The sequence below is a fragment of the Callithrix jacchus genome, chromosome X, assembly GCF_049354715.1.
Source record: "Callithrix jacchus isolate 240 chromosome X, calJac240_pri, whole genome shotgun sequence".
In the NCBI taxonomy this organism is placed as follows: domain Eukaryota; kingdom Metazoa; phylum Chordata; class Mammalia; order Primates; family Cebidae; genus Callithrix; species Callithrix jacchus.
In genome coordinates this window covers 24,871,664-25,015,842 of record NC_133524.1, presented here as the reverse complement: position 1 = coordinate 25,015,842, position 144,179 = coordinate 24,871,664, and the positions used below count along the sequence as shown (strand labels likewise).

The window sequence follows — 144,179 nt, the reverse complement described above, 5'->3', positions numbered from 1 at the left end:
CCATCCTTATGCTCAGCTGTATGAAGCATTATCTTTCAACATGGCTGCTTGAAGCTATGAAAACATACCCATCAATATCTTCAAATTAAAAAATAAGTGGTTGAATTTGGGTTTAGAATTTTAAGATCTTATGTAATTATGCCATGCAAAATAGAACTATAGGCATTTTTAGGAAAAAAAAAACTAGAAAAAATCATTATGGTATGTTGGTTAATATTCTTTGCAGCCTAATGATTCAAGCCCTGTGATACAGTTTGGCTGTGTCCCCACCCAAATCTCATCTTGAATTGTAGCTCCCCATGTATTATGGAAGGGACCTGGTGGGAGGTAACTGAATCATGGGGGTAGGTTTTTCCCGTGCTGTTCTTGTGATAGTGAATAAGTCTCACGAGATCTGATGGTTTTATAAAGGGCAGTTCCCCTGCACACTCTCTCACCTGCTGCCATGTAAGACATGTCTTTGCTCCTCCTTCACCTTCCACCATGATTGTGAGGCCTCCTCAGCCATGTGGAACTGTGAGTCCACTAAACCTCTTTTTCTTTGTAAATTACCCAGTCTTAGGTATATCTTTATTAATGGCATGAGAACAGACAAATATACCCCGGTTTCTGTCTCTTATTTAGCTATGTGATCTTCAACAAAGTATTTAACTTCTTATCATAGAAAAAAAGATTTGGAAGTTAACGTTCCTAGTTAAATTAGGAAAGTGAATAGTGCTTGCGTGTGAGGAATTGGGTGGACAATAGAGTCTATCTGCTAGAAATTGTATTTGATCATGAGCAACAGAATCCCTGAATAAATAGTGGCTTCCTCAGACCAGAGAATGATTTTTTTCTCACTGATCAGGAAGCCCAGAGGTAGGCAGTCACTGGCCTTGGAGAAGGGGCTCAAAGATTTCAGAGCTGAGGTCTTTGCAGTTCCATGACCTTTCTCTCATGATCCCAACATAGCTGCTGCAGCCTCAGCCATGATGTCTATATTTCTGGCAGGGAAAAGGAAGGAGGAGTGATGACTAAATCAAGAAAGCAAAAGCTTGCCCAGATGCTTAAGGCAGGGTAGTCTAAGTGCTGTAACAAAAAAGCCCTACTCATCAGTGGATTAACACAATAGAAGTTTATTTCTCACTCTTGCCAAGGCCAATTGATAGCAGGGAGTGGGAGTCATGGGAAGAGGATGGGATATTACTCTGCTCAGTGTGGTCCTATAGGGACCAATTTAGAAGATGTGGTTTCCAGGGTCATAATAGGCATAAACGAGCCCCCAGCAGATGGGGGAAGAAAGGGAGCATGGGAAATTGGGTAGGAAGGTTTATGGATCAGGCCTAAAATCAAGGCATTTTTTTGCCCACATTTCATGAGCCAGAATTCAGTCACATGGGTCCACATAGATTCAAAGACAGCCAGAAACTATAGTCCTTGAACAGGTAATTCTTCCCAGCAACATCTCTATGCCATGGAAAGGGAACGTGAATCTTCACGGGGTACTGCTTAGTATCTCTGCCACACTGGAAATTCATTGCAACTTCCACAGAAATGATATTGCCTAAAACTATGACACTTGATCAGCCATGGTTGCAATAATGGCTGGGAAATGTAATTTTCAGCTGGTATCACTGAAACTTTAGGTAGCTTGAATTTCTCTTAGTAAGGAAGAAAAGGAAGATGTGTAGGCAACTAGCAGTGTTTGCCACGTGAAAAAGGTATTTAGCACGGTGCCCAGCACTTAGTAAATACTGAGTAAATGCTAGCTATTGTCATTGTTTTGATCTCTTTCTCAGGGAAAGATATATTCTCTTATCCATCTGTCTCTCCCGCTGTAAGTTACTTATGGCATTCTGGTTCGTTGAGCACTAAACCTAGAATCAGAAGACCTGGATTTGAATCCTGGCTTGGCCCTTTAATATCTTCTCTAGGCCTTAGCTTTTTTTTTTTTTTTTTTTTTTTTAAGTAGAGAGGAGGTTTCACCATAGTGGCCAGGCTGATCTCAAACTCCTGACCTCAAGTGATCCACCCACCTCAGCCTCCCAAAGTACTGGGATTACAGGCATAAGCCATGGTGCCCAGCCAAGGCTTTAGTTTAATTGAAAAACGAGAGAATTAAACCTGCTTCACAAGTTTGATATGTGAATTAACTGAGACGATGTGCTTGACTGAGCTAAAAGCATTATTTCACACATAATGCAGACACAATATTAAAACTGAGTCTCTAGTGGAAGCAATCCAAATGCCCATTGTATGAGTTTCCTAGGGCTATGTATTAATCCATTCTCACATTGCTATAAAGAACTACCTGAAACTGGGCAAGTTATAAAGAAAAGAGGTTTAATGGACTCACAATTCTACAAGCGGTAAAGGAAACATGGCTGGGGAGGCCTCAGTAAACTTTCGATAATGTTAGAAGGCAAAGGGGAAGCAGGCATATCTTACATGTCTAGGGGAAGAGGAAGAGAGAGCAGGGGGAGTTGCTACACACTTTTAAACAACCAGATCTCATAACTCACTCACTACCAAGAGAACAGCAAGGAAGAAATCTGCCGCCATGATCCAATCACTTCCCACCAGGCCCCTCTTCCAATACTCAGAATTACAATTCAACATGAGATTTGGGCAGGGACATAAATCCAAACCATATCAGGCAGCCATAACAAAATTCCACAAACTGGGTGACTTACACAGATTTATCCTTTCACAATTCTGAAGTTTTGAAGTTCAAAATCAAAGGGTGGCGTGGCCATGCTATCTCTGAAGGCTCGAGGGGAGAACCTTCCCTGCCTCTTTCCATTTCTGGTGGTGACTGGCAAGCCTTGGACTTCCGTGTCCTGCAGTTGCATAACCAGCCTCTGCCTCTGTCATCACGTGGCATTTTCCCTTGTATATTTCTGTTCCTCTTCACTTCTCATGAGGACACTATAGTCAATACTGGGTTCTCATTACATCTACAACAACCCTATTTCCAAATAAGGTCACATTCTGAGGCACTGGGGGTTAGGACTTCAAGATAGCTTTCTTTGGAAGCTGTCACAATTCAATCCATAACATTCATCAAGCGATGAACGGAAAAATAAAATTTGGAATATTGTTTGGCCATTAAAAAAGAATGAAGTGCTACAACATAGATGAACCTTGAAAACATAAAGATGTCAGACACAAAAGGATAAATATTATATGATGCCATAGTAAATGTCCATAATAGGCAAATTTTTTTTTGAGACAGAGTCAGGCTCTGTGGCCCAGGCTGGAGTGCAGTGGCACGATCTTGGTTCACTGCAACCTCCATCTCCCAGGTTCAAGCAATTCTACTTCAGCCTCCTGAGTAGCTAGGACTATAGGCATGCACCACCATGCCTGGCTAACTTTTGTGTTTTTTTAATAGAGACAGGGTTTCACCATGTTGGCCAGGCTGGTCTTGAACTCCTGACCTCAGGTGATCCACCCACCTCGGCCTCCCAAAGTGCTGGGTTTACAGGCGTGAGCCATCCCACCCGGCCCAGAATAGTCGAATCTATAGAGACAGAACGTTGTACATTAGTGGTTGCCAGGGGCTGGGGGAGGTGAGACTGGGGAGTGACTGCCAAAAGGCACAGGTTTCTTTTCATGGGGGACAAAAATGTTCTAAAATTGCCTGTGGTGATGGTTGCACAAGTCTGTGACTTGATTGTACATCTTAAATGGTTAAGTTATATGATGTGTGAATTATATCTCAATAAAGGTGTGATAAAATACCAAAGAAAACTGAATTTCTCATCAGCTAGCAGGAATCAGTTTTCTAGAGTTGCATCAGCAAATTCTGAAACTGTAAAACAGAAGGTCAGAATCTGGACACATAAGTGTCCTAATCTCCATGTGAGCATTCCACGAGGTCCTGCCCAGAAAAGCTACATGGTATCTACTTTTAATGCCTGTTAACTGTTGTCCATCCAGCAAACATTAGTATGTCAAGTACCAGATTAAAATAAATAGCACATGGTTTCTGACCCCAGAGAATCCACCATCAAGTGCCACAAGGTGTTACTTCTCTAAGGGTAGGGATAGAATATAGTAATAATCACATCCTTATACTACAAGACAAATGAAGAATTTAGAGGCAACTGGGGAATATTCTTCAGCCTTAAAAAGGAAGGAAATTCTGACATATACTACAACATGGATGAACCTTGAGGACATTCTACTAAGCCAGACACAAAAAGACAAATGCTGTATGATTCCACTTACATGAGGTAACTAGAGTAGTTAATTAACACAGAAAACAAAATGGTAGCCAGGTACACTGGCTCATGCCCGTAATCCTAGCACTTTGGGAGGCCAAGGTGGGTGGATCTCTTGAGCCCAGAAGTTTCACAACATAGCAAAACCCCATCTCTACAAAAATACAAAAAATTAGCTGGGTGTCGTGGTGCACACCTGTAGTCCCAGCTACTCGGGAGGCTGAGATGGGAGGATCACCTCATCCCAGGAGGTCAAGGCTGCAGTGAGCCAAGATCATGCCACTGCACTCCAGCCTGGGTGACACCCTGTCTCAAAAAGAAAGAAAACAGAATGGTGGTTGCCAGAGGCTGGGGGAATGGAGAGTTACCGTTTAATGTATACAGAGTTTCAGTTTTCTAAGATAAAATGAGTTACAGAGGTGGATGGTGGTGACGGTAGCACATTATTAATGTATTTAATGGCACTGAATTGTACACTTAAAAATGGTTAAGAGGGTAAATCTTCTTCTTTTTTTGTTTTTTGTTTTTTGTTTTTTCTTTTTTTTGAGACGGAGTTTCGCTGTTATTACTCCAGACTGGAGTGCAATGGCATGATCTCGGCTCACCGCAACCTCCGCCTTCTGGGTTCAAGCAATTCTCCTGCCTCAGCCTCCCAAGGCTGGGATTACAGGCACGCACCACCATGCCCAGCTAATTTTTGTCTTTTTAGTAGAGACGGGGTTTCACCTCATTGACCAGGATGGTCTCGATCCCTTGACCTCATGATCCACCCGCCTCGGCCTCCCAAAGTGCTGGGATTATAGGCGTGAGCCATCGCGCCCGGCCTGGTGTTTGTTTTTTGAGACAGAGTCTTGTTCTGTCACCCCGGCTGGAGTCCAGTGGCACAATCTTGGCTCATTGCAACTCTGCCTCCCGGGTTCAAGCGATTTTCGTGCCTCAGCCTCCCGAGTAGCGGAGACTACAAGCACATGCCACCACACCCACTTAATTTTCGTATTTTTTGTAGAAACGGGGTTTCACCATGTTGGCCAGGCTGGTCTCAAACTCCTGACCTCAAGTGATCCGCCCACCTTGGCCTCCCAAAGTGCTGGGATTACAGGCGTAAGCCACCATGCCTGGCTGTGAATTTTATGTTACGTGTGTTTTACCACAATTTTTAAATTGAGGGAAAAAAGCTACTGAGATTTTGGTCATTCTCCAAGATAGCAGGGACCAGGCTTTTTCATTCTTTCTAATGCACACTTTCTTCAATACATATAGTGGATTTAATTGAATCTGCAAAATTTCTGAACAAGGAAAACTGCTTTACTTCTAAAATATAAAAATGAAGCTTTCATCAAATTACTTATTTCCCAAGAAACTGCTTTGAAATAATACCTTGATGCAAAGCTAAAGTTTTGCCTCTCTCTAACTTTCCTGCCAACTCTAGGATTCCAAGGTACATGTTTGAAGTTATACCAACTTTCTTTTTTGTAGGGGAAGCATCTCTTTTTTGAGGGGGGCAATTTTTTCTGCTTGTTTTTTATTGCAGCGAAATATACATAAAGTAACATTTATCATTTTAATCACTCATAAGTATGTGATTCAGTGGCATTAAATACATTCACAATGTTGTGTTACCATCATCACTATTTATACTCAAAACTTTTCCATCATCCCCAATAAAAACTCTGTACCCATTAAACAATAACTCCTCCTTCCCCCTCCTTCAAGCCCCTAGTAACCTCTATTTTACTTTCTGTCTATGAATTTTCCTGTCCTGGGCACCTCATATAAGTGGAATCGTGCTATATTTGTCCACTGTGTCTGGCTTATTTCACTAAGCAGAACATTTTCCAAGTTCATCCATGTTGTAGCATGTATTAGACTTTCCTTCCTTTTTAAGACTGAATGATACTGTATTGTAGGATATGCTACATTTTATTTGCCCATTCATCAGTGGATAGACACAACAAAAGGCTGTGTCCATCTTTTGACTATTGTGAATAATGTTGCTATGAACATTGGGGTACAAATAGCTGTTTGAGTCCCTGCTTTCAATTATTTCGAACTAAAAACACCTAGGAGCAGAACTCCTGGGTCATATGATAGTTCTGTGTTTAATCTTTCAAAGAACTGCCAAACTATTTCCAACAGCAGCTGCACCATTTTACAGTCCCACCAACAATGCATGAGGGTTTCAATTTCTCCACATCCTTACCAACACTTGTTATTTTCATTTTTTTTCCCCCTTAAAAATCCTAGTAGGTGAAAAGTGGCATCTCATCATGGTTTAGGAGAAAGCAATTTCTAGACTGATCAATTAAGAAGATGCTGTGTATTTCGTGTGTCTTGGTTTCAACCAAGTGTTTGACATTCTTTTGGACAGGAGGGAAACATGTAGTTGTGTGATAGTAGATATAAGTGATTGCTTAGTTGATTAAAAAACTATTTCTGTACCAGGAGTGAGATCAAAAGTGGTATGCCCTCGGTTGACCCTAACCAATTCAACACTTTTATTAATTCTTTATCAACAGTGCAGATAAAGATATAGAAGGCATGCATATGAAACCTGTAAAGCTAAAATCCTAGAGGAACAACTGCGACAAGTAATAAAAACCTCCCTGAACTGGGCAACAGATCAAAAGGAGTTGATAAAATCTACCGGAGATAAATGGAAAGTCCCAACTGAGGTCTAAAAGACAGTGTCTCCCAAAATGTCATGTCCATCCATGTATTAGTCTGTTCTCATGCTGCTAATAAAGTCATACCCGAGACTGAGTAATTTATAAAGGAAAGAGGTTTAATGGACTCACAGTTCAGCATGGTTCAGGAAACCTCAAGAAACTTACAATCATGGCAGAAGGTGAAGCAAACACGTCCTTCTTCACATGGCAGCAAGAAGAAAAATGAGTGCCCAGTGAAGGGGGAAACCCCTTATAAAACCATCAGATCTCATGAGAACTCACTATCATGAGAACAGGATGGGGGAGCCCTCCCTGTCTCTGCATGATTCAATTATCTCCACTTGGTCCCTCCCACAACACATAGGGATTATGGAAAGTACAATTTAGGAGGAGATTTGGGTGGGGACACAGCCAAACCATATCAACCCAGAACCTCAGACCTTATTTGGAAATAGTTTTTGCAGATGAAATCAGTTAAAATGAGGTGATACTAGGTTGGGGAGGCATGGCACTAAATTCAATACGACTGGTACCTTACAAGAAGAGAAGACACAGACACAGAGGGATGCTGACTGTGTGAAGATGGAGGCAGACATTGGAGTGATGCAACTGAACACTGAGGAATCCCAAGAATTACTGGCAACCACCAGAAGCTAGAAAGAAGCAAAGAAGGAATCTTCTCTGGAGCCTTTGGCCCTGCCAACATCATGTCAAACCTCTATGTGCCTTGCTCAAAAGACTGTTTCTCTGGGTCTGTCTCCCTTCCCTCTACCTCCACCTTTCAAGAAAGAATACTTCTGGCTGGGTACAGTGCTCATGCCTGTAATTCCAGCACTTTGGGAAACCGATGGAGGAGGATCACTTGAGCCCAGTCTCTAACTGCCAGGAGTTAGAGATCAGCCTGGGCAACATGGCAAAACTCCGTCTCTACCAGAAAATACAAAAAAAAAAAAAAAAAAAAAGAAGGAATACTTTCTGAGGTGACCCTTTCCTGACCCCTGTCAGCCCCCAAATCAGCAGGCTATTTCTTCTGTTTCCAGCTGCCCTGGGCTTAAATACTAACGTGTGTTATATTAACGGAAGAAAATGGAACTGAAAGAAAGTTTGCCTAATTTGTAAAATAAAAATGAGTTTCGATCCCAGTGGTTTATGTATTATTCTTGTGAGAACTGGGTTTACATCGATCATCTTTTCCATGCAGTCAAGTGTGGAATATGGCGAAGTTAGAAATGTAATTGTGTAGACATAAAAAATTGCATCTCGATAACCATCATCGGGACACTTTTCTCAAGATGCTATCTCAGTGTCCTTCAGAGTAATAACGATATCAATTGAGAATATAACAGAAGCATCTTAAATGTTATGCCTCGTTTACTTCTGGTGAGCCTAGTGCGCTTCAGAGCTATTGCTCATGACATAAGGTTCTATCAGAGAGGCTGGAAACGCTTCAAGACCATTAAAAGAAAATGCCAGCCATTCCTGCTGTTCAAATATTCTTCAACTTCTAATTTAAGGCACCCACACCTAAGAATGTAATTGTGTTATTCTCTCTGATAGCTGGAATCTATCTAAGCCAAATGCCTGGGAATTATGGACTATTGGGGCTACAGGAGTCCCGAAGACAAATGAGGTGGATAAAACGTGTTATTTTGTACTGGCACGTTCAACATTGGTGCTCCCTTATCGTTTCTGTGTTAAAATGTATTCAAAGATGAAAGTGCCTGAAGTGTCTTTCCTCAGCTGAATTGAAGAAGGAGGTTGGGGAAATGCATAAACTGCCTCAGAATCTAAACTTAGAAATCTGAAAAATAAAGACTCACACACTTGTACTCAGAATTCTTTTGCACACTGTATTTTTCTTAGGACTTGTCCTTTTATCTTTTTTTGAGATGGTCTCACTCTTGTTGCCCAGGCTGCAGTGCAGTGGCGTGATCTTGGCTCACTGCAACCTCTGCCTCCCAGGTTCAAGCGATTCTCCTGCCTCAGTCTCCCAAGTAGCAGGGATTACAGGCATGCGTTACCATGCCTGGCTAATTTTGTATTTTTAGTAGAGATGAGGTTTCACCATGTTGGTCAGGCTGGTCTCGAACTCCTGACCTCGTATGATCCACCCACCTTGGCCTCCCAATGGTTCATTTTTTATTCAGAAAGTTGTCATCTCAATAAAGTAGGTCCCTCATACCGCTGCATTCTCTCCCTGAAGAGCAAGTGAGACCATGGTTTGAGAAACGCAAGTTGGATTAGAAAAGGGCAATTTTAAAAGCAAATGCTGTGAAAGGTGAAGCTTCCCCTTCACATGGGTAAATTATTTCTGTTTAATGCCTGCCTTGGGAGGGATACACTTTAGGTTCAGGGACCCCATTGGCACATCAGGGCTTTGACTGGGACACAGTGCCAATTCAAACTGTCATACAGTATGGGGAGGGAAAAAAAGCCCAAATCAGTTTCTATTCTTTAGTAGAAAGCAATACTGTAGTTTAAATTAGCAAGGCGCTGCTGAACCACTATTTAAAATGCGTTTGCACTGACATCCCAAGAAAGGATTTTTTTTCTTGTTTAATTGCACTGTCAGTGTGGAACGCTTTCACTTAAAACCATTCTGAGGTAGACCTTTTAATAGAAAGTGACAATTTAAATTGCCATGATAGCAGCGTAAATGGTGCTTAAAGTCATTACTAAACTGATGTCGCAGTTGGCTCCAGACCAGTTTGTTAAAGCTGAAGAAAAGGTGTTGGGGGAAGGGAAGAAAGTAACTAAACGGTGAATCATTAATTCCTTTTATATTCATTGTAATAACATTAGCTGTGATGAAGTCATCTGGCTCCCAATGGATGTAATATACATTTCTATTGAATTCTACAGTATTCCATTCTAATGTCACCCTGATTAGTGTAGATTACTGGGGAATTGCTCCAATCACAGGCATCTATTTCTCTGCAGTTACTTTTTCTTGTCTTCCCTCCCATGGTCCAAAGATAGGATCTCTGGCTTCTATTTTCTGGTTCGTGTTCAGAAGCGCGAGTCTTGGTTTCATCCATGGCCTTTCTTTACTCTTGCTATAGTAAGTCATATTCTCCTGGCGACCCTTGGAAATGTCTCCCACTAGCTTTCTAGCTTTCAAGAAGAACTGAATGGAACATAGGAGATGAGGTCAAGGCCACCTGAGTAGGGTCATTGGTCAAACCTGATAGGTTTAACCTAACCCATTGGTTTGCCAAACCCTTGTGTTGGCATCTGGGGGCCATAAAATGTCAGGCAGTTACTGGGACTGTGAATCTGGCAAGGAGCTCATAGGTGGGTTAAGGTTGAGTTGGGTGCGTTGGCAATAGTGGGAGGGATGGCGGTGGAGGTCAGAAGGGACATACGATAGAAAAGCCCATGAGTTAGGGCCCACTCAGTCACTTTCACGGTCTCCCACTGATGTGTCTTACTTCTGAAACATACCCCATAAAAGTAAATTAATCATGAGGTGTTTTAGGAACAATAGGTAAACTATGTTATTACCTGATTACCATTTTAAAACATACTACACACTCCTTTTTATTATATACAAATTACCTCAAAGAGCCAACAATTGTAGTTGGGCTCACAGTAGGGAAACACACTTCACATTTTACATTTAAAATGTTCTATTTAGGATGGGGTTTTTGAATAGTTTCCTGAGGTCATACAATTGAAGAGCCCTGAGAACAAGTCTACACCCTTCAAAATTTCCCTAGGTTAGACATTGCAATCTCAGAAATTTCTATCATTCAAAATCAGAGGCAATTATGGTGATTACTGAGCACAACATTAGGGTCTTACTGTGGGGGTCTTGGAACAGGTTACAGAGAGTCCTGTAACCTCTGAGTCTTGTTTACATGTGTGGAGATGCATGATAGAGGAAAGAGAGCTCATTTTTAAAACTCAGGTGTGCAAAGGAGTTTGCAAACCAAAAATAGTTAACAACTACTAATCCAATCCGACTTTACCCAAAACTAGAAAACAGAGACCCAAAGAGGTGGTGACTTGCCAAAGTCACACTGATGGTTACTGGCCACTCTACAGAATTCTGGGTCCAAAACTGCCTTTTAAATTTTTTTACAAGTCTTCCTTTTGGAAAACAATAAATTTGCAATTCTGCAGTTTTCTGAAGGCCACTCTCCTGGCCACCTCAACTCCATGGAACGTAACTCTCCCTGGCAGAGGCAAAGAGGACTCAGAGCCACTGAAATTACTCTCACAACACTCATGTGCTTTGGCCCCCAAGAGATCACTGAACATCCGATTCATTTGTCCGTTCATGTACTTAATAAATACTTATCAAGCTAAATACTTACCAATGTTTTATTTGTACATAACTCTGGCAAATTTTGTTATCCAGTTTCACTGAAAATAATAGGAAATTAGATGAAAGAAGAAAGGCAGAGATACTGATCCAGAATTGTGAGATACTCACTCACAGCCTGACAGCAGAGAGAGAGTAAGAACATTGCCATAAAATGATGTCTCCACACCAGGAAGCAGACCGTAAATGACTTCTCACAGTCTGTTTGTGAATGCAGCGTTGGGCAGAGTGCAATTTAGAAAGTTCATCATTTAAAGAATTAAAATATATGCCATGAGATTTTATATATATCTCACAATGTTCTCTCATTGGATAAACGTGTTTTGGACTCGTATCTATTGCCTTAGCCACCTTAAGGAAGATAATTCTCAAAACAGAAAGGGGGAAGAAGTGTGACATAAATAAGCTTGCAGTGTGCTTGAAAAGCTGACTCCATTGGAGGAAACCAAGTCCTGGGATCCAGAAAACAGAGTCTCTTGTGTTTAAAGAGTCAAAGGAAAGAAACCGTGTGGTGGATTGGAGCAGTAGTTAGTGGAGAAGCCAATCTAAATGTCTTAAGGAGGGTATGACCTCTGTATTGTCTTTAGGGGATATACGATGAGCCCTCTGGTGCTGTTGAACTCCCTAGGACTGGTAAGGGGGCAATAGTTGTGAGTTTCACAAAATAGGGACACCTGATCCAACCTGGGCCCAGCGCTTCTAGGACATCAGGGCACTGGAAAGGACAAACTTGTGTGACCGATGGGACCAGACACAAAGAACTGTGACCTATAGGCTGTGATATGGTTTGGCTCTGTGTCCACACCTAAATCTCGTGACAAATTATAATCCTAACATGTCAAGAAAGGGACCTGGTTAGAGGTGATTGGATCATGGAGGCAAATTTCCCCCATTCTGTTCTCATGATAGTGAGTGAGTTCTCATGAGATCTGATGGTTTACAAGTGTGGCACTTCCCTGCTTTCTTACTCTCTCTCCTGCGATGGTAAGACGTGCTTGCTTCCCCTTCACCTTCTGCATGATTGTACATTTCCCGAGGCCTCCCAGCAATGCTTCTTTACAGCCCACAGAACTGTGAGTCAATTAAACCTCTTTTCTTCATAAATTACCCCGTCTCAGGTAGTTCTTTATAGCAGTGTGAGAACAGACTAATACAGGCTGGCTGCAGTGGCTCACACGTGTAACCCCACCACTTTGGGAGGCTAAGGCAAGAGGACTGCTTGAGTCCAGGAGTTTGAGACCAGGCTGGGCAACTTAGTGAGACCCCCATCTCTAAAAAAAGAAAAGAAAGAACTGTGACCTATGGATGCCCATGTGCTATGAGTCAAGTACCCTTGGTTGAGCAAATCACAGAGAGGGTGATGACACACTGGCCTGGGATAGAAGCTGGGTCCAGGGAACTTCACAGCAGCAAGGGTAAAAACACTGGTCAGCAGCCACGGGAGACCAGTGTTCTTTGTGACACTGGGAGGCAGCAAGCATAGCAATGCCAGCATTGCTGCACACTCCCAGCGACAGTCAGCTGGGATCATCCATGTGGACTGTGTAAAGCCCACAATGTTCTCTAACTGCCTGGAAGAGTACAAGTACGGGTAAGCCTGAGAAGTTGGCACTGGATTTCCTGACCACCATGCATATGCCAGCCTGAATCTCCTTTTTTTTTTTTTTTTTTTTGAGATAGAGTCTTCTCCCAGGCTGGAGTGCAGTGGTGCGACCTTAGCTCACCGCAACCTCCACTTCCTGGGTTAAAGCAATTCTCCTGCCTCAGCCTCCTGAGTAGCTGAGATTATGGGCATACACCACCACGCCTGGCTAATTTTTATATTTTTAGTAGAGACAGGGTTTTGCCATGTTGGCCAGGCTGGTCTCAAACTCCTGGCCTCAGGTGATCTGCCCGCCTCGGCCTCCCAAAGTGCTGGGATTACAGATGTGAGCCACTGTACTCAGCCATGCCTGAATCTATCTTATCTATCTTTTTTTTTTTTTTTTTTTGAGACGGAGTTTCGCTCTTGTTACCCAGGCTGGAGTGCAATGACGCGATCTCGGCTCACCGCAACCTCTGCCTCCTGGGTTCAGGCAATTCTCCTGCCTCAGCCTCCCGAGTAGCTGGGATTACAGGCACGCGCCACCATGCCCAGCTAATTTTTTGTATTTTTAGTAGAGACGGGGTTTCACCATGTTGACCAGGATGGTCTCGATCTCTTGACCTCGTGATCCACCCACCTCGGCCTCCCAAAGTGCTGGGATTACAGGCTTGAGCCACCGTGCCCGGCACCTGAATCTATCTTAATTGAACTTGGAAACGTGAAATAGATATGAACTGCTTATACTCTGAAGTTTGTCAAAAACTTCACGCTGGTTCTAATGAGAATACTAAGCCTCAAAAGCTGTACAGAACTACAAATTACTGAAGTGTTTTCACAAGCATCTTCTTATGTGTTCATCACAGAAGTCCTGTGAGATAGGTATGGGGTTGACGTTATTTTCCTGCTTATTTGGATAAAGCAATTGAGGCTTTGTGAAGCCAAATGAATTTGGCTCCAAATCACGTAATTATTAAGTGGTGGGCCACTTAATAATTACAAGTGGGCACAGTGGCTCACACCTATAATCCCAGCACTTTGGGAGGCCAAGACAGGTGGATCACTTGAGGTCAGGAGTTGAAGACCAGCCTGGCCAACATGGTGAAACCACATCTCTACTAAAAATACAAAAATTAGCCAGGTGTGGTGGCAGGTGCCTATAATCCCTGCTACTCAGGAAGCTGAGGCAGGAGAATCACTTGAACCTGGGAGGCGGAGGTTGCAGTGAGCTAAGATCATGCCACTGCACTCCAGCCTGGACGGCACAGCAAGACTCCATCTCAAAATATATATATATATTAAGTGGTGAAGCTCTGGCTACCAGTCAGATATTTTGATCTTAGGCCAGTGGCCTTCTATTATGCCATGATGACTCTCAAAAGACGAGTGATAGACCCTTTTTGTGGTTCGTAAGCTTGATTATTGGGTTCTCATGACACTGCGTGAGACGTGCCTCCCTCAAACCTCATTTCAACACCAGCACATCACCCATCTGAGGTAGAAAAATGAGGAGCTATGGGTGGTAGCTCATGCCTGTAATCCCAACACGTTGGGAAGCTAAGGCGGTCGGATCACCTGAAGTCAGGAGTTTGAGATCAGCCTGGCCAACATGCAGAAACCCCATCTCTACTAAAAGTACAAAATTACCCGGGCATGGGGGCACACACCCGTAAATCCAGCTACTCAAGAGGCTGAGGCAGGGGAATCGCTTGAACCTGGGAGGTGGAGATTGCAGTGAGCCACCACTGCACTCCAGCCTGGGCAACAGAGCGAGACTCTGCCTCAAACAAAAGTTAGCTGGGCATGGTGGCAGGTGCCTATAATCTCAGCTACTTGGGAGGCTGAGGCGGGAGGATTGCATGAATGCAGGAGATTCGCTTGAACCCGGGAGGCGGATGTTGCAGTGAGCCAACATAGTGTCACTGCACTCCAGCCTGGGTGACAGACCTAGACTCCCTCTCAAAAAAAAAAAAAAAAAAAAAAGAGAGAAACAAAAGAAAATAGGGGAAAGGGGAGGTATATGGGCCCCCCCAAAAATTCCAAAATTTTCCCTGATGCTAGCCTGGAAGGAGTGAATTATAGTGCAGGGCTTTGTTCCTAAATAACTTCATTTTAGCCCCACTGGTTTTTCTTGCGTTAGTCCAGGACACGCACTAAAAGAACTTCGGCTGAGAATCTACAAAGAACTAAAACAGATTTACAAGAAAAAAAAAAAAACAAGACCATTCAAAAGTGGGCGAAGGATATGAACAGACACTTAACAAAAGAAGACATATACGAGACCAACAAACATATGAAAAAATGCTCATTGTCACTGGTCATTAGAGAAATGCAAATCAAAACCACACTGAGATACCATCTCACACCAGTTAGAATGGTGATCATTAAAAAATCTGGAGACAACAGATGCTGGAGAGGATGTGGAGAAATAGGAACACTTTTACACTGTTAGTGGGAGTGTAAATTAGTTCAACCATTGTGGAAGACAGTGTGGAGATTCCTCAAGGACCTAGAAATAGAAATTCCATTTGACCCAGCAATCCCATTACTGGGTATATATCCAAAGGATTATAAATCATTCTATTATAAGGACACATGCACATGAATGTTCATTGCAGCACTGTTTACAATAGCTAAGACTTGGAACCAACGCAAATGCCCATCGATGATAGACTGGACAGGGAAAATGTGGCACATCTACACCGTGGAATACTATGCAGCCATAAAAAACGATGAGTTCCTGTCCTTTTTAGGGACATGGATGAACCTGGAAACCATCATTCTCAGCAAAATGACACAAGAACAGAAAATCAAACACCACATGTTCTCACTCATAGGCGGGTGTTGAACAATGAGAACACATGGACACAGGGAGGGGAGCATCACACACTGGGGTCTGTGGTGGGGAACTAGGGGAGGGACAGTTGGGGGTGGGGAGTTGGGGAGGGATAACATGGGGAGAAATGTCAGATATAGGTGATGAGGAGGAAGGCAGCAAACCACATTGCCATGTATGTACCTATGCAACTATCCTGCATGTTTTTCACATGTACCCCAAAACCTAAAACACAATAAAATATATATATTTTTAAAAAGGGAATATTTGGCGAGGTGTGGTGGCTCATGCCTGTAAATCCCAGCACTTTGGGAGACCGAGGTGGGTGGATCATCTGAGGTTAAGAGTTCGAGGTCAGCCTGGCCAACACGGTGAAACCACATATCTACTAAAAATACAAAAATTAGCCTCACGCCTGTAATCCCAGCCACTCAGGAGGCTGAGGCAGGAGAATCGCTTGAACCAGGAGATGGAGATTGCAGTGAGCCGAGATCACACCATTGTACTCCAGCCTGGGCAACAGAGCAGAACTGTGTCTCCAAAAATAAAAATTTTTAAAAGGCATATTCCCAGCCTGAGCAACACAGCAAGACTTCATCTCTACTTAAAAAATTAAAAATAATCTGGGTGTGGTGGCTCATACCTGTAGTCTCAGCTACTCAGGAGGCTGAGACGAGGGATTGCTTGAGCCCCGGAGGTTGAGACTACAGGGAGCTCTGATTGTGCCACTGCACTCCAGCCTGAGCAACAGACTGACATCCTGTTTCAAAAAATAAGTAAGTAAATAATAAATGCATTAAAAAGACACATTCTGTGGCACGGTCACACTACTGGAATCATAGTAAGTCATCTCAGTCCGACAGTGGTATTGGGTATTTTCTCATGCCTGATTCAAACCTTTGTAGGCTTGAATGGGGGGCATTTTGGGGATCATGTCACCATTATTCATCCACTCAATTAACCAAGCATTCATACATTTACTTATTCATTTATGCATCAATTTAAAAAATATTTAGCACCTAGTACATGTTAGACATATGATAACATGTAACTGCTAGTTTCATTATATACCCTTGATCCTCTAGAATCTCTAAATAGATCCATTTCCTAAATAAATGACATTCTAGTAATACACAGACAAAAAAAATAGCAAGATACATAGTATTTTAGATAGTGCTATTGTCTAAGAAAGAAAATAAAGCAAGAAAAGTGATATGAAATGTCAGGAGATGGTGATTTGTCTTTTTTTTTTTTTTTGAGACAGAGTCTCGCTGTGTCACCTAGGCTGGAGTGCAGTGGCGTGATCTCCAATCACTGCAACCTCCACCTCCCAGGTTCAAGCAATTCTCCTGCCTCAGCCTCCTGAGTAGCTGGGACTGCAGGCAAGTACCACCAGGCCCTGCTAATTTTTATACTTTTAGTAGAGATGGGGTTTCACCATGTTGGCCAGGCTGGTCTCAAACTCCTGACCTGATCTGCCTACCTCAGCCTCCAACAGAGCTGGGATTGCAGGCATGAGCCTCAGCACTGGTCAGGGGTTGGATATTTATATTCTACGTAAGTTGGCCAGGGAACCAAAATCTGTATTAGTCATGGTTCTCCAGAAAAACAGAAAATAAAACCAATAGGATAAAAAAAATGAGGTAGGGGGGAGGAAGAGAAAGAGAGATTGAAGTCTGCAGGGAAGAGCCGATGTTTCAGCTGGAGTCTAAAGGCAGTCTGGAAGTAGAGTTCCTTCTTCCTGAGGGGACTGGGTCTTTTTTTTTTTTAAGGTATTCAACTGATTGAATGAGGCCCACCCATATGATGGTGTATAATCTGCTTTCCTCAAAGTCTACAGAAAAGGTGGCTTTTGAGGAAAAAAAATCTGCAGAAAGTGAGGAAGTGAGTCATGCAAATAAATATCTGGGAGAAAGAAATCCAGGTAGTATGAGATGCAAGTCCAAAGGTCTTGAGGTAGATGTGTGCTAGACACGTTGCTGGAATAGGGTGACTGTGATAGTCAATACCGTGTCAATTTGATTAGATTGAAGGATGCAAAGTGTGGTTCCTAGGTGTGTCAGCTGGTGGGAGAAGATGGAAGAGCAGACTGGCTGAGTCTTCTGGCCTTTTTCATCTTTCCCACGTGCTGGATGCCTCCTGCCCTCAAACATCAGACTCCAAGTTCTTCAGCTTTGGGACTCTTGGACTTACACCAGTGGTTTGCCAGAGGCTCTTGGGCCCTTGGTCACGGACTGAAAGCTGCACTTCCATACCTTGGAGGTTTTGGGACTTGGACTAGCTTCCTTGCTCCTCAGCTTGCAGGCTATTGTGGGACTTTACCTTATGATCATGTGAGTTAATACTCCCTAATAAACTCCCTTTCGTATATACATCTATCCTATTAGTTCTGTCACTCTAAAGAACCCTGACTAATACAGTGACCAAGGGTGGGAGCAATGGAGATTAGAAGTCCAGGGTGCAGAGCATGTGGGACCTTGCAGGTCTTAATAACAACTCCAGTGTTATTCTGAGAACATGGAGGGGAAGGACTGAACCAAGAAATAACACTATTTGACTTAGGTTTTAACAAGATTGTTGGCAGCTGCGGTGAGAACAGAGTGCAGGTGGGCAAGGACAGAAGCAAAGAAACCAGCTGGGAGGCTATTCCAATAGCCCAGGTGAGAAATGGTGGTGGCTTAGATCTTGGGAGCGGTCAGAGACCGAGCAAAAGGTCGAGGGAAATGGCTGAATTCTGTTGATCCTTTGAAGATATAGCCAAGAAGCTTTGCTGATAGGCTGGATATGGGTAATGGCAGAAATAAAGCAATCAAGGATGACACTGAGGTTGTTGTCCTAAGCCAGTGCAGCTGAGGTCTGCAGGAGTAGCTTGAAGTAGAGGGGAGAGTCCACATCCAAGATTCGGTTTGGGACAGGCAAGTGGGGTGCCTAACATATCCAGGTGGAGATATGTAGAAGACAGTTGGATGTACAGATTGGGAGGGAGACAGGTTCAGGCTAGAGATACAAACTGGGGAGTTACCGACATACAGATGGCTTCAAAGTCCTGGAGATCACCTAGAAAGTGACAGTAGATACGAAAGAGGTTTAAGGACTAAACTCTGGGGCACCTCAACACTTGGAAGTAGGGAAAATGAAAAGGATCCAGCAAATGGGACAAGAAGAGTGATCGAAAAGAGAAAACGGCCAGGTATGGTGGCTCACACCTGTAATTCCAGCACTGTAGGAGGCTAAGACGAGCGAATCACAAGGTCAGGACTTCCAGACCAGCCTGGCCAACATGGTGAAACCCCCTCTCTACTAAAAATACAAAAATTAGCTGGGTGTGGTGGCACATGCCTGTAATCTCAGCTACTCAGGAGGGTGAGGCAAGAGAATCGCTTGAACTCAGGTAGTGGAGGTTGCAGTGAGTCGAGATCGCGCCACTGCAGTCCAGCCTAGTGACAAAGCAAGACTCTGTCTCAAAAAAAAAAAAAAAGAAAAAAGAAAGAGACGCCAGGTCGGGCCCAGTGGCTCACACCTGTCACTCCAGTGATTTGTGAGGCTGAGGTGGGAGGATTGCTTGAGCCTAGGAGTTTGAGACAAGCCCAGGAAACATGGCAAGACCCTGTCTCTACGAAAAATTTTAAAAGTAGCCAGGCTAGGCCAGGTGCAGTGGCTCATGCCTGTAATCCCAGCGCTTTGGGAGGCCAAGGCAGGCGGATCACCTGAGGTCAGGAGTTCACAACCAGCCTGGCCAATAGGGTGAAACCCTATCTCCACTAAAAATAAAAAAATTAGCCGGGCATGGTGGCAGGTGCCTGTAATCCCAGCTACTCAGGAGGCTGAGGCGGGACAATCACTTGAAGCCAGGAGGCAGAGTTGCAGTGAGCCGAGATCATACCACTGCACTCTAGCCTGGACAACAGGGTGAGACTGTCTCAAAGAAAAAAAAAATCAGCCAGGCATGGTGGTGCACACCTGTAGTCCAAGCTCTAGAGACTGAGGTGGGAGGATCACTTGAGCCCAGGAGGTCAAGGCTGCAGTGAGCTATGATAATGCCACTGCACTCCAGCCTGGGCAACAAAGCAAGACCCTGTCTCAAAAAGAGAGAGGGAGAAAGGACACAGCTGGGCATGGTGATACGCATCTGTAGTCCCAGCTACCTGGAAGGCTGAGCCAGGGGTTTGAGGCTATCATGTGCTATGATGCTTAAGCTTGTGAATAGCCTTTGTACTCCAGCCTGGGCAACATAGTGAGACCCCATCTCTTTAAAAATAAAATAATAAAAAAATAAGAGAAGGCAAAAGAAGTGAGTGGGGTATTGTGGGAGCCAAGAAATAAAGTATTCCAAGGGGAAAGTGATCAACATGTCAAATGCTGACACTAAGGACTGAGAAGTGACCATTGGGCTTGGTAAATGTCCAGGGGCTTCTGTGACTAGGGCAGTTGCAATTTTGGTAGAGAGATGGGGCCTGATTGGGTAGGTTCATGGGAGAATAGAAGCAGAGAAATTAGAGACAATAAACAGAAGCAACTTTTTTTATAAGAGGTTGGAGTATTAAGCAAAGCACAGACAGGCTGGAATGTAGTGGTGTGATCATAGCTTACTGCAGCCTTGAACTTGTAGGCTCAGGCAATTCTCCCAGCTCAGCCTCCTGAGTAGCTAGGACCACAGGCTCACACACCAGTATACCCAGGAAAGTTTTTATGTTTTTCTAGAGATAGGGTGTTACAATGTTGCCCAGACCTGTGTTCTCCAGCTCCTGGCCTCAAGCAACCCTCTGATCTCAACCTCCTGAGTCACTGGGATTATAGGCATCAGCCACAGGGCCCAGCCCAGAAGCAACTCTTTTTTTTTTTTTTTTTTTTTCTGAGATGGAGTCTAGCTCTGTCACCCAGGCTGGAGTGCAGTGGCACAATCTCCACTCCCTACAACCTCCACCTCCCGGGTTCAAGGGATTCTCCTGCCTCAGCCTCCTGAGTAGCTGGGATTACAAGCACCTGCCACTACACCCAGCTAATTTTTTCTTTTTCGAGACAGAGTTTCGCTGTTGTTACCCAGACTGGAGTGCAATGGCACGATCTCAGCTCACTGCAACCTCCGCCTTCTGGGTTCAAGCAATTCTCCTGCCTCAGCCTCCCAAGTAGCTGGGACTACAGGGCGCACCACCATGCCCAGCTAATTTTTGTATTTTTAGTAGAGACGGGGTTTCACCTTGTTGACCAGGATGGTCTCGCTCTCTTGACCTTGTGATCCACCCACCTCGGCCTCCCAAAGTGCTGAGATTACAGGTATAAGCCACCGTACCCAGCCAGAAGCAGCTCTTATTAATATTGAAGAAATAATAGCACATGTGTGTGCTAATGGGGATGATGCAGTAAATGGGAGAAAGCTGGTGATGTGGTAGAGAGGGGAGAATTGCCACAGCTTGCTCTTCAGAGGGGATACAATCTAGCACTCAGTGGAGAGGCTGCTGTTGGCCAGGAACCTAAGCAAGTCATTCATCTTATTGAAGGGCACTCCCTCCATCGTGCCCATTTGCTCCCTTCAAATGGAAGATGGGATGTAGAAGGTCAAGTAGGCCAGGAAGAAACATTTGCTTGCAGGTCCTTCTGCATCCGAGTGGCTGGCCCAGCTTCCCCATTAACACAGGGTATGCTGTGATGATGGTGCCTGTGTATATCCATTGTACTCCAGCCTGGGCAACATAGCCAGACCCCATCTCTCTAAAAATAAAATAAAATTGGCTGGGCACAGTGGCTCACACCTGTAATCCCAGCACTTTGAGAGGCCAAGGCGGGCATATCACGAGGTCACAGGTTCAAGACCAGCCTGCCCAACATGGTAAAACCCCATCTCTACTAAAAATATAAAAATTAGTCAGGCATGGTGGTGCATGCCTGTAATCCCAGCTACTCAGGAGGCTGAGGCAGGAGAATCACTTGAACCCAGGAGACAGAGGTTGCAGTGAGCTGAGATGATGCCATTGCACTCCAGGCTGGGTGACAGAGCAAGACTCCATCTCAAAAAATTAATTAATTTAATAGTAAAAAAAAGAGAGGAGGCAAAAGAGGTGAGTGGGGTATTGTCGGAGCCAAGGAATAAATTATTTCGAGGGGAAAGTGAAAGTATTTGAAGGAGAAAGTGGCCCAGCACCTCCATTAACACATGACAATGGGGTGGGGGGGGGTGCAGATGCTATGAGGAAGGAGAGAAGAATGACCTTCTGCACTTCAAGAAGCTCCCTGTGTGAGAAGACTATGGTTCTCAAGTGTGATCCCCAGCCAGCAGCATCAGTTTCACCTGGGAAATTGTTAGAAATGCACATTCTCGTGCCCCACCCCAAACCTGCTGCTATGGTTTGAAGGCATCCCCTCCAAAATTCATGTTGAAAGGGAATCCCCATGGTGGTGCTATTAAGAGATGGGGCCTTTCAGAGGTGTTTATGCCTGAGGGCTCTGCTCTCATGAGTGGATCCTTGTGGTATAAAAGGGCTGCAGGGAACTGGCTTCGGCCTTTTTTGCCCCTCTGCCCTCCACTATGTGAGGGTGGCACTGGGAGAAGACACAATCCATGGAGCAAGACCTCACTTGACACTAAACCTGTCAGTGATCTTGGATTTCCCAGCCTCCAGAACTGTGAGGCATCATTTCTGTTCTTTATAAATAACTCAGTCTCAGGTATTTTGTTATAGCAGCACAATGGGACTAAAACATCTCCTAACTCAGAAACTCCAAGTGCAGTGAGGCCCAACAAGCTGTGTTTTAACAAGATCATTGGTATGTACACCAAAGTTGGAGAAACAGTGCTTAAAGACAGCCTGCAGAATTTTCTATCTGCTCTTATCCAGTACTGCCACCTACTGGGCAAGCTCTTCAGAAGCCGTGAGGTTAAGACAAACAGAAAAACCAAAGGGAATTTCTTCTTTCAATATTAACTTCACAAACGAAAAGCAAACCCTTTGCATTGTGCAAACGCTAATATGCCATGGTTGTAATGAGTATATTTAGATTCTTCCGTTTCTTTCACAAAACATTTTATAACCGCTTTCCATGTATTCACCTAGTAAAATAGAGTCGGTATTTTTGTTACAATATTCCATCAGGATAAAACTACGTATTCACAGTGATCACACATTTCAAAGTAAACTGTACGCATTGTCTGGCCAAGCATAAACAGATAAAGACAACGTGACCTAATATTTGGAATTCATACCATCCCTGGAAAATGCAGACGTTTGTTATATCACAAATTAGTCTGTTGTTCCGTGGTGCTTTAGCGATTTCCGGTTTTCAGAAGTTATGATTAATAAGGCAGTAAGTGCCATGTTACTAGAGCTGAGTAGTTATTTCTTTGGGATTATAATCTCTAAAGTAAAATCTCTCGCCCAAAAGGTATAATAACGGACAGTATTATTTTAAATAAGTTTGTTTTTTTTTTGTTTGTTTGTTTTTTTGAGACAGAGTCTCACTCTCTCGCCAGTCTGGAATGCAGCGGCATAATCTCAGCTCACTGCAACTTCTGCCTCCTGAGTTCAAGCAATTCTCCTGCCTCAGCCTCCCAAGTAGCTGAGACTACAGGTGCGTGCCACCACGCACGGCTAATTTTTGTATTTTTAGTAGAGACATGGTTTCACTACATTGGCCAGGATGGTCTCAATATCTTGACCTCGTGATCCGCCTGCCTTGACCTTCCAAAGTGCTGGGATTACAGGTATGAGCCACTGCGCTTGGCCTATTTTAAATAAGTTAAAAGAAATAGAAATAACCCGAAGACATTTGCAACAAGCTTATCACAACATAGTGCCAAGGGATCTTGTCAAGGCTCCTGGCTTCCCAGCATCTTTGGAAGCTTCGTTAGTTCTGCCTCCCTGGTAGAAGCCAGAAAACTTGGTTTCTCAACTTCTTTGCAGACAGTTCACACATGACCCAGGGCTCATCCATCAGCCATCTCAAAGTCAGAGTGATTCCAAAGTCAGCAATGTGAAGAAGCAAGAAACACATGGAATCTACTTTCTGGTGACAGTGGCTTCAGCATCTAGTATTCAGAGGTTCTGGAATCCAGTTCTCAGCATCACAGGTGCAAGCCGTGGGTCCACATCCAGTGGTCTTCACCGGACACCCGGTGATACAGTTTGAGGAGCACTCCTGGCTGAGTAACCTTTAAGTCCAACACTCCAGCCCTCTCAGAGATATGTGAACTAATTTTCTTTTCTTTTCTTTTTTGAGACAGAATCTCACTCCGTCAGCCAACCTGGAATGCAGTAATGAAGTGGCGCAAACTTGGCTCACTGCAACCTCTGCCTCGTGAGTTTAAGTGATTCTCCTGCCTCAGCCTCCCAAGTAGCTGGACTACAGGCACCTGCAATGATGTGTGGCTAATTTTTTGTATTTTTAGTAGAGACAGGGTTCCACCATGTTGGCTAGACTGGTCTCGAACTCCTGACCTCAAGTGATCTGCCCGCCTCAGCTTCCCAAAGTGTTGGGATTACAGGCGTGAGCCACCGTGCCCAGCCTGTGAACTAATCTTCTTTAATAAACTCCCTCTTGGGCTGGACGCGGTGGTTCACGCCTGTAATCCCAGCACTTTGGGAGGCCAAGGTGGGTGGATCACCTGAGGTCAGGAGTTCAAGATCAGCCTGGCCAACATGGTGAAACCCTATCTCTACTAAAAATACAAAAATTAGTCCTCGCTTCGGCAGCACATATACTAACATTGGAATGATACAGAGGTGATTAGCATGGCCCCCGCGCAAGGATGACACGCAAATTTGTGAAACGTTCTATATTTTTTTTATTAAAAAAAATAATAATAATAAAATTAGCAGGGAGTGGTGGCAGGTGCCTGTAATCCCAGCTACTCAGGAGGCTGAAGCGGGACAATTGCTTGAACCTGGGACGCGGAGGCTGCAGTGAGCAAAGATTGCGCCATTGCACTCCAGCCTTGGTGACAAGAGTGAAACTCTAGATAGACAGATAGATAGATAGATAGATAGATAGATAGATAGATAGATAGATAGATAGATAGATAGATCTCCCTCTCTGCCTGCACGATTGTTCTAGTACTTTTGTTATGTAACAAATTAACCTAAAACTTAGTGGATTATGTAGCTTAAAGTAGGGTTTCTCAATCTCAGCACAATTGGCACTTGGGACCAGATAATTCTTTGTCCTGGAGGCTGTCCTGTGTCCTGCAGGATGTTTAGCAGCACCCCTGGTCTCCACCCACTGGATGCAAGTACCACCATGTGCCTAGTCCCAAGTTATGACAACATCTCCAGGCAGCACCACGCATCCCAGGGGGCAAAATTTCCCCTAGTTGAGAATTACTGGCTTAAAGCAACATTCAAGTATTGAGGATTGTATTAGCGGGGAGGGTCTGGCTTAGTGTGATCCATGCAGTTGTAGTCAAATGGTAGCTAGAGCTGGACCAGTGGGGGTCTAGAGCAGCCAGAGGCTGGCTGGAAATCTTTTTCTTCTCATGTAGTCTCAGGGCCTCTCCACATGTTCTTTTTGTATGACCTTGTTTGGGCTTTGTCATAGCATAGTGACCTCAGGTTAGTTTAACTACTCATATGGAAGCTCTGGGCTCCAAAGGGATGTCTCAGAAAACTAGGCAATGCCGCTTGCAACCTAGCCTCAGGAGTCACATTACCACTTCCACCATAGTCACAAGATTCAAGGGGGGGAATACAGATACCACCTATCCATTGGAAGAATGCCAAAGTTACATTGTAAGGTCATGTGGGATGGGAGACATTGCTGAGACTTCTTTTAGGAAAATCTCATCTGTCACAGTGATCCACATCACTGCTCATCAGGAAAATGCAAATTAAAACCATGAGATACCTCTACAAATCCCCAGAATGGCTAAAAATAAAAAGGCTCATAATACTAGGTATTGGCAAGGATGTGGAGCAACTGGAAATCTCATACACTGCTGATGGGAATGTAAATTGGTACAACCACTTTGGAAACATTATTTGACTGTATCTACTAAAGCTAAATACATGCCTGGTCTATGGCCCAACAATCTCTTTTCTAGGTTTGTACCTAAGGGAAATAAATGCATATGTATCACAAAAGGCACAAATGAAAATGTTCCTATAAGTTTTATTCAACATAATTAAAAACTGAAAAAGAACTAAATGTCTAACAATAGGAGAATTAATATGTAAACTGCGATCTGTTCATCCAATAGAACATCACACTGGAATATAAAAGGACAATTTATGGCCAGGTGTGGTATAGCCCACGCCTATAATCCCAGCACTTTGGGAGGCCAAGGCAGGTGGATCATGACATCAAGAGATCAAGACCATCCTGGCCAACGTGGTGAAACTCTGTCTCTACTAAAAATACAAAAATTAGCTCAGTGTGGTTGTGCATGCCTGTCGTCCCAGCTACTCAGGAGGCTGAGGCAGGAGAATCACTTTAAACCAAGAGGTGGAAGTTGCAGTGAGCAGAGATTGCACTCTAGCCTGGCGACAGAGGGAGATTCCATCTCAAAAAAGGACAACTTATACACAACAAGGATGAATCTCATGGCTGCTGTATGTTCAGCAAAGGAAGTCAGACACATACATATGATGTAATTCCATGTATATAATGTTCAAAAACAGGAAAACTAATCGATGATGATAGAAATCGGAGGAAATCGTTACTTGTAGTGGGAAGAGGAGATGCATACTAACTGGGAAGAGGCACAAAGACCTTCTGGAAGGCTAGGGATCATCTATATTTTGATCTGGGTGGTGATTACACAAGTGTATACACATGTAAAAGTTAAAGTGCATAATGTATTAATGCTCTTTAAGGACTTTATTCCATTCTTCAACAAAAAGTAGAAATAAAATTCCGTTGCCGTTTAGAAGTAACTACTTTTAGGTTCTATCACTTAAACTAAGATCTTCACCTCAGGAAGATGGCGGCCCTCAGTATAACCTGATGAGCATTCAGAGAGGTCTCTCTCAATCTAAGATGGTGGCCCTCACAGGCTCACACTGTAGCCACAGTGATCCTATGTGGCCCACCCCTCTGCCAATTAGGCCCTCTAGATAATCATTTCCACTAGGGATGCACGCAGGAGAATTTTCCTAGAGGAGAGAAGTATACAATCAAGCATTGTAACCATAAAATGTATCAGTGAATAGCAGACTATACAAAGCTGAAAGATAAACTAGAAAGCTAAAGGTTATATTGAGAAATTTTCCCGGAACACAGCACAGAGATAAAGGGATTAAAAGAATAAAGAAAATTATAAAGACACATGGAGAAAAGATTCAGTAGTTACAAGATTTCTCTAAAAGAAATTCCAGAAGTAGATAATTGAAGCAATATTCAAAAAATAATAGTCAACAAATTGTTAGAACTGCACCAAAATCCAAGTCTTTAGATTGAGAGAGGCCTCTCTGAATGCTAATCAGGATTTTTTTAAAAAAGACAAACATAGACACTGTGGTACATTTTCAGAACAAGAAGGCTGACGAACTACCTAAAAGTTACCAAAACAAAAAGACCCCCAAAAAATGAGAACAAGATTAACATAAGATTTCCCATCAGCAAAATAGATGCAAATATATTGGTCATTGCTGAAGTCAAGTGAGGGTTATCTGGGGGCTCAACATATTATTCCTTCTACTTTTTCCGTAAGATTAAAATTTTTCAGAATAAAAAGATTTTTTTTTGTTTTTGTTTTTTTTATGGATGCAAGAAGATAATAGAATAATAGTTGTTAAGAGCTAAGGGAAAATATCTTTCGTTTTTTATTTTTCTTTTTTGAGGTGGAGTTTCACTCTTGTTGTCCAAGCTGGAGTGCAGTAGCGCCATCTCTGCTCACTGCAGCCTCCACCTCCTGGGTTCAAGTGATTCTCCTGCCTCAGCCTCCCAAGTAGCTGGGATTACAGGGATACACCACCACTCCTGGCTAATTTTTTATATTTTTAGTAGAGGCGAGGTTTCACCATGTTAGCCAAGCTGGTCTCAAACTCCTGACCTCAGGTGATCCACCTGCCTTAGCCTCCCAAAGTGCTGGGATTACAGGTGTGAGCCACCATGCCCAGCCAAGGAAAATATCTTTGAACTTCAAATTCTATATCCATTAATATTGTCCTTTGAGAATGAGGGCAAAATAAAAACATCCTGAGATTACAAGGACTCAGACATTTGATCATAGCAGATGCTCCACGAGCACTTCAATAAGAGAAAACTGAAACCAGGCTGGGCACAGTGGCTCACACCTGGAATCCCAACACTTTGGGAGGCCAAAGCAGGAGGACTGCTTGATCTCAGGAGTTCAAGACCAGCCTGGGAAATATAATGAGATCCCATCTCTACAAAAAAAAAAAAAAATACAAAAACAGCCAGTAGTGGTGGCACATGCCTGTGGTCCCAGCTACTCAGGAGGCTGAGATGCGAGGATCACTTGAGCCCGGGATGTTGAGGCTACAATGAGCCAAGATCATACCACTACACTCCAGCTGGCTGACACAGTGAGATTCTTTCTCAAAAAACTGTATTAAAAAATGAAGCCAAAAGAAATAGTAGGATGCAAGAAGCAATAGACAGCAAAGAAAATAACATATGTGATAGGTCTAAATTATTATTGCTTATAAAATTCGTAATCTTTAATACCAAATTGTAACTAAAATTCAAGATATATCAACATAAAAGAGATGAGAGAGGGAGGAAGGGAATTTAAAACTTTTTTTTTTTTTGAGATGGAATCTCACTCTGTCGCCCAGGCTGGAGTGCAGTGGTGTGCTCTCAGCTCACTGCAACTTCTGCCTCCCGGGTTCAAGCAATACTTTTGCCTCAGCCTCCTGAGTAACTGAGATTACATTCACCTGCCATCATGCCCAGCTAATTTTTGCATTTTTAGTAGAGACAGGGTTTCGCCATGTTGCCCTGGCTGGTATCAAACTCCTGGCCTCAAGTGATCCACCTGCCTTGGTCTCCCAAAGTGCTGGGATTATAGACATGAGCCACTATGCCCCGCTGGAAATAAAAACTTTCTAAAGGTCTAATTTTGTTCAGGTTAGTTGTACCGGAACTAACTGATGCTTAATCTAGTGCTCCTCGAACTTTAATATGTATGCAAATCATCTGCAGATTTTTGTTAAAAAGCAGCTTCTGATTCAGCAAGTCCCAGGTGGGCCTCAGATTTTGCATTTAAAATGAACCCACAGCATACACTTGGAGTAGCAACACTTTAGACAAAACAGGGGGTCCATATTGTATTGACTCAGGGGGGATATATGCTAAGCTTTCCTCACTGTGTTTCAGGCATGTAAGAAATGATGGCATGTTTCAGAAAACACTCAAGGACGTGATTTTTAAAATTCATGGACCAGAAACTTAGTGGAAACCTATAGCAATAAGTGGGAGCTTAACGCACAGGCACATACCACCCAGGACCTGGCACACACAGTCAAGTCTGGAATTTCAACTCCAACTCAAGAATAAGGAACCACTGCACCCCTATTCACAGGGAAAACTGATGCACTGAGCTCCTGCTTAACAAGCTATGGTTGAAAAAGTCTTACCCAGCTGCTTGAAAGCACACTAGAAACAAAGTTCTTGCCTGTGATACAGAGGAAAAGCAGGGAGATTTGTACAGCAGCCGCCAGAAATACATTTCCTGTGAGCTCCTGGTTTGGAATTGTGATACACTCACAGGGCAAAGACCCCTGAGCCACTGAACTTTATTTTCAGGGTGCTGGGCTAAATCAATCATAAAACCATTTTCCAGGGAGAGTGAGTGGGAGAGGGGAAAAAAGCCTCCACGTAAGATGAGCACAAAAAAAATTACAAAGGCTACAATGAAACCCAACATATAAGAAGGTTCACATAAAAGAAAATAGGAATAATAGAGCAATCTGGAAAGGATATTAAAATGAGTGCAGTTAAAGTCAACAAACAGGCCGGGTGCAGTGGCTCACGCCTGTAATCCCAGCACTTTGGGAGGCTGAGGTAGGCAGATCACCTGAGGTCGGGAGTTTGAGACCAGCCTGACCAACATGGAGAAACCCTGTGTCTACTAAAAAAATAAAAATACAAGTACAAAATTAGTTGGGCCTGGTGGTGCATGCCTGTAATCCCAGCTACTCGGGAGGCTGAGGCAAGAGAATCGCTTGAACCTGGGAGGCGGAGGTTGTGGTGAGATGAGATCACGCCACTGCACTCCCATCTGGGGAACAAGAGTGAAACTCTGTCTCAAAAAACAAGTCAACAAACAAAAGCAGGTGGTTATGAATCAAGAACAGATGAAACAGTCAGGCGCAGTGGCTCACACCTATAATCCCAGCACTTTGGGAGCCTGAGTCTCACTCAGGCCAGGAGTTCAAGACCAGCCTGGCCAACATAGTAAAGCCTGAGGCTCACTCACTTGAGGCCAGGAGTTCAAGATCAGTCTGGCCAACATGGTAAAACCCTGTCTCTACTAAAAATTAAAAAAAAAAAAATTGGCCAGGCATGGCGGTACACGCCTGTAGTCCCAGCTACTCATGAGGCTGAGACAGAAGAATCGCTTGAACCTGGGAGGCTGAGGTTGCAGTGAGCCAAGATCGCACCACTGCACTTGAGCCAGGGCAACAGAGCAAGACTCTGTCTCAAAAAAATAATAAAAATAAATGAAACTCTTGGAAACATTTTTAAAGCCACTGAAATAATTTTTAGATGGTATATCAGCCAGGGTCCAGTTAGGAAAAGAAACATCTCTCTAGATATTTTCAACGGAGGCAACTTTATAGAAGGAATGTATTACACAGATGATAGAGGAACTTAGAAGTCAAGAGGGGATGATGAGGCATCCCAGAGATTCAAAACAGGTTAAAAAAAAAAAAAGAAAAAGAAAAAAGCTGCTACCTCTCCTATGGCTGAACAGACAGCAGAAGGGGGGTGTGTTACCAGAACCCAGCATTTCAAGTTATCTGATCGGGGCTAGAACCACAGCAGGATCTGAGACCATAGAAGGTGCAGCTATCTGGCAGGAGTTGGAGACACAGTCTCTTCCAGAAACATTGCCTAAAGCACAGACAGAGGGAAAGAAATGCCTTAGTTTCTCTCTTAACTCTCCTTCAAGTCATCTGCCAAGACTTCCCACGGGCCAAATTTACACAGAAGAGACCATGGGGTACATAGTTCTTTTCAATACAGCACAGGGGAACAAATCTGGGAACAAAGTGACAAGTTCCCAACGTAATGAGATAAACAAGAGAATAGACACAAAGGGTTAGTTTGTGAGTTGGAAGGCTGAGCTGAGAAAGTCATTCATAGTCAGTAATAAAGAGATGAAAAATGGACCGGGCGCGGTGGCTCAAGCCTGTAATCCCAGCACGTTGGGAGGCCGAGGTGGGTGGATCACGAGGTCAAGAGATCGAGACCATCCAAGTCAACATAGTGAAACCCCGTCTCTACTAAAAATACAAAAAATTAGCTGGGCATAGTAGCGCGTGCCTGTAATCCCAGCTACTCAGGAGGCTGAGGCAGGAGAATTGCCTGAACCCAGGAGGCGGAGGTTGCGGTGAGCCGAGATCACGCCATTGCACTCCAGCCTGGGTAACAAGAGTGAAACTCCATCTCAAAAAAAAAAAAAGGAGATGAAAAATGTAACAAAGTAGTTAAGAGCTAGGGGGATAGACTGAAAAGCACCAAAACATATTTAATAAAAGTTCCAGAGAGAGAGAAACTAGAAAGAATCAGGAGGTAGCAATATTTAAGATGATGATGTCTGAGAATTTTCCAAAACCAAAGACAGACAGCATCCCTAGATTTTAAAAGCTATTTCTGGGAAAGATTGGCTATACTATTTATACCAACTATCTCACTGAAAACAACTAAATATGTGATATAAATTTTTTTATTTCTATTTTTTTCTTTTCACGCCATTTTAAGGACTTTATAAAATCTTCAATCTTTTTTTTTTTTTTTAAGAGATGGGGGTCTCGCTATGTTGCCCAAGCTGGTCTCGAACTCCTGGCCTCAAGCAATCCTCCTGCCTCAAGCTCCCAAGTAGATGGGAATACAGATGCACGCCACTGCACTTGGCTTAAAATTTTAAATCTTAAGCGCATTAAAAAAGCTAATGAAAAAGTAAGTAAATTCCAGGCTGAACTCCAAGAAAAAAGCAGGAGCCTATAGAAAGATAATTTGAAAGCACAAAACCAAGCTTACCCCAAGGTGGTATACTAACAAGAAACACTTATGCTTCAATTTTAACGGAATAATGTGAAAATGTGGACATTAAACAATGCCAGGGTCTGCCCAAGGTAGAGGAAATAATAGGAGGCCTTTCACAGGCTAAGCTGGGGTTGCACTGGCTTGGTAATATTTGGAGCAGGAAGAAAAGGAAAGAAAAAAAATCTTGTGACCATGAAGCTGACCTCTGCATGAATTTGCAGCACAGGTTCGCAGAGTCTGCGTAGTTCAGAGAAATTAGAATTGTATCCTCATCTAAAATGGTCCCAGGTGGGGAGTAACCCAAGAAGAAAAAATAAATGAAAAGTCTTTTTGAGATAAGCAGCTTCACATTGCGCTTCAGTGAATCTCCAAAATAATTTTTCAAGTATGGCAACCAGTATAAAGTAAAAATTACTGGCTCACACCTGTAAGTGCTTTGGGAAGCTGAGGTAGGAGGTTCCCTTGAGCCCAGGAGTTGGAGACCAGCCTGGGCAACATAACAAGACCTCATCTCTACCAAAAATAAAATAAAATTAGCCAGGCAGGTGGTGGTGCATAACTGTGGTCCCAGCTACTCAGGAGGCTGAGGCAGGAGGATTCCTTGAGCCCAGGAGTTGGAGGCTGCCATGAGCTATGATCATCCCACTGCACTCCAGCCTGGATGACAGAGCAAGACCATCTCTATTTTTTAAAAAATTAATAATAAATAAATGACGAAACATATGGGAGAACAAGGCACCATGAGTGGGAACCAGTTGAAACAACAGACTACAGAAACAGACATACCAAAACTTCAGACAGACACTAATATTTTTTAAGACAGAGTCTTACTCTGTTGCCCAGGTTGGAGTGCAGTGACATGATCTCAGCTCAATGCAACCTCTACCTCCTGGGTTCAAGTGATTATCCCACCTCAGCCTCCCAAGTAGCTGGGATTACAGTCGTGTGCCACCACACCCTGCTGATTTTTATATTTTTAGTAGAGATGGGGCTTCACTATGTTGGCCAGGCTGGTCTTGAACTACTGACCTCAGGTGATCTGCCTGCCTTGGCCTCCCAAAGTGCTGGGATTACAAGCACGAGCCACCGCACCTGGCTGAGGCCAATTTTTTAAATGCTTACTTTATTTAAAGAATAAAATACATGATTTAAAATATCTGCAAGAAGAAAATACTCTAAGCAGTGACTCTTCTTGGTTTCTAATACTATTCTCCAATAAAAGGAACCAGGGGCCAGGCGCCATGGCTCACACCTGTAATCCTAGCACTTTGGGAAGCTGAGGTGGGTGGATCACGAGGTCAAGAGATCGAGACCAACAAGTGGAGGTTACAGTGAGCTGAGATGGTGCCACTGCACTCTGGCCTGGGTGACAGAGACTCTGTCCAAAAAAAAAAAAAAATCCATGACCCCACAGTAATATAAACAATTGTAAAAAATTAATAAATGAAATCAGGCAAAATAGACAGTCTCCTATATAGAAGAATTCTACATAATTTACGTAGACACACACTCCCCAAGAAAGTGAAGCTTAACTCCCCACACCTTAAGTGTGGGCTGCTCTTAGAGTTTTGCTTCCAATGAGGACAGCATTAAGGGACTGGGGTGAAAAATAGCAGTGGAGAAACCTTGCAAGCACCATCTTGGCCAGGTAATCAGTGACAAGTTACAGTGATAGCATGTGTCCTTGATAACATGTTATGAGGGCACATTGCCTCTGTGGTCTTCTTCCTAAAAACCTGTAACCCTGGCCGGGCGCGGTGGCTCAAGCCTGTAATCCCAGCACTTTGGGAGGCCGAGGTGGGTGGATCACGAGGTCAAGAGATCGAGACCATCCTGGTCAAAATGGTGAAACCCCGTCTCTACTAAAGATACAAAAAAAATATTAGCTGGGCATGGTGGCGCGTGCCTGTAATCCCAGCTACTCAGGAGGCTGAGGCAGGAGAATTGCCTGAACCCAAGAGGCAGAGGTTGCGGTGAGCCGAGATCGCGCCATTGCACTCCAGCCTGGGTAACAAGAGCGAAACTCTGTCTCAAAAAAACAAAACAAAACCTGTAACCCTAGTCTAACCATGAGAAAAATATCAGATAAGCTTAATTTAAGGAATAGTCTGCAAAATACATGACCAGTACTCCTCAAAACAATCAACGTCAACAAAAATGGGTGAAGTGTGAGGAACTGTCGCAGTCTAGAGGAGGCTAAGACGACATGATGACTACACATAACGTGATATCCGGGAGGGATCCCAGAACAGAGAAAAGACATTGGGAGAAGCTAATTAAATATGAATAAAGTCAGGAATTTACTTAATATCAGTTTTGGCTTGTTAGTTGCAACAGATGTACCACAATAATGTAAGAAGTTAACAACAGGCATTTCTCCCCATGCTATCCCTCCCCAGCTCCCCACCCCACTGTCCCTCCCCTATTCCCCCCAATAGACCCAGTGTGTAGTGCTCCCCTCCCTGTGTCCATGGGGAGGAATGCCAGATGTGGGTGAAGGGGAGAAAGACAGCAAATCACACTGCCACGTGTGTACCTATGCAACTATCTTGCATGTTCTGCACATGTACCCCAAAACCTAAAATGCAATTAAAAAAAAGAAAAAGAGTTTTATAGAAAAACAAATATGTATCAATAAATGAATTAATAATCAAAAAAAAAGAAGTTAACAACAGGCAAGACTGAAGCCAGGGAATATGGGAACTCTGTACTATCTTTGCAGCTTGAACTCTCTGTACTATCTCTGCAACTTTTCTGTCTATTTAAAACTATTCTCTTTGGGAAGCCAAGGTGGGTGGATCACTTGAGGTCAAGAGTTTGAGACCAGCCTGGACAACATGGTGAAACCCCCATCTCTACTGAAAACACAGAAATTATCTGGGTGTGGAAGCACATGCCTGTAATCCCAGCTTCTTGGGAGGCTGAGGCAGAATTACCTGGAGGCAGAGGCTGCAGTGAGCTAAGATCATACCACTGTACTCCAGGCAAGGCAACAGAGTGAGATTCCATCTCTAAATAAATAAATAAATAAAATAAACTATTCTAAAATCTAAAGTTTACTTTGTTGACCCCAAATACTTGGAAAAACAAACAGATGTTTTGTATAAAAAGATGATCCCAAATACTTGGAAAAACAAAACAGAACTTCTAGAAATTAAAAAAAAAAAAAAGACAGTAAGCAAAACTGAAAATTCAACGGATAGGTTTAACAAGAAATAACACAGAAATGAAGAAAGAATAGCCAATTGGAAAATGGTTGAGAAAACATCCAGAATTTGGCATACAGACAAGAACAAAATACGAAAGAGAAGTTAACATGGGAAATAATGTGAGAAGTCTAACATATATGCAGTTGGACTTCCAGAAGGAAAAGACAGCAAGAATTAGGCAGAGGCATATTTGCAAGTGATAAAAGCGGAGACAAAAGACACTGATCTATAGATTCCAGACATCCAATGCATCCCAAGCAGGATTTTCTAAAAAGAAAGAAATACATACCTAACACATCACATCAAAACTGAAGGAAAATGTCTTCAAAACTAAAAATTTTAAAACAGTCATAAAAGAAAGTTATATTACCTATGAAGAAGAAACAGTGGACTTTTTGACAAAAATAATGAAAACATAATTTCAATGAGCTCAAAGAAAATAACAGTCAATGTAACAATCTACACTTAGTGAAAATGTCCTTCAAGAATAAATGACAAGGCTGGATGCAGGGGCTCACACCTGTAATCCTAGCACTTTGGGAGGCCAAAGTGGGCAGATCACCTGAGGTCAGGAATTCAAGACTGGCCTGGCCAACATGGTGAAACCTTATCTCTACTAAAAACACAAAATTAGCCGGGCATGGTGGTGCCTGCCTATAATCCCAGCTACTCGGGAGGCTGAGAATAAATGAGAAGTAAAAAGAGAAAACTAGACAATAGAAGAACCACAGAGATTCATAAATTGAGGTTATTAGATTTCTTTTTTTTATTGCATTTTAGGTTTGGGGGTACATGTGAAGAACATGCAAGATTGTTGCATAGGTACACACATGGCAGTGTGATGTGCTGCTTTCCTCCCCATCACCTATATCTGGCATTTCTCCCCATGCTATCTCTCTCCAAGGTTATTAGATTTCAATTTAAAAATTACTGTGATTAATATGTTCAAAGACTTAAAAGAAAAAAATTAGGCCAGACACAGTGGCTCACGCCTGTAATCCCAGCACTTTGAGAGGCCAAGGTGGGTGGATCACTTGAGGTCAGGAGTTCGAGACCAGCCTGGCCAACGTGGTGAAACCCCGCCTCTACTAAAAATACAAAAGTTAGCCTGGCGTGGTGGCATGCACCTGTAATCCAAGCTACTCAGGAGGCTGAGGCAGGAGAATCACTTGAGCCCAGAAGTCAGTGGTTGCAGTGAGCTGATATCACCCCACTGCACTCTGGCCTGGGTGACACAGTAAGACTCCATCTCAAAAAAAAAAAAAAAATTTTTAAGTTTTGGCAAAAAATTAGAAAATATGAAAAGAATCAAATGACAATTGAGAACAAAAAAATACAGTCACTGAAATTGATCAATGGGTTTAACAGTATATTATGCACAGCTAAAGAAATAACTGATGAACTAGAAAATAGATGAGGAGAAAAAAAATCCATGACAAAGCACAGAAGAAAAAAAAGAAGAAAACAGTGTAAGAAACATGGGTTGAAGGAAAGAAGAGACAAATTGGAACAAAAGCAGTATTTTGGAGATAACGGTTGACAATTTTCTGAAACAAATGAAACGTATGACCCATATATTTAAGAATCACTATTAATCTAAAGCAGGATAAATACAAATAAAACCACGACTAGGTACATCATAGTCAAAATGCTAACGAAGAAACAAATCTTAAAAGAAGACACACACACATACACAAAGGCAATGCCTTCAAAGGAGCACCAGGACGGCTAGTTCCCAAGAGAACAAGTTTGAAGAAAATAAAATGAGATCTTCAAAGTGTTGAGAGAAAATAACTGCCTATCCCAAATTATATATTCAATGGAAATAACCTTCAAAATTAAAGGTGAAATAAAAATATTTTCAGACAAAAGGCTGACAAAATTCCTTAAAGGAAATACTAAAAGGTATCTTTCAGGCAGAAAGAAGGTGATCCCAGATGAAAGTTTGTATTTGCAGAAAGGAATGAAGAGCAACTGAAATTGTAAATATATGGGCTTTCTAAATTAATACTGTACAATACAATGAAAACAATGTCTAAGAAGGTTGAATATACACAGCTAGAATGGCATATAGGTCAGAAGAGGGTATAAATGTCCTAGAGTCCTTGCATTATCTGTGAAGTAAGCAAAAATGCCAATTAACATCAGACTTTAATGAATCCAAAATGCATGTTGCAATCTCTCTTACAACTACAGCCCATCAGTTTTACTCCTGGGGACATGCCCAAGAAAAATGTGTGAACATGTGCACCAAAAGAGAAGTGTAAGAATGTTCCTAGCGGCGGTATTCGAGATAGCCCCAGATGTCGATGGAGAAAAGTAAATTGTAGTAGATTCATCCAATGGAACAAAACAGTATCAGAGAGTTCCAGAAAGTCTCCGTGGTTTGACAGTCTTTCCCAGCACTGCCTCTGGAATGAACAGACTTGCTTCACTCTGTTCAGGATTAAAGGATTAAAAGTTCCGGAGGAGTGAGTCACCCTCACATACTTTAGGCAACATACTGGCACCTTGGCTCTGTTGAAGAGATTAGAGGAAGAATCTGGCAGATGGTGCCTTCAGGGGCCTCTTCATTTCTGTAGTAGAAGTTCTGCCAGATCCTCGATTTATCATTCCACCAAGATGGTACACACCTAGGGAACTGCCCAGAGGTGATCATGCATGCTGTCAGGTAGGATGAATGGATGTGGGTGGAACCGCCTCCCCCAACAAAACCGTCCATCCCTTTGGACATACCTTCCCATAGATATACTTTCCAAAAGTCTGTTGCCTGAAATAATGTGATTTTTCCCCCTTACAACATAAAATATACCCACATGTCCCAAAGACAGACACACCCAAGTCTCCTCCATTTCTGCACCCAACTCCAAGATAAGGATCTTTGGATCAGACCTCTGCATCTTTTAATTCCATCACAATTCTGTAACCTATGGTCTAAATAGCAAGTTTATCTATATTGAGGGGAAAGGAGCCAAAGAGATGAGAAATTCTTTAAATTATATAAACATACATATTTAGCAAGAAAGAAAATTTGAGGATCAGCAACAGTCTTTGTGTTTCTAAATAGCTATGAGATTTCTGTACTCCCTCATACCATCCAAATTCCTCCGGCCTTACTAATATGAGGCGTCCCAAGCTTTACTTCCTGAGGGTCTATGCCCTTGTTGGTCCTGCCTGTTTGGGCATTCAGTGGTATTCCATTAACTTTTACCTAGGGGAGCCCCCTGAGTTCCAGCCATCCTCTGCCCTACCCCCACGGTGCAACAGCAACCTATTTTGATTTTGCACTGATTGGAGGCCATCAGTCCAGCCAATGTTCTAACCCTGTTGTCTCTGCCTTCACCCAGTGGTTTGAGCAAGCCCTTTGTGGACTGCAGAACCACAGTGGCTCTCTCTAGACTAGTGACCTCGCTGAAAGCAGTGGCTCCTCCTCACCCTAGAGGGAGAGGCTGTTTGTGATCTCAATTTCTCACAATCGCCCCCAGTGCCATCAGCAACAGCAGCTGATGTTCTCAGAACTGGTATGCAACTCCCCCAAGTAGTTGGCACCAACGCTCAAATCCGATCCCCAACCCCCGCCCCCACACAGACACACAGAACTCCTCTCATAGGAGCCCTGGAAAAAGAGAACCTGCCAATTAATATATGAAAAGATTTTCAACCTCACTAATAACCAGGGGAATGCAAACTGAAACAACAAGAAATCATTTTCACCTGCCAGGCTGGAAACTGTGACATTCTGGCAAGGATCAAGGCAAACAGGCAGCTTCATTACTGCAGGAAGTATGAATTGGCACGGGCATTCTGGTGAGCAATTTGGCAGTGTCTCTAAGACTTATAAATGTTCACATGACTTCTCCTCCCCAGCATTTCCTCTCTTAGGTGTCTTCCCTAGAAAAGGACACTCTGACAGTGTTCACTGTAGCACAGTGCAGAAAAATGACAATCTGGAAACAACCTAGAAGTCATCAGTGGGAAAAGAGATAAGTTTTCATTTTTTATAGCTAAGCATGAACTAGATCCACATGTATCAACAGGGATTTCAAAACTGGATGAGATGGTTGAGTGGAAAAAAGCGAGGAATGAAAAAAAGTGAATGATATGGACGGAGAGTAGCATTTTTGCAAAAACAAACACATGCATGTTTATGTAATTTTTTTTTAGGCCTGGAAAGATTTACTCCAATGTAATCTTTGAGTGGGGAGGAGTGGGGAGGAGAGGAAACTAGATCAGGTTACTGTCAAAGAGGACTCTATTTATAACGTACTTATTTTCATAAGGAGAATGTATTCATGTTATACTCTCGCAACAGAAAATTAATAAAAAAATAATGCATGTTACTCTGGAAAGTATACCTAACTTTCAAACACTCACTCACATGGTGTATGATCAAGATTTACCTTTTGTGACATCCTCTTTGCAGGACTACAGACTGAGTGGCCCCAGAAACTTCCAGAAGTATTCTCCTGGGAAGATAAGATCTAACAGGCTAAACAGGCAAGCACAGCAGAAAGATTTCACTGACACTTATGAAGCCAAATTCAAACAGAAACTTATAAAGCTTTTGAAAATCCATCAAAATGAGTGAGTTTGGGCCCCTGAATTAGTTACCTACTGCTGCATAACAAATTATCCTAAACCCTAATGGGTCAAAACAACACATTATTGGCCAGGCGTGGTGGCTTACGCCTGTAATATCAACACTTTGGGAGACCAAGGCAGGCAGACCACCTGAGGTCAGGAGTTCACCAGCCTGACCAACATGGAAAAACTCTGTCTCTATTAAAAATACAAAAAATTAGCTGGGTGTGGTAGGCCATGCCTATAATCCTGGGTACCCAGGAGGCTGAGGTAGGAGAATCACTTGAACCAGAGAGACAGAGGTTGCGGTGAGCCAAGATCGAGCCATTGCACTCCAGCCAGGGCGACGAGTGAAACTCCATCTCAAAAAAAGAAAAAATTTCTTTTCTCATACCTTCTATGCTGCAGGAATCAGGGTCTCTCCCAGGGCTGCAATCAGAATGTTCTCCAGGGCTGCTGGCTCATCTGAAGGTTTCACGGGGGAAGGATCTGTTTGCAAATTCACCCTCTTGGTCGTTGGCCAGATTCTGTTTCTCACAAGCTGTTGGACTAAGAGCCTTAATTCCTCTGGGGGCGTCAGTTTCTTGCTGGTTGTTGGCCAGAAGCTGCTCTCAGTTCCTGGCCATGTGAACCTCTGCATGGGGTGGTTGACAGCATGGTAGCTGGCTTCCTCAGAACAAGCACGTGAGAGGCATCAGAGAGAGACAGTTTGTAATCAAGACAGAAGCCACAGTGTTGGCTGGGCATGGTGGCTCACGCCTGTAATCCCAGCACTTTGGAAGGCCAAGGTGAATGGATCACTTGAGGTCTGGAGTTCGAGCTCTGCCTGGCCAACATGGCAAAACCTGGTCTTTACAAAAAATACAAAAATGAGCCAGGAGTGGTGGCATGCACCTGTAGTCCCAGCCATTAGGGAGAATGGCATAAGCCCAGGAGGTAGAGGCTGCAGTGAGCCATGACAGTGCCAGTACACTCCAGCCTGGGTGACAGAGCACGATCATGTCTCCAAAAAAAAGTCACAGTATTTTGTAATCTAATCTCAGATGGGGCATCCCATTATTTTTGTCCTATTCTGTTCATTAGAAGGAAGTCACTAATGCAGCCCACACTCAGGGGATCCAGGTCAGAAGCTGCCTGCCATAGCCCCATGGGAGTTCTGTGCTCCGTTCCAGCTGGGTTAACATGGGGCCAGTGGGATAGGGGAAAGGAAGGAGGGGAATGCTCGTTTCCAAGGGTCCTGAAAGAGCATTTCTGATATTGTCAGAGAAAATATTAGTAAATCCAGTAGGTGGCACCCATCGCTGTGAACAAGGGTCCCCATCCCGTTGAGAACAGCACCTAACACAACAGACCCTGGGAATAAAGATTTCAGCAGCCAATCAAATATCCTTGTTAATAGGGAATTTTAAAAAAGAAAATCCTATAAATCACTTAGGAATGGTAATAGAACAGGAATTAATCATTATTAATTTTTAAAAGAACAATTGCATAATATGCAAAAATTCAACTCTTATATGCTGCCCTTAAGCCAGGATGTTTTATTATATACAACTCTGTGAGGCTGGGATGGGCAGATCACCTGAGGACAAGAGTTGAAGACCAGCCTGGCCAACATGGTGAAACCCCGTCTCTACAAAAATACAAAAATTAACCGGGCACGATGACGGGTACCTGTAATCCCAGTAATCGGAAGCTGAGGTGGGAGAATCACTTGAACCTGGGAGGTAGACGTTGCAGTGAGCAGAGATAGTTCCACTGCACTCCAGCCTGGGCAACAGAGCAAGACTCAGTCTCAAAAAAAAAAAATGTTGTTTAACTATCACCACTATTTCCAGAGCTTTTTCATCATCCCAAACAAAAGCTGTAGCATAGGCAATAGCTTCCGACTCTTTCTTTCCCCAGCCCCTGATAACCTCTATCCTATTGTCTTCTGTCTCTACGAATTTGCCTATTCCAGATGTTTCTTATAAGTGGATATTATTTGTCCTTTTACATCTGGCATGTTTCATTTAACACAACATTTTCAATGTTCATTTGTGTTGTAACATGGATCAGAACTTTAGTTTCCCGTTTTCAATTCTTTGGGATATATGCCTCAGAGTGGAAGTATCGGATCATATGGAAACTTTTTATTTTTTTTTTTTTGAGACAGTCTCGCTCGGTCACCCAGGCTGCTGGAGTGCAGTGGCGCGATCTCGGCTCACTGCAACCTCCATCTCATGGGTTCAATGATTTTCTTGCCTTGGCTTCCCGAGTAGCTGGGACTACAGGTGTGTGCCACCACGCCCAGCTAATTTTTGTATTTTTAGTAGAGACAGGGTTTCACCATGTTGGCCAGGCTAGTCTTGAACTCCTGACCTTAGGTGATCCACCTGCCTCAGCCTCCAAAGTGCTGGGATTACAGGTGTGAGCCACCACGCCTGGCTGGATCATATGGCAATTCTATTTTAACTTTTTAGAAACCACCATAGTGGGCCAGGCATGGTGGCTCGTGCCTGTAATTCCAGCACTTTGGGAGGTCAAGGCAGGTGGATCACCTGAGGTCAGGAGTTCAAGACCAGCCTGACCAACATGGTGAAACCCCAACTCTACTAAAAACACGAAAATTAGCTGGGCATGGTGGTACATACCTGTAATCCCAGCTACTCAGGAGGCTGAGGCAGGAGAATCACTTGAACTCGAGAGGCAGCGGCTGCAGTGAGCTGAGATCGCGCCACTGTACTCCAGCCTGGGTGACAGAGTGAGACTCCGTCTCAAAAACCAAACAAAAGAAAACAAAACAAAACACACACACACACACGCACACACCATACTGTTTTCCACAGCAGCTACAACATTTTACATTCCTACCAGCAATATACAAAAGGGTTCCAATATCTCCACATCTCCAAAATACTTATTTTCCTTTTTTTTTTTTATAGTAACCATCCTGGTGGGTATGAAGTGGTGTCTCATTGTGGTTTTAACTTGCATTTACCTAATGACTAATGATGTTGAGCATCTTCTCATGTGCTTTTTGTCAATTTGTAAGTCTTCTTTGGAGAAATGTCTACTTAAGTCCTCTGTTGGGTCGTTTGCTTGTTTGTTCTTAAGTTGTAGGAGTTCTTCATATTTTTGGCTATTAAACCCTCATCATATGCATGATTTGCAAATACTTTCCCCCATTTTATGGGTCATCTTTTCACTTTCTTGATAGTATCCTCTGAAACACGTAAACTTTTAATTTCAATAAAGTTCAATTTATTAAACTTTTGTTTCTTGTGCTTTTGGTGACATATTTAGATAAATGAATGTCTTCATGAAATACAATAGAAAAATCACAATGTGGCCAGGCACAGTGGCTCATGCCTGTAATCCCAGCACTTTGAGAGGCCAAGGTGGGTAGATCGCTTGAGCTCAAGAGTTTGAGACCAGCCTGGGCAACATGGGGAAACCCTGTCTCTACAAAAAAAAAAAAGATACAAAAATTAGCCGGGCATAACGGTGTACGCCTGTAGTTCCAGCTATTCAGGAGGCTGAGGTGGCTGAGGTAGGAGGATAATTTGTGCCTGGGAGGCAGAGACTGCAGTGAGCTATAATTATGTAACTTCACTCCAGCCTGGGTGACAGAGACCCTGATTCAAAAAAAATAAAAATCACAATGCAATTCACATAGAGTACACAGTGTTTAATGAAACTCTTGTCTCAGTTACCTGTGTGCATCATGAATGAACGTCTATGTAAAATGTAATTCTTCTTACAGGTCACAGTGAAAAACTTTTTAAATTCATCAGTGTAGATTAATTCCCTGTCACAGACTTAAATATTCTCCATCTCCCTTCTACTTAAACATAGAAGCTTGTCACAATGGGGAGCTTGCCCCCTTCCAAGCCAGCCTCCTGGCTTTTAGATACAAATGTCAAACAGATCACATGCCCCTAAATCCCTTCCAAATGACTGAAATCACAAGAAAAAAAATTTTTTTAGTTATTTATACATAATACCACTAGAAAGCCAAACACTGTAAACCAAAAGATTTGAGGAACTCTTGAAGGAAAAATAGAAGGTGACAACAAACCCAAGAGGGTACTGAGGAAGGAGACTAAAAAATTGGGGAACAACAGATGGAGCATGAGGGGGTCATGGGACAATCTTCCGGGTGGTTAATTTGAAGACTACATGTGGAATTCTCTCTCTCCCTCCATCACATTTTTTCTTTCTTTCTCTTTTTTTTTTTTTTTGGATGGAGTCTTGCTCTGTCACCCAGACTGGAGTACATGGCACAATCTCAGCTCACTGCAACCTCCACCTCTCAGGTTCAAGCAATTCTCCTGCCTCAGCCTCCTGAGTAGCTGGGATTAGAGGCAAGCACCACCACACCTGGCTAATTTTTTGTATTTTTAGTAGAGACGGGGTTTCACCATGTTGGTCAGGCTGGTTTCAAACTCCTGACCTTGTGATCTGCCCACCTCAGCCTCCCAAAGTGCTGGGATTACAGGCGTGAGCCACTGCTCCCGGCCTCCATTCCATTTTCTCTAAGGGCTTGTGCTTACTCTCGGCACCTCAGACTGCCCCTGGAGCCAGCATTCCCCAAGAGACAGAGGCAGCCTAACATCCCCCACTCCACTTGACCCCATAATCCTCAAAACAAGCTTTGCCATCAAAGCCAGTATCCGCAGCCACACAAGCGGGAGTTCTCACACAGCAACACAAGTGCACAGACAAAAACCACAGAACACCTGAAGAAATCCATTGCCATGAAAGACACGTACCAAGCTCAACTAACACAAGAAATGGCAGCGTTTCTTCTGGCACTATGGAGGGATAGTTCTGTGTGTTTTTTTTCTTTCCACCCCACCTTGAGGAGCCTACCACATCTCAAGATGGAGGTGACAAGAGGGTTTTTAAAAACGTAACTAATCACGCCTGTAATCCCAGCATTTTGGGAGGCCAAGATGGGAGGATCATTTGAGGCCAGGAGTTTGAAACAGCCTGGGCAACATAGCAAGACCCTATCTCAAAAAAAAAAAACAAAAAAACACTAAATGCTAAGAAGGAAACATGAACTCTTTCAGCATAATTAATTTCAACATATACACCAACAGGAAGTTCTCCTTCACATTAATGTCTGATTGCTTTGTAACGATTTCACCCACAGGCCACAGCATCACAATAAACTCTTTTGTTGACTTCTACAGTCAGGACCCTTAAAGGTTTCTCTCCTCACCCTCATCCAAGAGGGGAAGTGGATGAGTTATAATGTAACCAACAGTCTGTGACAGAAGAGGAAACAGGAAAATGAAAGAGTATAGAAGATAAAAACACTAAGGAAAATGGGAAAAGGGGCAAAGATGGGAAGGAAATGGTTCAAGGAGGTCCCTCTACTGGCTGGAGGACTGGACATAAGATGAGTTGAATGGATGACAGACAACCTTCCAAGATCTTCTTTAGACTCCATATGGCACAGATGATGAAGGAAAGAACCAACTTTGCGGCTAGGCACAGTGGCTCACGCCTGTAATCTCAGCACTTTGGGAGGCTGAGTCGGGCAGATCCCGACCTCAAGAGATCAAGACCATCCTGGCCAACATGGTAAAATCCTGTCTCTATTAAAAATACAAAAATTAAGGCTGGACACGGTGGCTCAAGCCCGTAATCCCAGCACTTTGGGAGGCCGAGGCGGGTGGATCACGAGGTCAAGACATCGAGACCATCCTGGTCAACATGGTGAAACCCCGTCTCTACTAAAAATACAAAAAAATTAGCTGGGCATGGTGGTGCGCTCCTGTAATCCCAGCTACTCGGGAGGCTGAGGCAAGAGAATTGCCTGAACCCAGGAGGCAGAGGTTGCGGTGAGCGGAGATCGCGCCATTGCACTCCAGCCTGGGTAACAAGAGTGAAACTCCGTCTCAAAAAAAAAAAAAAATACAAAAATTAGCCAGGTGTGATGGTGCGCACCTGTAGTCCCACCTACTTGGGAAGCTGAGGCAGGAGAATTGTTTGAATCCAAGAGGTGGAGGTTGCAGTGAGCCGAGATCACACCACTGCACTTCAGCCTGGGCAACAGAGCAAGACTCCATCTCAAAAAAAAAAAAAAAAAAGAACCAACTGTGTGTGTTTCCTTGGCTGAGGGTATGGGCATGCTACACTTTTTACCTCTCTAATCACCCAAAAAACTTTGCTTTTTCCCAAGTAGAAGACAAGGACAGGAAAAGGTAGTTATTGACTGTCCTGTTCCTTCTCCAACAATGCAAGGGGCATAGGGCCTGAGCTACATTTGGAGTGCTATAAACCATCTTTGAGTTTTAAGGTGTGATACTCAAATGGACTTCAAATTAAAATGTGCATGCTGGCCCGGTGTGGTGGCTCATGCCTGTAATCCCAACACTTTGGGAGGCTGAGGCGGAAGGATCACTTGAGCCCAGGAGTTCAAGACCAGCCTGGGCAACATGGTGAAACCCCACCTCTACAAACAAAATAATAAAAAATTAGCCGGGCATGGTGTTGCACACTTGTAGTCCCGGCTACTTGGAAGACTGAGGCAGGCAAATTGCTTGAGTCCTGGAGGTCAAGGCTGTGGTTAGCCGTGATCTTACAACTGCACTCTAGCCTGGGCAATGCAATAAGACCCTGCCTTATTTAAAAAAAACAACAAATCTTTCATGAGAAACCTGAACCCAAAAACATTTTTACCATGTTTCACCAACAATGATGTCAAAAACAGGAGTTACCCAGCCCCAGGCCATGATAATTCTGACATTAGCCCCAGATAGCCCGAGAGAGAGATATGAAATCTGGTATCAGAGTGCTACATTTCGGGAGAATATGCTGTTTGAACTGTATATGCCACAGAGAAATCAAAGCATATGTGATATTATGTAAGTCTACCAAATGGAGAAAATCTGTTGTCTTTTTAAAACCTAATCTCCACCAATGACCAATTTCTTTTTTTATTTTTATTTATTATTATTATTTTTTTTGAGATAGAGTCTCACTCTGTCACCCAGGCTGGAGTGCAGTGGTTCAATCTCAGCTCACTACAACTTCGGCCTCCTAGGTTCAAACAATTCTCCTGCCTCAGCCTCCCAAGTAGCTAGGATCATAGGCATGTGCTACCACACCCAGCTAATTTTTTTGCATTTTTAGTAGAGACGGGGTTTCCCCATGTTGGCCAGGCAAGTCTCCAACTCCTGAGCTCAAGGTGATCAGCCGGCCTCAGCCTCCCAAAGTGCTGAGATTACAGGTGTGAGCCACCATGCCCAGCCTTATTTTTTTGAGACAGAGTATCACTCTGTCACCCAGGCTGGAGTGCAGTGGCACGACCCAGGCTCACTGCAGCCTGGACCTTCTGGGCTCAAGTAATCCTCCCACCTCAGCCTCCCGATTAGGTGAGACCACAGGTGCACACTGGCTAACTTTCATATTTTTAGTAGAGATGGGGTTTTGTTATATTGCCCAGGCTGGTCTCGAACTCCTGATCTCAAGTTATCCACCCACCTTGACCTCCCAAAATGCTGGGATTACAGTTGTGAGCCACTGCACTTGGCTAGACGGCAAGTTTCTTAAGAAATTGAAGTTGCTCCTGGATGGAGACAGGGGATCGATGACCAACATGCCTGCACTCACTCAGGGTCCTATTGGGCTCCACCAGTGCCATCAGCTCCCTGGGACTTAGCAGCCTCTGTGAGGCTTGTGACAACATAAGCTTACCGGAAACAAATTAGTAAGAAGTAACTCTTAAAGTACCAGTTCCGAATGCTTGGTCTGTGATTAGAGGCGCCAATGAAATGGTAAACAGGTGGAAGTCCCAAGAAGTGAGCATCAATTAAGTGACTCCCATGTGAGAGTTGTTCATGAATCTTAGGTCACCAAAATTGCTTTTGGTTTTGGTTTTTGAGGGCTGCCTCATACCCCTAGAGAGAATAGCAGAATGGACAAATGCTGAAATTCATAGGCCCAATTTATCAGCAGAGGTTGGGGAGAAGGGAGAAAGGGCACCCCCTATTTCTTCAGCCTGGAACAATCATCACAGCAGGAATCTACTGGGGAAGAAGCCAGCAAAGCTAGAAGAGCCAGAGACACCAGGAGCAACAGCTCTCAACCTCAGCTGCACAGAGTCACCTCGGGAACATTTTATACTGACGCCTGCCCTACCCCCCCAAGAAATTCACCTTCAATTGGCCTGGCCTGAGTCCTGAAAAGAGGAATTTTTAAAGGATCCCAGGTGAGTCTAACACGCAGCTAGTGCTGAGCACATCTGATCTACATGAAGGGCTTATAATCCTAATTTATAGTCAAGATGTATTCAGTCATCCTGGTCTACCTTATGATCTGCAGAATTCTCAGTGTTGGTGCAGCTGATCTGAGGGAGAGGAAAAGGTTACTGTATCTGTTCTCCAAAAGTAAGCTTACATGATGTATTAGTCTGTTTTCATACTACTAATAAGGACATACCCAAGACTGGGTAATTTACAAAGAAAAAGCGGTTTAATGGACTCACAGTTCCACGTGGCTGAGGAGGCCTCACAATCATGGCAGAAGGTGAAAGGCACATCTTACATGGCAGCAGACAAGGGAGAAATGAGAGCCAAGCAAAAGGGGTTTCCTCTTATAAAACCAGTAGATCTTGTGGGACTTACTACCACAAGAACAGTATGAGGGAACCCGCCCCCATGATTTAATTATCTCCAATTATGTCCCTCCCACAACATATGGGAATCATGGGAGCTACAATTCGAGATGAGATTTAGGTTCAGACACAGCCAAAGCGTATCACATGATTAAGCTCAGATGGAGGATTCTGGTGGAGACCTTTGGGAGAGAAGTGATTCCAAATACAAGATGGACCCAGGATGAGCAAGATCCCAGTGGTTTGGATGAGCAAGGTCTAAAACCTGAAGAGGGCATCCCTCCCAAAAGTTCAGTTACAAGACTGCACCCACTAATTTGCTTTCAGCTGAACAGGATGAATTAGAAGTAGGGTAGCACTGAGTTTTTGGCTACTCATACCCTGGCATTTTGGAAACCCACACACATGCGAAATGAAACCTAAAGGGCTAGCTCCAAACATTGGGAGGCTCTGTGTGTCCCGGGTTTGCTTCAAGCCGCAAAGAAAGAAGGTCAGGTAGCAGCAGTCTGCAAACACAAAAATAACCGCTTGTCGAGCATATACTCATTTTCATATTATGTAGGGCAGAAACTGTGGCATATCTGCCACTCCCTGGCTCTGAAGTCTGTGAGAGGGAATCATAATTAATTCAGTCAAGCTCGACCTGGCAGGACCTCCAGGATGCCAAAAAAAAGTAATTAAACTCACCTCAAAAGGAAAAGGATAAAGACTGAACTGGAAGAAAAGTCGTCACTGATGGTAATCAAATACGAGGATTCTGTTTAGAGAGACTTTCAATTACTTCCTTGGGAAAAGTGTAACAGGGACAAACATTCACAATCTCCCCTTACTATGCTCAGTTTCTAAGGGAGGAAAGTTCTTCATGTTACAGCTCCTAGGTTTCCTTTGTTGTGGAGAATCCACAAGGGGAAATTTAAAAAGAAAAAAAAAAGGAAATAAGGCCAGGTGCGATGGCTCATGCCTGTAATCCGAACACTTTTGTTGGGAGGGCAAGGCAGGCGGACCGCTTGAGCCCAGGAGTTTGAGACCAGCCTAGGCAACATGGCAAAACCCCATCTCTACAAAAACAAAAACAAAAAATTAGCCAGGCGTGGTAGTGTACGCCTGTATTCCCAGTGACCTGGGAGGCTGAGGTGGGAGGACTGCTTGAGCCCAGGAGGCAGAGATTGCAGTGAGCCATGATCACACCACCGCACTCCAGCCTTGGTGATAGAGCAAAAACCTGTCTCGAAAAAAAAAAAAGTAAATAATCTGGAGATTCCAAGTTGGAAAAACATGGGCAAAAAGGAAAAAATAGAAGTTGTATGGACTACATATTAGAGAGGACTTGGGGAGGGCTGGAAAGTGCTAGTAGGGGAGATTTTCAGAGCTCTGTTGCCAGAAGTGTAGGATGTATTTGGGGAGAAGAAATATTTAAGATGTTAGGCAGTCATTAAAAATACATTTCCTCTTTGGCACTTCTCAAGAAACAAAATGCTTCAAATTACTTGTCATGAATTTTAGCTGTTGACCTAGATTTCTTTGGATGGATGCCTTGCAATAAATGGATTATGTAAGGTCCTGATTTACATTCAAATTATTAGGAGTAGATATAGAAAACAGAAGATGACTTAAAATCCATTATAATTAATATCTGGAGAAAGATTAAAGAGGCAATCACATTCATAAAACAAGAACTGGCTGTGAAGAAACAAACCAGTGAAAGATTAGAAAATTTAAAATTGAGTATCAAAAAACTCTAGCTGGAGAACAAGTTTTTCTGAGTGATTTTTTAGAAACAACAGTGCAGGCCAGGCACAGTGGCTCACGCCTGTAAAGCCAGCACTTTAGGAGGCCGAGGTGGGTGGATCACCTGAGGTCAGGGAGTTCGACACCAGCCTGATCAACATAGTGAAACCCCATCTCTACTAAAACTACAAAATTAGCTGGGCATGGTGATGCATGCCTGTAATCCCAGCTACTTGGGAGGCTGAGGCAGGAGAATCACTTGAACCTGGGAGGCAGAGGTTGGAGTGAGCCTAGATCACACCATTGCACTCTAGCCTGGGCAACAAGAGCAAAACTCCATCCAAAAAAAAAAAAAAAAAAGCAAAAGGGGAACAAAAGAGATTCAAATGTGCAAGAAAAGTTAGGAAACAAAACCAGATCCAGATGTATCTAATGAAAGTTCCGGAGGAGCTAAAGAAAAGAGAGGGGGGGAAATCATTTTTAAAACGAGATGAAAATTCCCCAGAGGTGAAAACAAGACACCAGTTTTCATATTTAAAGAGGCACTCAAATGCTAGGAAGATCAATTTTAATATATATGTCTGAGCCTATCATGGTGAAATATCGGGACACCAAGAATAAAGAATAAAATCCATAAAGTTACCAAAGAGAAAAGACATACTGCTTCAAAAGAAACAGAATAAGATTATGCTTAGAATTCTCATCAGCACCTCTAAATGTAATAAGAAATGGACTAATATAGCTGCAATTGTCAAAAGTGAGCACAGAAGAAAGACTTATTCAGACATGGAAGGACTTAAAGTTCATCTCCTTAAACCCTTTTCAGGAACTTAGGGGATGTGTTCCAGCATGTGACCATGTGAGCCTAGAAAGATAAAGATATAATGTTAAAGAAATAGTACATATAACCAGGAAAATAATAAGTAATTCAAGCATAGCAGCTGCACAAATCGACCTGGAGAGAAATCAAGCCAGTTGGAACAGGGAAGGAGGATCCCAGAGAAAATTTTTTGTGAATAAAATCCAACCAATCAAATCCTGAATCAAAATAAACAGCTTGAAAACAGCACTGCAATGGTGAAATGGCTGGTGGTGAACACTGTAACCACATACATTTAGAACTACCACTAAACAACTGTGTTAATTATGACTGTAGACTAGAATGCCAATTCCAAACACGTTGATGAATAAAATAAAGTAACAAAAAAAGTGAAAGGTAGGCTTTCTATTTCAGGCAGAAGTAGACTAACTTTTTGCATACCAACTCTCTAAATACCATCAGAAAAACTAGGTAAGATGTTTAAGATCTATTTGAAGGTTATCAGAGAGCTGCTAGTGCAATGAGGACATGAGAGCGAAGATAGAAAATAGATGAGAAACATACAAAGATGAGACCAACATTCAGTGCTGCTTTTCCCTCAAGTCATCTATTGATTTAAAAAAAAAAAAAAAACAGCACGCACACACACAGCTGAAAGGCTGAAAATCTTAGCAGAAAGTGATGACTCATATATACTGAGGAGCTATGCAGTGCTTCCAACAGTCTCAAAGGGATAGGGAGGAAATTAGACTTTAGAGTTCACCAAGGAAAAGTGACCCTCATAAACACGCCATGCTTTCAGCTGGAATCTCTGAAGGGCCAAATAGTTGGAAAACTGGTGAATCAGAAATGAGTAAGCCCTCAAAAAGACTTATTCCCAGCTTTAAATCCCTGAGTAGATTAAAGAAAACTGTACCACTTTCAACTGACAGCCAGTAGCTAAAGTAAAACTATTCTATAAGAAAATAACACTGTAGGTGGGGCGCAGTGGCTCACACCTGTAATCCCAGCACTTTGGGAGGCTGAGACAGGTAGATCACTTGAGACCAGCCTGGTCAACATGGCGAAACCCCATCTCTACTAAAAATACGAAAAAAAAAAAAAATAGCCAGGCATGATGGCATGTGCCTGTAGTCCCAGTTCCTTGTGAGGCTGAAGCAGGAGAATCTCTTGAACCCAGGAGGCAGAGGTTGCAGTGAGCTGAGATCGCACCACTGAACTCCAACCTGGGAACAAGACAGAGCAAGACTGTCTCAAAAACAACAAAAACCACTGTACAGGGAATCAAATTATGTCTATAATTTTTTATATGCAATATCAAACATTCAATGAAAAACTAATTAGGAGGATTCTAGCCAAGACCGAGTAGAAGGATTACATTTATCCTCCCACCCAAAACAACCAAAAAGATGGGGGAAATGAAACAATAGGTTACAAGACACTGAACATTAAAGCAGCAAATAACAGTCATGGAGAGAGCTTGGAAACAAACAAGGTAAACCCTAAGATTGCCCGTATTACTGCCTTGAAAGAGTTTCCAGGTCACGGTGTGCGGAAGGAGAACCCAGGCATAGCCTGACAAATACCCTGAGTTGAGGAGACAAACTGAGTATCTGGGGAGACAAAGCAGCTAGAATTTGCAGGAATGAGTGCCAGAGAGGAGTATTCAACAGAATACTCATCAGTGCAAGCACATTTGGAAACTACCCAAGGCCACGGAATGAACCAACTGAAGAGATTAGAGGGAACGGTGCTGAGAATTCACACAGGGCCAAGAATACTGCCTGTTTCCACTAACCAGACTGGAAAACCTCAAAATTCGCAGGGTATTTGGTAGAGTACACAGAAGAATCTTGGGTCAGCTGTGGGGATCATTAATCCTAGGCTAAATCATACTGTTCTGGTCCTGCCTAACAGATTTTAAAAGCAAGACCTAAAAGGATCAAACTGTTTCCAAGTACCTTAACTGTTCCGGAATAAAGCTCAAGAATGTTTATGGGAATAAAAATTATCAAACATTCAACAAGGTAAAATTCGTAATGTCTGATATCCAATCCAAAATTATTAGGCACAGACCAGGCACCCACTTGTGGCTCACGCCTGTAATCCCAGCACCTTGGGAGGCCAAGGTGGGAGGTTCGCTTGAGCCCAGGAGTTTGAGAACCAGCCTGGGCAACATAGTGAGAACTTGTCTCTACAAAAAATTTTAAAAATTAGCCAAGTGTGATGGCACACGCCTGTGGTCCCAGCTACTCAGGAGGCTGAGATAGGAGGATCGCTTGTGCCTGGGAGGTTGAGACTACAATGAGCCACAATCTCACCACTGCACTACAGCCTGGGTGACAGAGCAAAACCTTGTCTCAAAAAAAAAATTACTAGGCACAGAAAGAAGCAAGATAATACAACCCAAAATAGGGGGGCGGGGGGAATCAATCAAAACCAACCCCCAAATGAACAGATGTTAGATTTAGTAGACAGGAACATTAAAAGAGTTATAACAGTATTTCATATGATCAAAAAGTTAAGACATGGAAGATTTCTTTTAAAGAGTCAAATCAAACTTTAAGAGATGAAAATTACAATGTCCAAGATGAAATACGCTGGATAGAATTAATAGCAGATTAATAATAGCCAAAACTTTTGCAAGATAAAAACTAGAAGAAAATATTTGCAAATCATATACCCAACAAAGGATTTGTGTCCAGATAATAAACTCATAACTCAACAGTAAAAAAAAACAACATGCCTATTAAAAATGAGCAAAACGTATTAACTAAACCAAAAAAGATATGTGATGGTAAATGAGCATATGAAAAGATGCCCAACATTACTAGTCATTAGCAAAATGCACATTAAAATGGCTGAAAAAGGCAGGTGGGGTGGCTCATGCCTGTAATCCCAGCACTTTGGGAGGCTGAGGTGGGTGGATCATCTGAGTTTAGGAGTTCGAGACCAGCCTGGGCAATATGGTGAAACCCTGTGTCTATCAAAAATATAAAAAAGTTACCCAAGCATGGGGGCGCATGCCTGTAGACTCAGCTACTCAGGAGGCTGAGGCAGGGAGGATCACTTGAACCCGAGAGGGCAGATTGCAGTGAACTGGATCATGCCACTGTACTCTAGCCTGGACAACAGAGTGAGACCCTGTTTCCAAAAAAAAAAAAGGCTAAAAAAGAAAAGAAAACTGACAATACCAAGTGCTGACAAGGATGCAGAACAACTGGAACTCTCATATATTTCTGATCAGAATACAATATGGTACAGCTACTCTAGGAAATATTTTGACAGCTTCTTAAAAAGTGGAACATATACTTACCACATTACCCAGCAACCCCATTTCCATGTATTTACCCTATATAAATGAAAACTTATGTGCACAAAAACCTGTAAGTGAATGTTTATAGCAGCTCAAACCATAACTGTGAAAAAAATGAAAACTCAAATGCCTTTTCTTACTTTTTAAAAAATGTTTTAATTTTTAATTTTTGTGGGTACACAGCAGGTTTATATATTTGTGGGGTACATGAGATGTCCTGATACAGCATGCAATGTGAGATAAGCACATCATGGAGAATGGGATATCCATCCCCTCAAGACTTTATCCTTTGAGTTATAAACAACCCAGTCACACTCTTTTAATTATTTTAAAACGTACCGTTAAGTTATTGTTGACTATAGTCACCGTGTTGTGCAGTCAAATAGTAGGTCTTATTCATTCTTTTTAACTATCTATTTTTTGTACCTATTAACCATGCCCACCTTCTTCCCAATCCCCTACTGCGCTTACCAGCCTCTGGTAAGCATCCTTCTACTCTCTGTGTCCATGATTTTAATTGTTTTGATTTTTAGATCCTACAAATAAGTGAGAACATGCAGTGTTTGTCTTTCTGTGCCTGGCTTATTTCACTTAACATTATGATCTCCAGTTCCACCCATGTTGCTGCAAATGACAGGATTTTGTTCTTTTTTATGGCTGAATATGGTACTCCATTGTGTACATGCATGACATGTCTGTTCATCTGTTGATGGCCACTTAGGTTGCTTCCAAATCTTAGCTGTTCTGAACAGTGCTGCAACAAACATGGGAGTGCAGACATCTCTTTGATATACTGATTGCCTTTCTTTTGGGTATATACCCAGCAGCGAGGTTGCTGGATCACATGGTAGTTCTAATTTTGGTCTTTTGAGGAACTTCCAAACTGTTACTCATAGTGGTTATACTAATTTACATTCCCACCAACAGTGAATGACGGTTCCTTTTTCTCCATATCCTCACCTGCATTTTTTATTGCCTGTCTTTGGGATATACTGGGGCAAGATAGTATCTCACTGTAGTTTTGATTTGCATTTCTCTGATGATCGGTGATATTGAGCACCTTTTCATACGCCTGTTTGCATTTGTATGTCTTCTTTTGAGAAATGTCTATTCCAATCTTTCACCCATTTTTCGATAGGATTATTAGACTTTTTCCTATAGAGTTGTTTGAGCTCCTTATATATTCTGGTTATTAAACTCTTGTCAGATGGGTAGTTTGCAAATACTTTCTCCCATTCTGTGGGTTGTCTCTTCACTTTGCTGATTGTTTCCTTTGCTGTGCAGAAGCTTTTTATGTGACCAAATGCCTTTCAATGGGTGAATGAATAAACAATTGTGGTATAGCCTTATAATGGACTACTACTGAACAATAATTAGGAACAGACTATTGATACATGCAACAACATGGATGAATCTCAATGGTACAATGCTGGGTGAAATAAGCCACTCTCAAAGATTTTATACTGCATAATTTCATTCATATGACATTCTGGGAAAGCGAAAACTGTAGTGATGAAGAACAGATGCTGTTTGTCGGGGCTTAGGGATGGGATGAGGGTGTAATTACTAAGAGACAGCCTATGGGAGATTTTTCAGGATAATGGAATTCTGTATCCAGTTTGTGGTAGAGGTTATATAAATCTATACATTTGTTAAAACTCATAGAACTTTACACCAAAAACAAGTGTCAATTTTACTATATGTTATCTTCTAAATATTCACAGATCTGTATGCCAAATAGGTCAATTTTACTGTTTATTATTTAAAAGTAAAATGAAAAGAGAAAGAAACACAGTGAGATATCACAACCTACACCCTAGAATGGCTAAAATTTTTGAAAGACTGACCATAACAAGTGCTGTTGAGGATGTAGAGCAACTGCAACTCTTAACACTGCTGGTGGAATTGTAAAATAGTACAACTACGTAGGAAAAAGTTTGTCTATGTCTAAAATGTTAAATATGTATCCACCACACAAACCAGTCATTCCACCTACCCAAAGAATTGAAAACGCATATCCACACAAATATATAAATGTTCATGGCAGTTTTATATGTAATAGCCCAAAACTATGAACAATTCAAATGGCTATCAATAGGTGAATGGGCAGATTCTGCTGAATCCATGCAATAGAATAATACTCAGCAATAAAAAGGAATAAACTATTGACATAGGCAGCAATAGAGATGAATCTCAAAAGAATCATCCAAGACTGAGAAGGGGAAAAAAAGGAGTAGTAAAGTTAAGAGATTTTATTAGCTCATAATGAAATTACTGAACTAGAAGGTAGGTCAAAAGAAACTACCAAAATATCCATAATGAAGCATGGAGAGACCTAAAAGATGGAAAATATGTTTCTAAAAGTGCAAGAGACATAGAGGATACAACGCGAAGGCCTAACAAATATTTCTCCTTTTTTTTCTTTTTTCAAGACAGGGTCTCGATCTGCTGCCCATGCTGGAGTGTGATTATGGAGACCGCTCACTGGGGTCTCAATTTTTTGGGCTCAAGTAACCCTTCCACCTTCATACACTACTGATGGGAATGTGAAATCATGCAGCTGTTTTGGAAAACAGTCTGGCAATTGCTAAAAATGTTAAAAGTCAAGGTATTGAGGAGGAAAAATAAAATTTAGAATAGACATTAATTTAGAATAAATAATAAGCTTAAGACTAGGCCACAAAAATAATTATAAAGAGCAAAGGAGCAAGTAAACCACCCCTCCCAGCCTAAATTGCCTGCAGTTAGCTAAAGCAAACCCAGCATAGCCTCCTCCTTCCAAGATAAGGCACCCAAGCATATCTTAGTACTCACTGCTCACAAGCATATTTCTGTAAAAACCTGTTCTCTTCCTCCACTGCCAGTCATGGGAGCAAGATAACTGCATAGAAAGGGTATGTATTCTCAAGGTTGTGAAACTTGTCATAAGTCAATGACTGTCTTTGTTTAAACCCATTTTTTTCTCCTGCCTTATCCTCCCAGGCCAAAACTTATATAAGCAAGGAATTTTCCTTTGTCCAGGGCTGGTGGCCATTACAGGCAATAAGGCCACCATCAGCCGGAGCTCCAATAAAGAGATTCTCTTGTGTCTCTTGATCTCTCTGTTCTTCCCAGCTCAAATTTCTCTAACAGTACCATACGAGTCAGCAACCTCACCTCTAGATTCATGGCCAAGAGAAGTGAAAACATATGTACACACAAATACTTATAGCAGCACTATTCATAATAGCCAAAAGGTGGAACAACTCAAATGTCCATCAACTGATGGAAGAGTGGATAGACAAAATGCGGTATATTCATGCAATGGAATATTATTTAGCCATTAAAAGAAACAAAGTACTGAGACATGCTACAACATGGATGACACTTGAAAACATTGTGCTAAGTGAAAAAAGTCCTCAAAAACAGCATATATTGTATGATTCCATTTATTTGAAGTGACCAGGATAGCAAATCTATAGAGACTAAAGGTAGACCATTGGATGCCTGAGGCTAGGAGGATGGGGGGAGTGGGGAGTGACTTCTGGGTATGAGATTTCTTTTGGGGGTGATAACATATTCTAAACTTAGATCATGTTGATGGTTTGACAATTCTGTGAATATACTAAAATTTGAATTGTATACCTTAAATCGTTGGATTTTATGGTGTGTGAATTATATCCCAATAAAGATGTTTTTTAAAAGCTATGATGGGGCCAGGTGCAGTAGCTCACACCTGTAATCCCAGCACTTTGGGAGGCTGAGGTGGTTGGATCACTTGAGGCCAGGAGTTCAAGACCAGCCTGGCCAACATGGTGAAACCCTGTCTCTACTAAAAATACAAAAATTAACTAGGCACGGTGGTACTCACCTGTAGTCCCAGCTACTCGGGAGGCTGAGGCAGGAGAATCACTTGAACCCAGGAAGTGGAGGTTGCAGTGATCTGTACTACAGAGTACAGAGTGTTGCACCACTGTACTCCGGCCTGGGGGACAGAGTGAGACTCTATCCCATACCCCCCAAAAAAAGTTATGGGGCACAGTTACAGAGAAAGACAAATGACAAATGGAACAAAACAGAGATCCTGGAAGCAGACCCACATACATAGGAATATTTTACATATCACAGAGCTGGCTCTGCAAATTAGTGGGCAAGTACTGATTTTTCAATAAAGAGTTGAACTGTATCAAGTTGAAGTTGAAAAAAGTTAAAGCAGATGCTTAACTCACACTATATCCTAAAACTGAGTCTATGTGAATTAAAGACTTAAGTGTGAAAAGTCAAACTACAGAGCTTTAAAAAACTAAGAGAAAACCTTCATTACTATAGGGAAAGAAAAGATTTCTTAAGACACATAAAGCATAATTATAAGGAAAAGGTTTCAATTTTACCATGCTAAAATAGTGAACTTATGTTAATCAAAAGACACAATAGAAGGAGTAAGATGGCAAGCCATAAACCAAGAGAAGATGTTTACAGGGATTTTTAAATTACATATATGGCCAGGTGTGGTGGCTCATATCTGTAATCCCAGCACTTTGGGAGGCCAAGGCGAGAGGATCACTTGAGCCCAGGAGTTTGAGACCAGCTGAGGCAACATGGCGAAACCCTATGTCTACCAAAAAAGAAAAAAATGCAGAAGTTAGCCGGGTGTGGTGGCACATATCTGTGGTTCCAACTACTCAGGAGGCTGAGGCGGGAGGGGTGGTTGAGCCCAGGAGGTAGAGGTTGCAGTGAGCCAAGATCATGCCACTGCACTCCATGGAGCCTGGGTGACAGAGGAAGTCCCTATCTCAAAAACTAAATAAATAAAATTACATATAACTGACAAAGGACTAGTATCAAGACTATATAAAGGGGCCAGACATGGTGGCTCACACCTGTGATCCCAGCTCTTTAATTGAGCCCAGGAGTTTGAGATCAGCCTGGGCCACATAGTGAGACCTTCCTCTTCAAATAGATGTGTGTGTGTGTGTGTGTGTGTGTGTGTGTGAGAGAGAGAGAGAGAGAGAGAGATAGATGATAGATAGGTAGAGATATATATGGATGTTTATGGATCAAGAAAAAGGTAAGCGATCCAATAGAAAAGGCCCATTCATAGAAAATGGGCCCAAAAAAACCCTATATAGGCTTGTCACAAAAGAGGAAGCATGAATAACAATAAATATACAAAAAGATGCTCAATGTTATTCATAATTAGGGATATGTTCATTAAAATCTCAATATAATATTCTTTTACATGCACAAAATTGGAAAAACTTAAGTGTGCCAATACTACAATGTTCTCACACATTGCTGCACATACATCCTCACCAAAACTCAGTATTTTCCAATTTTGCTGTGAAGAGTATAAGTTGGTCCGTTTTAAAACAAAGCTTGGCATTGCATATGTGAACAAAAGTTCTCTAGAATGGAATTTGGAGGAAAGATACTTTATTTCAGTGAACGGTTTGCAAACTAAGGAGAGGAAGGCTTCCCTGTAAAACAAAGGTGCTTTCCAGAGAACAAAGAGAGGGTTAGGGTCTTTAGCAAAAGTTCTCTGCCAAGTTCCCAGTCTGGTCTGTTCATGCAAATAAAGGACTGAAACCCAGTTTTGATTGGTCAGTACAGCTGAGTTCTGATTGGTTGATACAGGTGAGCCCTGATTGGCTGAGCCAGGTAGGCTCTGATTGGTTGATTCAGGTGAGTTGTGGAGTCCGAACCTTGAACAGGGGTGTGGATTTAGGGGGAATTCAGACAATATGGTGACCTCTAGTCAGCACATGGCTGCTTGGCTCTGTTTTATTTTTATGGTTTTTTTTTCTTTTTTTTTCCCCTAAACCAGTTGGTTCACATCTATTTTAAATTTAGGCCATGTTAGCTACTGGGGATCCATCTTGAATGACTGGCCCTGTCAGGTTCACATTTGTTCACACATGTTAAATTTGAATAAGATCAGGAATGACATTCAGGGACAATGGTGATATCTTCTACATTAGTGCTCTAATTCGTGCTCATTTAACAACGCGTATAACATACAGGGAAAGGAAGAGATGGAGAACTCTTATCCAGCACTATGTACCTGGCATTAAGACTTTTTTTTTTTTTTTTTTTTTTTTTGAGACGGAGTTTTGCTCTTGTTGCCCAGGCTGGAGTGCAATGGCGTGATCTTGGCTCACCGCAACCTCCACCTCCTGGGTTCAGGCAGTTCTCCTGCCTCAGCCTCCTGAGTAGCTGGAATTACAGGCACACGCCACCATGCCCAGCTAAATTTTTTGTATTGTTGGTAGAGACGGGGTTTCACCATAATGTTGACTAGGATGGTCTCAATCACTTGACCTCGTGATCCACCCGCCTCGGCCTCCCAAAGTGCTGGGATTACAGGCTTGAGCCACCACGCCCGGCCGCATTAAGACTTTTTTTTACATGCTTCTTTATTTAAAGTTGAGGCAAAGGAGGTACCCAGAATGCTGTTATTCTATGAAAGGAAATTGCTGGCTGAAGTTCCTTCTACTGGGGAGAAATAAATCAGGAACACTGTTACTCCATCAGGATAAGCTGCACATTTACAGACTATCACTCTCTTGCTTCTTTTTTTCTTTGTTTTCCCCCCTTTTAGCAATCCTACCACTGGGGACATATCTTGCTTCTCTCTTCAAGAGACATCCGTTTCAAACATTTAAATTTTTCAGTACAATAATGATCACAGGCTGGGACATGGGAGTAAAGGGATTCTTTCTTCTTGGTGCCATTTTATGATGACAAGACAAATCCAGGAGATGTTATATGTGAATAATAGGAATGCCCGAAGAAGCAAAATGCCAGTAGGAGAAGTAATAATTACACAAGATGTAAAAAAACTTCTTTACCTGAAGAGAGACGTAACAGAAAGGAAGGAATCAACAAATAACAAGTCCCAGATGTGATTAGAATAAAGTACACACACACACACACACACTTCTAGATAGATCCTAGTGAACTTCCTGAGTTCCAAGGACAAAGGAAAATTCATAGGAACTTCAGGAAACAAAGGAAGAGGCATCGGAATTTTCATAACACTGCTGTTGGAAAACAGTGAAACCAAACAGACTGTGAACAAAGTTTATACCTACCAACTAAGATCATTTGTCAAGGCAAAAATAGATGTTTTAGCCAGGCACGGTGGCTCACGCCTGTAATCCCAAAACTTTGGGAGGCTGAGGCAGCTGGATTGGCTGAGGTCAGGAGTTCGAGACCAGCCTGGCCAACATGGTGAAACCCCGTCTCTGCTAAAAACACAAAATTAGCTGGGGGTAATAGCACACACCTGTAGTCCCAGCTACTCAGGAGGCTGAGGCAGGAGCATCGCTTGTACCTGGGAAATGGAGGTTGCAGTGAGCCGAAATTGTGCCCCTGCACTCCAGCCTGGGCAACAGAGCGAGACTGATTTTAAAAAAAGAGAGAGAAAAAAAATGTGATGTTTTGGGCTAGCCTCAAGCTTTTAGAAAGAATATACACCCACATACCAAACATGAAGTATACATCAATCAAATGAAAATTTACTCAGCACAGAGATGTCAAATGGGAAAGATGAAATGGACAAGAAACAGCAGTAGCAAAAAATTCGGCAGTGTACATGTATGTCTAATTATGATAACATCAGAATTTGTAATGTAAGAGATAAGAAAGGATTGTTAAAATAGAAAACACATGTCAAAGTAGAATTCAAGATCAAATATGTTAAAGAGGACAAAAACAGCTATCCTGTAAAAGGTACAATCATAAAGAAGATCTGTCAAACATCTATGAAACAAAAATTGATAGAAAGCAAATACATAAAGCAAAGCTTGAAGTACAAGGAAACTCCATATAACTCCCTTATGGTGGGATATTTTAATATTTTTTCAAAAATTAAAAATCAAATAGTCACCACGCACGGTGACTCATGACTGTAATCCCAGAACTTTGGAAGGTTTAAGCGGAAGGATCACTTGAGCCCAGGGGTTTGAGACCAGCCTGGGCAACACAGCGAAACCCTGTCTCAAAACAACAACTCAAGTAGTCAAAAAATAGCTAATATATAAAGATCTAGGCCAAGCGCGGTGGCTCACACCTGTAATCCTAGCACTTTGGGAGACCGAGGTGGGTGGATCACCTAAGGTCAGGAGTTCAAGACCAGCCTGGCCCATCACGGTGAACCCCATCTTTATAATACAAAAAAAATTGAAAAAAGAAAAGGATCTGAATAATCAACAAGCTCAGTTTTATCTATGAGTTTATACATATTAATGTAAAAATACATGTTATACTAATATAACTGTGTTGTATTTTCAAAAATATTATCATGCCTTGACCAAAAAGAAAACTTCAAAATTCCACAACATGCAGAGGTTATACAGGCCATACTTTGAACCCAAACCAATAAAACTAGAGATCAAGGCTAAAGGGATTAATAAAAATGTTTACTACTTGAAAGCTAAACTCTACTGTAAATAGGAAATCAAAACATAAACTATATATGTAAAACTATATATATGTAAAACTATAGTTTTACATAAACTATAACACAAAAAAGGACAACTCATATACAATGGCCTATAGCTGAAGTTGTATACCAGAGGAAATATACAGGTTTCAAGGATTTCCTTTAAAAATAAATGAAACTTAATGAAGAATGAAACATCAGACATCTCAATTAGATAATAAAATACGCCAGAAGAAAATAGGCCAGGCAGGGTGGCTCATGCCTGTAATCCTAACACTTTGGGAGAAGGAGGCAGGTGGATAGCTTGAGTTCAGGAATTCGAGACCAGCCTGGCTGGGCAACGTGGCAAGACCCTGTCTCTGCCAAAAGAAAAAAATACAAAACTTAGCTGGGTATGATGGTGCGTGCCTGTGGTCCCAGCTACTTGGGAGGCTAAGGTGGGAGGATCACGAGCCTAGGAGGTCAAGGCTGCAGTGAACTATGATCACACCACCACACTCTAGCCTGGGCAACAGAGTGAGACCCTGTCTAAAAAAAAAAGAAAAGAACAATGAAAGATAAAAATTAAGTACAAAACCAAAAAACATAAAGAATAAACAAAAGAGCAGTTTCTTTGACACTACCTATGAAATAGCAAAACCACTGAAAGCCATTTAAAGAAATATGAGCCAGGCGTGGTGGCTCAAGCCTGTAATCCCAGCACTTTGGGAGGTCGCAGCAGGCAGATGACCTGAGGTCAGGAGTTCAAGACCAGCCTGGCCAACATGGTGAAATCCCATCTCTACTGAAAACACAAAAACTAGCTGGGCATGGTGGCATGCACCTGCAGTCCCAGCTACTCTGGAGGCTGAGGCAGGAGAATCGCTTGAACCTGGGAGGCAGAGGTTGTGGTGAGCTGAGATCGTACCACTGCAGCCTGGGCAACAGAGCATGACTGTCAAGGGAGGGAGCGAGGGAGAGAGGGGAGGAAGAGAGGAAGGGAGGGAGGGAAGGAGGGACAGAAGGAAAACATTTAAGATGAGAAAGGAGATGCAACCAGAAATGCAAGAGAATAAAATAAGACTATTAAATAATTTAAAATACTGTGTGTATGTCTATGGCAATAAACTGTAAATCTAGAAGAGTGGTTCAAGTCTTGGCTACACTCTGGGACTGGGTCTCAGACAGTAATTTTTCAAGTTCCTCAAGTGATTACAAAGTGATTGTAACTTGAGGAACTTGAAAAATTACTGTCTGAGACCCATTCCCAGAGACTAATTTAATTCGTCTGTGGTGTGGTCTGGGCTCTGGGAAGTTCAAAGGCTGTCCCATGTAATTCTATTACTGAAATTGAGAATCACTGAATTCTTAGGCTCAGACTGTGTGGTCCATGGACCACCGCATCAATATCACCAGGGAGCTTGCAGGAAGTGCAGAATCACAAGCCCCACTCCCGACTGACTGACTCAGAATGAGCATTTTCACAACATCTCCCAGATGATGCATATGCATTTAATAAATGAGAAGTATTGATCTACAGAAAATGGATGACTTTCAAAGATACCAAATCTTAAGAAAAGCTGATGGGCTAATTAATGTAGAACAGATCAGAAAAGTAAAGACCTCCCACTAATTTTATTTATTTTTATTTTTATTTTGAGACTGAGGGGCAACCTCTGCCTCCTGTGTTCCCGGGTTCAAGCAATTCTCCTGCCTCAGCCTCCCGAGCAGCCGGGACCACAGGTGCACCACCATGCCCAGATAATTTTTGTATTTTTAGTGGAGATGGGGTTTCACCATGTTGGCCAGGCTGTTCTCGAACTCCTGACCTCAAGTGGATCTGCCCACCAAGTACTGGGATTACAGGCGTAAGCCATCACCGCCTGACCCCAAAACATACCATTTATAAAGAGGCATCAGACCCAAATGCTTTCACAACTGAGTTCTACCTAATCTTCAAAAATTAGATAATGCTTCTAGTTTTTAAACCATTGGAAAAATTATAGAAAAGTTTTCGAGTTCATCTTTTAGAGCTAGAGTTAAATTAATATTCAAGCTAATTAATATTCATCTTACATCCCGGGCATGATGCCTCACACCTGTAATCCCAGCACTTTGGGAGGGCAAGGCGGGTGAATACCTGAGGTCAGGAGTTCAAGACCACCCTGGCCAACATGGTGAAACCCTGTCTCTACTAAAAATACAAAAATTAGCTGGGCGTGGTGGAGAGTGCCTGTAATCCCAGCTACTCGGGAGACTGAGGTAGGAGAATCGTCTGAGCCCAGTAGGCAGAGGTTGCAGTGAGCTGAGATCTCGACACTGCACTCAAGCCTGGGCAACAGAGCGAGACTCCGTCTTAAAAAACAAACAACAACAAAAACTGCATGCAATCTGAATAAAAAATCCCAATGGCTTTTAAAGGAAACTGGGTAAAATGATTTTCATGTTCCTATAGAGTGTCAAGAAAACTATGAAAAATAATAGAACTTAAGAGGGACTTGCCTCTGGCATTGGCACAAAAATGACAAACAGATCAGTAAAACAAAATAGACTTCAGAAACAAATCCAAGGATATATATGGTGACCACATAAAGTGTCATTTCAGTTCATGAGGGTAAAGGATGACTTACTTCATCAACAATACTGGAATAGGAGGCTCTCTAACCAAGAGAAAACAGAAATTAGTCTCTACAAAACAATATATTGAAAAAAAAATTGGGGGGGGATGGGGTCTCCCTCTGTCACCTAGGCTGGAGTGCAGTGGCATGATCATATTTCACCATAAGCTCGAATTCCTGGGCTCAAGTGATCCCCCCACTTTAGTCTCCAGAGTAGCTGGAACTACAGGAGCATAGCCACCTTGTCCAGGTAATCTTTCAAAATAAAGTTTTAAATCACCATTGGATTGCTAAACAAAATAATTTTAATTACATAAAAATCCAAACAAAACAATAAGAATATAGAAAAAAACCTAGGCATATATTTGCAGAACCTTGGGGTAGAAAAGACCTTTTTAAGCAGAACAAGAAACACCAGGAATTATAAAGGAAAAAAATAAACATTTGATTACATAAATATTAAAGATTTTTATATATGAAAAGATTACGTAAGCAATAACAACATAAATCATACACTACAAAAATGTGCAGCAAATGCATTAGAAAGTTAATAGGCTTAATGTACAAATAACTCCAAACAGAAAATGGGGCACAGGATATGAACAGGCAATTTATCAGAGGGACAACTTAAAGTGCTATTAGATACATAAAAGTATTAAACTCCACTAGGAGTCTGGTCAAAGCAAATTGAAACAGCGATGACATATTCTTTATTTTTTTAACCTGTGAGATTAGCTGTAACACCCACTGTTTGTAAGGCTGAGGGGAACAAACTCTCCCATATATTGGTGTAGACACGTAAATTACATTTGATGTTTGAAAAGAAAATCGCTGAAGCCAGAAATAGAACTGAAACTGTTGTTACAAGACGGATAAAAGATTTATGTGTATGGACTAAGATTGGAAGAGAACAAAGACAAGCAATCCTTTTAATACAGAAGGTGGCCTTGTGGGTGATCATTTTCCTGATTTTTGTTATGAAAGCATGCAATAAAAATAACTTGCAAGATTTCCATCTTTGTATAGTAAGTACATTTGCCCTTTAAAAATTAATTTTCTGAAGAACCAAAATATACTGCCTTGAGAGAAGAAGGAACTTTAGAAGGTCTGCCACAATCACTTTAAGGGGTAACAGTAAAAATCAATAAAGTGGACACAAATATGCAAGGCTAATGGCGAAAACGTCACGTTGCTGTTGTGCTAATACCAGAGAGTAATCCAGAATTGGACTAACGCTTATAAGGATGACATATGCTAACTCTTCTCCCCCTTTTCCTGTGTCCTAGCCTGGGAAGACTGGGGTAGATGCTCCCTTTTTCTGATGAACTAGTCTCTTGATAGCTCACAGAGGAATGGAAGGTAGGCCCTACACCTTCAAAGGACTGGCTACATCAGTCAAAGCCTACATTGGAGGGAAATAGATTGGAAACAGACTCATCTCAGCCTCTGGGTCTCCCAGTCCAGCCTTACTAGAATAAATCACACTCAGTTGGTGGTTTCTTGTGGCCTGTTTTCAATGTGGTTAGAACTCAAGAGGGGAGGATAGGTGACTAGAACTTTCAAAACCCCAACAGATGGCTTTGCAATACCCCCTTATTTCAAAGAATCTCAGACAAAAGGAAATGGGTTCTACATTTAAAGTCAAATACACCAGGCGTGGTGGCTCACACCTGTAATCCCAGAACTTTGGGAGGCCGAGGCGGGCACATCACCGGAGGCCAGGAGTTCAAGACTAGCCTGGGCAACATGGTGAAACTCTGTCTCTACTAATAATACAAAAATTAGCCGAGCGTGGTGGCACACATCTGTAATCCTAGCTACTCAGGAGGCTGAGGTAAGAGAATCACTTGAACCCGCGAGACTGAGGTTGCAGTGAGCCAAGATCGTGCCACTGCACTCCAGCCTGGGGTGGATAAGAGCGAAACCCCGTCTCAAAAAATAAATAAATAAATAAAGTCAAATAAAAGCACGAAGAACAAGCAGAAACTGGCCTCTTAGAAAGCAAAATAATAAAGGTCTAGTTAACTATTCTATAATTTTAGTCTATGTGTTTAGATACTTCTGTGGTAGCTCACATAGCCAAAGACATCTAGAAGTCCTGAGCAGGTTTTCAGGAGCCAAGTCTCCTAGTGGCTTTACAGTCCTGACAGGTCACTATAATGCCAGATCCTTTCTGTCCACCAATAGCAGCAATACAAGTTAACATGGGAGACCAATTGAATAGAAAAAAACCAAGTAAAGTAATTCTTGATTTTGGCCTCAAACTTGATGGACTGAGTATTTCCATCGCAGAATTCAGAAAATGATTTTGAAATTGAAGTCGGTACAGATACTTTGCCTATACACAATAGTGTATGTTCCTTGGTGCTATTATTAGTGCTGAACTACTGAAGAGAGTCAATCACCTCGAGCTTCGAACAACTTGGGAATTCATTAACTGTGTGACTTAAGTTCTCATTTTGAGTGTGCGTGTATACTTTGTCTATAGCCAACACTCCACTAGGGTAACTTAAAACAAAATAGTAATTTATTTACAATAGGAAAGATGTCAAAAATAACAGGAATATATAACAAATCCAAGATTTTTATGAAAAAGGCAAACAATATATACAGGAAACGAAAGATGAAACAAAATCCATAGGGTAAACTTAATTTGACCTTAAAACAGTTGCAGAATGTGGCAAAATGTTTTTTTTATGATTTCCTTAAGTAACCCTGGGCCAATGAAAACACACACACATCTTTCTCAGCCCTTCTCTTTTAAATGCTGAATCTTCCTCTGAACCCAATTTACCTTTAGGGAATGTAACTATGGGAGGCCACACAAGATTTAGGAAGTGCAGGCTACTTACATGCGTGCTAAAGGATATATACTTGTTGACTTGGCTTTTAAAACAGCAAACCGAAGGTATAAACTACCGTTTGGGTCCTATTCTTCTCTCACTGTTCATTTCTGATTTTTTGTGATTTTCTCATCTACCACACTAAATGTTGAACCAGTCGTCATCTTTTAGGTTCCTCAAGTGCTCTAAAAGTTTCCTAAGCTTTAACAGGCATCAGAATCACTTGGAGAACATGTTAAAACAAAGATAGCTGGGTCACACACCAGTTTCCCAATTCAGTAGGACTAGCGTGGGGCTGAGAATTTGCATCTTTAACAAAGTCCCAGGAGATTAAGATGCTGCCAATGCTGCAGCCACACTTTGAAAACCACTGCTCTGAAAGATTGCCCCCCTTTAAGATATTGATTAGCCATGTTTTTCCTTACATGAATGCTAGAATTTGTGGGAAATGCAATTGTTAATACTGAGATTCCCAGGTAATACAGATGCACATACATTATCTGACTGGTTGGGATCACAGACAAGTTGGGTATCATTTGTTGGACGTTCCATTACAACTTAAGTTTTTCAGCATGCTATGGTTTTGCCCGATTTATGGCTCTAGACAGTGACATTCACCACATTCCCTTGGTCATTTACCTAAATTTTGAATTATTGTTTCAATTATTAGGCAAACATTTGCTTGTTCATACAGTTGGAAGAACTGCAGAATCTTGTCTATACGACCAAAGATGGCACAACTCTCTTTTGACTCCTGACATTTACTTAACTGCCAATTTTTAACTGCAGCAGTGACCACTCTCTAGTATGTTACCGTCTACTACAGTCCTCTAAACTGGGCACAAAGGGGTAACGAGGGCACGATTTCTGCTGTGGAGGTGGTAACAGTCCCCACTGATTAAATATGCTGTGAATTAATACTGAAATGAACTTTAAGTGCTCTCAAAAACCACTTTATGCATAGGTAATTCATCTCAGGGGAACTGGAGATGCTAATAAAACAAATCATTTATGAAGATAAAAGAAAAAATGAATTCCAAGGACATGCTCATCAAAGGACTCACCAATCACCTCTTAAGTTCTCGGAAATACTACTTGCAAATTCACAGGACTGAAATATTACCAGTATTTGCATCTGAGTCACAAAATTCAAAGCAATCAAGCACTTTGCATTCCACTGCTGCTTAAAAGGAATTAAGAAATGGGGGGGATGAAAATAAACCACTGCTTTTGATGTTTATTAGGTTTACAAAAACTGTACATTTTTTTTCATTAAGAAAAAGCATTAACTTAGTACTGGTATCAAATAGACTAAACATTCAATAACAGGAAAATATTCTGATTTTTATTTTTGCACGTTATTCTCAAGTACACAATTACAATAATGTCACACATCCCTATATGATTTTCTTTTTATGTATTTTACTTTTTTTTTTTTTTACAAAGTATACAGAGGGAGGGACATACAATATTTAATAGGATATTTCTACAGAACAATAACTTATATTATGTCCTTGTAAAAATCTGTACCTCTTTAAAACATTTAACTGAAGCATCCTTGTTTTTTTAGCTTTGCTAATCAAAATTGTTTTAAGAATTAAAACTAGGTTGTAACTAATGTCAGTACATAACAGTGACTACGATTTCATTTTCTCTTTATACAGACAAATACGTTTTATCATATTCACTTGACCAAACCCTTAAATACCTTTTAAAGGTTTTAATATTGTGCTTTAAAAAGAAAAGAACTGTGTATGATTCCAGAGTATGTAAGAGAAATATAAAATGTGTGAAGTGATGTGTTCTTTATCTTTCAGTTTATTTAAAAAAATATAGTTAAATGACCCAATCATTTATATTTTCTGTATTAATTTTATAGGATTTGAAATTAATACACTTCTACTTTAAGTGTTTTAACATTACTTCTGGGAAAAATAAAAATCAAGGGAGATTTTAAAGGTTCTCACAAAAAAACAGACAGAGTTTTCAAGAATCACAGGGCAATGAATTACAAATCATATAATTTTAAGTTCGTAAAAAAAAAAAAATTACAGCACATTATGTGGGCCAAGAAGGTACAGGAATTTGCTGAGATAGGCTAGGAAAACCCATGCCTTGACTTTGGCATTTAGGCTAGAGTTCACACCTGCCTAAAGCACTTGATTTAAAACTAGACTAAGTCAGTCTAGCACTTCAGAGGCTTGCCAAACACCAAATATTTTGATTTCTAACCCTAAAAATATAACTCTTGAATACAAACATCAATGGCAAAGAGAAAGATGAAAGGTAAAAACCTAAGCACAAAGGGGGTGGAGCACCATAACAAGGTGGCAAGGCAACTACTGAGTGGGAAGACAATTTCTAGTTTTCCTACAACGTGCTAGATGCATATAAACCAATAGCCAATTGAAAGGACCCCCAAAACTGTTTTCTGTTCTCCAAGATTCGTCTTAGCACAACCAAATTCTAATCAACAGAGTTTGTTTTATGAACGTATGACACTGCTTCAGAACTGTTAAAAAATGCCAACTCTCAAAAAAACAGTGGAAGACTTAGTGATGTTCCAAATAAGGCCTCCGACTTTCCTTATCCACTTAAAACACATCTCTACCTTTTAATCAAAGCCAACTTGAGTGTTAAGTTTTTAAAGTTTGCTAACTGTAACTGTCTAAGAAATAACAGATCAGGCTGAACTTGCCAAATGTGAAGTCGTAATTAGCACCCGTTCTCTGGTCCACAGAGCTATCGCTGCTTTTCCATCCCCCTCACTAGATAAGACAGAGTTCCCTCTCAGGCTTCTCAAAGAGAACTGTGGGAGTCATGTCTGGATACTCATTTGCTTTTCAAAAAATATATAAAGACATGGAGCTGAAACTGTATGAAAACATTCTACCTAGAAACATCTTAACCTCTATTTTTCAATTACCAAAGATATTTAAAAGAAAATACCTTTACTCTTTAAAAATACCTAGTGTCCTTATTTTCCTTCTAATTCTTCACCTGAGTAGTCTCTCTGAAGAGCATGACTTACAAAATGCTCTCTCATGCATCCCTGGATCTTTCGTGTTATTGTAAATTTAATACTTTTAATTATAGATTTTAAACAACTACTACTTGGGGTCATGTGTATAAATATGTAAAGTAAGCAATACACACAGGTACGTGATATATATGTATGTGTGTGTATATATATATATATATATATACTTCAGGGTACATTTACATATATAAAGTTGCAAAAGATCCTATAAGCCATGAGTTACCTCTAGGAGATTCCAAACTGCAGTCCTCAGTACGTGTCATTTGTAGCATACACCCATTCCAAGACGAAGCCACACAGACAGAATAATCAAAATACAACAGGATCAAGCAAAAATTTTCAATAAGGTTTTCTAAAGTTTGCTACGCTGACAAAAGACGTAAATAATCCAAAGAAAGCCAAAAGAAGTATTATTTTATCTGCTAAACAAAATGAAGAGTAAACACGAACCCAGCCACTGTTCTTTACTCAGCAAAGCCAGGGACGCAAAAGCTCAAACGGCAACTTTCACTGTCAAGTGGTCTGAAAATATTAATCAAGACAAGTAAATGACTTCCATCTTATGATAATTAGACCTGACTGTAAAATCTCCCATTTATATTAGTAGATGTCTCTGACAATTTTATTGTGAGAAATGCATGGGGAAAAATAATGAGTCAACATGAATACTTTCAGAGTTACCAATGATGTAAAGTTACCTTAAGTTAATGATCTTAGAAGAGTACCATCAAGGTAAGCAAGGTAAATATTTAAATAAATATAAAACTTCTAAGATATAAAAATTCAGTATAGAATCAGGGATTACTTTATTAAAAGTAACTAGCTTGTTGCCAGTTTTCCCCATTTATTAAACAAACTGAATAGAATTTAGAACACACTACTGAACAAAATGTATATTAAAAAAAATCAACTAGAAAGCGGTAAATCTATTTGTACACAGCATAAATCAATATACAGTATTGTATGTGAATGAGATTGATTGGCTTTAATATGAATTTTCTGCTTCAAGGCCAATATCTCTACCATCTGGAGAAGTATTGTTAGGGCAGGCCAACTTCTTTATGATGTCGCATTATGTGCTGGTTCTTTTCTGAAGGTCTTCGGAAGCCTTTCTTGCAGTACTCACACCGGTGAGGATAGTCTTTCGTGTGAATGGAAATAACATGTCGTTTAAAGCCTGAGGCATCTGTAGTGCTATACTCACAGTACTCACACTGATACACTTTCCTGCCACTGTGTGTCTTCATATGCTTTTTAAGCTCATTCTGTTGCCTGAATCCCTTTCTACATCTCTTACACCTAAACGGAAGATCCTTTGTGTGAACTGAGAGAATATGGCGGCTTAGAACAAAAGGATCTGCAATCTTAAAGTCACAATGTCTACACTGGTGCATTTTTTTGCCCTTGTGGGCAGCCACATGTTTCTTGAGTTCTGAAGGCCTGTGAAAGCCTTTATCACACATGTCACACTTATGGGGGTAGTCTTTCGTGTGAACTGAAATTATGTGTCGTTTCAAATCACTTGAGTTCGAACTCTTGTGGTCACAATGCAAACACTGGTGTGTTTTGCTTTCTTGGTGGATAAGAGCATGTTGCTGCACCTCTTTGGTATCCGAGAAAGTCAGAAGACAAATGTCACACTTGAATGGCATCTCTTTACTATGCTTAGTTTTTACATGCGTTTTCAAGTTAGAAGAGTCTGCAGACCTATATTCGCAGTACTGGCATTGGTACGGCTTCTCCCCAGTATGGATTCTCATGTGCTTTTTGAGCTCTGATGGGTGACGAAAACCCTTACCACACTCCACACAAATATGAGGAAAGTTCTTGCTGTGGACCGCCAAGAGGTGGCGATTCAATAGCCCTTGTTCAGCTGTCTCGTATTCACAGAATTTACACTTGTGCATTTTGTTGGCTCCTTTTTCCTTATGCACCATTTTGTGAGTAAACAAAGCCCCCGCGTGAGAGAAATGCTTCCCACACTCATCGCATTCAATGGCCTTCTCTGCCTTGCTGGTAAGCTTGTGGCTCTCCAGGTGGTTGTGTAAACTTATCTTCTTGTTGGTAGTGTAATCACAGTCAGTACAGCGGTACTTCTTCTTGGCAAGGTGTTCGGGATGGTTTTTCATGTGCCTTTTCAAAAAACCTCTCGACTTAAACTTCTTCCCACAAATCATGCAAGGATAGACAGTCAAAGGATGTCCATCAGGGCCAATAATTATTGCTAAGAAAGGGAAAGAAAGGAATATGAGTGCTCAAACCAAGTTGTGTTCCAGTTTCTTCATGAATGTAACCGATATGTTCTGACCACTGTTGGCCAAGGACTCCTAAGTTGGGCTATTCGCTACTTAGCATTCCTTTTACTGTTTTTCAACACGAGATATAGCAACCTAGTCATAAAGAGAAAATGGTCTGAAAACTTCATTCATGAGGACTGTACCACCTTCACTCCCTCTAGTTTAATAAAATTAATGAGTATGTAACTTCCGTCAATTAGTGATTAAAGCTATAGCAATTTAGAAATTGGTGGAAAATTAGCTGGGTGCGGTGGCTCACACCTGTAATCCCAGCATTTTGGGAGGTCAAGGCAGGCAGATCATCTCAACTCAGGAATTCATGACCAGCCTGGCCAACATGGCAAAACCCCATCTCTACTAAAAATACAAAAATTAGTGAGGCACAGTAGTGAACATCTGTAATCCCAGCTACATGAGAGGCTGAGGCAGAAGAATCACTTGTACCCAGGAGGCGGAGATTACAGTGAGTTGATATTGCGCCACTGCACTTCAGCCTGGGCAACAGAGCAAGATTCTGCCTCAAAAAAAAGGAGGAAACTGGTGGGAAATTATTCATAAAAATAAACTGGTTACAAAAATTTCCACTGTTTATTCCAAAAACCATAATTTACATTAACTTACAGCAAAGTTTAAATATACCCATAAATTTTTTAACATGCAAATCATCATATAAAAATAAGACTATGTCATAATGAACTAAAGTACTTATCCTGCTGCTCTGTAAATTATGCCTGCTTTATGCTGACATAATTAGATTCTCTAAATATGTTAATTTATTTAAAAAGTTAATGCTTATAACATATTTGAGGGATTTCATTCCACGTACACATCAAAATCATCCAAGTTTTGAATTTTTCTCATCCATGTTTGAGCCATCTCCTGTTTCTTTTTATCCAAGGAAATCATTCATGAATATCACTGAATTCTGAAAATTATATTTTCAAGTTCAATAGACAAAGCTACATATGATCTAGCAGCTAAAATGCCATTGTGACACCCCTGTGGATACATACTAGAGTTTCCTCTGAGAGCTCGCAGAGCACGCTGCGCCATGGAACTCGTGCACCCTCACCTGTTTGGTACTGCCTGGAATCAGGTCTTCTCCTTTTCTTTGGTTTTTGTTTAGCCAGTCTGCCGAGGCCAGCAGACTCATCTATGTGCAAGAGGGCACTTGCAGTGCCATTCCGGTTTTCAATTCCATCAGAATTATTACCTGACAATGCGTATTAAAAAACAAAATTATACAGTATTATAAATTCTAAAGAATTAGGAATTCTTTATTAACTATAACAACGAAAAGCCATGATACTCATGAATGACAGAAATTCCCCATTCTAGGTCACGGGTTTTATGAGCACATTTATTATAGCGAGACCATAGGAAACGCCTAGCTTCCAAAGCTAAAAAACGCATGTCAGCATTTTGCCCCATGGACTCCCTTGTTGTCTCCCAAAATTATAAAGCCATGGGCCAAATATGATGAAAAGTTACAGCTTGAAAGCCTGTGTACTTCTTGCAGTACTTCCTTCTACATAATATACACATGAAGAAAATTCCTGTTAAAAATAAAGACAAAAAGTAGACTTTATACTCTTATTCAAATCAAATAATCCTTACAGGATACTGGAATTTCAGATTTTTAAAACCTAAGACCACAGAAACCATTCTTCAATCATGGATTCATGTTCAAGAACCAACTTCTTCAATGCTAAGAGTTGCTGGGCAACTTACCATAAGCTGCTGCCCATGCGATCGGCATGAAGGTTTTGATTTCATTGTCGTCCATTTGCTGCTCATGCACGGCGGCGGCGGCTGCAGCTGCCGCAGCAGCATCCTCCTCTCCTACAATCACTTCCATATAAACTTCATCAGCGATTTCAGCAACATCTAAGTAGAAAGTTACAAAAACTTCTGTGACCAGGTTTACAGAGATCACAGGAAAGATGTTTTTATTTGAATTCGGTTAATACACAAATGAAAAGAAGGTCCAAATATTACATACCTAGAACATAGCTTTCATGTAGTAAGCACTCAATAAATATTTGTTGAATGAATCATTCACTTCTTGGCTTTCACCATAATTTGGTTTTAAAGGAACATTGTAAGCATATAAGTCACTGATGTTTCCCTTGGAATGTAGTAGCATAATAATCTCTAAAATAATGCTACTTATTTCAAACATTGGCCACTTAAAAAAAGCTCCAGAAACATAAAATTTTCTCCCACAAAAAGGCCACCTACTTACTTAAATCTTCATCTTCTGGCTGAGAGTCATTGACAGTCATATAAACCATCTTTTCCCTGGGAACACGAATACTGCTGTTCTGATCAAGCAGTTCAACTCCATGATCATTCTCAGGCTCACTCTCCACAATGTCTACAGTTCCACCTATCAGGGAAGAAGACAGCTTCAATAATTTACTTGAAAACTTCATTTCCACCTGTTTCTTTTTATATGCTTTCCTTATTACTTTTTACAAACTTTGCTATTACTACTTTGAAATTCTTATATAGAAGTTACTTCAGAAGAGACTCCAAATGTTCTCAATCTAAATAACCCAAAAGTAATCAAGCTGAAGCATTTGGATGAGAATATATAATGTCTAAACACTTCTTCTTACCTAAGTCATCTTCTCCAGGGTCAGCTTTAAAAATGTACACCTTGATGACCTCAGGGCAAGAGCCATCCACTTTACAAGGATCAATTTCCGACTCTGTGTCCATGGTCATTCCAGAAGAACCGTCGTGTTCTATTTTGCCAGCATCATCCACTAAAAAGGAAGGAAATAAATCACAAATAATAATAGCAGATATTTAAATAAAATGTTACTATTTGGAAAAGTTCTTTTACAAATATAATGTCTAACTTGATTCACATAAAATTAGATTTTACACCAGGTGCGGTGGCTCACGCCTGTAGTCCCAGCACTTTGGGAGGCTGAGGCAGGCAGATCATGAGGTCAGGAGATCGAGACCATCCTGGCTAACACAGTGAAACCCCGCCTCTACTAAAAATACAAAAAAAGTAGCTGGGCACAGTGGCACATGCCTATAGTCCCAGCTACTTGGGAGGCTGAGGCAGGAGATTTGCTTGAACCCAGGAGGCAGAGGTGGCAGTGAGCTAAGATCATGTCATTGCACTCCAGCCTGGGTGACAGAGTGAGGCTCTATCTCAAAATTTAAAAAATTGGATTTTACCTAGGCAACTAGAAGATTCAATAAATATATTCCTAAAGACTTCTGAAAACGGAATCAGATATTAAAGCAAAAACTATACACAGAGAAAACTCCGTGGTAGCCTAGAAAACTGTAAGTAACAAAAGAATATACTTATATAGCCTTTGCTAAGCCACAAGGTAAAAGCACTCCTAATTAAAGATTCCGTCGAATACTAAAATCTTAAAAGAACTGGCCAAGTGCAGTGGCTCACTCCTGTAATCCCAGCACTTTGGGAGGCCAAGGTGGTTAAATCACTTGAGGCCAGGAGTTCAAGACAAGGCTGGGAAAAATGGCAAGACCCCCATCTCTACCAAATATATATATATATATATATATATATATATATATATATCTCACACACACACACACACACACACACACACACACAAATTAGCTGGGCATGTGGCACGCGCCCGTAGTCCCAGCGACTCGGGAGGCTGAGATGGGAGGATCACATGTGCCTGGGAGGCAGAGGTTACAGTGAGCCAAGATCACACCACTGCACTCCAGCCTGGGTGACAGAGTGAGAGCCTGTCTCAAAACAACAACGAAAAACTTAAAAGAATGTCCTAGAGGTAAAATCAAGAAATACAGTCTTCATATAAGTATTTTATAAGAACTATTTCATGGTCACTATTCTTGAATATCATTTGATATAATCTATTTCCAATAGAAAAATACATTTGAAAATAATCAAAATATGATTGCCAGAAAGGTATACTGCAATGAGATGGTCAACAGAAATTCAACTTCAATCTGCTTAAATGTAAATGTGCATAATGTACACACACAACTTTAGTTTATGATAATAATGAGTCTAGGTCCTTGCTGGCAAATGCAGCAATACATGAATTAAAACATATTTATATATACCCATTGCTCTCATTAATGAAGGTATAGCCTACATATGTTAAAAAATGAACAAACAGAGAGAGAAAAGGAGAGAGAAAAAAAAGAAAGAAAAATAAAAAGAAAAGAGATACATATGATTTCCAGTAGTAGAGACTCGAGGGATATACAACAAACATCACATTTATTTTTTAATTTTATATTTTATGTATTTGTTTATTTTGAAAGAGAGTCTCTGACACCCAGGCTGGAGTGCAGTGGCACAATCTTGGCTCATGCTGCCTCCTGGATTCAAGTGATTCTCCTGCCCCAGCCTCTCAAGAAGCTGGGATTATAGGTGCCCGCCACCACACCCAGCTAATTTTTGTATTTCTAGTAGAGATGAGGTTTCGCTATGTTGGTCAAGCTGGTCTCAAATTCCTGACCTCAAGTGATCCACCCACCTCCGCCTCCCAAAGTGCTGGGATTATAGGTGTGAGCCACCACGCCCAGCCAAACATCACATTTTTAAAGCTTTGTAAAAGCATCCGAGGAAATAAGTTGCTGTTATTCATAGGACCTGGAAAATAAAGCCCCCCAAAATGATGTCTTCAAATAACAGACTCTGAATTTGAATACCAAAAGCATAATCCCCATATAATGTAGCCCTACGTTACACAGTGACATCTCTCGCTCAACAGTAAGTGTGGCAAAGACTAATGAAAAGTTAGCACCCAATACAATTTAGTTTATCACAAAAGCTGGATTTTTCAATGTTGAGTCCATTAGTGAAACACTGAAGGAATGTTCTCTCTGCTCTAGGCCCAGCAGACCTATGTGGCATAGTGGAAGACTAACCAGAGGTGATCAGGACCGAGTCCCAGAAAAGAAGCCTCACTGAGCTTGTCCGCAATGCCTACAACAAGGCTTTTCATTTCCCCTTTGCCCTTTTAGTCCCCTTTCTGGTGTTCCTCTGCCAGATATATCTGTTTTCCTTTTGGATGGACATTAATGTTTTATTCAGTTCAACAATCAGTGAATCACAACTATATTAGACTCTAGGCTAGGTACTGAAGATGCAAACATGAAAGTCAAGGGCTCCAGAAGTTTAGTCTCGTGGGAAAGTAGACAACAGCTATCTTTAAATGCAGTAATAACAATGCAGCTACCACTTATTGAATGATTATGGTAAGTACTATTCAATACTTACAACCCTCTGAGGCAGGTGGTACAATATTCTCTACATTTTACAGTAGAGCAAACTGAAGTTTAGAAAGGTTGGGTAACTTATCTGGAGTCACACGATTCATATCTCAAACTATGTTAGCCCCAATCAGGACTCGTCAACTTCTGGAACTTGGAGCATAGGGTTTAAATTGGTAGAGGCCAACTGTGATTTTTGAAAAATCAAAAAAATAGTATAACAATTTAAACATGCTTTCTTTTCATGGAAATCAAATGAATGTGCTCATGACTCAAGCAGGCATAAGCAGTATTGCAACCACAGCTAGGTGGTGGTAGTTCTGACCACTATTAACTTTTAAAATTCAGTCATCCCTTGTGTAATTTACACCTGTTATATCAAGACAGAACTCAAATTCTGACATCTTCGAAATGATACTTCTGCCAAGTCCTGTCGAAATCTCTATCAGATCCAAAAGTTGTGTTTACCTAATCAAAATTCTTACACAGAACATCAAGATGAATCTAGTATCTCAAAAGCCAACATTAAAAAGCAAAAATACGGCTGGGCACAGTGGCTCACGCCTGTAATCCCAGCACTTTGGGAGGCCGAGATGCTCGGATCATGAGGTCAGGAGTTAGAGACCAGTCTGACCAACATGGTGAAACCCCATCTCTACTAAACATAGAAAAATTAGCCAGGCGTGGAGGCACGTGCCTGTAATCCCAGCTACTCAGGAGGCTAAGGCAGGAGAATCGTTTGAACCCGGGAGGCAGAAGTTGCAGTGAGCCAAGATTGAGCCACTGCACTCCAGCCTGGGCAACAGAGTGAGACTCTGTCTCAAAAAAAAAATGGCAAAAATACAGTGACAATTTATCAACTTAACTTCTGACTTATTGAGAAATAAGACCATCCAGATCCCAAACAAATTACTTGCAAAGAAAGGTTGAAAATGGCATCCCCAAACCTTTGTCATGTGAAAACATAAAAATTATAAAATTTAATCAGCTTGCTTCATATGCAAAGTTTAAGAATCCCAAACTCGGCCAGGCGCGGTGGCTCAAGCCTGTAATCCCAGCACTTTGGGAGGCCGAGGCGGGTGGATCACGAGGTCAAGAGATCGAGACCATCTTGTCAACATAGTGAGACCCCATCTCTACTAAAAATACAAAAAATGGTGGCGCGTGCCTGTAATCCCAGCTACTCGGGAGGCTGAGGCAGGAGAATTGCCTGAACCCAGGAGGCGGAGGTTGCGGTGAGCCAAGATTGCACCATTGCACTCCAGCCTGGGTCACGAGAGCGAAACTCCGTCTCAAAAAAAAAAAAAAAAAGAATCCCAAACTCTGGGCCACTGACAGCAGTTGTTGTTTTGGTCTATTTTTGACATCATTAATCAGCAAACGAGATTTTAATATACCTTCAGTTTCAAAACCAAATAAGTCACTTAAAAATGTACTTGTTGATAAATTATACTTTTCCTTACATACTTTAAATTCAAATGAAGGTCATTTATGAGAAAAAAGCAAAACCTTGCATATTATGTACATTATAAGATGACATTAAAGTTGAACCCTCTAATGCAACCTTTAATAAATTGATACAGAAAATAAAAGAGAATGAGAGAAGTCTGGCAAACATCATTGTGCACTGATCGCTGCCATGGGAACAAAGGAACGATACCTCACTCAGGATGGGATAAAGAGAAGGGCACTTAATTCAGGTAAAGGGACAAATGCAGGGAGACACAAAATGGCATGATGGTAAGGGAATGCATGGTTCAATATTGCTGCAATGTGAGGGAAAAGTGTGTCACAAGGCATGGCAGGAAATGCAGTTGACTGCAGAGCTGAAACCAGGTCATGAAGGGCCTGGTGCACAAGCAGAGGGGCTCAGACTTTATCCTCGCAGGCCAAGGGTCTCAATCTGGTCAGGTGTCAAAATCTCTTAGGGAATTTAAAAACAAAGCATCCAGTCCAGCAGCTCTACAGAATCAGAATCTGCAGGGCTGGGACCTGATATATATGGACAGATTTAGGGGCGCCATGCCTCTGGGACTCTGACAGGCAGGAGAACATCTGCTGCAGGGATTGGAAGACTTTCAGGCAGAGCAGTGACTAAGTCAGATGCCCATTTTGCTGGTCTTGGAAAAGTAGATCCAAAGAGATCAAAACATGAAGCTGACTTAAGTCTACTACACTAATGCAGGTAATGACGACGCTTTGAATCAGGACAGAGGTAGTACAACTGGGGGAGTGGGCTGGACTTGGGGCCTATCTTGGGACTAAAATGAGTAGAACTTGGTGTCTGACTGAAAACCCAACATGACAAAGGAGCCAAGGCTAACTGGGTGTTTTTAATTTAGGTGACTGAGTGACTGGGGTAAGAAATGTGAGAGAAATGAGGAAAAGGATCTCTCTTCCTACATGTTTGATTAATTAACTTAAGATCCCAAGGATAACATGCTGAAAAGCCCTCAGAGCCAGCGCTTGTCACTATCACATTGTGCTCATGGCACCCTTTGCTTGCTTGCTTCTCTCGGAATACATGATTCACTGTGTGGCCACTGTCTGATTTTCCTCCCCATCTTTCCCACTGACACAGCAGAATCTGTATTTTCATTACTCAGTCTTTTAAGACCCAGTCTGGTGACAGTAGATGCTCAGAATATTGATGAATCAACAATTCACTGAATGAATGAGATGTGAAGCCAGCTGTTTAATATTCAAGTCTGAAAGTGGGAGGCTGACACAGTTTGGGGAGCCCTCAACTGTGTTAACTAAGCCTTGCCATCATGCAGTGAGAATCTGCAGTGTGAGGACAGAGTCCCGGGAATGCCACAGTTTAAGGGAGGGGCAAGAATAATTCACAAAGAAACCAGAGAAGGGAAAGCTGGAGAGGGTAGAAGGGCATGAAGGAAATGCAGGAACCCTAGTAAGGCCCACAGCAATAATGCAGCACCACACAAATCAAGAAGGAACATGGAAGAGGAATGTCCACTCTAGTAGCCTGAGGTTGATGTTCTTGATGGAAATTGGTGGAGTGAAGGCTGTATGGGGTCAGACTAGAGTGGGTTGAGGAGTCAATGGAACATGTGAGTTTCTTCAAGTCTAGTTTTAAAAAGGCAAACAAAGGGTTAATAACTAGAATGGGTTGCAGGGTCAAGGACTTTTCTGTTTAGTATTAATAGATAAAAATACACAAGCATGCTCTGTCTGTGGGAGAAAACAGATTAGAAAGTGAGAGGCTGAAGCTAGAGGACATGATGAAATTTTGAGATCCAGATCTCAGAGGAAAGGGGATGAATGACACTGGAGCAAAGATGAAGGAATTTTCCTTAAATAGGAGGAGAAACATGCTACCCTTCTGAGACTTGAATGAGAATGTAGCTATGCTATGTTTAGGGAAGCAGGGAAGGTGGTAATGCAGAAAGCGTCAGTTTATGGCTGGTGGCTTCAGTCATAGATACGAAACAGGAGGCAAGAACTTGGGTAATTAGTGAGAGAACAGCAGACTGGGTTAAGACCTTGAGAAACTAGAGAAAATGAGTGATCCAAGACAAGCTTAACAATATGAAGGTTCAAAGAGTCCAACTGGTTAAACTCTTTGCAGTTAAAAAACAACTACAGGTTGTCTAAACGCTGAACGTAACTATCCAAAGTATCTTGATTATGCTTTATAAAAATGATTTGTAGGGGGAAAGAGTCAGCATTAATGTTCTTACTTCTGGACTGATGTGTACTTACCCTTTTTCAAAGCTATTTTTATGCCATACCCAGCTAACTGGGCTAAGGTTATTTCCTTAAAGGTGGTTTGGAATTTCAAACTGAGCTAGCAATGGAGGGATAAAGTTATCACCAAACCGGGCAGAAGAGTGCAGAATAAATCTACAACAACTTCGGAGAACTCAACTCTAAACAGTTTGATACTGTTGATAAAGCTCGCCTCTTTTGACAAGGTTTGTCAAAACTGATTCTAACAAGTGCTGGAAAATCCAATGTCCTTGTGTTTACAAAGAACATGGCCAGGCTTATTGTTTCTGCATGTCAGTTTGTACCCTTCAGATTAAACCTCTGATGACTAGAAAATCCAATCATTTTAGAGCTTCCAAAATGTCATGGTTTTACCTGTAACTTGAAGTAAAAGACCTTTGTTTGCTTTCACAAATGTGTGGGAAAACATATTCCAAATATATGAGCTTACCTGGTTGCAAAGCTATTCTATTACGTAAGTATAATTCACCTTCAGATTTTCACTTTGAAAATTTACTCCACTAACTCAATCTACAAAATTATTCTGAATATGAAACGTTACAGGAATGATTTATCTTTAAAAAAGACACTTTGATGGTCCTGTTAAGTACTCAAAATTTCACTGTAATTTTAAAGCTACCACTATTAAAAATGAATTTCTAAAAACAAAGACGGCTTTGATAAAATTGAGTCATTGTACCTATGATTCCTGCATAAGTACCTTCTCCTAATGTAATAATAAAGAACCAGAGCTTTAGAATAAGGCCTCTCCAAAACAGAAGAGCATAATTTCTGGAAATTAAGACTACTTCTAATAATAACTACCCTTTGCATGGCATTTTGCAATTTCCTTTGCATTTTTACATTTTTAAATTTCATTTGATTCTCATCTTTTCCAGGTAAAGAAATACAAGCTCTGAAATGGCATGTGATTTGCTCAAAGTCAGTGAGCAATTCTGATAGGTGGAAGAGAAAGTGAGGTGCCTGTCTTTAGAACTCAGACCTTTATCTTCATCTTCTGATTTTTAAAGAAATGTATGTTTACTGTGTAAAATTTAGTATTAAAAGTTAATTATCAATAATCCCACCAAGCAGAAATTCCATCATGTTAGTAAACTTCTCTCCCATCTTTTTCTATTCTTTTTGAAAAAGTAATATTGGCATCATATAGTTTCTTCAAGCTTTATATAATAATCTTTATATTAGGCTGGGCGCGGTGGCTCATGCCTATAATCCGAGCACTTTGGGAGGCCGAGGCAGGTGGATCACGAGGTCAAGAGATCGAGACCATCCCGGTCAACAAGATGAAACCCCGTCTCTACTAAAAATACAAAAAATTAGCTGGGCATGGGTGGTGCGCGCCTGTAGTCCCAGCTACTCGGGAGGCTGAGGCAGGAGACTTGCTTGAACCCAGGAGGCGGAGGTTGCGGTGAGCCGAGATCGCGCCATTGCACTCCAGCCTGGGTAACAACAGCGAAACTCCGTCTCAAAATAAATAAATAAATAAATAAAATAATCTTTATATTTCACCTAACATTTTAAATCTCAAAACTGAAAATTTAACTTATCAACTATCTCATTAGTAGGAGTGTACTATAGTAAAATACAGGTATATATTATAATGCTTCAAGGAAGCTTCAGTAAAACCCCTCTAAAGACTGAAAATTAGGAGATGATTACATGCAATGCTAGGAGATACTGAGGTATCTAGTTCATTAAGATTTCAGAAAACCTAGTAGTTTTTAATAAAGAAAACTTACAGGGGGCAGGGAGAGACACCCCATTTCAAGTAAACTGTTAAAGGAATGTTAATCTAATGAAAAAACTAGCAGAACTGAACTCATTCTTACATGGAGAACATCATTTCACAGCAAACCTATACAGTAAGCAATGATGGTGGTCATGATGGACAGTGAGAACAAACATTTACTGATCACGTATCACACACCAAGCACAAAGCTAAGCCTTTAAAGCATACATTTACTCTTCACAACAACTCTATGAAATAGGAAATACTGTTTTCTTATTCTCACCTCTCTAAACTTCCAGGCAAATTTCATTATAATTTTGCCAAAATAAAAAATGTATATAGCTGGGCTTAGTGGCTTACATCTGTAATCCCAACACTTTAGGAAGCCAAGGCAGGTGGATTGCTTAAGCTCAGTAGTTCAAGACCAGCCTGGACAATATGGTGAAACCCCGTCTCTACAAAAAAGTACAAAAATTAGCCAGGCATGGTGGCGCGCACCTGTAGTCCCAGCTGCTTGGGAAGCTAAAGTGGGAGGATTGATTGAGCCCAGGAGACAGGGACTGTAGTGAGCTATGATCACGCCATCACATTTTTATTTATATATAATTTTTAAATACTACATGTTTAATACTATATATGTTTCTAAATTACATAAATACAGTATTTGCACTGGAACTGCATTTTGTCTAAATTAACATAATAAAAGATATACATAATAAAAAACATAGTAATTGCCTAATCTCTCAAGATCAAGTTGTAAAGTTTATTTGCCTTCCCTAAGGAACAAAATAATGGCTTTTAGTTGATTTCCCCCTCCCTAGATTTCCCACAGAACACCTCTAGACACCGCTCTCTTTCAGCCTTCCTAAAGCAAAGATCCAGTCACCTTATTCTCTAGCACAGAAGGGTGCCCCATTTCCTACCAAGTAAAATACAAACTACACAGTTTAGCAACCAACCTCTGGCCAAACTGCCTCTGTCCTGTCCCTCCCAGTAGTTTCCATAGACTCTATGTGCCCCAAACTTAAAGAGTACATTTTTATTTCCATTCCTTTATGTTTCTTTTTGCTCTTAAAAAAAAAAAAAAAAAAAAAAGGCCGGGCACGGTGGCTCACGTCTGTAATCCCAGCACTTTGGGAGGCCGAGGCGGGCGGATCACAAGGTCAGGAGTTCAAGACCAGCCTGGCCAACATGGTGAAACCCTGTCTGTCTCTACTAAAAATAATACAAAAATTAGCCGGGTGTGGTGGCACATGCCTGTAATCCCAGCTACTTGGGAGGCTGAGGCAGGAGAATTGCTTGAAGCCGGAGGTTATAGTGAGCCGAGAAGGCACCACTGCACTACAGCCTGGGTGAAAGCATGAAACACCGTCTCAAAAAATAATAAATAAATAAATAAATAAATAATCACCTATGACCAATTCTTGGCCCTTATGTGACTTGCAGAGGAAGCATCTGACAGATGCTCACTCTGTGATTCACTTTCCTCACTTGGCTCCCATGACCCAACCTCTTGGTTTCCTCTCACCTCACTAATACCTTAATGACCAAACATTTACTTGAAGATCAGCATTCAGTGCTTACTCTATATGCTGGGCAGTGATGTGGCACTTGGGATACAATAGTGAACAAAACACAGGGAAGCTGCCTTCTCTCTCTTTGCTGAAGCCTCCTCTTACCGCCTCGTGCTGCAAACTCCAGAACTTAGTCCTCAGTCTTAGTCTACAATCACTCCTTTGGTTATCTCACTCCGTCTCATGACTTCAATTTCATCTATGTACCAATAACTCCCAAATTTACATCTCCACTCTAGACCTGTTTCCATAACTCAGATTTGTACATGTATCTCCTCTTTGATGTCTAACAGATGTTTCAAAAGTAAGTTTCTGCTCAAATGTTACCTTCTCAGCAAAACCCTGACCATACTTGTAACCCAAATCCCCCTTATATTGCATTTTACCTCCTTAAGTCTGTATCACCTTATGATATACTGTATCACTCATCTATGTCTGTGTACCTCTGCCAGAATGTAATGTTTAACAGGAAAAGAAACTTCCCTGTGTTTTGTTCACTAATATATCCCAAGTACCTACAAGAATGCCCAGCATATAAAGTAAGCACGCAACATTCATTTATTAAATATATGAATGCTAATCTTCATAAATGTTTGGTCATTAAGGTATTAGTTCTTAACCCTCTTTAAAAAAAAAGCGAGGTGCAGTGGCTCACACTTATAATCACAACACTTTGGGAGGCGAAGGCGGGAGGATTGCTTCAGCCTGGGTAACACAGTGAGACCATCTCTAAAAGAATTTTTGAATTAGCCAGGCATGTTGGTATGGGGCTGTGGTCCTAGCTCCTCAGGAGACTGAGGTAGGAGGATCACTTCAGTCCAGGAGGTCAAGGCTACACTAGTGAGTCATGATCATGCCACTGCACTCCAGCCTGGGCAACACAGCAAGACCCTGCTTTAAAAAATAATAAAAAATATTATAAAAGCATCCATATTTTGCCTGTAATACACAAATAAGTTTTTGAGCCAGTATCTACTGTCACTTTACTGTGAAAGACGTGGAAGTTAACATTTCTACTTCTCCACTTCCCCAAATATTTTAGTTTTATATTAAATGAATTCAATGCTCATTTCTAGTTTTTTTAAATCACAGTTTCTCCATTCTACGGTTCCGTCTATTGATTGATCCTTTAGTCTACTAGATTCAATACCAAATAGTTCCTCCATCCCTGTCAAGAAAGGTCAATGGGTGCTACAGTCCTTGAACTCCTGAATACTTGAAAATGTTGGTCCATGGCCTTTATTTGAAGACTGAATTGGTTAAGTATAAAACTCTTAGGTTACAATTTCCTCAGAACTTTGCAGACATTATTCCATTGTATCCTAGTATTGAGCATATCTATTATGCCTATAATTCTTGATCCTTAAAGTTCACTAAATAACACAATGATTATTATTTGTTTTTTCATTTTGATAATTTCTTGGAACAAGAAAGATTCTAATCTTTATTTCAGGAAAATGTTTTTCCATTATAAATATTTTTCTAGTTCATTAGTTGTTCTCTTCTGGAATTTCACTTGTGTTTGGGTCCTTTATCTGTCTCTGTATCTATCCTTCTCCATAATCATTTTTGCAACTTTATTTTCTTACGATTTCATTTTGTGATTTCCTAAAGCCCACTCCTCTGTCCTTGGCTATATGGTAAGATACATTTTTTTATTATTGTTGCTTCAATGGTTGCTTTTACCTTGATCACATTTTTTTCCTTCAGCTTCTTTCTGAATTTTGTCAGTTTATACTCTAACTGCCCCTATTGCCTTGTAATACATTATTTGAACCGCTGTATGTCTTTTTAATTTTTTGGGGGGGAAGGGTAGAAATGGGATCTCACTGTGTTGCCCAGGCTGGTCTCAAACTCCTGGCCCTAAGCAATCCTTCCACCTCCATCTCCTACAGTGCTGGGATTACAGGTGTTAGCCACCACACCTGGCCTGTCTTGAGTTTTTAAAAAGACATCATAGTGTGTTTGCAATTTCACTGAGCCTGCAGACCAGTGCTAACCAACAGAATTTTCTTTGATGAAAGAATGCTCTGCACCAGCCACATGTAGCTATTAAGTACTTGAAATGTGGCTGGTGCAATGTAGGAACTGTATGTTTAACTTTAATTCATTTAAACAACTTTAGCCACATATGTGGCTAGTGGCTACTATTAGAGGAAATTTCTAGATTCAAAGGGCTCCCCTGTGTGAAAATACAATGCATTAAAAAAAAAAAAAAAGTCTACAGCCAAACACAGTGGCTCACACCTGTAATCCCAACAACACTTTGGGATTCCACTTATAAGAGGTAGCCAGGGTAGTCGAATTCATCAGAGACAGAAAGTAGAAGGATGGCTGCCAGGGGCTGAGGAAGAGGGGATCAGGGAATTAGTGTTTAATGGGTATGGAGTTGGTTTTACAAGATGAAAAGAGTTCTGGAGATGGATGCTAGTGATCATTGCACAACAGTGTGAATGCACTTAATGCCACTGAACTGTATACTTAAAAAATGGTTAAGATGGCAACTTTTATGTGTATTTTATCACAATTTAAAAATAGTGATTTTTAAAACTAAATAAAAAGCTTTTGGCATAATTCCACAACTATCGCCTCTCCTTTTTAAACATCCCTCATGTTACTAGAAGATATTTTATTGAAAAAAGTAATTTCTTAAAGAGGAAAAGCTAATTCGGGGCCTTTAGTAAATAGAAAAGCTAATAATAAAGACTCTAGGGAATTGTTCCTTGGCCCATTTGGCTTTTACGATTATTATTGAGATACAGTTTACATAACATAAAATTCTCCATTTTAAAGTGTACAATTAAGTGATTTTTAGCACATTCTCTGTGGTACAACCATCACTACCTTCTAATTCCCCATAAAGAAACACCATACCCACTAGCAGTCAGGCCCAATTCATTCCTCCCCCCATCTCCTATGAATCTGCCTCCTCTAGATATTTCATATAGATGGAATCATACAACATGTGGTTTTTGTGCCTGGTTTCTTTCACTAAGCATGTTTTCAAGGTTCATCCATATTGCAGCATTCAACAAATCTCAACTCCTTTTTATGACTGAATGATATCCCGTTGTATGGATATACCACATTTTAGTTATCCATTCATCAGCTGACGAACATTTGGGTTGCCCACTTTTTGGCTAATGTGAATAATACTGCTATGAATGTTTGTGCAGAACTTTTTGTGTGAACATGTTTTCAATGGTCCATTTGCTTTTACGTTTTTAAAACGATATACTACTGTCTGCTAGTGACACTAAAAGGGAGTAACATGGAAGTACTAAGCCTTTGGAAGTATAAAAGAAACAACAACAACAAGACCTGAAAGATAAGAAATCATCTCTTAAACCCAAAAAAGAGAAGTCATTAAACATGGTCATTAAAATAAGCTCAAATAAAATCTTTTTTTTTGACAGTATCTTGCTCTGTCACCCAGGCTGGAATGCAGTGCTCACTGGGGCCTTGACCTTCTGGGCTCAAGCAATCCTCCCACCTCAGCCTTCTGGGTAGCCGGGACCACAGGCATGTGCCAACCACACCGGGCTTTTTTTTTTTTTTTTAATTTTTTCTAGACATGGGGTCTCCCTATGTTGTGAAGCCTAGTTTGAACTCCTGGGCTCAAGTGATCCTCTGCCTCAGCCTCCACAAACGTTGGGATTACATGTGTGAGCCATTGTGCCAGGCCTCAAAATCTTAACAGCGCAACTCTGACTGCCACATTTCAATAAAGATTGAAAAGATCTTGTGCTGGTCTTGAGAACAACTGATGTTATCTAAGAGGAACAAACAAGAGAGAAAATCCATGCCATGAGGACACAATCAGTCTCAAACTCTAATTAAACTTGAAGTTGATAAACCTATGGCCAATACTCATAAGGTAGACACACATTCACTAAATCCCAGCCTCCCAGATACCTGATAAATCTTTAAACAGGCTAATTTGAGAGAAAAATGAAGATTATTTTACTTCCTAAATAAGTTACCTCAAGGCGCAGTCTGAATACACGAATCTTTTCTAAAGGTTTAACAAGATTCACACTTGTTGGGACTTGTGACACACAATTGGGACTGATGTCAAGGAGGGAAACCAGGCCTTTCCTTACCATATACCTCATGATTGCTAAGAGAATTAGGTTCTGTGAACAATGAGCCTATTCTAACTTACTCTGGCAAGTCTAATAGTCTTACTACCTAATTACCAGAATGTTTTTAAAACCTCTAACCCCAAAATACAAAAAAAAAAAAAAAAAAAAAACCTGTATAATAGACTTGATATTATTCAACATCGTCAGGGTCCCTGTATGGCTGGCTATTTAATACCCAATGAAGGCTGGGAGCAGTGACTCACACCTGTAATCTCAGCACTTTGGGGCCAAGATGGGCTGGTCACCTGAGATCAGGAGTTTGAGACCAGCCTGGCCAACATGGCAAAACCCCATCTCTATTAAAAATACAAAAATTAGCTGGGTGTGGTGGTGCACACCTGTAATCCCACCTACTCTGGAGGCTGAGGTAGGAGGATCACTTGAACCCAGCAGGTGGAGGCTACAGTGAGTCAAGATCGCACCACTGCACTCCAGCCTGGGAGACAGAGGAAGACTCCATCTCAAAAAAAAATACCCAATGAAGATATCAAAGATGGGTATCTCCTCCTAAAAGGATATCTAAGCAACTAGTATGTCCCAGGCACTATGGTAAGTAGTTTCCCTATATTATGAAATCAGTGACAACAACCCCAGAACTTAGATGTTTTATCTCTACTTGACGTATGTGAAAACAGAGCACCTAAAAGACTGAGTAACTTGCAGGAAGTATTCTGTCAGGAAGGCAAATGCTTTAGCAGATAAATACATTTAAATTTCATTCTTAGACCTTCCTCTCTTCACTTCCTCGTCAGGAACCCTCTTTCTGGGGTTACAATTCCACTTTAGTATATAGCCTATAAAAGACTTCAAAGAATTGGGTACGATCTCATCTCCTTTAATTCTTGAAACTTTCCTGGAGCAGTTTAAAGGTTTAATGAAATTAGCCTCATTCTGTAGACAAGGAATTAAAGGAACAGCGCCATTCAGGTCCCTGTCCTAAGTTTGAGTGATGTGTAGTGTGGTATCACATAAGTAATGAAAAATAGTTGCTGAATTGCAGTGAATTGGTCTAAAACTAGTAAAACAATAACCGATTTCTTAATACTAAACATTCAGAGGGAAAAGAAAGGAATGACTGTCACAATCCCACTCTGTACCTGCCTTTACCCAAGAATTCCCTGATGGGACAACAGAAAGGTCATAATGAAGCTAGTCTAGATGGAGCCTTGCTAGCCCAATGGATGCCACTGACTGATGCCTCTGTGTGGATGATAATGACAGCAATGGCTAGCAGTGATTGACAGGATCTCTCATTCTCACAATAACCCTAAAAGTCAAGCGATATTACTGCCATTTCACAAACAAGGAAGCTAAAACAAAAAGGTTAGTTAACTTGCTGGAAATTCATTCAGCTAATGAGTAGCAGAGCTGGTATCCAAATCAAAGGCTGTCTGACTCAGCTGCAGGCGCTGTTTCCATATACCAGATGTTGTTTCTCTAAAATAGGTGAGGAGAGGCATGTTCTCTCTCCCTCTCTCCTTTGCTCTTCCCTCCTCAAACCCATTACCTCACAAAGTAATCGTATTCCGTTCAAAGGGTAAGGTGACATTTTTTTGTCTAGGTCTCAGGAGATAAACAGTAAATATTAACCAGAAGGCCAGTGTGAAGCTCCAATTGCTTGTAATGCTTTCAAAATAGAGACCTTTTCCCATCCTTATTTTTGGCAGGAGAAGCGAGAAACTAAAACATCTTTGCCTTATTTGCCTGCTTTATTCTTGTTACAAAGCTAGCCAACACCTAGATTGAACATTATACTGAAAACTCTTAAGTCATTAATTTTAGTGTTGATTTCTAAATAAATTTCAGTGTCTAAAGACACAATTTTAGATTAAAATAAACCTCTTTTCAAATTTCATCCGAAAAAGCTTTAAAAAGATGTTCAAAGTGACTATAGTTAATAACAATGTACTATATACTTAAAAAATCACTGAGACTAGATTTTAAGTGTTCTCACCACAAAAAAATAAGAATGTGAGGTAACATACGTTAATTAGCTCCACTTACCCTTTTCACAATACATACATATTTCAAAACATCATGTTGTGCACCATAAATATATATAACTTTTATTTGGCAACTTAAAAAAAATTTTAAATAATGAAATAAATTTTAAAAATGTTTAATACACTTTCTCCAAACTATCCTTAGTTCAGTAAATAACAATTTTTCAAAATCCAAATTTTTATCCTGTGTTTTATCAAATGGTTTTTTAAAAAAGAACTGGTAGGGTACATACATAAAAATAATGATAAAATACATTATTTTTTATGTAATTAGCCCATGAAACAAAGGAGTAAATATTTTACTATCTCTTCTATTCTAATAGTCCCTAGAATCAATCAATAAACAACAAGATTGTGTCGACCCTCAGAGTTTATACATTAAACACAGGGGTTTGAACTTTACGTACTTATTTGCTCCCTGGTTTAAAAAACATATGGTAGGGTACATACATAAAACTAATGGTAAAATACATACCTAGCCAATAATTAGCCCATGGAAGGAAAGAGTAAATCTCTTACTATCTCTTGTACGCTAACAGTCCCTAGAATCAACCAATAAACTATCAGATTGTGTTGGCCCCCAGGGTTTATATATTAAACATAGGGGCTTGGACTTTATATATTTATTCGCTCCCTGAACCACGTTTTATTGGATGTCTACTGTGACCAAAGTCATGCTTCATTAGAACGACTGGTCAAAATACCTAAACTGGATAGCCAGGGCAAACCAGGGCCACCTCATTCCACAGGTGCAGGGGTCCCTTTACAGTGTATTTGTATGCAGCAACCCTGTCAGTAACTCTTTAGCATATCCATTTGCTCCTCTTCTACCAGTTTTGTCATGTACCCAGCTGCATAGACCGGAAACCAAGAAGTGAGCTACAAACCCTCCCCTTTCTCAACCCTAAATTTAATCCAAATTCTACCTCCTAAATGTGTGATGAATCAGTTTCTGCTAATTTCTACTGATAAAACCTTATTTCAAACTATTATCATCTGTTTCTTACCTGGACCACCACAATAACCTTTCAAAATGTACTTTTCGTTTCTGATTTCACTCTTACCTTGCATCTGCCCTGAACACTGCCATTCTCTTTCTAAACTATAGATCTAAACATGTTATTTATTATTAATCTGCCTAAAATCCTTTAACAGCTTCCCACATCCAAAACGTAAAGCAGGCTTCTATGTTCAAGAGCCTTTACACTTTGGGTCCTATTTTGCCAGTCTTCTTTCTCTCCACTTCCTCCACCCTCCTCACCAGACATTATTAGCACCCAAAGAATAGGTCTCTGAACACTCAACAATCTCTCACATCTCTCTGCCTTTCTTCCCTCCTCAGCCACCTACTGAACATTTTATTTTCTACACCCTTCAGATTGAGTTCATCTCAAATTACTTTTTAAAGTTTTGAAAAAATTTTTTAAATCCTTGTCTTTGAGAATACTGAAATATTTAGGAAAAAAATGATATGTGGAATTTACTTCAAATACAGAAAGGAGGAAAATGATAGGAGATGAAATAAATTTGGTCAGTTTCTTCAAGTGAGCTTCCATAGAATTTCAGCTTATAATGCTTTTGTAGCATTTATCTCTCTCAAGTGTACCAAAAATTTTCCGTTTTCTTTTTTTTTTTTTGGAGATGGAGTCTCACTCTGTCACCTAGGCTGGAGTACAGTGGCACAATCTTGACTCACTACAACCTCCACCTTCCAGGTTCAAGCAATTCTCCTGACTCAGCCTCCTGAGTAGCTGGGATTACAGGTGCATGCCACCACACTCAGCTAATTTTTCTATTTTCAGTAGAGATGAGGTTTCAGCATGTTGGTCAGAGTGGTCCCGAACTCCTGACCTCGTGATCTGCCCACCTCGGCCTCTGAAAGTGCTGGGATTGCAGCCATGAGCTACCGCACCCAGCCCCATTTTCTCCTTTAGTGCTTCTAAAGTACTTTGTGTATCTATTTATATACCTTCTCATACTTTTTTTCTTTTTTTTTAATCTACAGAGCTTCCTGTGGTCTGGTCAAACCTTCTCATACTCAACTGAAATTGCCTGTATTCTGTTTCTCTTCCCTCCCAGACTGTGAACTCATAAAAAGCCAGGGACTTCGCTGTTTATCTCCAACCCCTAGTGAGGTTCACAGCTCATTAAGGCTGATCGATAAATATTTTCTCAATAAATGAAGGCACAAGAAAAATCAACAGTGGCAAGAGAATAATAATAGCTTACATATGGATTCCTTTTTCTCATATAAACACAAATCTGAAAAAAAATACTTTTCATTTAGAAAAACAACAGGATGGGGTTTAGAAACAGTCTGAGCTTCTGCTGGAATGGGTTAAATAAGAAAATGTTTAAACCCCCCCTCCCAAAAAATTATCTTTTAACATTGTTAAAATCTGGTATTCATTAATACTGTAAATTTTATTTATCTTTGGAATTCTATTTGCCTCCCCCATCTACCAATAAGTACTATTTACCATGAACTCTACACTGCTTTGTAGTATTAAATTATACACACATATATACATACATAGAGAGAGAGAGAAAGAGAGAGAGAGAGAGAGGACACTTCGGAATAAAATATAACTGGTTTCAAAACCTCACCCTAATGCTACTGGGTGTGACCTTGGACAAGTTATTAGTTGAGGCTGCAGTGCACTATGATTGGGCCTGTAGTTACCCACTATACATCTACAGGCATGTATGTATGTATGCATGCATGCCTGGGAAACACACTGAGATCTCATTTCAAAAACTAACAACATATTTTCAATTCTGGCACACAGATATAATTTACTGAAAGTTTATTATTACCTATTTTTATTGTTATCAAGAGACAATAGCTACTAGTAGGGAAGAAATGTATCATTAATGCCTTGGATGAGGCATGATGTACACAGACCTTCAGCTATAACATTCATTTATTCAACAAATATTTATTTCATACCTAATACGCATATGGTGTGATGGGGAAGATATATAAGCAGCGAAGACGCAGTAAATGGTTCCTGTCCTCAAGAAACATGTAATTTAGAAGCCTATCATAAAATCTAGATTGCAAAGAGTAAGGAAGTCAGTCATCCTAACCTCAAAGGTAGCTATATGTGACAATGAACATTTGTGTCTATATACACAACCACGATATTATAAAGAATAAGGACTGCTTCATCATTATTTAATGTTATTTTGTGTGGGTTTTTTTGTTTTTGGATTTTTTAGAGATGGGGTCTCACTCTTTCACACAGGCTGAAGTATAGCGTATGATTACTACAGCCCACAGCAACCTCAAACTCCTGTGCTCAAGAGATCCTCCTGACTGCTTCCTGAGTAGCTGGGACTACAGGCATACACCACCACACCAGCTAATCTTTTTTTTTTTTTTTTTTTTTTTTTTGGTAGAGACAGGGTCTTGCCACATTGCCCAAGCTGGTCCCGAACTCCTTAGCCTCAAGAGATCCTCCCCTCTCAGCCTCCCAAAATGCTGGGGTTACAGGTGTGAGCCACTTTACCTAGCCCATCATCATTTCAAATGAGACCTGCAGAAGTAAGAAACCTGCCAAGATGGATACTAAAGACATTATAAAAGCTGTTTATTAGACACTCAGATCCAATAACATAATGAAACTTTTAAAGAAAAGAGAGTGCTTGCACATCTGGCCACATTTCTGACCTAAAAATAAAGTGTTGAATAAATGTAAGAAATCAGAGATACTACCATCTCTCATCATATTATAAAAACCATTAAAGTCGACTACCGATAAATCAGCCCATAGTTCCTCTACATACTTACAACAAAACCTTTGTTAATCCTTAACTTCTGAAATCAATATAGGTATTTTAGGGGGTCTTGGGAGGGGGTTTTTAAGAAACAGGGTCTCGTTCTGTCACCCAGGCTGGAATACAGTGATGCAATCAAGGCTTACTGTAACCTCTGAACTCCTGGCCTCAAGCGACCCTCCCACCTCAGCTTCCCAAAGTGTTGGGATTACAGGCATGAGTCCCTGCGCCTGACCTCAATACAGGTTTTAAGTTAAAATGCATCATTAAGGCCGGACATGGTGGCTCACACCTGTAATCCCAGCACTTTGGGAGCTCGAGGTAGGCAGATCGCTTGACGCCAGAGTTTGAGACCAGCCTGGCCAACATGGCAAAACCCCTCCTCTACTAAAAATACAAAAATTAGCCAGACATGGTGGTACGTGCCTGTAGTCGCAGCTACTCCAGAGGCTGAGGCAGGAGAATCACTTCAACCTGAGAGGTAAAGGTTGCAGTGAACCAAGATTGTGCCACTGCACTCCAGTCTAGGCAACAGAGCAAAACTCTGTCTCAAAAATAAATGAATTAATTAATTAAAATAAAACATCATTAAGTATCTTTACTGGGAGGCACAGTCAAGAGAAATGTTAATTAAGTCTAAAGTGTTCAGCTGGTTTGATTCCGAAGCCAATAGTAAATTAAATTTTAAAATACAATCATTACTTTTGAAGGGAAAGGGCAGATGTTGAGGTAGAGGGGAATAAGAGTACAAATGTGCCTATATAGGCCAGGCAAGGTGGCTCACATCTGTAACTGCAGAATTTAGGGAGGCTGAAGTAGGCGAACTGCTTGAGCCCAGGCTGGTTCAAGACCAGTCTGGGCAACACGGCAAAACCTCATCTCTACAAAAAATACAAAAATTAGCCAGGTGTGGTGGCGCATGCCTGTTACCCCAGCTACTTGAGAGGCTGAGGTGGAAAGACTGCTTGAGCCCAGGAGGCAGAGGTGGTAGTAAGCCACGACGGCACCACCGCACTCCGGAGCAAGATTTCATCTCAAAAATAATAATAGAGAAGACAGAGGCACTACTAAAGCCCACCACCTCTAAGCCCAATTTAAAAACAATCCAACCATTTCATTATACTGAAATAGGGAAATAGTACGTGTGTGCAAGCAAATGCTCATGTGCGTACGTATTTGTTTAAATGTATTTTTGCATTCTTTGAGTTTGGATATGTTTCATTTAAAAGGAGAGAAATTATATTATTTAAGTATATACACGTACATAAAACATATATTAAAATAAACTAATGATAGCCATTTATGTTCATCCGTATTTACTTTTTCAGGAATATTAAAATCTATATAAATTAGGAGAAACCCAAGGCCTAAAGATGACTATAAGATTTTTAATGAAAATTTTACAAATCTGTAAAATTTTACATGTCTTATCTTAGAAATTCTGTACTACAAGAAGCTGATATGCTGAATCAATTGTTACTAAAGCAACTTCTCGGTTTTTTTCAATGACTTCCTTGAAGGGCTGAACTTTCTAAAAATGTAGAAAGTAAAGGCAAGAGATACTGTGCAATTAAAGGGCAAACCAATACCATGCATTTCACTCCTTAGCAAAAAAGCTGAGGAAAACAGAAAGGTTAGAAAGTACAGAGAGAAGTCAAGGAGAAGCGAGTGCTTTCTCCTCTTCAGTATTTCAGCAGACCCTCCTCCCTTCATAAACTGGGATGAACTCAACTCTCTGCTTTCTCTAGCCTTGGCTCCGGGTTGCCCGGTCTTGTAATAGAAAATGTGGCAGTAGTAAGGGCTGAGTACCCCTTATCCAAAATACTCGGACCAGAAGTGTTTCAGACTTTTGTGGATTTTGCAATATTTGCATATACATAATGAGCTATCTTAGGGATGGAACCCAAGTCTAAACATGAAATTTTATCTGTGTTTCATATACACCTTATACACATAGCCTGAAGGTAATTTTATACGATATGTTTTAAACAATTTTGTGCCTGAAACAAACAAAATTTCAGGCACAAAATTGTTTAAAACATATCGTATAAAATTACCTCAAGCAGGCAGATCGACTGCTTGAGACCAGAGTTTGAGACCAACCTGGCCAACATGGCAAAACCCCGTCTCTACTAAAAATACAAAAATCAGAAATCAAGTGTCAGGTGTGGAATTCTTCACGTGTGGTGTCACGCCTGTACTTAGAAAGTTCTGGATTCTGGAGCACGTCAGATATTGGATTTTCGGATTAAGGAAACTCAACCTGCATTTTAAAATAGCATTTCAGCTGGGCGCAGTGACTCATGCCTGTTGTAATCCCAGCACTTTGGGAGGCTGAGGTGGGTGGATCACCTGAGGTCAAGAGTTCAAGACCAGCCTGGACAACATGGTGAAACCCCGTCTCTACAAAAAAATACAAAAATTAGCTGTGCATGGTGGCCTGTAATCCCAGCTACTCAGAAGGCTGAGGCACAAGAATCACTTGAACCCAAAAGGCGGAGATTGCAGTGAGCCGAGATCGCACCACTGTACTCTAGCCTGAGCAACAGAGCGAGACTCCATCTCAAAACAAAATAAACTAAAATAGCATTTTCATACTAAATACTGCATTGTACTTACAACCTCAGCTGGCCCCTCAATGCAGTTCAGCAATCTATCTCATAAATTCTTGGCTTCCTACATTGGCCTATCCCCAAACGACCAAAGCTTTTCAACCCTTTCCCATTATCCTTCAGCTTTCCACCCAACCTCTGCAATCCTTCTGTATGAGCAGATAAACCTGCTTCACAGACAAATTAGCTCCCAACATTCAAACACTCCTTTTACATTCTGTAGCTGGAAAGGGGCCTCATCCTTAACTGCCTTCCCATCTCAGAGAAGGGGAGTCACTTTTCGTCTCCTGCACTCACCTAATAGCCATCCCTACAGCCCTGGACCCCACCCAGTCCCTTCCCCTTCTCTGGAACCTGCTCTATCTGTTAGCCCTTCCTTTCTTTATCTTCAGGCTGTCTCTGTCCAGGGATTCTTTTTTTTCCTGTAAGTGTATAAACATGTTCAACTTACTTTTGCCATCCAGGCAACCATCAAAAGCTATACTCCCGCCTCTTCAGTCCCTTTGCTGACCAAAATGGCAATTTATCCAAACTGTTTCGCCTAATCCTACTTTCACTAATTTCTCAATCCATCCTAGCTCATCTCTTCTATCTCCTCTCCACTAGCCCATGCCTTACTGAACCCACTCTAATTTAGATACCAATGACCTAAATGCCAAACAAAAAAGCCTGCTTTCTCTTCAGTGGCTGATACTTGCAGAAACTTTTTATCCTTAACAGTGTTAAAAACACTTTTTCTCCTCCTTCTCTTCCTAAAACCTCATTTTACATGGACTCTTTTCTGCCTACTTCTTAAATACCTATAGGAGCCATACTTGACACTCATATTCTACAAGCATGCTCTGGAGACCACCATCCACTTCCATACATGATACTGCCTACATTCTTATTATCCTAAATTTCTTCCTCTAGCCACAAACTCTCTCAAAAGCACCAAAGTCACATCTTTTCAACTGCCTAGAAAAAACATCCACCAGCAAGCAACTCAAACTGTAACAGGTGAAAAATCTTCCCCCTGCCCCCGCCCCTCCCCACCAAACCTACTCCTCCTTTCAGGTAACAGCATGACCAGGCACCCACTCTCCCAAGGTAGAAAACTTAGAGTCATCCTTAAATTACCTTTCTTCCTCACACCCCTAGCCTCTTTAATCTATCATCAAATTTCATCCATAATCTCTTGAATGCAGCTACCTCTCTGTCCCCTTTACTATTAATGTACTTTAGATATTCATCTCATATGTGAATCATTTCAACAGTTCTCTACTACTAATCTCTCCCTGATTTAGTCTTACTGCACATACCAGGATTATCGTCCTAAAATAATTTCGAAATTGAAACAGGATACCCTATTTTTCTCTATCATACTGGCAAAAACTAAAAAGAAAAACAATACTCTGTATTGGTTAGAGTGTGGGGAAATGAACATTCCCATAAACTTGGTGAGGGGAATATTAAGGCAAAATACCAAGGGAATTTAACCAAACTTGAAGCATAACCAAACTTGCAAATGTGTATACCCTTTGATCTACCAATTCTATTTCCACGAATTTATTCTAAGGAATAAAACAGAATGTACACAAGATCTTTAAGTATATCCTAAAGTTCCCATCAATATCAGCGAAGGCCAGAACCTTTTTTTTGTTTTTAACATACTATACTATTTGCCTGGAATGTCTTTCTGCCACCTATACCCTCCGACACCCTGTAAAACTAGAATTCATCCTTGATTTCAAAGGTCAGCTACTCCATCCGGTCTCCATGGCAGTATATTCACACCTCTGTATCACACTACAAACTTTCTCTCCCACAGCAGATCATAAGCTCTCCAGGGATAATGGTTTTATGTATGTATTTATTTAGCATATCTCTGTATCTATGCTACCTACAACAATGTCTCACACATTAAGGGTCCAATAAACATGTGTTGAAAAAAGGCATTTTCTTCCTCTTTCCACAAAGAATTCTTTTTCAAAATCTCAAGGAGTTTTCAAAGGAGTTTCAAAATCTCAAAGAAGTTTCCTAAAATGCTGGTGGACTTCAATATATTAATGCTATATTAACTTCCTGTATTAAAACAGGTATTCAAGCAAAGCAAATATTTTTGAAAATTTATAAAGAGTCTATATCCTTTATATTTGAAGTTTAATTCCTTAAGGCATAAGAATTTCCATACTGGGTCAGAACCGTGGCCTAGCCAACCTGGAATTTTATCTCTGAAAGTGGTACCAACAAATATGTTGTAAGAAGATAACAGCTGTCCTTGCTGATGCTAAGATAAACATTTAAAGGTGTGCTTCAAAATACTTTATACTTGATACCATGTTTTGGAATCATGCTTCATACTCTTCATGTTATCTGTTATATAGTATTTTACATATACGTACATAAGTATTACCTAAACAGTACTGTGTATCCATATTCAAGAAAATAAGTAGCAGCACAGTGTCTGACACCTGTAATCCCCGCACTTTAGGAGGTCAAGGCAGGCACACTGCCTGAGCTCAGGAATTCGAGACCATACTGGGCAACGTGGCAAAACCCCATCTCTACTAAAAATACAAAAAATTAGCTGTGCATGGTGGTGTGCACCTACAATCCCAGCTACTCAGGAGGCTGAGGCACAAGAATCACCTGAACTCAGGAGGCAGAGGTTGCAGTGAGCCAAGATCGCGCCACTGCACGTCAGCCTGGACGACAGAGCAAGACTCTGTCTCCAAAACAAATAAACAAAAAGAATATAAGTAGCTTGGTTAGACTTCTTTTTTTCCCCCCAAGTTGAAGTCCTTTTAGGTTTCAAGAGGGTTCATAATTCTAATAAAGGCTGATAAAAGCCTGATCACATCCTCCATGACTCCAAAGTTCAGTCAGTTCTTTCCCGTTCAGCATTTTTGTTTTGTTTTGTTTTGAGGAGTCCTGCCCTGTCGCCCAGGCTGGAGTGCAGTGGCACAATCTTGGCTCACTGCAACCTCCGAGTCCCAGGTTCAAGTGATTCTCCTACCTCAACCTCCTGAGTAGCTGGGATTACAGGTGCCCGCCATCACACCCAGCTAATTTTTTTATTTTTAATAGAGAGGGGGTTTCACCATGTTGGCCAGGCTGATCTCAAACTCCTGACCTCAGGTGATCCACCTGCCTCTGCCTCCCAAAGTGCTGGGATTATAGGCGTGAGCCACCATGCCTGGCCTCAAGCCTTTGTCTTTCTAAACTGAAGAAATCTCATTGTCCTCGTGTCCTCCTATAGAAACAACTCTACTCTGCACCATTTCTTTTTTTTTTCCCCCCTAAGACAAAGTCTTGCTCTGTCACCCAGGCTAGAGTACAATGGCATAATCTCGGCTTATTGCAACCTCTGCCTGCTGGGTTCAAGTGATTCTCCTGCCTCCTGAATAGCTGGGACTACAGGCATGTGCCACCACACCTGGCTAATTTTTGTATTTTTAGTAGAGATGGGGTTTCACCATGTTAGCCAGGCTGCTCTCGAACCCCTGACCTCAGGTGATCCACCCACCCCGGCCTCCCAAAGTGCTGGGAATACAGGCGTGAGCCACCACACCTGGCCTTACTTAATTTTCAGTTATCTTGTAGCCTCCTAACTAAAACACAATGCAGGTAGGTCTATGAGATTAGTTTTATATACATTTAAAATCAAAAAAATTTCACCCCTGATAAAAATTAGGAAAGGCAGCCTTCGAAAACACCTTTGACAATCACTGTACCCCAAGACTTACAGGAAATCATAAGGTAGTCCTCGCAGTTGCCTTTGTCATCATCTTGCTGGTCCACAGGGATCCCATTGGCATCTATGACTGCTTCAGAGGCACAGTCTGCTACCAATACTTCTTCTGAAACTACATCGGTGGTCAGAGGATCCGTGACAATTTCTGCTTCTACTACGCTATCATGAACCACATGTTCAACATGTCCAACATGTCCAACATCAGACACATGTATAGATTCACTCGTCAAGACGTGTTCTGGCATAGACATTGAGGCTGAAGTAATGTCAGAAGCTAAAACATCATCTGGGACGGTGCAATGTGCTAAAGAAACTTCTTCAGTTACATCTGAGTCCAGCACTTGCTCAGGAATGATGACCGTTTCAGATACATCTGCTTCTTCCATGATATCTGGGCACTGAACATCTTCTATAACAACGTCCTCAATAACATCTTGGATTACAACAGAATCTGGGTCATCAGGAACAAAGTTATGCACAGTTATGTCTGAATCCACAACATCTGAAACAAAAACAGTTTCTTGTACTTCCACAACAATTTGATCACCATCCATGTGTGTACCATCAGCTCCTTAAAAAAATAAAAATTAAAATGACAAATTTCAGGTAAGTATGCGTGACTACAATTAATGTAAATGTTACTTAATTTCTACTGGGAAAACAGACTGGCTCCTCAGTTTTCTTAAACATTAACAAAGATTAAAGAAATAAAGAGGGAATCTATTTTTGAATCATATTAGAAAGATGTTTTTAACACAAGAACTTTTCAATCATCCCAAATCAATGAATAGATTTTTTTAAATTAGGAGAACAAAGCAATTGAGGCAGTCACAGAAGAACTATATTGACAAAAGTAAAATTCTAGGCACACTAATAAAATCCATATACAGCCAGGTGCAATGGCTCACACCTGTATTCTCAGCACTGGGAAGCCAAGATGGGCAGATGACTTGAAACCAGGAGTTTGAGACCAGTCTGGATAACACTGCGAAACCCCATCTCTATTAAAAATACAAAAATTAGCCCGGGTGTGGTGGCGCAAGCCTATCCCAGCTTCCTGGGAGGCTGAAGCAGGAGAATTGCTTGAACCCAGGAGGTGGAGGTTGCGGTGAGCCGAGGTGGTACTGCTGCACTCCAGCCTGGGTGACAGAGCAAGACTCTGCTGGGGGGGGAAAAAAAAAGAAAAAGCCCATATACATAGGTACTTAAGGGAAGATTATAAAAATTAAGTAACGCAACTTCAGGTGACAAATATACTATTTTCCCTCAGTATATGTGTTTTACCTTTTTGCTCCACCTCCCTCTCCTCAACTCGCATTTGTTCTTCTTTTCATCTCTCCTATGTGTTTCTTTTACTTCTAGTTTTTTTCCTTTCTCCCTTCACATGCTTCCCTTTTTGTTCTGGTGCAATATACCACCAATATGCTCCATGTATGGCTACAGAAATTTAGAAATCATCCTCTGAATCTAGGACATATGAGGATCAGAGGATAAATTTAAAAAGGGACAAAAGGCCACAGTTGAGGAGGAAAGACAACTGGGTTGAAGAGGCCCTGGGGACAGATAGGATAAATACAAGTGCAGCTGTGCTGGGGTGGTGGAGGGTGAGAGTAGTTGCAGTGGGAGCTGCCCCTACTTCAGCAGGGTACACCGCCTCCATCTAGCTTCCTTCCGTCCCCCTAGACACCAACTCTCAAGGCAGTTACATAGGAAACCCTACTCTAGTCAATTTTGCAGTTAAGGAATGAAGGTAGAAGATTCAATCAATTGAAGCCCAGTGAGATTAAATGACTTCACCAAGATCACACAGTTTGCACAGTGTATGGCGCTCAGAAAATATCATTCTGAATGAATGTCACAAATGGAAATAGAAATCATATATCCTTTTCAAAAATATAAGATAAAATACATAAAATATCTTGGTTTCTGTTCTAGAGAAAAGTAAAGAAAGTTTTACAAAAGCCTTACCTAAATAGCTATTCAGTAGATTAGTGCCTCTGGTTGACTCAGACCAGGCTGCGTCCAACCAGGTGCCTAACTCAATGACTGTGTGTCACTGGACAGGCCCTTAGAGAAACACATAGGTTAATCAACAAACAAAAATGATCAGGCCCAGCAGAGCGGCTCATGCCTGTAATACCAGCACTTTGGGAGGCCAAGTGATGTCAGGGGTTCAAGACCAGCCTGGCCAACATGGTGAAACCCCATCTCTACTAAAAATACAAAAATTAGCCAGGCATGGTGGTACATGCCTATAATCCCAGCTACTCGGGGGGCTGAGGCAGGAGAATCGGTGGAACCCAGATGGTGGAGGTTGCAGTGAGCCTCGACTACACCACTGCACTCTAGCCTGGACAACAGAATGAGACTCTATTTACAAAAAAAAAGGAAAACCAAAGGCTCAAGAACACTAAAAATTATAGAAAGTCAACTAATATCTATTTTAATTACATCTAGAACTAATAAAAAGAATATGTTCACTTTAGGCCAGGCGCGATGGCTCATGCCTATAATCCCAGCACTTTGGGAGGCGGAGGCAGGTGGATCACCTGAGGTTGGGAGTTCGAGACCAGCCTGACCAACATGTAGAAACCCCGTCTCTACTAAAAATACAAAATTAGCCAGGCATGGTAGCAAATGCCTGTAATCCCAGCTACTTGGGAGCCTGAGGCAAGAGAACTGCTTGAACACGGGAGGCAGAGGTTGCAGTGAGCCAAGATCACGCCATTGCACTCCAGCCTAGGCAACAAGAGCAAAACTCCGTCTCAAAAAAAGAAAATGAATAAAAGAATATGTTCACTTTAATTTCTACAGAACTTTTACAAAATGCTTGTATTTGTTTTCAGTGTTATCATTAGGAAATAAATCACTAATTTCCATTTTGCATACATAAAGATAAAAACATTTAGTGGCAAGAGCACTGGTTACAAAATGTAAATCAGCCAGGGACGGTGGCTCACGCCTGTAATCCCAGCACTGTGGGAGGCTGAGGCAGGCTCCCACACTTGCGGTCAAGAGTTCAGGCCAGTTTGGCCAACATGGCAAAATTCTGTCTCTACTAAAAATACAATAATTAGCCATGCATGGTGATCTGCACCAGTAATCTCAGCTACTCGGGAGGCTGAGACAGGAGAATCACTTGAACCAGGGAGGCGGAGGTTGCAGTGAGCAGAGATCGCAGCCACTGCACTCCAGTCTGGGCGACAGAGTGAGACTCCATCTCAAAAACAAAACAAAACCCAAAAAAAAACCCATAATCTAAATCAGAGAGTACAGCAGGGTAGGAGATTTATTAGTTTTGTGACCTTGGGCAAGTCATTCAACCTCTGAGTTTCAGTTTCCTCATCAGTAAAATGAGGACATTAGTATCTGCCATGCATACAGATAGTAGGATGATCAAATGGGAATGTGGTGATGATCAAATGGGAATGTATGGGAAGTGTTCTCAAAAACTGTAATCAGAGGTTCCATTATTATTATGACATATGAAAACAGAGGCCCTGGCAGATTAAGTGACTTGCTCAAAGATAAATACCATAAGTGTTATTAATCAAGACTAAAATGCAATACCCTTTGATCTACCGCTTAGCCCATGACCTAGGCTTGCCCGTGGCGAGATTAAGTGAACAAACACTGCACATTTTTCTCCAAAGAGTTTAGTCCCTCCTTCAAGTATATTAATTATACTTCATGCTCCAAGGAAGAAAGAATTACAAACTTTATGTTTATCATTATCAAATTGAGATTTCCAAACCTGAGTTAAAAGACTATCCCAAGTTGTTAAGAAACACACACATAGATCCCCACTGGATTTAGAGACTAAAGAAAATTTTAAAATTTGGCCAAGCACAGTGGCTCACACCTGTAATCTCAGCACTACGGGAGGCCAAGGCGAGAGGATCACTTGAGTCCAGGAGTTCCAGAGCAGCCTGGGCAACATAGTAAGACCCCCGACTCCACAAAATAAAATTAGCTGGGCTTGGTAGCACACACCTGTAGTCTGAGCTACTTGGAAGGCTGAGATAGGAGGATCCCTTGAGCACAGGAGTTTGAGGTTACAATGAACTACGATCATGCCATCGTGCTCTAGCCTAGGCAACTGGGTGAGACTCTGTCTCTAGAAGAAAAATAAAATGATAATAAAAAGAAAATTTGAAAATTTGAAATCACTGACATTTAATTTCCTGATAAAGTTCATTGCTATTCCTTTAATATACTACAATCTGATCATTTACAGTCCAATGGAAAACTTATTAACATTTTATTTTTAATAAGGGTAGCTACCTGGTGTGACATAAAATCCTTTTATATTTTTTTTCCTTTTTTTTCTCTTTCAAGACAGAGTCTTGCTCTATCACCCAGACTGGAATGCAGTGGCATGATCTCAGCTCACTGCAACATCTGCCTCCCAGGTTCAAGCAATTCTCCTGCCTCAGTCTCCCAAGTAGCTGGGATTACAGGTGTGCACCACCATGCCCAGCTAATTTTTTTATATTTGTAGTAGAAACAGGGTTTCAGTATGTTGGCCAGGTTGGTCTTAAACTCCTGGCCTCAAGTGATCCACCCACTGCGGCCTCCCAAAGTGTCGGTATTACAGGCATGAGCCACCTCATCTGGCCTCAAACCCCTTTTATATTATAAAACCAAGTATAGGCCAAGCGTGGTGGCTCACACCTATAATCCCAATACTTATATAAGAAGCTGAGGCAGGCAGATCACATGAGCCCAGGGGTTCAAAAACAGCCTGGGCAACATGGCAAAACCCCATCTCTACCCCCACAAAAAAAAAAAATTAGCCAGGCATTGTGGCACACACCTGTAGCCCTAGTTACTCGGGAAGCTGAGCAGGAGATCACTGGAGCCTGGGAGGCAGGGGTTGCAGTGGACCAAGATGGCGCCACTGTGCTCCAACCTAGGTGACAGAACAAGACCCTATCTGAAAACTAACAAACAAAAAAACCCAAAACACAAGTGTAACCACTTTGCAACATTATATAATTATAACCATGGGTAATTTGAAATACATTTTTTCTAATACTTTTTTTTTTTTCCTGTTTTTTAGAATTTCCTGAGTATAATCTTCCTTGTACACTCTGGGGAGTGAAGACTCCATCTTCCCGAAACAGAAGTCTCCTTTTGGGAACTTGTAAGAGAGAGGGTTATAAAAATAGGACAGTGTCAACATGGGGGACCTTCTTTATCTGCTGGGTATTGGAGAACAGAGAAATGACATGATCCACATGTTATTTTACAATGAGTACTCTGATCAGCAGGCTAGATAAGAGAGACTAAGGGTAAGAAAAATAATGCAAAAGTTATTCCAGACTAAGTATGAGACAAAAGAGCCTGTCTATGTGGTAGGCACTAGGATGAAGAAGAGCAGATGTAAACAAAGAGTATTTTTTCTTTTTCCTTTTTTAAACAAAGGTCCAAACAAAGCTAACAAGCAATATTTTTAAAGGGAGAACCAACAGGAATTCAGGACATAACTGGGTAAGATATCATCTTCATAACTGAAGATAAAACTAAGGTTTTGATATCACTGCTGTCACTGACAAGAATATGAGAGTTGGTTCTGAGGAGCCACCTCTTTGAGGAGGGTAATAATAATATGCTCACTGTAACATCTATGAATTTTGACAGGATAACAAGATAACCTAAGTGTGAATTATCAATGTTAGAGTTCTAGCAATTTATTGATGTGATAACCAATTCCAAATCTGGTAGATGGGAAATGGAACAATTCAAGCAGTTATACCTGTTGCATCAAAAAATGAGTTTGGTTCTTGTGGTTGTAATTCAAGCCCATCTTCATCCATGGCCTTTAATTCTCATCAGTCACAGCTCCTAAATCAGGGGAAAAGGTAAATCAAAGCCATTAGTTTTTTTATATCATGTATTAAAATGTCACCATGATAGTTTCATTTCTGAGACACTTAAATTCTGTGAAAGATAAATGTGTATCAAAAACGTATCTAATCTAATGTGAAAGAGAACTTAAGTGATTTACAATGGTATATGGGCATCTATATTACAAGGCAGGGCAGATAAACAAGTCGACTTTGTCTGAACTTCTTTTTAAATTGAAGTAATCAACGTATTGCTTACGTCCATCAAGTGAGCGTATCTTGATGAATTCTGATACATACATAAACCTTTGTAATCACTACTCTGAACAAAATATAGAACATTTTTAGGACCCCAATACTCTTATCTCCTCAGTCTGTAACACCCCATGTTCCCAAATGGGTAACCAGTTTTGTTAAGGTTCAACTTAAAATACATTCTGTAGCTTATTGTGGGAAATGTTTGTACAATTTTCATATTCTATAAATTTAATTAGAGAATATGAAAATTCTCTACTAACTTCCAACCAGTAGATTGAACAATGGCAAAAATTCAAAGTGCATAACTGTAATAAACAACCTTTGGGATTCTGCCTAACCTCTCTTAACTAACCCTCTCATCTAAAGAAGTAAATTCCCACAGTGTATTTATACTCTCCTGGCCACAGTTGATTGGCACTAGCTATAAAGTGGTAAAAAGTAAGTTCATCTTTAAGCACAATAAAATCAAAGTCCTATCCCTGAGAAACAAAAACCATGAGCAAGGCAGTCCCTTCCCTTTCCTCCCTCCCAGTGGCTGGAACATAAGAGCTGAGGAAAGTCATTTTGTAACTCTGGCTTAGACTAGTAAACAAAAAATAAAAAGAATCCTGTGAGTGCTTTGAGTAACAGAATAGAGTAAGCAGGGAGAGGAGACAGCTTTTTAGCTCCTGGTTCTAGATCTATATTGAGGTCTAGCTATAACCCTGCCTTCAAATTTTATAAGACATTCCAATGGCCTTAATTCTCCCTTTTCTACTTAAGTCAAAAACTTACGACAAAAAGAACCCTAACCAATGATTTCGGCTTTACCATTTTTTGGCTAATTGTATAAGTACTACATGCTTATTAAAATTTCAAATAACAGAAACATAAGTCATTTTTCTAAAGCTAGGTGACATCATTCCTCTGTTCAAAAATGTTTAATAACTCCCTGCTCCCTCTACATAAAATTCAAACACCTGTGTCATCTTCTAAGTTCTAGCCCAAAACTACCTTTCCACTATCATCTCCCCTAACTTTCCTTCAAGCACTTCCCTCTACTACCCTTAGCATGTACATAAACACATGTTCCCCACCCACACATAGTTCGGCCAAACAAAAATAATACTCAACATCCCCATAAAACCCCAACTTTGGGCCAGGCGCGGTGGCTCACGCCTGTAATCCCAGCACTTTGGGAGGCCGAGCCTGGTAGATCACAAGGTCAAGAGATCAAGACCATCCTGGTCAACATGGTGAAACCGCGTCTCTACTAAAAATACAAAGAATTAGCTGGGCATGGTGGCGCGTGCCTGTAATCCCAGCTACTCAGGAGGCTGAGGCAGGAGAACTGCCTGAACCCAGGTGGCGGAGGTTGCGGTGAGCCGAGATCGCGCCATTGCACTCCAGCCTGGGTAACAAAAGCGAAACTCATCTTAAAAAAAAAAAAAAACCCAACTTTATATTTGATTCAGGGTTCCTTCTACCTGGAACACCTTTCCCACATTATCTCTGCTTTAATCTTTCCCCCTAAATCTCCTTCCACACAAAAAAAGAGAAAGCTGGAAATAATTTCTCCCTCTGAAATTTCCACAGCACTCTATTCTTCTCTGACTATACTGGTTTGTCATATTATGATTATTTATATATGTCTTATTTGCAGATACTAAATTACATATATATAGTCCTTAAAAAACTCATTAACATGGCATAGTAATAGAAATATCCATTAAATGTAACAGAAAATTTACATTCATAAAAGGGATTCTCAACATAATCAACTCTGAGATATATTCTATTCATTTTTAAGAGATAGCATTTTTCATGTAATTTATTCAGACTGTTTCAAATTAAAGTAAATGGGCTAAGTGCAGTGGTTCACACCTGTAATCCCAGCACTGTGGGAGGCCGAGGTGGGCGGATCACCTGAGGTTAGGCATTGGAGACCAGCCTGGCCAATATGGCAAAACCCCTCCTCTACTAAAAATACAAAAAAAATTAGGGGGGCATGGTGGCACATGCCTGTGATCCCACCTACTCGGAAGGCTGGGGCAGGAGAATCGCTTGAACCTGGGAGGTAGAGGTTGCAGTGAGCTGAGATTTCGCCAATGCACTCCAGCCTGGGTGACAGGGCAAGACTCTGTCCCCAAAAAAAAAAAAAAACCTTCTAAGCATTATGAAACACTATGACTTCAAGCCAATTAAGAAGGCAATAAAGGGTAGTAATTATAAGCCCCTAACCATACAAATTTCCCTACATAAACCCAATCCTCTATGAATTCTCAACCTGCAGAACAACTTTTCTTGACATTCATCCTCCTTGGCATTTCTATTATTAGAATTTAACAATCAACTCCCTGATTTTTGAAGTGCTCTTTCCTCTGTTGTTTTAAGTGACTTCTAGTTCTCTTTCCCCCTTGTTAACTGCTGGCTACTCTGCCTCCCCTCATCCCTTATTTCTGTTCTGCCCAGGGTTGTGTGCTCAACCTTCTCTTCTGCTTTTTCTTTATTCCCATGGTTTCAACTACTACTTCCACAACAATGACTCCCAAAATCATCCTAATATGTCCAACAGACTACTGAATATTTTCATCTGGATAAACACCAACCTTCTCTTGATATGACCACTATGGCCTTTTCCTTCTTCCCTCCTCATAGTCAGATTGCCAGATCTTGTCAACTCTCTTCAATTTCTCAAGAATCCAACCCCGTTTGTTTGTTTGTTTGTTTGTTTAGAGGCAGAGTCTCACTCTATCACCCAGGCTGCTAGAGTGCAATGGCGTGATCTCAACTCACTGCAACCTCTGCCCCCTGGGTTCATGTGATTCTCCTGCCTCAGCCTCCTGAGTAGCTGGGATTACAGGGGCCTGCCACTGCGCCTGGCTAATTTTTGTATTTTTAGTAGAGACGGGGTTTCACCATCTTGACCAGGCTGGTCTTGAACTCCTGACCTCATGATCCACCTGCCTCGGCCTCTCAAAGTGCTGGGATTTCAGGTGTGAATCACTGCGCCTGGCTCCCACTTTTCTTTTTTTTTTTTTTTTTAAAGTCCTAGTCACCGTTCCCACTCAGCTTCGTATTTCCTGATCCCAGGGGGATGAAAATAGCCTCTGGACTTGCCTTGCTCCTTTCTGCCACTCCTACAACAAATGACTAGAAGCCCTATTACACATAAGGGTTGGTGCCAAGTACTGAGGCATTTCTGCAATCTGTGGGCAGATTAACCTTCCTGAAGCACTGCTTTGATCATAGCACTCCCCTGCTCTGAACACTTCAGCAGTTCTTCAACACTCAGGGGCTCTACAATATTAACCCAAGCTACCGTAACAGACTGATTTGCTTTCTTCCCATCCTTTTACATCATGTGCATTTCCTAATATATTCTGGCCTACATGGGGGTGCCCACTCATCTCATCTTGACTTAAGTGAGCTGTAATTACTCAACAAACTATCGTTTTGCCTGGTCATTTTCCCTTCTGTCATAAAAATTCAAACATTCTAAATAGAGATAACTATACCTCAACCTCATAACCCCTCTCGAGTTACAACTACTAATTCCCTTTGACAATCACAATGAAACTGTGTTCTCAGAACAGAACCTACTCAGAGGAATTCTAAGATGTGATAAAGAGTGGAAGAAGCTGTGTGATAATGTAACTAGTAGTGTCCATGCCTCTGTAGTACAAACCAAGCCCAGAGATCAGTTGAATCTAAACACAAATAAGCAGGATGGTTCAGAGAACCAAGAATCTCAGAATTTGGGTGAACAAGTACTAACATTCAGTGTTACTATCAAACGCCCTCAAAGTATTTCTGGGACTCTACTAACATCTCAAACTCAGCAAGATACTCCCTTATCGGTTACAAGAACCATGATCCCAAAAATGCTTCTGAAATAATTCACAATGGAAAAATACCAGTTTTTGGGAATGGATTGTGAGGACAGAAAGTTTAAATAAATAAAAGAAAAACATATAGTTTTAAGGGAAATAATGGGCTGGGAGAACCCAGGAAATTCACAAAAATTTCCTTCCACTGTTTGAAATAAAACATTATCATCCTAGAAGAAGGTAATTATAAATAAAGAATACAATAAAGCAATGAAAGTTAACAGGTATAGCAATGTCATTTTCTCTATCTTAATTAGGGATCATGGATATAATTTATTGGTTGTATATCTTTTGATGCTTAGACACTTCCATGATCTCCCTCTTGGGCAAGTTAACAGGATTCTTATTCACTTTGCTTTCTGCAGCTAATATGCATACAAAAACCACTTTTCTGCTTTTGGTCTCTCGAAACCTCAATGCCTGTTAATTCTATGACTCAACTCTATTTCTTCTCACTAAGTCATGCTCAGACAACCAAATTTTATTATACATGGTAGAAGGAATTCTTAAGCTGCAGGAAAGGCAAACAAAGGCAAATCTGTCTATAACAATTCTTCTTGGATGGAAATTAGAACTGGTGAAAACTTATATTTAAAGCCTAATTACTATCTTCTCTCTTAAGCTACATTTCTTTCCTAATTTTCCCCCCATGTTGTTCATTGTTAGCCATCATTTCTCCAAATATCTTTTTCAAATCTGGAGTCATAATTCACTTCTCTGACTACATCAGCCCTTAAATAAATTTATCACTTCCTTTTTTTTTTGAGACAGAGTTTTGCTGTTGTTACCCAGACTGGAGTAAAATGGCACGATCTTGGCTCACCGCAACCTCCGCCTCCTGGGTTCAAGCAATTCTCCTGCCTCTGCCTCAGGAGTAGCTGGGATTACAGGCGTGCGCCACCATGCCCAGCTAATTTTTTGTATTTTTAGGAGAGACAAGGTTTCATCTTGTTGACTAGGATGGTCTTGATCTCTTGACCTTGTGATCCACCCGCCTTGCCTCCCAAAGTGCTGGGATTATAGGCGTGAGCCACCACACAGGGCCACTTCCTCTTTATTCTCACTGCTACCACTCTAACAAGTTCTCCTCACATGCAGACCATGTGGGCCCTTTCAATCCAAAGACTTGAGCCCTTACTGAACTCAGGAAAATTTGTTTCTATACTTTGCTCCATTTTCTCTATTCATTCTTAGCATTTTTACTGCAGGACATGAAAAGACTGCTAAATCTAGCTTCTATATTGCTTTAACTTTTCTCTCATATTTTCTATCTTTGTCTTTCTACTACATTCTCAGAAAATCCCTGAATTCTTCCTTCTAAGCTAGCTAATTTGATCTCCACCCCATCTACTGAATTTTTCTTTAAAAGATCATATTTTAATTCCAATAGTTTCTTTTCCATAGGAATCTCTTCTTTTTTTTGGTGCACACAATATCTTCCTAAATCTCTCTGAAGATTTAAAGTTTATTCTGTACCCTACATAAACTGTTTCCTCTGGTGTTTCAATATTCAGTTAGTTGAATTTGGTGCCTCTCTTTCAAACTGCTGGTCTTCCTGATAAGCATGGTTCTTCCTGGTTGTCTATTCCTATTTGTAGATGAGAGTCTAGACTAGAGTTACATTCTGATTGCTGGGGTGAACTTCTTCAGCCCAAGTAAGAATTCCTGTTTGCCCAACAATAAACTTAAATTCACACAGGAGTCCTATATAGAATGAGTCCACAGGCGAGAAAGAAACCATGTAACCGGCCAGGCTCTCCTTTAATGGTGTAAGAGTATCCCACTTCCACATGCTGGAGGTTCGATATCTCTTCAGGACAGCTGCAAGCTACCTAAGCTACTGCCCCTGCCTTTCTTGCTAAACGGCACTCGCTGTGAAATTTCCTATGGACAAACAAGCAATTCAGAGCACTGAATTTCGGGCATTAACCCAGCAGGAAAACCATTACAGGAACCTATACTAACAGGTAAATGGCTTAGCTTTCCACGGCTTTAATTATCTGGCTGTACTCATGGCTTGTTCTATCTCCAAGTGCCTCCCTGCTTTTGATGTTGGTGGTACTGCAGGATGCCAATTCTTGGCTGATCCTTTCTACTTTTTGAATAAGGCCACAGGTTCAGTAAGCTCTCTTGGGTTTGCCACTAATTTACTTCCAGTTGCTGTATTCAATCAGAAATTCATCATATTCTGATTCATAAGCTGATGTTTTCTTGTTTCTCTATTTTTATATTCTTTGAGTATAGAAGGAAGAAAAAATAAATGTGTGTGTTCTCTAGTCTATGTTGAATTTGAAGTCACTATGAATTTTTATGTGCCAGATAAAACAGCATGGAAATACGTAAATATAGAAAGCAAAAGAACATATGAGACAGTAATTTTAAAAAATCAATAGCAGTGGAAGGTTACAACTACTATCAACACTTAATAGATCAAATTATCTAAAAGGAAAGAGAAAATGTGTATAATCAATATTAATCTAATAGCTCTAATTCAAATTCCATTCTCTAAGAAAAGAATATTTTCTTTTCAAATAGTCCTGTCCACTCACTGTCAAGAAGAGGAAAAGAAAATATCTGCTGTTGTAAATAGAGCCCCATCCTTCCTTGCCCTTGTCCCGTTTGGAACTTTTGTAGGCTTTGCTCAAAAATTCAAGACCGAGTTTTTGTATTAGTTTTTCCGTAAAACCATGTTGAGCCAATCAGTAATTTCAAGGTTTTGTTTGTTTAAAGTCTAAGAGTCCAAACTTTCACAATCTATTAAAACTTCGCCCTAAAATAACAAATCTTCTTAAAGCCTTATTTTCTCAAAGCCCCTATTCCTGCTTAGATTAAGAGTTGACACAATACTCTCTGAACTTAGCTGCACGAAAGAGCTACGAACACTACAGTTTTAAATGCTTGTAAGACTTAGCTTGATGTTAGGAAATGCACACACTGTCTAACTAGTTTTCAGATGTTTAACGCAGTACAGACTCCTTAATAAAGTATTGCCAATTAATGCATTAAATAATGAAGTAATATCCATGTTCATTACCTAACATTCTACCATATAGCATATAGTATAACGGAATGAGTAAAACAACTGAACTATTTGGATCACTCTTATTTCATAGTGAAAAAGTTTTAAAATAGCTCATTAACTTTTGCTGAAATTCTGAAAAGAAATTCTATTCACGTTTCCTCTACTGAAGTATTCTACCTTTAGCTGCAGACTTAGCTGGAAGCAGTGTGAGAAACACTTGATATAATCAAAGGATGAAGACAGTGTTTTGACATTGTATTAAGTGGAGATTTAGACACTGTACATGGATTAAATGAAATAAAACCATCCGGGCCAGGCGCGGTGGCTCACACCTGTAATCCCAGCACTTTGGGAGGCTGAGGCGGGTGGATCACGAGGTCAAGAGATCGAGACCATCCTGGTTAACATGGTGAAAACCCTGTCTCTACCAAAAATACAAAAAAAATTAGCTGGGCACGGCGGCGCGTGCCTGTAATCCCAGCTACTCAGGAGGCTGAGGCAGGAGAATTGCCTGAACCCAGGAGGCGGAGGTTGCGGTGAGCCGAGATCGCACCATTGCACTCCAGCCTGGGTAATAATAGCAAAACTCCATCTCAAAAAATAAACAAACAAACAAACAAATAAATAAATAAATCCTAGGTAAAATTTTTAAAAGGTTAATTTCAGTCAAATGCAGTATATGATGAAGAAAGGTTGGTATCAGAAACTGTTATTCTTACATGTTTCCTTTTTCTTGCATCTGCTATCTTTCCCAAAATTGGGCATTTAATTTATCTCTGAACTAGTCATCAACATAGCTGTTAACTTAGTAAGTACATTTCTTTTCAAACCCCTTCTCAATGAGCAATATATCTCCATGTATTAGAAAATCTTTCTGGCCAGGCGCAGTGGTTGACGCCTGTAATCCCAGCACTTTGTGGGGGCCAAGGCGGGCAGATCATGAGGTCAGATTGAGACCATCCTGGCCAACATGGTGAAACCCCATCTCTACTAAAATACAAAAATTAGCCAGGCATGGTGGTGCAGGCCATGTAGTCCCAGCTACTCAGGAGGCTGACGCAGGGGAATCGCTTGAACCCAGGAGGTGGAGGTTGCACTGAGTCAAGATCACGCCACTGTACTCCAGCCTGGCGACAGAGTGAGACTCCATCTCCAAAAAAAAAAAAAGAAAAAAAAAGAAAATCTTTCTCATACGTATTAGGATTCAGGTTTTTTTTTAAATTAGTGCATTATCACTTTCATGTCACTTCATTCAAGCTAATTAAGTGCTTTCCTTCATTTTGAGGTAACCAGTTGTAAAAATCACACCTTGCAGTTTTTAAAACATTCTAAATATTTTTCAACTATGAATTTTCTTAACATAATTGTCTTGCCAACTCTCTTGTCACTGATAACCACCACTGTAACCTTGACTAATACTGACCGTACTCTATCTCACCTACATGAATGCATACTTACTATTATTGCTTTTCCTAAATACATTACTTTGGGCCTCTGAGGTTCTGTAAACTTAGTGTTAACACTAACTTTATTCTCTGTACACCTTAAACACTGGCAAGAATATAACATTGGGCCTTTCAACAACTAAAACAAATGCTTTAAATGGACAGTTCCAGAATTGTGAGGTATTTTTACATTGATCTTTTGCTAATGCAATTAGCAATGTGTTTTGCACATGGAATTTAATAAATCCTTTAATCATTAAAAAATAATAATAAAAGAAAAGAACAAGCTGGACAATGCAGTAGCAGGTCTGCAATACACCTGCTTCTCAAAGACCAACAATGGGCATGCTCCAGATTGAGTATCGGCAAGCATTAATTTCATGACCATTCTTTGGAGCAAAGCTAGGGAGTCAGCTAATTTTTACCCAAAAAAATCTCCAGACCAAGGTTTTTCCAGGGGGGTGGGAAGACAATAAAATGCTAGATAATAACCTAAAAGAGAGGAAGAAACTGGGAGGAAGCACAAACATATAATTTGAGATAAGAAAAAAAAAAAACACAGATACAGAAAAAGGAAAACAACTTGTAAAATGGCCTAGATTTCTAAAATGTAAATTACCAGCATTAACTCAATAAAAGAAAGAAAACCCAATCATCATAAAATTTTTTTTTAAAGGGGGGGCCTGAGCACAGTAGTTCACACCTGCAATCCCAGGGTTTTGGGAGACCAAGGCAGGGATCGCTTGCAGCCAGGAGTTCAAGACCACCATGGGCAAAATAGCTAGACTCCATCTTGACAAAAAAATTAAAAAATTAGCTAGGCGGCCGGGCACAGTTGCTCATGTCTGTAATCCTAGCACTTTGGGAGGACGAGGTAGGTGGATTACCTGAGGTCAGGAGTTTGAGACCAGCCTGGCCACCATGGTGAAACCCCACCTCTACTAAAAACAAAAAAAATTAGTCAGGTGTGGTAGCTCACACCTGTAGTCTCAGCTACTCAGGAGGCTTAGGCACGAAAATCACTTGAACCCAAAAGGCAGAGGTTGCAGTGAGCCACAATCAAGCCACTGCACTCCAGCCTGGACAACAGAGTGAGACTCAGTATCAAAAAAAAAAAAAATTAGCTAGGCATGGTGGTGCACGTCTATAGTCCTAGCTACTCAGAATGCTGAAGTGGGAGGGTCACCTGAGCCCAAGAGTTCAATGCTAGAATGAGCTATGATTGTCCCACTGCACTCTAGTCAGGGCAGCAGGGTGAGACCCTGTGTCTATTAAAAACAAAAAGAGAAAAGTTGTCTAATGTTACCCCTTTCAAAAAGCTCCAGTCTTTCCCCAAAGCTTTTTTTTTTTTTTTTAATAGAGACCAAGTCTCACTATGTTGCCCAGCTGGTCTTGAACTCCTGAGCTCAAGTGATCCTCCCACCTCAGCCTCCTGAAGTGCTAGGATTAGACATGAGCCCCATACCCTGCCTTTCACCAAAACTATCTAAATTGAGAAAAAAAGCTTTCTCAACTCCTTTTATAACACGAATTTACCATTTAAAACAAAATCTAACCAAAACAATTCAAGCAAACTACGAACTTGGTTAATTATGAATCCCAAGTCAAGTATCTGCAAATGTGATCCATGACGTAAAAAAAAAAGCAGCGCATACTGACGCATATGTCTGTACACAGACATATACAAACACAGACCTTGGCACAGTATGGGTACTCTAGAATTCAAGGATGGAGCCAAATAATGGCCCAAACTAATAGGTCAAAAAAGAAACCCCCGATATTCTCAACAGATGCTGAAAAGTTGAAACTGAGCATCTACTTTTGATTTAAAGCAAACTTTTGAGTCAAATTGGGATAGATAGTTTAACAGTTAAAAAATACGATAAAGGCTGGTCGCAGTGGCTCACACCCATAATCCCAGGACTTTGGGAGGCCAAGGCAGGCGGATCACCTGAGGTCAGAAGTTTGAGACCAGCCTGACCAACACAGAGAAATCACATCTCTACTAAAAATACAAAAATTAGCCGGGCATGGTGGCACATGCCGGTAATCCCAACTACTCAGGAGGCTGAGAGGGAGGAGAATCGCTTGAAGCCAGAGGTGGAGGTTGTAGTGAGCCAAGATCGCCCCACTGCACTCCAGCCTGGGCAACAAGAGCAAAACTTCATCTCAAAAAAAAAAAGAAAGAAACAATAGGAATGAAGGGCAGATACATGCTAAAACATGGATGACCTTGAAAACAGTATGTTAAGTGAAAGAAGACAGACACAAAAGACCACATGCTATAGGATTCCATTTATATAAAATGTCAAGAACAAGCAAATCCACACAGACAGAAGGTAGATTAGTGGTTGCTAGGAAATGAAGGGAGCGGGGAAAGGAGAGTGCCAGTAGGTATACAGTTTCTTTTTGGGGTGATGAAAATGTTCTAGTTAGTGGTGATAGTCACAGAACTCCGAATCTACTAAAAAAAAAACACTGAAATGTACATTTTAAAGCGTAGATTTGATAACAGCTTTATCTCAACAAAGCTGTTTAAAAAATACTCAAGTATATGCAATCTTAAACCAGTTCATATCAGAACATGTGTTTTGAGATATGAGAATGATGTGTTATCACTTTGTAACAAAAAGACATCTATTAAACCTAAGGTAAAACATTATTAGAAGCCAAGTATTCTCTCTAAAGTCAAAATTAAGACAAGGATGCCCATTTATACTATTATTATAGGATTGTATGACAACTGTCAGTCAGCGCAATTAGGTAAGATGATGAAATACAAGATACAATTGTTATTTAAGGGAAATTAAATGATTTGTATATGCTATATCTAGGAAATCCAAAAGAATCAACTGAAAAACCATTATCAGTATTAATTCATAAGGTGTGCTGATACAAAATTAATACACTTGAAGACAAAAGCTTTCTTATGTAACACTTAAGAATGAAAAATCCCACTGATAACAGTAATTAAAAACTCTACTGTGGGCTGGGCTCCGTAGCTCATGCCTGTAATCCCAGTATTTCATGAAGCCAACTCGGGCAGATCACAAGGTCAGGAGATCGAGACCATCTGGCCAACATGGTGAAACCCCGTCTTTACCAAAATACAAAAAATTAGCCATACATGGTGGCAAACACCTGTAATCCCAGCTAGTTACTTGGGAGGGTGAGGCAGGAGAATCATTTGAAACCAGGAGGCAGAGATTGCAGTGAGCCAAGATTGCGCCACTGTACTCCAGCCTGGTGACAGACCGAGACTCCGTATCAAAAAAAAAAAAAAACAAAAAACCACTATACTGTGTGGGATTTTTTTTAAGACGAATAGAGAAAGCAATCTTGTTCTTGCATATGTTAGATTAGGGCTGGGCGCAGTGGCTCACAGCTACAATCCCAGCACTTTGGGAGGCCGATACAGGCAGATCACTTGAAGTCAGGAGTTGGAGACCAGCCTGGCCAATGTGGTAAAACCTTGTCTCTACTAAAGATACAAAAATAGCCGGGCATGGTGGCACACACCTATAATCCCAGCTACTCAGGAGGCTAAAGCAGAAGAATCACTTGAACCCAGAAGGCAGAGGTTGCAGCGAGCCAAGTTTGTGCCACTGCACTCCAGCCTGGGGGACAGAGGAAGACTGTCACAAATAATAGTAAAAAAAAAAAGAATATGTTAAGATTAGTAGTATCAATTCTCCCTTAATTAACCTCTCTACATTCAATCAAAATCCCGATACACCTTTCTTTAAATCAGCTGATATCGTATGTGTAGGTCAGCTTTTGGACTCTACCCTGTGCCACTGGTCAATCTGGCTTTGCGCCCACTATTTTAATCACTGTAGCTTTATACTAAGTGTTGATATATGTTAATGTAAGTCTTCCAACTTTTTCTCAAGATTGCCTTTGCCATTCTTGGCCCTGTGCCTTTCCATATAAATTTGAGAACTAGTCTACCCAAAAGAAAAAAAAAGCAGCAGCAGCAGTAGCAACAGAGCTACTGAGATATTAATTGCGATTGCAATGATTTTCTGTATATATCAATTTAGGGAGAACTGGCATCTTTACAATACTGACACTTCCAATCCAATGAACATGGTTATCTCTTTCCATTAATTTAGGTCTTCTTTCATTTATCTTAGAAAGGTTTTTACTGTAAGTCTTGGTATGCTTTGTTGGGTTTATTTCAAGGTATCAGATGTTCTTTTTTTTTTTTTGCGACGGAGTTTCGCTCTTGTTGCCCAGGCTGGAGTGCAATGGCGCAATCTCAGCTCACAGCAACCTCCGCCACCTGGGTTCAGGCAATTCTCCTGCCTCAGCCTCCTGAGTAGCTGGGATTACAGGCACACGCCACCATGCCCAGCTAGTTTTTTGTATTTTTAGTAGAGATGGGGTTTCACCATGTTGGCCAGGTTGGTCTCGATCTCTTGACCTCGTGATCCACCGGCCTCGGCCTCCCAAAGTGCTGGGATTACAGGCGTGAGCCACCACGCCTGGCCTGGTATCAGATGTTCTTTGACCTTATTATAGATTATATTAGTTTTCAAATTTGATTTTCAAATTGTTTGTTGCTGCTATAGAGAAAGAGTTGATTTCTGCATCTCAATGTTCCCCAACTATAATATAATAAAATTAGAAATAAATGTTACAGAGGTAACAGTAATACAAAAAAAAAAAAATCCTGGAAATAGAAAGTTCTAAATAATTTTAATGGGGAACAGAAAAACTATGGAAATCACAACATATTTAGAACTAAGTAATAACAAAAACCAATTCATGTCAAAAATCATAGCATCCAGGGACAGAGAGAGGCTGGTTAACAGATACAAAATTACACCCAAATAGGGGGAATAAGTTCTAGTGTTCCATAGCACTGTAGGGTGATTACAGTTAAAAATAATTTATTACGTATTTTCAAATATCTAGAGGAGAGGATTTTGAATGTTCCCAACACAAAAATATGACAAATGCTGAGGTGACAGATATGCTAATTACCCTGATTTGACCATTACACATTGTATACATGTATCATAATCATTCTACCCCATAAATATGTACAATTACATTTCAGCTGGGCACAGTGGCTCATGCCTATAACCCCAGCACTTTGGGAGGCCAAGCTAGGTGGCTCACCTGCGGTCAGGAGTTCAAAACCAGTCTGGCTAACAAAGTGAAACCCCATTTCTCTAAAAATATAAAAATTAGTGAGGTGTGCTAGTGCACATCTGTAATCCCAGCTACTCAAGAGGCTGAGGCAAGAGAATCACTTGAACCCGGGAGGCAGAGGTTGCAGTGAGCCAAGACCACACCACTGCAATCCAGCCTGGGCAACTGAGCAAGACTCCCTCTCAAAAAAAAAAAAAAGTTACATTTCAATTTTTTTAAATAACATCCAATTATAGCCTAGAGAAAATGTTTTGGTTTTACTGTATATATTATTAAAAAAGATTAAATATGAATGAGCTAAGCCTCTAACTTAAATTTTTAAATGTCACAATGAATGCAAATAAAGTAGAAGGAAAATATTAATAGGAGCAGAAATAGAAAGGATCAATAAAAGTAATTATGTTAAAAGTCTAATAATAAAGGGGGTTACTGGCAATACTGATCAGAAAAAAGGGAACAAACTAACAAAATTAGGTTTTTAAAAGTCATCGGGGAAATCTGTATTTTATAATAATGCATTTGAAATTTAATATTTTTCTAGAAAATTGTTCATTTTGTTTAAATGACCAAAAAACCTCAAGAACAGCTTAAAAAAAGACTTATCATCATAAAAGAAACAATCAACAAATCAGAAACCACAAATTTACACACAGAAGACACCAAACATAAATAATTTCACAGATGGATTCTTACTTTTAAGAGACAGATTGTCGCAGGGCGAGGTGGCTGACACCTGTAATTCCAGCACTCTGGGAGGCCAAGGCTGGCAGATTACCTGAAGTCAGAAGTTTGAGACCAGCCTGACCAACATGGTGAAACCCGTATCTACTAAAAATACAAAAATTAGCCAGGCATTGTGGCAGACACCTGTAATCCCAGCTACTCAAGAGTCTGAAGCAGGAGAATCACTTGAACCTGAGAGGCGGAGGTTGCAGTGAGCCGAGATCATGCCACTGCACTCCAGCCTGGGCAACAGAGAAACTCTGTCTCCAAAAAAAGAGAAACAGATTGCCTCTATTAAATAGCAAGTGTTTAAAAAAAAAAAAGAAAGAAATACTCCCCAATTCATCTTATGAGGTTGACATAACCTTGTTATTCAAACAAGATTACATAAAAAAGGAAAAGTACACGGTAATAACAAAGAGATGCAAACATCCAGGAATCCAAAAATAGTTTAAAATAGAAAATCTAGGACCCATGCTGTAGCTCACACCTATAATACCAGTTCTTTTGGAGGCCCAGGCAGAGCAACTGCTTGAGACCAGGAGTTCAAGACCAGCCCGTGCAGCATGGCAAGACCCTGTCTCTACAAAAAATTTTAAAAATCAGCCCAGCATGGTGGCACATGCCTATGGTCCCAGCTACTCAGGAGGCTGAGGTGGGAGGATGGCTTGAGCCCAGAAGGTCAAGACTGCAGTGAGCCGTGCACTCCCACCTCGGCAACAGAGTAAGACTCCATCTCAAAATGAAAAAAAAAAAAACTGCCAGGTGTGGTGGCTCATACCTGTAATCTCAGCACTTTGGGAGGCCGAGGCGGGTGGATCACCTGAGGTCAGGAGTTCAAGACCAGCCTGGCCAACATGGTGAAATCCTGTCTTTTTAAAAAAAAAAAAAAAAAAAAAACAGAAATCTATTAATGGACTTCATCACACCAATAGATGTAGCAAAAGCATTAGCAAAATTAAACTCTTGCTCATGGTAGAAACTCTAAAATGATTAGTAAAAGAGAACTGAAACTAAAAAATATCCAGGCTGGCCGGCACGGTGAAACCCCATCTCTACTAAAAATACAAAATAAAATAAAATAAAATAAAATGCTGGGCTTGGTGGCACATGCCTGTAGTACTACCTGGAAGGCTGAGGCAGGAGAATGGCTTGAACCCAGGAGGCAGAGGCTGCAGTAAGCTGAGATGGCACCATTGCATTCCAGCCTGGGCAACAGAGCAAGACTCCATCTCAAGAAAAAAAAAAAAAAAGCGGGGCGCAGTGGCTCACACCTATAATCCCAGCACTTTGGGAGGACGAGGTGGGCAGAACACGAGATCAGGAGTTCAAGACCAGCCTGACCAATATTATGAAACCCCATCTCTACAAATACAAAAATTAGCCAGGCGTGGTGGTGCGTGCCTATAATCTCAGCTACTCAGGAGGCTGAGGCAGGACAATCACTTGAACCCGGGAGGCAGAAGTTGCAGTGAGCCAAGACAGTGCCATAGCACTCCAACCTGGGCAACAAGAGCAAAACTCCGTCTCAAAAAATAAAAATAAAAAATCACCAGCACCCCCTCCCAAAAAAGCCCACTACAATACCGTATTTAATGATAAAACATTAGAAGCACTCCGCTAAAGTACCTAGAGAAGGATGCCCATTATCAATACATCTACTGAACACTTCAGTACAGGAATTAGTCAATGCAGTAAAACCAGAACAAGACATAAGAGGCAAGAAGGAATGGAAAAGAAATAAAACTGTATTATTCAGACATGAAAATTATTTAGAAAATACAAAAGAATTATAAACTGTTATTACTATATTTCACTGACTCTGAAGATACCAATTATAAGCTGTACCCTTATTTTACACACTATTAAGAAAAAAACACTGCCAATTAAACTGACAGTATTTTCTTATTAGCTAGGATTTTCATTCTAGATTTATCAAGACAATTCTTCCAGACTTCGACTTTTATCAGATCTTGTGCATACAGAAGAAAAGGAAATTGGTAAGATATTCCTACAACTTTACATTCAAGGTCCTACTATGGATTGCTTTTCTACTCAAAACTGTTCAACTGTTGCTAACAATATTGTCCTCTGCCAACAATAGTATTGGTGATGCGGCACTTCTTAAAATTACCCATTATTATTTATGAGATTTTCTTTCAAGGCAGACACCCACTTCACAATTTCTTTGGCCTCCAGTTTTATTGTTTGGCATGAAATAATAATACGACAATGCACATACTCATTTAAAGTGATGACAAAATGAAGAGCACTGACCAAGTTTGTGTATGTGCAGGCAATGATAGCTACATTATGACTGATGCCTAGACAACAGTGATTATAGGACACCATCAAAGATCTATTTTGATTTCAGGCATGTGAAGATGTAGGGGGGAAAAGTGCACCTCAGAATCTCTGAAATATGATGAGCTCAGCAAGGTTGCATGAACAGTACATGTAAGTCAACAGTGATCCCTATACATGAGCAGTAACTAAACAGAAATTATAACTAAAAGAAAATCCTATTCACAATGACAACAAAAATTCCAGTATCTAACAAAAGTTGTACAAGAGCTTTATGAAAAGGAGCAGCACATACCCAGATTTAAATCCCGGCTCTACTACTTAGCATTTATCTATATGAATGTATTTATTCTATAAATTGGAAGCAAATATAAAAATCCAACAACAGTTTTCACAGAAATTGACAAAATGACCCTAAAATAAGCAAAGGGAGGAAAATAGCTAGAATAATTCTGAAGGAAAATATATATTAAGTTTTAATTATAAAGCTATTATTATTAAATCAGGATAGTATAGATACAAAAATAGGCAAACAGACCAATTAAACCAAAATAGAGAAACAAAAAACAGATACTTATGTGGGAATATGCTATACCTCAGGAGTTGCATAATAAATCAGTGGGGAAAAAAGCTGAACTATTTGATAAACCCACAGGAAAAATATATTAGATCCCTACATCACACAATACATAACAAAAAGTCTGGTGAATTAATGACCTAAATATGAAAAAGCACTGTATCATTAAAACCTTAGGGTAAGGGAAGAATTTATTAAAGATAAAAGAAAACACAAGCCATAAATGAAAAAAAAAATTGAGAAAACTGGCTACCATCATATTAAGAAGTCCTACATAAAAAACTTTCCATAAACAGCGCTAAAAGCCAAGCCACAGACTAGGAAAAGGTATTTTCAGCGTATATGATCACAAATTACTATCCAGAAAATAAAATCCATAAACCAGCCAGGCACAGTGGCTCATAACGGCAATCCAGCACTTTGGGAGGCCAAGGCAAGCCAATCACTTGAAGTCAAGAGTTCGAGACCAGCTAGCCAACATGATGAAACCCCATCTCTACTAAAAATACAAAAATTAGCCAGGCATGGTGGCAAGCATCTGTTATCCCAGCTACTCAAGAGGCTGAGGCAGGAGAACTGCTTGAACCTGGGAGGCAGAGGCTTCAGTGAGCCAAGACGGTGCCACTACACTCCAGCCTGGGCAACGGAGCGAGACTTCGTGTCAAAAAAATAAATAAAACCCATATACCAGCAAGAAAGAGGCAACAATCCAACAGAAAAATGGACCAAAGGTATGCACAAGCAATTCATAGGCAACTCAGATGGCCAATAAATACATGGGGAAAAAAGGTCAACCTCATTACTAGAAATGTAATCTAAGATTACATTTAGAAAAGCAGGCCGGGCGGTGGCTCAAGCCTGTAATTCCAGCACTTTGGGAGGCCGAGGCGGGTGGATCACGAGGTCAGGAGATCGAGACCATCCTGGTCAACATGGTGAAACCCCGTCTCTACTAAAAATACAAAAAATTAGCTGGGCATGGTGGTGCATGCCTGTAATCCCAGCTACACAGGAGGCTGAGGCAGAAGAATTGCCTGAACCCAGGAGGTGGAGGTTGCAGTGAGCCGAGATCGCGCTATTGCACTCCAGCCTGGGTAACAAGAGCAAAACTCCGTCTCAAAAAAAAAAAAAAAGAAAAGGAAAATAGCAAGGAGTTTAAAACCCAACAGATTGGGAAAAAATTGCAAAATCCAATCCTTTGGCAGTGATTTGGAGAAACGGGATCAAACATAGCTGGTGGGAGTATCAAACAGAACACAATTTGGCATTTCGGCAATTCCCAGTAAAGTTGACAATGCACAGACTTCTTAAATGAAGCAATTCTACTTCTATCATCTGTATATAATCCCAAGAAAGACAAATCATGTATGAGGATGTTCATAGCAGTAGTGTTTGGAATTCAGAAACTGCAAACAGACTCACGGTCCCTCCACGAAGAATAGATAAAACCACAGTCTGTTTATATACTGAAATATCAAAAAATGAATGAACTAGATCAGCAGTTTTCAAATTTCTTGGTCTCAGGACTCCTTTGCTTTTTTTTTTTTTTTTTTTTTTGAGGCGGAGTTTCGCTCTTGTTACCCAGGCTGGAGTGCAATGGCGCAATCTCGGCTCACTGCAACCTCTGCCTCGGGTTCAGACAATTCTCCTGCCTCAGCATCCTGAGTAGCTGGGATTACAGGCATGCACCACCATGCCCAACTAATTTTTTGTATTTTTAGTAGAGACGGGATTTCACCACGTTGACCAGGATGGTCTCGATCTGTTGACCTGGTGATCCACCTGCCTCGGCCTCCCAAAGTGTCCTTTGCATTCTTAAAAATTAAGAACCACAATTAAAAAAAAAATTAAGGACCACCAAGAGTTTTTATGTGGGTTATAGCTATAGATGTTTATCATACTAGAAATTAAAACTGAGACATTTAAAAGCACTTATTAATGGATAATAATAAACCCATTGTATGCAAATATACTTTTTTTCTTTGTTCCATTTTTCTCTTTTGTTGAGATACTTTCTTTTTTAAAACTTTTGGACTGGCGCGGTGGCTCACGCCTATAATCCGAGCACTTCGGGAGGCCGAGGCGGGTGGATCACGAGGTCAAGAGATCGAGACCATCCTGGTCAACATGGTGAAACCCCGTCTCTACTAAAAATACAAAAATTAGCTGGGCATGGTGGCGCGTGCCTGTAATCCCAGCTACTCAGGAGGCTGAGGCAGGAGAATTGCCTGAACCCAGGAGGCAGAGGCTGCGGTGAGCCGAGGTCGCACCATTGCACTCCAGCATGGATAACAAGAGCAAAACTCCGTCTCAAAAAAAAAAAAAAACTTTTATCCTAGGTTCGGGAAGACTGTGAAGGTTCGTTATACAGGTAAACTCGGGGTTTGTTGTACAGATTATTTCATCACCCAGGTATTTAAGCCCAGTACCCAATAGTTACCTTTCCTGTTCCTCTCCCTGCTCCACCCTCCACCCTAAAGTGGACCCCCAGTGTCTGTTGTTTCCTTCTTTGTGTTCATGAGCTCTCATCAGTTAGCGCCCACTTGTAAGTGAGAATATTCGGTATTTGGTTTTCTGTTACTGGGCATTAGTTTGCTAAAGATAAGATTTTCACAAAAGACATGATCTAGTTCTTTTGTATGGCTGCATATTTACTTTAAAATAACTATTTTAAAAAAAAATAGTAAAGCAAGTGGCACTGTTTTACATTTTTGCAAATCTCTTTCATGTCTGGCTTAATAGAAGCCAGCTGGATTCCCATAAGTATTTCTGCATTTTATTATGGCATCATATGTTATGCAGCCTCTGTACAGTATTCCTATAGTGTACAGGAAAATGTGGGTGAAAAAGGCAAATAAAAAGTATTATGAAAACAGTCTGACCTCACGGACCCCCTGAAAGAATCTTAGGGATCCCCAGGAATCCCTGAAGCACACTTTGAAAATTGCTGAGCTAGATAAACACATTACGTGGATACTTACCTGGCAAGGGAGATACCATGATCACATTACATGGATAAATCTCAAAAACACAACGTTAAGTGAAAATAATAATATAAGTCATGGTTATAATACTGTATATGTAAAACTAAACACACAGGCAATACCTGATATTGTTTTGGTACATATATATTGGGACAGTGGTTACTTCTGGCGAAGAGAAGACAGAATGGGATGGGGAGGTACCCTTTGACTCAATCAGTGAGATTTTATTTCTTTAAACAACAAAAAGACATGAATCAAGTATGTAGCAAAATATTAAGAACTGTCAAATCTGGGTGATTCTGATTTTCAGTAATTTTAAAATACTCCATAAAACTTTTTAAATATATGTATTTTTAATGCTAATGGTTGTGTACTTCGAGGCCACACAATTTCCTTAAAGTACATTTCCTTTGAGTAAAATACAATTATAAGATACCTGGATTTTATAAAACGTTGTCCGGAAAAACAATTTGTCAGGAATAAGAATAGGCTGGCCATATTCCAATCAGATAAAGGGTGGCGGGAGGGGGGTTATTCCTTGACCTGGTACCCTGATAGGATAAGCATGCCTTAATATGTCTATCCCTTGGTCAAAAAACACACTGACTGGATATCTGATTTTGAACAGCTGAAAACTATTCAATTACATAAAATTATCTGCACCCAATAACGGAAATGATTGTTTTTGAAACTAATGATCCATATTCCAGGTACTATTTGGAGACAAAGATAAACGAGAACTTATCTCTATATTCAGTTTAGAAGACAAAAATATAAACACACAGACAAAATGTAATATGTTAAATGCTAAATTAAGGCGAATCCCACCATAGAAGACAGATAAGGCACACAGTGTTTCTAAAACACAGAACACTTTTATGTAACACACCTGTTAACATGCTGTGTAAGTTTCCCAATCTGGAAAATACTGGATTTAAGAATAAATGGGGTGAAAAGACAGGCGAGGTTTTTGTGAGATAAGCAAACCTAGGAATATTTGTAAAGAGAGGGTAATGATGCAAGAGACGGCATCACAGACAGAGCTCCATCCCTAAGGAGGCAGCCAGGGTGAAGAGCAGGCGCAGAGCAGTGAGGCTTGCAAGAACAATCCCTCCTGCAATAGCCCCCTGCGGCAAAAGGAGAAAGGCCTAGGCGGAAGACAGCAGAAAGGCATGAAACGAAAGGGAGGGAAACTTGGCTGTTTATCAGATGGCCATCTACTCTTCTCAGTGAAGTAAAAGATTGGGTAATCTTTGCTGAGAGTGAGGGATTTCAAGGACTATTTATTTGAGTAGTTTAAATGTGAAAAAAAAGTTTGGAATTACCAGTGTACACAAGCACAAATATTATAAATAAGATTATTAGAGGCTGGGCGCAGTGGCTCACGCCTGTAATCCCAGCACTTTGGGAGGCCGAGGCGGGTGGATCACGAGGTCAAGAGATCAAGACCATCCTGGTCAACATGGTGAAACCCCGGCTCTACTAAAAATACAAAAAATTAGCTGGGCATGGTGGCACGTGCCTGTAATCCCAGCTACTCAGGAGGCTGAGGCAGGAGAATTGCCTGAACCCAGGAGGTGGAGGTTGCGGTGAGCCGAGATCGCGCCATTGCACTCCAGCCTGGGTAACAAGAGCAAAACTCCATCTCAAAAAAAAAAAAAAAAGATTATCAGTGACAGTATCAGTCTAAATGGGGTTAGAGAGTAAGCATTTACAAAAAGCAATGTAGAAAAAAAACTGTAACGTATTTGTGAGCATGCTTTTTTTAAAAAAAAAGAAATCTGCATCTATCTGAAAAATACACAGAAATTTAAAACTAACACCTTATTTATCCAGGGTGGTTGGGTTAGAAGGTGTTCCTCCCGTCAGTTTTCCAGAGTTTCAAGGTCTACCCTTTCAGGCAAAAATAATTTTGTATTTAACCATTTCTCATGGAAACTAAACTACACACTTACCTGTCTTAATCACACAACTTGACTCTAATCTTAAATCTTGAACATCCACTGTTGCTGTACTGCGCAGCAAAACAATTCTATCTTCTTAATAGTTCTTCTATGTCTTTCCCAGCTGTCAAGATATAAAAGCACCTGGTTCTTCTAAGTTTATGTTTACCCTTAACATCTCAACAACCACAGCTCACCTTCACAACGTGCTTCTAGTCAGCCTCATGCAACGCAGTTTCTTGAACTTTTCTAAACCATAGCCCTTTATAATAAACATGAGACTCTCATTCCCTCCAGCCCTTTCATGGAACACTGCTGTTCATGACCTGTTACAGTCCAGAAAAATGGAAAAGCTGAAAATGGGTATTCATGCCACCTTAATGTTCCTATCATACAATTCTAGGAAACAGGCAGGGCGTGGTGGATGGTGCCTGTAATCCCAGCACTTTGGGAGGCCAAAGCAGGCAGATCCCTAGAGGTCAGGAGTTCAAGACCAGCCTGGCCAACATGAAACTCCCTCTCTACTAAAAATACAAAAATTAGCCAGGCATGGTGGCAGGGTCCTGTTGTCCCAGCTACTTGGGAGGCTGAGGCAGGAGAATCACTTGAACCTGGGAGGCGGAGGCTGCAGTGAGCTGAGATCGCACCACAACAGAGACTCCATCTCAAAAAAAAAAAAATTCTAGGAAACACATTTCCCACATACGCATCTAGATTAGTCAAATATTAATCAAAACATGAGCAGGAAGGTTTGGCTTAGCAAACAGTCTTAGTTACCCTCTCAAACAAAACGGTGGTTCCTTTCACCAGGGGGAAGGACAAACTGCAAAGACCATGTGAAGGTACTGCCTTTTCAATAATGGCTCTTCTAAACTAGACTTTTCAAAACTGACTTCTTAAAAAGTTACCACAGGAGGCTGGGCACAGTGGCTCACAGCTGTAATCCCAGCACTCTGGGAGGCTGAGGTGGGAAGATCATGAGGTCAGGAGTTCGAGACCAGCCTGACCTAAATGGTGAAACCCCATCTCTACTAAAAATACAAAACTTAGCGGGGCATGGTGGTGCACACCTGTAATCCCAGCTACTCAGGAGGCTGAGGCAGGAGAATCGCTTAAACCCCGGAGAAGGTTGCAGTGAGCCAAGACGGTGCCATTGCACTCCAGCCTGGGCGAGAGAGCGAGACTTCGATTCAAAAAACAAAAATAATTACCAAGGGAACACTCATTTCTCATTTTCATCAAATAACCCACAGCACTAGTCCTGAACTCTTCAACCAAGGTAAATGAAATGTTAGAAACACCTCCCTATTTGTGTACCACAGAAATTATAAAAAATCTGAGCAAAAGATTTCGGATGATAAATCAGGATAGAAAAAAGGAACAGCTGTCTTTATAGAGATGCATCATCCCAAAAGTAGCAAAATTTGTTTAACTTCTGAATATTCCTGTAATGATTCTGACAATGAGAACACTGATCAATTTACTACTCTCATTATTTTTCAACTTTGAAACTTTTCCTAGTACAATGGAACTATTAAGTACCGTAAAGCACAGCTCAGGGGCCAGACGGCAGTGGGAGGCTGGAGAACAGCTTGAGCCCAATATAGCAAGAACCTGTCTCAAAATAAAAAATAAATAAGTAAATAACAAGGCGCAGCTCAGGTGTGCCATCACTCTTCTAGTCGAGGGCACCCCAGCTGCCTCCCCCATTGAGTATAAGCCCCTGGCAAGCAAGCTTTTCTGCAATCTAACTTTTCTAGCCTAAATTCCCACCACTCCCCTACCATGCACTTTTGCCAAACTGCAAATACTTACTGTTTTCTGAAGAAGCTTCACCCTTGAAACGTCCTTTTTCCACCTCCACCTCCACCTAACAAAGTCCTCCCCATCCCTCTGCAACCTTCTCCAAATGCCACCTATTAATACTTCAGGAACCCTTCCCTCCCTGATCCTCCAATAGCAAGCTCGCTTCCCTCGGAAATCCCAGTAATTAGCTGTACCTCTCACTTTACTGCATTTCACCTTGCCCCACCTACCTCTAAACATGAGACTTCTCGCAGCAGCCACCATCTGCATTACAAGAACCTTTTTAATGTTTCTAAGCACCTAGCACAGTGCATCGCTAACAGCGGGCTCCGAGTTTATCAAGAAAGTTGTACAGTGTGCAGTCAAAAAAGTACGGTAGGGGATGAAACTCCGCCTTAAAACTTCACAAATGAAAAATGGAAATACCATGACAGGCAAATGCACAATAAATATGCACCACACTAAGCTGTCCTCCAATAAGAAATTTTAAAAGTCTGCCCTTATTCCGCAATTTTATAAAAAGTAAATACCACTAACAAGTCACTAATCGCTTAAATCGTTTTTCAAGAAATTTGTTTCCACATTAGTACGAATGATTCAAAATTTTATTCCTCCGCTTTCGTGTTGGGCAATTTTTTCCCTATAGGACAAAAGGATGGCGAGAACTTTCCCATCAATCTTTATTTTTCTTTCTTTATTCAGATACTCGGGGCGGCAAGGATTGTTGGAAAAATAACCGCATCGAAGGCACCTTAGCAGCCACATATGATTTGACTTAAGCAAAAATAACACTTCCTGGGGTCCCGTATGCCCTGGTGAGCCCAGGTGTCCGGAATGCCACCTGCCCCGAGTGCCCTCGGGTGGCTACAGGCGCAGGCGAAAGGCGCAGGGCCGGGGGCACTGAGGGCGGAATGGTCCCGGCGCCCGGGCGGCACCTCAGCTGAAACGCAGCGGAAACTGCAGCCAGTCATGGGGCTGCGGGAGGCAAGGCAGGAAGGTGGCGCTGCCGCCGAGCGCCTGAAGCCCGAGCGCTCATCATGGCGGCAAGGGCAATGGCCGCCACGGGGAGCGAGCACGCCCCTCCGCGCGCACACGCCGCCGCGCCGAGCCTCCGGGGCCCGTCACCGGCGCCGCTGCCGCCGCCCGCTCTCCCACCCCCCCTCACGGGCTGTAGCGGAATTTTCTCTCCAGACACCGCCTCCAAGATGGCGGCTCCCCCTCCCGGCAACCCCCTCTACCGTCCCCTGCAGCAGCCGCCGAGCCGCCGCCATCTTGTCCCCCCGTCCCTCCCCCCCCTCGCCGATATTTACATAGCGAAAATCGGCCCGGCCGGCCTGCGGCCTTCACCTCACGCCTGCAGCCTTCGCCTCCTTGCCAGGCCTCACCCCGGCGCGGTGCCCCGGGTCGGCCGCGGCGCCGACCCGGGGCCCCTCGGTCGCCTCCGGGACAACCGGGCGACCCTCCCCCAACCCCCGCCCGCTTACGGAGCGCGCCTCCGCCGCCGCTCGGGGCAGCCGGGCTCCTCCCCGGGCCTAACTGCGGCCTCCTCGGGGCCTGCTCGGCGCCGCGCGCCACGCCGCCCGGCCTAGCGCGCGAGGGCGCCTTGCGGGCCGCCGACCAGGCCGAGACCAGGCCGCTGTGCGCGCACTAGGCCCCGCGGCCGCGGCGGCACCCGGGACTCACCGGACAGGCGTGCGGGTGGCCGGCGACGGTGGCGGGTGCTGCAGGCCGGCCTTTCTCTGGAGCACTGGGCCGGGCTCCGGCTGGTGGGGCGGGCGGAGGGAGGGAGGAGGGGCTGAGCTCGGAGCTGACAAAAAGCGGCCCAGCTCCCCGGCACGGGCCCGCCGTCAGCACGTCACGTCACCGCCCGGGAGAGAGACCCAGGAAAATGCGGAAGGGTAGAAAGGCCCCCTCCTCCGCCCGGTGGATCCCTCTGGCGCCCCGGGTCGGCTCCGCTCCCGCCCCGCGACCGGGGAACCCAGTGGCCTCGCTGCGGCGGGGTCTCCGGCGGCCGGAGTCTCCGTGACAGCGCCCCCCTTCTTTCCACCTCCTCCGCGCTCCCGCCCGCCGCCGCCACACACGCGCCGCTGCCGCCGCCGCCGCCTCGGCCGTAAAGCCCGCGCGGGGCCGCGGTCGGCCGACCCCGCGGAGAGGCAGGCTGCCCGGCCGCCCCCCACCTTGTCCCGGGGGCCTCCCCGGAGACCTACCGCCTCTCCGCGCCGGTCTTGGCCGAGGCCCCAGCTCGAGTTGTTTGCAGGCCCTCAGACCCCCGCCCGCAGTAAATGTGTTTTCTTCACCCCCGTGGCTGGGGAGGAAGATAAATTTAGCAACCCCCGCCGTCCCCTGCCTTCGCTTAAAAACAAAAACAAAAAAAAACTTTTAAATCAAATGAAAAAGGGTTTGCCAGTCTAACCGGGAAGGGGGTGGAGTGGGGGGAGAAGGGTTATCCCTGGAGCACCTACCGAGCCGTCTAATTTTTAAAAAATAAGCCGCCAGAGAGCCAAACTGACTTTATTAGTTTGTAGGGGGGAGGGGGATGAGCAAAGTTACATTCTGAAACATTTCACACGTTGCAACGAGCAGGAATTTTCTGTGTGTATTTCCTATGTACCCGTGTTTCAAAGCCTGGGAGCCTGTGAAATGTAAGTCTGGTGTCATCGTTCCATAAATCATGAATTTTCCACATTCCTTGATAGGAGCCCAGTTGAGTATGGATTTTTCTTTCTTTTTTTTGGTAACAAACTGCTTAAACAAGCCTTTTGAAGTTTCAAAAGACTTGGGAAAGAAGGAGAAAACGATTAAACAGCACTTATCAACTTCAAAAATGTCTATTTTGAACTTTACTTAGTTTAAATGTTTATGCTATCTTCCCATGCTGAACTTGGAACCCAAACTCTGTTTTAAAGTTACTAGGAAAAAGTTAAATAGTGGAGTCTACATTAATTCCAGAATCTGCCATGCTGTCCTTCGACACAGCACTAAATGTTAAAGACATTTTTAAACAATTAAGAAACAAAAATTATAACGCAAATAGTCTACTGATGTGAAATCTCTTTAAATACAGAGGCCACATATTTTAGTTGCCTGACATAACTCTAAAACTCCCAGCATGCAATTTGTCCCCTCAGACATCTCTCAATCACAAATGCTTTCAAAAAGAAAAACAAAAGTAGAGTAAGAAGAAATCTCTGAGAATGCACTGAATGGTAATTTTCCTCTCGGACTTTAGTCTGAATTTTTTCAAGTGATTAAATTTCCTTTCAAAAATCGTAAAAACATGTCTTCATTGTTTATAAAAATTACATCAGGCTGTGATACTGTTCACAGAAAGGTAAATGGAACCAAGCAATGCTGTTTCAAGCACACACACACAAAAATAGCTTGTGTGCCCACATTAATATTTCTTTTTTTTTTGAGACAGAGTTAAAAAAAAAAAAACTCCAGCCCGGGCTGGAGTGCAGTGGTACGATCTCGGTCCACAGCAACCTCCGCCTTCCAGGTTCAAGCGAGTCTCCTGCCTCAGTTTCCCGAGTAGCTGGGATTACAGGCACGCACCATAATGCCTGGCTAATTTTTGTATTTTTTCAGTGAAGACGGGATTTCGCCATGTTGGCCAGTCTGGTCTCGAAGTACTGACCTCAAGTGATCCACCCGCCTCAGCCTCCCAAAGTGCCAGGATTACAGGCGTGAGCCACCATGCCCGGCCGCCCACATTAACATTTCAAAAAATTGATAACCAGCATTTAAGTACTTTCCAAGAGCCTCGGTTTGATGCTACGGTATGGCAAGAATGGAGGCCAGGTGCCCTGACTCACCGCTGTAACCACAGCACTTTGGGAAGCCGAGGCGGGAGGATTGCTTGAGCTCAGAAGTTCAAAACTAGCCTGGGTAACATGGTGAGACCTCATCTCTGTAAAAATAAAAAGAATGGAGCCTCACTTCATCATCCATGCAATTGTAAGCAACATTTTCAAGACAAAAACCTAATGTCACCGTTCTTGTTGGGTTTTTTCATAATTACCATCAAATACTTATACATCCACCAGTGTAAAGCACTTGAGTGTCCAAGGAACATAAAAGAAGCAGATGTATTCTCAACTTAAAAAGTCACCAGTAGTTTAGAGATTGATGCTTTCAAAGAGCCCTTTGTGATTAGTTTTCATACAGGAGGAGACTGTTAACTTTGGTGGAAAACAAGGAAAGGATGGCCTAGTTATATTAGATTAGATAAACCTTTATTAAAGTCCAGCAAAGATTATTTTATAGATGACTATACAGATAAGGTCAACTATATTTTTTTGAGTTTAAAAAAAGAAGGTAATTTGTACTTTAAGCCCATTTGTGGAAGTCTGTAAAGGACATTGTTAAACTGGTAAAAGAACAATGATAAAAATTATTTCACTAGAAGTACACTTAGTATTATACTCATGATAAAGTGAAGACGAAAAGGAAGTGTAAACAGCAGAGATCAGAAATTGTTTGATGTTGTGATAAAATACAAAATGCATTTTATGAAAGTACAGTAGGACCTTGAGGGCACCTAAGATCCTTGAAAGCATTTGGTAATTAAGCACCAGACATCTTTTTTTTTCTTTTATTTATTTATTTTTTCTGAAGTTGCTTTTTATTGTCATTATTTCATCTGGGGGACCAGCACCAAACTTCTTACACTTAAAGGACCTATATCTTACCTTGACAATTTTGATAATTGTTTTAGTATTAGAATTGTGGGCACAGGAAGTAACAAAGATGTGCTTTGCCTTATTCGAAACTCGAATAAGGAGGCTGTGTAAGGCAAAATAAAAACATTCCTAAGTACTTTCACTTTCTCACTTAAGTAAACATAATAAAAGGAAATTTTATCTAGGGAGGTTGAGAGCAGAAGATTTCAAAAGAGAATGCTATGAATACAAAATAGCTGGTTTCAAAGCAGTAAAAGGAATTTTGATTACGTGCTAAAATATATTTGTTCCTTCAGAGCGTTAATGTACATCAGATAGTTAAAAGCATTTACTCAAGGTTTTGACAGTGTTTTAATAACTTAACTAAAAATCTCTGACATGTTTATAGTTCCTTGAGCCAGAAACGATAGAAGGCCTTTCAATCATTTTTCCAGAGAAAGATTAGTCAGAAAAGAAGCTGTTGATTTTCACTCCACATCAGAGACTGATGGGAATTCAAATAAGAAGCAATAAATTTTACTGGCTTATGAGAAAACGTAGACCTTCTTGAATAAAGTTGTGGTAAGTCATTTTTTTGTATCCCAAACATTAAAAAATATTTATCTCCCCCTAGAAAGGCCCTAGTTCTGTTGAACTAAGCATGCCCTATAAAAATTAACTATTTATCTGATACCTGATACTTAGGTTATACTTAGTGTGAGCAAGTTGCATCTTCTGTTGGAATTCAGTTGGCCATAATTAATGCCAAGTAAGAATTTTCATCTGAGCCCTTCAGCCACATACTCTCCCCAAGGAGAATAATTTTAAAATAAACAATGACTGGCAAATAGGTGATTTTCAAACAGTGCTTTTTACATGAGTCATTAGTTGAATAAGACATTATTTAATTCCTGAAAATCGCCAATAGCCATATTCTTCATGGATTATAAATCACAGGGCACAGCAAACAAACCAGCTCCACTAAAGAGATTTTAAAAATCAATATAGAGGCCTAGAAACGATAAGCAGTACCAGAGAGCTCCCCTGGTGTCCAAGTTGGGGCCTCTACAGTTTTCCACCAAAGGAAAGGGAGAAGTGATTGATTCCAGGGCTGGAGCGGAAAAGTATAAGATAGGCCAGGAACATCTCCTTATAGCAGAAAACAAAAGAAGAAAGTGTCCAAGCTTACTAGGAGTGTGTCAAAGGGTTTCAGGAGCCAGTTTAAGGAGGCTCCAGTTGTCTAACATTAAGAAAATTTGAATGTCAAAAAAAATTGCTATGAATTGAAATACAGTGCATATGTTAATTAATTTATGAGACTTTAAAAATGATCTACTACTGGTAATGGTTGCACAACTTTATAAACGTACTAGAAAGTAGAGAATTATATGTACGCTTTATAAGGGTGAATTGGATATAGTATGAGAGTCATATTTCAAATTTTAAAAATGATCACTTTTGGGGAATGCTAGAGAACTAACTCAATATTTTCAAAACTAGTAAAGGAAAAAAGATGAAGCCTGTAAGCTAGTTTTTGTATTTTTAGTAGAGACAGGGTTTTGCCATATTGGCCAGGCTGGTCTTGAACTCCTGACCTCAAGTAATTCGCCCTCCTCCACCTCCCAAAGTGCCAGGATTACAGACATGAGCCACTGCGCCTAGCCAGGACCTTTATTTTAATAGAAGTATTCCAACTAATATGTGAAAAAGTCCTGATAGAATATCACCATTTTGCAACACCTGATGAAATAATGGACCTTGGCAATGATCATCAGTGGCTGCTAAGCAGAGAGAAAACCAGAAATATGTCTCAAGATGGAAGGACTAAATGCTACTAGACAAAAAAGAAAATAAAAAATCAAACCTGAGTTTGATCAACCCTCTGGCTCTAACTACAAGTTATAGGAAATACAGGAAACAAAGAAACTTATCAATGAAACAAAAGGGATATGACTGACAAAATCCAGTTGATGAGAAACTCTAAAGGACAAATGAAAGATAAGAATAAATAAGTAAATTATAAGAAAACAAACAAATTATAAGAAAATTAAATTGAACATTTAACAAATTTCTTTCTTCAACAAATTATTAGAAAAAATAGGAGGGGAAATCAATAGATTAGAAAAGACTTAAAAGGCATGTGAATCAATGGCAGTGTATGAACTTCATTTTTTTTTTCTTTTTTTTTCTTTTTTTTTTTTTTTTTTTGAGACGGAGTTTTGCTCTTGTTACCCAGGCTGGAGTGCAATGGCATGATCTCGGCTCACTGCAACCTCCGCCTCCTGGGTTCAGGCAATTCTCCTGCCTCAGCCTCCTGAGTAGCTGGGATTACAGGCACGCACCACCGTGCCCAGCTAATTTTTTTTTGTATTTTTAGTAGAGACGGAGTTTCACCATGTTGACCAGGATGGTCTCGATCACTTGACCTCGTGATCCACCCGCCTCAGCCTCCCAAAGTCCTGGGATTACAGGCGTGAGCCACCGCACCCTGTCGATTTTTTTTTCTTGTGGCAAGATCTTGCTCTATTGCCCATGCTTGAGTGCAGTAGCGTAATCATGGCTCACTGCAGCCTCAACCTCCCAGGCTCAAGTGATCCTTCTACCCCAGCCTCTTAAGTAGCTGGGACCACAGGTGCACACTAGCATGCCCAGGTAATTTTTGGATTTTTCATAGGGACAGGGTTTTGCCATGTTGCCCAGACTGGTCTTGAACTCCTGGACTCAAGTGATCTACCTGCCTCAGCCTCCCAAAGTGAGGGGATTCCAGGCACAAGCTAGGACACCTGGCTCATTTCAATTTTGATTCAAACAAACTGTAGGTAAGGTTCGGTAGCACATGCTGTAATCCTAGCACTTTGGGAGGCTGGTGAGCTCAAGCGTTCAAGACCAAGCTGGACAACATGATGGAACCCCACATCTACAAATACAAAAAAATTAGCCAGGCATGATGGGGTTTCTGTAGTCCCAGCTACTCAAGAAGCAGAGGTTGGGGGGATCGCTTGAGCCTGGGAGGTTGAGGCTGCAGTGAGCTGAGATCGTGCCACGGCACTCCAGCCTGGGAGACAGAATGAGAACCTGTCTCAAAAAAACTAAAAATATGAGACAATTGGAGAAATGTGAACAATGGATTTTGTCAATACTGATTGGATATATGCTCGTATAAACAAATTATTGTATTGTTAATTCATGTAGATATGATGGTGTTGTGATTATGTCTAAAAACTAGTCCTTATTGGCCGACCACCATGGCTCACACCTGTAATCCCAGCACTTTGGGAGGCCGAGGCAGGTGGATCACGAGGTCAGGAGCTCGAAACCAGCCTGGCCAACGTGGTGAAACCCCATCTCTACTAAAAATACAAAAAATTTAACCAGGCATGGTGGCATGCACCTGTAATCCCAGCTACTCGAGAGGCTGAGGCAGGAAAATTGCTTGAACCCAGGAGGCAGTGAGCCAAGATCACACTATTGCACTCCAGCCTGGGTGACAGAGGAAGACTCCATCTCCAAAAAAAAACTACTTATCTCTCAGAGATACATGAACCAAAATATTTACAGATAGTATGATATGATATCAGAAACAGCATTAAGAATAACATGGGGGGTCATGGTAAGGGTGGAACAGGGTTCAAAGTGAAGTGTGTGAGGGAATATAAATGAAACAAGATTGAAGTTGAATGATGGACATATGGTGGTTGGTTGCGTTATTATCTTTGTATATGTATTTGAAATGTTCCATAATGAGGAGTTTAAAATATATACCATATATACACGCAAAGAAAAAATTATCTTCAAATTTCAAAGAATCTTTGGAGTAGGGCAAGCATTACAGATATTAGTGGCCCCTTTCTTACACTTTTCTGTGGGCCATATAACACTACTACTTACTTGCAAAACAATTAGCAGAATTAAGTAATGAAATATATAAAAACTAGACCACTTATGATTAAGAAAACAGCAATAGTTTTCAAATTTGCAAGGGAACATCTTGGCAAAGATGCAGATTCCCAGGCCCCCAGCTCCTGGAAATTCTGATCTCGTCAATGTGATGGTTAATTTTAATGTGTCCACTTGAATGGGCTACAGGATGCCAGATAGCTGGTAAAACATTATTTCTAAATGTGTCTGTGAGTGTGTTTCCAGAAGAGATTAGCATTTGAATCAGTAGACTAAGTAAAGATCAGGCCAGGTGCAGTGGCTCACGCCTGTAATCCCAGCACTTTGGGAGACCAAGGGGAGCAGATCACTTGAGACCAGAGGTTCAAGACCAGGCTGGTCAACATGGTGAAACTCCTATCTCTACTAAAAATACAAAAAATTAGCCAGGCATGATAGTGAGTACCTGTAATCCCAGTTACTCGGGAGGTTGAAGTAGGAGGGTCACTTGAGCCTAGGAGGCGGAGTTTGCAGTGAGCTGAGATTGCGCCACTGTACTCCAGCCTGGGTGACAGAGTGAGACTCCATCTTAAAAAACAAAACAAAAAAAAAAGAAGATCTGTCGTTACCAACATGGGTGAACATCGTCCAATCCGTTGAGGGCCTAAACAGAACAAAAATTCAGAGGAAAGGTGAATTCTCTTCCTGAGCTGCCCTGGGACATTGGAGCTCCAGGTTTTCAGGCCTTTGAACTCAGATCAAATTATACCATCAGCTTCCTCTCCAGCTTGCATAAGGCAGATTGTGAGACTGCTTAGCCTCCATAATCACATAAGACAATTCTCATAATAAATCTCCTCTTATATATTTATGTATATATCCTATTGGTTCTGTTTCTCTCTGGAGAACCCTGACTGATATAGTAGGTATGGGATAGGGCCAGTTTAACCAGGAGCCCTGGTCATAAACAGACAAGTCATCCACACACCAATGACACTTTAAGAAATATTAGTACATCCTTGTAAATGCCTCTTTGCCCACATGTATGAGTTTTTCTTGGAGTATAAATAAGTAAAAATTCAGAATATGGCACATTTTCAATATTACTCTCCAAAATGACTATCCTAATATACATTCCCTCCAGCAGAATATGAGAATTCTCAATTCCTCATTCCTTCATCAACCTTGATGTGCTCATACTTTTTGACTATCTAATAAGTGAGAAATGGTAAAATTGTTTTAATTGACATTTCCTTGATAACAAATAAGTTCAAGATATCTTTGACTCTTTATTAGCTATACTTTTCCTCATCTGAAAATTGCCTTGGAATAACCTTTGTCTGTTTTTCTATTGTTCTTATTTGTAGAAATACTTTCTACATTCTGAATATAATTCTTTGCTAATTATGTATGTTACAAATATCATTTCCTTTGCTAGGAAACTTTTTTTTTTTTTAATGAGACAGGGTCTCACTATGTTGCCTAGGCTGGTCTCGATCTCCCAGCCTCAAGAGATCCACCCACCTTGGCCTCCCAAAGTGCTGGGATTATAGGGATGAACTACCACACCCAGCCAAATTAATGTCTTCATTTTTATCTATTTTTTAAATTTATTTTGAGATGAAGTTTTGCTTCTTCGCCCAGGCTGGAGTGAAACGGCAGGATCTTATCTCACTGCAACCTCCACCCCCAGGTTCAAGTTCAAGCAATTCTCATGCCTCAACCTCCTGAGAGGCTGGGATTATAAGTGTGCACCACCATACCCGGCTAATTTTTGTATTTTAAGTAAAGACAGATTTTGCCATGGTGGCCAGGCTGGTCTTGAACTCCTGACCTCAGGTGATCCTAAGCCTCCCAAAGTGCTAGGATTACAGGCATGAGCCACTGTGCCCGGCCCAAAATTAATGTCTTTAAATCCACCAGTACCAACTATATGTTTTGTGGAATTAAGAAATTCGCTGTAGGCACATGACCAATAAGTACTTTAATGCTGGTACATGCTTGGACTTTCTGTTTTCTCTTAAATTTTCTTTTCTTTATAATCTTCCTTACCAAAAATACATCTTTATATCCATAACTTTCTTCACATCTCTCCTCTACTTCTGATTTCTTTTTACCTTGTTTCCAAAATAATATTTTGAAGTCTATAATTTGAATTAATCTTCAAATAACTTCTGAATTAGATAAAATTATTCTTTGTCCAATAAAAACACATCTTCTTAGGCACATATTATATATAGAATTATATCTTAACTAGATTTTTTTTCCTTAGTAACCTTAAATTTTAGTGAAAACCCAGGAAGCAAGAAATCCTGAGCTGCCTATCAGATGTTAGCATTTTATAGATGAGAACAATTCCACGATTTTTTTTTTCTTTGAAACGGAGTTTCAATCTTGTTGCCCAGGCTGGAGTGCCATAGCATGATCTCAGCTCACAGCCCCCTACCTCCTGGGTTCAAGCGATTCTCCTGCCTCACCCTCCTGAGTAGCTAGGACTAGAGGCATACAACACCACGCCCAGCTAATTTTTGTATTTTTAGTAGAAACAGGGTTTCACCATGTTGATCAGGCTGGTCTTGAACTCCTGACCTCAAATGATCTGCCTACCTTGCCTCCCAAAGTGCTGGGATTACAGGCGTGAGCCACCATACCCAGACTTAGTTGGGCCTGTCCAACCTGCAAATGGGAATTCCTTTATGAATTTCCCAAACTGAGAGAAGCAGATCCTGCTATCTGGGCCCACAAAGTGTACTCATCCTACCTGGATGCAGTTGTCAAATTTCAAAGGCTGTACTTCTGAGGCAGTCAGGACCCTGGTTGGGGCTCACTGCAGAGGGGCCAGAGAGAGAGGGAAACTCACCTCCAGCCAAAATTGGGTGGGCGGCTACTTAGGAGGGCTTCTGAGACTCCTGGTGGCCCGTGGCAGCCAAGCCACAAGCAAAATATACTGGGTCAGAGAACCAAAATCTATGACTAAAAAACCAGGGGTTCCATCTAGGTTCTGCTGCTCGCAGGACAGAAAGGCAAATCACTGAGACAACGATTGCCAAGGAAGAAAGCTTTTATTAGGTGCTGCAGCCAAGGAGATGGAAGATCAGTCTCAAGTCCATCTCCCTGACCAATTAAAACTAGGGGCTTATATAGTAGGGAAGAAATGTAACTATGTATGGGAAAACAGAGGAAGCAATCATGATAAATGAGGGGCCTGATGTTTTAATCTCTGGATGCAATGATCTGCTGAGTTTCTGTTATTTGATACCTTTTGAGAGGCCTGGTATCTCACTGTCTGGATCCGGTGAGTTTCAAATTTTAAGACCAGAAGGGTCAATTTCTATGTTTATCAAAAAAAAAAAAAAAAACTTTCTTGGCCAGGTGCAGTGGCTCATGCCTGTAATCCCAGCACGTTGGGAGGCCAAAGTGTTTTGTTGTTGTTTGAGACAGTGTCCTGCTCTGTAGCCCAAGCTGGAGCGTAGTGGCGCAATCTCCGCTCACTGTAGCCTTGAGCTTCCCAGGCTCAAGCAATTCTCCCACCTCAGCCTCCAGAGTAGCTGGAACTACAGGAGTGTACCACCACACCTGGCAAATTTTTATATTTTTTGTAGAGATGTATTTCTCCATGTTGCCCAGGCTGGTCTTGAACCACTGGGCTCAGACAGTCTGCCTGCCTCGGCCCCACAAAGTGCTGGAATTACAGGCATGAGTCTCTGCACCTAGCCTTTTTCCAGTTTTCATATTAAGGTTAATGTAGCCTCTTAAATGAGTTGGATAACATTCTCTTTTATTATTGTTATTTAATTAAGATAAGGGTTTTCTGTTTACTTGTGGTTTGAGCAACACCCTCCTATAAAACCCTGTGACCCTGGTTGTATTTTGTGTGTTTATGTG

At 41.2% G+C, this 144,179-nt stretch overlaps 1 protein-coding gene and 2 non-coding genes across 36 annotated transcripts; 2 read left to right on the top strand and 1 right to left on the bottom strand.

Annotated features, from left to right (window-relative positions):
• The first annotated feature begins 14,173 nt into the window (after positions 1-14,173).
• LOC118150845 (small nucleolar RNA U13) lies at positions 14,174-14,278 on the top strand. The gene has a single exon (XR_004738974.1). It is a non-coding gene; the product is annotated as a small nucleolar RNA U13 (small nucleolar RNA).
• A 10,006-nt stretch (positions 14,279-24,284) lies between these two features.
• Positions 24,285-24,391, top strand: LOC118150738 (U6 spliceosomal RNA). Its single transcript, XR_004738889.1, has one exon. It is a non-coding gene; the product is annotated as a U6 spliceosomal RNA (small nuclear RNA).
• A 44,833-nt stretch (positions 24,392-69,224) lies between these two features.
• ZFX (zinc finger protein X-linked) lies at positions 69,225-134,229 on the bottom strand. 34 transcript variants are annotated; one of them, XM_078362558.1, is made up of 12 exons: positions 133,441-133,506; positions 131,988-132,158; positions 131,494-131,565; positions 129,964-130,075; positions 107,576-107,664; positions 106,634-106,729; positions 101,810-102,388; positions 75,860-76,009; positions 75,484-75,627; positions 74,970-75,125; positions 74,311-74,451; positions 69,225-73,165 (listed from the first exon to the last, which is right to left on the bottom strand). In XM_078362558.1, the coding sequence occupies exons 5-12, from the start codon at positions 107,634-107,636 to the stop codon at positions 71,982-71,984; spliced, it is 2,511 nt and encodes an 836-aa protein (XP_078218684.1). In that variant the 5' UTR covers positions 107,637-107,664; positions 129,964-130,075; positions 131,494-131,565; positions 131,988-132,158; positions 133,441-133,506; the 3' UTR covers positions 69,225-71,981. The 34 variants fall into 34 exon arrangements, with proteins under 34 accessions (XP_078218684.1, XP_078218675.1, XP_078218683.1 ...); XM_078362549.1 differs by lacking the exon at positions 106,634-106,729 and adding an exon at positions 105,811-105,934; XM_078362557.1 differs by having other exon boundaries at positions 131,988-132,021.
• Positions 134,230-144,179: the final 9,950 nt, after the last annotated feature.

What these genes read in the sequence shown, in the direction of transcription:
- ZFX (XM_078362551.1), bottom strand. Translation starts at nt 107,632, where the DNA reads ATGAAGATGGGCTTGAATTACAACCACAAGAACCAAACTCATTTTTTG. An exon ending in CCCTGGAGAAGATGACTTAG is followed by an intron (nt 75,628 to 75,859) that starts GTAAGAAGAAGT and finishes CTTCCCTGATAG; the next exon opens with GTGGAACTGTAGACATTGTG. An exon ending in GCCAGAAGATGAAGATTTAA is followed by an intron (nt 75,126 to 75,483) that starts GTAAGTAGGTGG and finishes CTTTCTACTTAG; the next exon opens with ATGTTGCTGAAATCGCTGAT.